Here is a 144,179-nt window from a genome sequence, read left to right as displayed (position 1 = left end):
GAAGAAGTGTGTAAAGAGGTGTCCGACGATGAGGAGACACGGTTGTCAGACAGTGGTGAAGTTGTTGTCAGGGCAGGAAGTCCGAGGGGGGAGCAGACTGAGGGATCGGAGGATGATGAGGTGACAGACCCAAGCTGGGTTGAGAGGCCGGGTGAACACAGTGCTTCTGAGACGGAGGAGAGTCCTCGACCAGAACAGGTTGGAAGAGGCAGTGGTGGGGCCAGACGGAGAGGCAGGGCCAGAGCAGGTGCATCAGCGCCAAATGTGTCACGTAGTGAAGCTCCCGTGGCGAGGGCTAGATTTTCAGAAGTCTGGAGGTTCTTTAAGGAAACACCAGATGACCGACGGACTGTGGTGTGCAACCTTTGCCAAACCAGGATCAGCAGGGGTTCCACCACTACTAGCTTAACTACCACCAGTATGCGCAGGCATATGAATGCTAAACACCCCACTCAATGGCACCAAGCCCGTTCACCTCCGGCCGTGCACACGACTGCTCCTTCCCCTGTGTCAGCTGATCGTCAGCCCCCTGCCCAGGACCCTGGCACAAAAACCCCTTCGTCGCCTCCACGATCCTCCACAGCATCCACCAGCGTTCAGCTCTCTATACCCCAGACGCTGGAGCGGAAACGTAAATATAGTGCAACCCACCCGCACGCCCAAGCCCTTAATGTCCACATCTCCAGATTGCTTAGCCTGGAGATGCTGCCCTATAGGCTAGTAGAGACCGAGGCCTTTCGCAACCTCATGGCGGCGGCCGCCCCTCGGTATTCGGTCCCCAGCCGCCACTACTTTTCCCGATGTGCCGTCCCAGCCCTGCACCAGCACGTGTCAGACAACATCATCCGTGCCCTGACCAACGCCGTTTCTGACAAGGTCCACCTGACCATGGACACGTGGACGAGTGCTGCCGGGCAGGGCCACTATATATCGCTGACGGCACATTGGGTTAACTTGGTGGAGGCTGGGACCGAGTCTGACCCTGCGGCTGGTCATATACTGCCGACGCCGAGGATTGCGGGGCCTACCTCGGTCCAGGTCTTTCAGGCCTACTATGCCTCCTCCTCCTCCCACCCCTCCTCCACCTCCTCCTCCGAACTACCATCCGTGGGCATGCCGCCATCAGTCGGTAGCTCTAGGCACAGCAGCAGTGCCGTCGCTAAGCGACAGCAGGCGGTGCTCAAACTGCTGAGCCTAGGCGATAAAAGGCACACCGCCCAAGAGCTATTACAGGGCATCACGGCGCAGACTGATCTGTGACTGGCACCGCTGAACCTGAAGCCAGGCATGGTTGTGTGTGACAACGGCCGTAACCTGGTGGCGGCTCTGCAACTCGGCAGACTGACACATGTGCCATGCCTGGCCCATGTGTTAAATCTGATAGTTCAGCGTTTCCTCAAGACATACCCCAATCTGTCTGATTTGCTCACGAAGGTGCGCCGCATCTGTGCGCATTTCAGGAAGTCCAGCACAGATGCTGCCACTCTCAGGGCAGCGCAGCGCCGCCTCCAACTGCCCGCTCACCGACTCTTGTGTGACGTGCCCACGAGGTGGAATTCAACATTAACCATGTTATCCAGAGTTTACCAGCAGCGCAGAGCGATTGTAGACTGCCAGATGTCAACTTCCACCAGAACTGGTAGTCAGGTCAGTCAGCTTCCTCAAGTCTACAATGAGGAGTGGACGTGGATGTCTGATATCTGTCAGGTGCTGAGTAACTTTGAGGAGTCAACACAGATGGTCAGTGGCGATGCCGCCATCATCAGCCTCACCATCCCGCTGCTTGGCCTGTTGAAAAACTCTCTGATCAGCATGAAGTCGGAAGCTTTGCGCTCGTCACAAGAGACGGGAGAAGAAGATTCCCTTGTTGATAGCCAAAGCACCCTTAGGTCTGTTTCTCAGCGCATATCGGAGGAGATGGAGGTGGAGGAGGATGAGGAGGAAGAGGAGGAGAATGTTGGAGAGACACAAGAGGGGACCATTGTTGAGTCCTTTACTGTTCAGCGTGTATGGGCAGAAGAAGAGGAGTTGGAGGAGTTGGAGGAGGAGGAAATGGACAGTCAGGCCAGTGAGGGGAGTGAATTCTTACGTGTTGGTACTCTGGCGCATATGGCAGATTTCATGCTAGGCTGCCTATCCCGTGACCCTCGCGTTCAAAGAATTTATTCCAGCACCGATTACTGGGTATTCACTTTCCTGGACCCACGGTACAAGCAAAATCTTTCCACTCTCATCCCTGGAGAGGAAAGGAGTGTGAGAATGCATGAATACCAGCAGGCCCTGGTGCACAAGCTGAAACACTATTTCCCTTCTGACAGCGCTAGCGGCAGAGTGCGTAGTTCTGCGGGACAAGTAGCGAGGGAGAGTAGGCGAGCAGGCAGCTTGTCTAGCACTGGCAAGGGTATGCTTTACAAGGCTTTTGCCAGCTTTATGTCACCCCAGCAAGACACTGTCACCTGTCCCCAGTCTCGGCAGAGTAGGGCTGATCTTTACAGAAAGATGGTGAGGGAGTACGTAGCTGACCATACCATCGTCCTAAATGATCACACAGCTCTCTACAACTACTGTGTTTCAAAGCTGGACATGTGGCACGAACTGGCGCTGTACGCCTTGGAGGTTCTTGCCTGCCCTGCCGCTAGCGTGTTGTCCGAGCGGGTTTTCAGTGCAGCTGGTGGCATCATCACCGATAAGCGTACACGCCTGTCGACTGACAGCGCTGACAGGCTGACGCTTATTAAGATGAATAAAGCCTGGATTTCTCATAATTTCCAATCTCCACCAGGTGAAGGAAGCTCAACCTGAATAATTTATGCACTCCTCCTCCTCCTCATTTTCCTCCTTCTCCTCTTCTTTGTACACTAAAGCAGAGGAAACTGGCTATTTTTTGACAGGGCCCACTGGCTCTAGCTATAGTACTTTATGCATTTAATTTTTCTGGAGGGCCACCTACCCGGTCCTCTGTTTTAAACAATTTTTGGGAGTGCCACATACAGGCACTCAATCTATTCAATTTTTCTGGAGGGCCACCTACCTGCTCCTCTGGTTTGAAAACTTTTTTGGACTGCCACATACAGGCACTCAATCTATTTCATTTTTCTGGAGGGCCACCTACCTGCTCCTCTGGTTTGAAAACTTTTTTGGACTGCCACATACAGGCACTCAATCTATGTAATTTTTCTGGAGGGCCACCTACCTGCTCCTCTGGTTTGAAAAGTTTTTTGGACTGCCACATACAGGCACTCAATCTATTCCATTTTACTGGAGGGCCACCTACCTGCTCCTCTGGTTTGAAAAGTTTTTTGGACTGCCACATACAGGCACTGTCCAAATTAAATTGTCTCCATAGCAGCCTCCACACGTTGTCTCCATTGCTACCTCCAAAAGTCGTCCATATAGCTGCCTCCATACATCGTCCCCTTATCAAACAAGGTGTGTCAGGCAGAAATTTGGTTTGTTTTCATGGATTCCACATCAAAGTTGTTAACTTTGTCGCCACCTTGCTGTGTTATCCACAAAATATACTGGCAAACTTTTATCATTTACCAATATTATTTCAGCGCTTCTTGCGCATCTGTTTACATTCCCCTCACCCGCCATATCCTAAACTTATAAGAACGCTACTACACTTGATCTTATACAAAAGGTTCTTAGAAGTGCTGTTTGGGGAGTAGCCTAGAGACAGGGGCTTGGATTGGCGAAAGCTCGCCTGGCAGCGGAGCGCCAGCTCCATGCGCATCATGCGCTTTTTGCGCATCTGTTTACATTCCCCTCACCCGCCATATCCCAAACTTATAAGAACGCTACTACACTTAACTTGGTGCAGGCTGGGACCGAGTCTGACCCTGGGGCTGGTCATATACTGCCGACGCAGAGAATTGCGGGGCCTACCTCGGTCCAGGTCTCAAAGGCCTAGTATACCTCCTCCTCCTCCCACCCCTCCTCCACCTCCTCCTCCTCCGAATTACCATCCGTGGCCATGGCGCCATCAGTCGGTAGCTCTAGGCACAGCAGCAGTGCCGTCGCTAAGCGACAGCAGGCGGTGCTCAAACTGCTGAGCCTAGGCGATAAAAGGCACACCGCCCAAGAGCTATTACAGGGCATTCCACATCAAACTTGTTAACTTTGTCGCCACCCTGCTGTGTAATCCACAAAATATACTGGCAAACTTTTATCATTTACCGATATTATTTCAGCGCTTCTTGCGCATCTGTTTACATTCCCCTCTCTCGCCATATCCCAAACTTATAAGAACGCTACTACACTTGATCTTATACAAAAGGTTCTTAGAAGTGCTGTTTGGGGAGTAGCCTAGAGACAGGGGCTTGGATTGGCGAAAGCTCGCCTGGCAGCGGAGCGCCAGCTCCATGCCAAGATCCAACTAACATAGGTTTAACTGCAGCACCTTTAATCTACTACTAGTTCACTGCCTCCATACATGGTCCCCTTATCAAACGAGCTGTGTCAGGCAGAATTTTGGGTTGTTTTCATGGCTTCCATGTTAACTTTGTCGCCACCCTGCTGTGTAATCCACAAAATATACTGGCAAACTTTTATCATGTACCGATATTATTTGAGCGCTTCTTGCTCACCTCCTTTGGTTCCTCTCTGCCACCCATTGGTTTGAAGCCTGAGTCCATTTAGGGTATGTCGCCATGCCACTCTCTAGCCTGCCGCTGCTGCCGCAGCCTCTGCATGCCGTCCCCTATAGTGTCAGGGTCAATTATTGGATGTTTTACATGCTATCTAGCCTCATTCGGTCACTCTGTCATGGCCATGCTGTTGCCCATAATTTTGGCATAATGGTGCGATTAAGCAGCCTCAGAGGCATCTATGCATGCTGCCCCTGCTGTTTCCTGTCCATTTCCGTGGTGTTTCCATCCTTTTCTGAGGTTCCCAGGTGTTTGGCCAATCTTCCCTGTGCAGAGCCTTGGTCCCCTTGAAAAATGCTCGAGTCTCCCATTGACTTCAATGGGGCTCGTTATTCGAGACGAGCACTCGAGCATCGGGAATAGTTCGTCTCGAATAACGAGTACCCGAGCATTTTAGTGCTCGCTCATCTCTACTCCTTACTGATCTTCTCCAGATCTTTCAGGTTTCGTGGCTTTCACCTGGAAACATCGAGGTCCAGCTCCTCCAATGATTTCCATTTGGATTCAGGTCTGGATTCTGTCTGGACCATTCCAGGACTTTGAAATGCTTCTTACCGAGCTGCTCCTTAGTTGCCCTGGATGTGTTTCAGGTCCTTGAAGGAAAGAGTTTCTTGGCCAAAATCTTGCAATACTTGTCCCATCCATCCTCCCTTCAGAACGGTGCAGTCGGCCTTTCACCTTTGCAGAATAGCCCCCAATGAAGGATGACTCTACCCTCATGCTTCACATTTGGGCTGCTGTTCTCAGGGTTGTATTCACCCTAATACTTCCTCCAAATCCTGCAACTGGAGCTTTATATGAAAAAGTTCTATTTAACCCTCATCAGACCACATGACTTTCTCCCAGGCCCCGTCTGGATCATCCAGGTTCTCATTGGGCCTGGAGATGTTCTGGTGTGTTCCCTGCAGGATTTTATTCCATGAAAACAGTGTGTTGGTGTATTACTTATGATAATATTTGAGATCTTTGTGTTCCCCATTGACTTCAGGTCAGTGACCAGGTCCTCCTGTGTAGTTGTTGGCTTCAGGTCAGTGACAAGGTCCTCCTGTGTAGTTGTGGGCTTCAGGTCAGTGACCAGGTTCTCCTGTGTAGTTGTTGGCTTCAGGTCAGTGACCAGGTCCTCCTGTGTAGTTGTTGTCTTCAGGTCAGTGACCAGGTCCTCCTGTGTAGTTGTTGTCTTCAGGTCAGTGACCAGGTCCTCCTGTGTAGTTCTGGGCTTCAGGTCAGTGACCAGGTCCTCCTGTGTAGTTGTTGGCTTTAGGTCAGTGACCAGGTCCTCCTATGTAGTTGTGGGCTTCAGGTCAGTGCCCAGGTCCTCCTGTGTAGTTCTGGGCTTCAGGTCAGTGACCAGGTCCTCCTGTGTAGTTGTTGGCTTTAGGTCAGTGACCAGGTCCTCCTATGTAGTTGTGGGCTTCAGGTCAGTGACCAGGTCCTCCTATGTAGTTGTGGGTTTCTGGTCAGTGACCAGGTCCTCCTGTGTAGTTGTGGGCTTCAGGTCAGTGACCAGGTCCTCCTGTGTAGTTGTTGGCTTCAGGTCAGTGCCCAGGTCCTCCTGTGTAGTTGTTGGCTTCAGGTCAGTGACCAGGTCCTCCTGTGTAGTTGTGGGCTTTAGGTCAGTGACCAGGTCCACCTGTGTAGTTGTTGGCTTCAGGTCAGTGAACAGGTCCTCCTGTGTAGCTCCGGAGGATTGCTGACTTCTCTAAGAATCATACTTACCCCACAACCATCTTGTTTCTTTTATTCTCACTTGTTGCCTTCTCACCAAGCGGCTGCCGATTGTCCTGGAGCCCATCCCATCCTTGTGTCCATGGTGTCCTTAGACCAGGTTTCGGTCTTGGCCATGGTGGAAAGGTTGGAGTGATGATGAATGTGTGTGAAAAGTGACAAATTCAAACTGGTGCTATTAATACAGGTAACAGGTGCAGAGTAGGAGGAGCTACAGGCAATTAGTGCAAAGTAGGAGGAGCTTCTTAAAGAAAATCTAAGAGGTGTGAGTCAGTCTGTCCCCACTGTATATTTGTATAGTCACAGATTTAATTTGACACTGATCACAGCCTTTAAAGCTCGTTCATTGCTTTTCTTATCTGTCCAATTAACCGGAAGGAATTAATTGTCCAATTAACCGGAAGGAAGTGAGAAGTGAAACTAATAAACCACTACAAGAAGAATAATGGCCTCCAGGTGAGATGTGCCAGCACCATCCAAAATGTCTACTTTAGTCATAGAGGAAGAGAGCTCAACCCTGAAGTTAAACTTCCCGATCCATAAAATGATTCCTCCACCTCTAGGAGAAGGTGGTATCACAAGAATTTGTATCTCTGATATCACATGATGGAGAACTTCAGATACTTCCCACAAATACTTCTTGATGGGTCAACAAACTCGACCTTGGCTTTTGGCGCTGAGGATCTACTGAGATGCAACCCAACTTTGGTGCATGTGAGGGGCTCCAAACACCAGAGGGCAGGGGCTTTTCTTTTAGCTGTATAAGGCCCTGGAGCTCATTGAGCTCGGAGATGCTCTCAGTTCTGGAGAATCTTTGTGGTTTTTTTAAGCCTCATTGCCGGGACTCCTTCAGCTCATAAGGGATCTGTGCACTAGATGGTATGGCCCAGCTACTTACCTACTTCCAAACTCTCTATTTAGACTACAAATTCTAGTAAATCTACCTCATAAGACTTTCACTTCCTCATAACATTATTTAGGCTCGATATTTCCTGATTTCTTCATCAATTGATCTTCCTCACAGCAGGGATGTATCTAGGAGAGGCCGGGCCCCGTACACACACGTTCTAAATAAAATTCTACATTCATACAAACATACAACTAAAATGCTCGAGTGCTCGTTACTCGAGTCAAACTTTTCCCGATGGTCGAGTGCTCGTCTCGAATAACGAGCCCCATTAAAGTCAATGGGAGACTCGAGCATTTTTCAAGGGGACCAAGGCTCTGGACAGAAAATGATGGAAACACCACGGAAATGGACAGGAAACAGCAGGGGCAGCATGCATGGATGCCTCTGAGGCTGCCTAATCGCACCATTATGCCAAAATTATGGGCAACAGCATGGCCATGACAGAGTGACCGAATGAGGCTAGATAGCATCTAAAACATGCAATAATTGACCCTGACACTATAGGGGACGGCATGCAGAGGCAGCAGCGGCAGCAGTGGCAGGCTAGAGAGTGTCATGGCGACATACCCCAAATGGACTCAGGCTTCAATTTAAAAAATTCCTTTTGGCGAGGATAACGTGTAGCACTGTACGTATCAGTATTTGGCCTGGTTATGGCGGCAGAGAGGAACCAAAGGAGGTGAGCAAGAAGCGCTGAAATGATTTCCTCTGTGAACAAAAGGTTGACAGTATATTTAGTCGATAACACAGCATGGTGGCGACATAGTGACCAAGTTCCATAACGTATCTGGTGAAACACCCGAAAAATTAGCCTGACACAGCTCGTTTGCTAAGGAGACGACACGTGGAAGCAGCTATGGAGACGACTTCTGGAGGCAGCTATGGAGACGACATGTGGAGGCTACTATGGAGGCAACGTGTGGAGGCAGCTATGGAGATGATGTGTGGAGGCAATGGGGACGGTTATTGCACCCGAGGTGAACGTAAAGAGGTGAGAAAAGAGGAATGAAAGGAGTTTTGGGGGTTGGAGAATAGGCTCAAGTGATAGGTGGATTTGATTTTGGGGGGAGGAGCTAATGGGGCTTATAAGGGGTGACAGGAAGGGCCAGCCATCTTTGGTGGCCGAGCAAAAATTGTCTACGGACGGGTAGTTAGCCTAGCTTAGTACAAGGCAAGTTAGAGTGCTTACTGGGTAGGATGGAGGACTTCCTTGCGCAGGTCCGAGCGAAGGTGGAGGCCCGGGGCCCGGGGTGGAGGCCTTTACAGCCAGAACTGCCACGGCAGGTCCGAGTCCGCGGGCGGTGCAGGCATCAAGGTCGCGGCCGCCGGAGAGACTGAGCCAGGCAGCTTCCATGGTCAGAGAAGGGAGGAGCGGAGGTCGCATGCCTGTAGCGCGAGGGGTGGGGGGCAGCGAGATCGCCAGCAGCACGGGCGGGCGGCAAGAGGAATGGAGCGTTGGAGCTGGACAAGTGGGGCCAAAAAGAGGAGTCGGGGCGTGTCTGCGCCTGAAGAGCGGGAGAACTGGACAAGCAGCAGGTGGAGAAGGAGGTCGGCAGCGAGCCCTGGTGCGGGATCCGCAGGATCCAAGATGGCGGCAGCACGTGGCCGTAGCTGAATGGCGGCTGAAGGGGATCGGAGGCAGAGCAGCGGTCGGCAGGAGGCGGAGGAGATGGATTGGTCGCAGCAGCTGGATCGGTGCGGCAGCCGGAGAGGACAGTCGGCAAGGAGCGTGGAGGCTGGCGACACCAGGCGGGCGGTGAGTCGCAGGGGCACTGGGAATGGGATCAGTGGGGGAATCACGGATATTGGAGCGGACTCTGGGGAGGGATCTGCCCCCAGCAATGCAGGTAGCCAAGAGAGCGGAGGAGAGGAGCCCCCGGCCAGGTCACTCAGGGCAGCCGGGAGCAGAGCAGATGGCAGAGCTGTAGGAGGGTTGGAGTCCGGCCCCCTCTGCCAGGGATACAGAACCACCTGCGGCTAGGCCCGAGGCCTGGTCAGGGCCGCAAGCAGCATGGATGGTGGACCAAGGGCAGCCGCAAACCCCGGGGTCCAGGGCTTCACAGGTGGAAGTTTGGGGGGCAGGGATTAGCGGGGAGGGGTTCAGGGCCGCTGGAGGTGTGCAGCTGCATTCAGTAGCCACTGACAGCGGCATGGGGATGGGTGGTGCACCAGGGTTGCCGCTAGGGGGAGACACGAATTGTATACGCGGAGGTAGCACACACTTCCACGGAAGGTCCCATTGACACAACAGCTAGCGGGGTGGGGTTAGGAGGGACCCCACTTAACCAGTTCATGCAGGGTTTACAGCGGTTAATGGCTGATTTTGAAAGGTCTGGGGGGTCGCTGCTGGGTGGCCAAGGGGAGACCGCGGCGGTTGTGGTAGCAGCAAATGTTGGGTCAGTGCAGTCTGGGGCGACCGGGGGCGAAACAGTAGGGTTAGGAACTGAGGTCGCTGGGCAGGAAGAAAAGACTGATGCTATGAGAAAGTCGGCAGCCGTGCAGACAGAAAAGAACAATGCTGCAAAGAAGTCGCTGCCGGTGTCTGACGCAGCGAAGGGCAATTTATACATCTGTTTTAATGGGCCGCTAGGGGGACATTTGAAAACTGAGGTCAAAGAAAAGATTTGGAAGGGAGAACTTTGGATTTGGAGGGAGAACTTAGATGTCTTCATGTTGTTGCCTTTGGAGCATTTTAGCATAGAACGATAGGAGAAGGGGAAAGAACATAAAAAAGAAGTGGATGAGGAGTGGCGCCGGTATAGGCTGATACCGCGAAATTTTGGAAATTGGCTTCATGCGTTTTCCATTTTGGGGAGTGTGATTGGGGAGTGTTGTTCGGGTTTGTTCTGTTATCAGGAAACCATTTGGGAGGCGTACAAGACATATGGGGGTACGGCCTGGTTGAAATATGATGAACAATTCCGCCAGAGAATGGCGATTCAACCGTAGCTGGAATGGGACCATAGGGATATGTTGCTGTGGTTGAGGATAATGACGACTCCTAAGCCAGCGGTGAAGGGGTCTTATTTCAAGGGTGTAGCAGTGGCGGGCACGCCTTTTTAGCAGTGCTCAGAAAGGGAATAACTCCAGTGAAGCTCCACGCCATGATGCCGTGACTCTAGAGGTACCCAAGTAAGGAAAAGGCAGCGTTATTAATAGAGGGGTTTAGGGATGGGTTTTAGAGATGAGGCCCCGGCTATGTTTGCAAAGAATTTGAAGTCGGAGGAGGATTGCCCTGCGGTGGTTAGGGAGAAGTTGAGGAAAGAAGTGCATGCTGGGGTGCATGCTGGGTCCTTTTGATATATCCACCGGTAGAGGGTTTACTGGTGTCCCCTTTAGGGTAGTGCCAAAGAAGGAGAAGGGAAAATACCGGTTGATTCATCATTTGTCGTACCCAAAAGGGGGATCGGTAAATGATGACATTGATTCGTCTTTGACTTCCGTTTCTTATACTTCTTTTGACAAGGCAGTGCGCTTGGTAAGGGCAGCGGGGCACGGGGCCCTCATGGCCAAGGCGGACATCGAGGCAGCATTCTGCTTATTACCAGTGCATCCAAGTTCCATGCATTTGTTGGGGTGTTGTTTTGAAGGGGAGTTTTTTGTGGACAGATGTCTTCCAATGGGTTGTTCTATCTCATGTGCTTACTTCGAGGCGTTTAGTTGTTTTTAGGAATGGGCAGTCAGGGAATGGGCTGGAGATAAGGGAGTCATACATTATTTGGACGACTTTCTTTGTGCCCCGCAGGGCGTTTTAAATGCCAGATATTGTTGTCCACGTTGTCGGAGTTGTTTGCCAATTGGGGAGCGGTAGATAAGACAGAGGAGCCGGCTACAACACTTTGTTTTTTGGGAATTGAGATTGATTCAGTCGCAATGGAGTGCCGTTTACCGTTGGACAAGTTGGAGGAATTGAGATTGGGGGTTCAGGAGGCATTGGTGAAGTCAAAAGTATCATTGAGGCAGTTGCAGTCAGTTCTAGGGAGGCTAAATTTTGCTTGTCAGATTATGCCAATGGGGCAGATGTTCTGCAGACACCTGGCACAGGCTACAGCCGGCATCAGGAGGCCGGAGCATTTTATTCGTTTGAGGAGGGAACACAAAGATTATTTGAGGGTGTGGGATGATTTTCTTGTGACGTACAATGGGAGGACTTTATGGATGGCGGCTCAGGTCTCCAATGTGGAGCTTCACTTGTTCACTGACGCGGCTGGGTCAGTGGGTTACGGGGCCTATTTCCAGGGCAAATGGAGTGTAGGGGAGTGGCCAGTTTCGTGGCGGGAGCTTGGACTGATGGTTAACCTTTGTCTTTTAGAATTGTTCCCCATCATGGTTGCCATAGAGTTATGGGGGGACAGATTGGCGGATCGTTTCATGGTTTTTCATTGTGACAACATGTCTGTGGTGGAGGTGATTAACAGACAGACGTCTTCCTCTCCACCTGTGATTGTGTTCCTGCGGCATTTGGTCTTGTTGTGTCTTCGTTTGAATGTCATGTTTCGTGCTGTACATGTCCCTGGGGTGGGAGTGATGTGGCGGATGCCCTGCCTCGATTACAGCTGGACAAATTCCGGGACCTGATGCCGGGAGCGGAGGTGGAACCAAAGCGGTGTCCAGATTGGTTGTGGGAGATGGTGCGGTGAGATTTTTAACATGGATTTAGAAGTCTGAGGCCCCAGGAACTTGGGGGGCATATCGGAAGGTATGACATGAATGGTTTTTGCTGGAGGATTAATGGCATTTGGCTGGTTTGCAGACTTGCCAGATGTCTGTACTTTTCTGTTTTTTGAGTAGGTTGTTTGACTTGCGGGTTTCTGGTGCGAGGGTGCAGCATTTGTTAGCAGCGCTCTCATTCCTGTTTAAGTTGTTGGGGGGTAGCGATGCCACACAGAATTTTGTGGTCCGGCAAGCGGTGAGGGGTTTTGTGAGGGGCCAGGCACAAGAGGGTGACGGCCGGTGTCTTTTAGATTGTTGCAAGAAATTTTGGAGCAGTTACGGGGGGTTTGTGTTTCGGATTAAGAATGCCGTTTGTTTTCACTGGTGTATTCAGTGGGCGTTTTTTGGGGCGTTTCGGATCAGTGAGTTGGTCAGTAGGAGTCGGCATCAGGTGGGAGGTATTCTAGTAAATCGGGTGCAATGTGTGGAGGGAGTAATTACGATAGTCTTGATGGGGTCCAAGATGGACAGATTAGGTTGAGGGTTTGTGGTGCGTTTGGGTCCGGGAAGAGGTTGTATTTGTTGCCCGGTGTCATGTTTTGAGGATTTTATGTTGATACGGGTAGAGGGAGCCTCTTTGTTTTTGCATGCGGATGGCACAGAATTGTCCATCTTTCAATTTATTGCAGTTTTTAGAAAGTGCTTGAGGAGATTGGGCTTGGATGAAAAGGAATACTGCTCTCATTCATTCTGCATTGGCGCTGCGACGGAAGCGGCTAGGTGAGGCTTGCCAGAGGAGGATATCAAGCGGATTGGATGCTGGGAGTCCTGGCGCTTTAGTTTGTATGTGCGCATGCATCGGTTGGAGCGGTAAAGCATTAGTTTAGCGCGGGGTAGGTCAGGATGTTATTGTGATAGTCTTGTTTGAATAGGTGTTAAGAAAGGTGTCATCTGGATTTTTTGGGCAGTCTTTTATTTGTTGGGCTGAAAAGAGAGCACAACTGTGCCTGGGTGGTAGGTCGTTAGGGTTTTCAGACGAATTGGTAAGTGTTCGTTGGTAGGGTTACAGGGGATTATGGTGGGGAGCAGTGCCTTCTCGCTTGCAAGGTGGTTTTGAGAGATGGGGTCAGCCGAATGTGTTGATTATACATGCTGGCGGGAATGATTTGGGCTCTTTTCCCATGAGAGAGTTGGTGAAGGACATGAAGAGAGATGTGTTGTGGTTGCTGGTGGAATATCCGAATGTTTTGATTGTGTAGTCTGAAATAGTGAGAAGAGAGCGTTGGAGGAATGCAGTATCGGTAGCGGCGTTAAATCGGGCCCGCATTAAGATTAACAAATGCAGTAAGTTTGTAAGATTGAATGGAGGCCTAGTGGTGAGGCATGGGCTGATGGAGGCTGATCGCAGCTATAGGGGTAAGGATGGTGTGCATCTGACTGATTTGGGTTTGGATGTTTTTAATTACGGTTTGTCTGAGGTGGCCAGTTTCGGCTATCGGGTGTGGCGGGGCATGGCGTCTTGAGGTGGCGGGTACTTGGCAACAGTTATCCGGTAAGAAGGTAAATTGGTGGTGATGATTTTGGTCATGTCCGGCTTTACTAATAAAAGTTCTTCATAGACAGCTTGAGGGGTGTACCTCAGCAGTTGGTTTGGTTATTTGGTTGGTTGGTAGCCACATTCTGCTCTCGCCACTCTCCAGGAGGTAAGCGGCTTGTGGATATGGTAGTTGTGGTTTTTGCACGCTGAGCGTGATTTTGAGCGGTATTCACAACTATGGTTGGTTGGTAATGATGCCGGACTTAGGTGTTGCTTGTTAATATTAAAGTGATCCAGTATTCTTGTCAAGTACTCGACCACTTAATTCAATAAAATTGATATATTTGATGAATAAATTGTCATATATGCTATTATGTTTTAATAAAGTTTATGTTTTACAGATTTGTTACAAGATTTGAATAAAGCTGTGACCAGCACTTTTCCAACAGAACATTGTCCGTGTTTTATTTAGTTATTGTATGGGAGGAAGGCCTTTTTTGCTTAGCAGCTATCCCCCTCCCTCCCCTCAGCTCAGCCCTGCCCTGGTCATGATGTGGAAGCCGCTAAAACAACCCAAAATTCTGCCTGACACAGCTCGTTTGCTAAGGGGACGACGTGTGGAGGCAGCGGCCGCAGCCTCAGGCTGGCGATTGTCCAGGCGACATAACCAGAAAAAGGCCCCGGTGGGGGATGTTGCATAAGTGGCAGAGGTAAAGGAATGTATTGTATGTGCTGTCCTCCTCCAGCGTTTGGTGCACCAGTAGGGAGCCACCTCTGTGACTCTGCTGTGGACACAGGAGCTGAGCCTTCCCCCAGCGCTATCCCGCTCCATGCACCAGACGTGAGGCTACTCCTAGGAAGGGTTTCTGCCAGGTCCCCTCTCACTATCCTTTATCCCATAAGCAGCTTGTGTCTGACGAAGACTTTTTGAATGAAACGTCACAAAAACTTATGGATTTCATTAACCCAATGACCTAACTCTAATATTCACCATAAAGGATTCAGAGAATTCACCAGATCAGTGACAAGAATTTTACATTATGGGAACAGTAAAGGAAGACCCCAAAATGTATGGGATGGAGAATGGAAAAAAGTCACCACCGATCAGAGGGAGAAAATGGGAAACACACAAGGAAGAATATTGTATGTGCATAAATGTAAGGTTCTGCATCTGGGGCTAATAATCCACAGGGAACATATGTCCTTGGGGGAGGAAATCTGGGAGAGTCTCTCGCTGAAAAGGACCTGGGTGACTAGTAGATCATAAATTATATAACAGCACAATGTCAGTCAGCTGCCTCTAAAGCCAGTAGGATCTTGTCATGTATGAGCAGTGGTCTGGACTCTGGGGATAGGGATGTAATATTACACTGTACAAGACATTGGTTCTGCCTCACCTGGAGAGGGGACAACGAAGAGCCACAGAAATGATAAGGGGTATGGAGGGTCTCAGTTATGAGGAAAGATTAAATCAACTGGATTCTAGAGACAACTAAGAGGAGACATGATAAATTTATATAAATATATGAATGGTCCATACAAAATATATGGTAAAAAGACAAGGGGGCGGAGTCTGCATCTGGAGAAAACCAGATTTAATCACCAGAGGGGACAGGACTTCTTTACTATGAGAGCGGTCAATCTGTGGAATAGCTGAGCTCAGGCGCTGGTCACAGCAGGGGCAGTGGAGAGCTTCAAGAAGGGCCTAGATGCCTTTTTACATGTAAATAATAACATTGACACTTATGTTATATAGAATTGTTTCCCCCCAATCCCTTCCTCATCCAATCCCTTCCTCATCCAATCCCTTCCTCATCCCTTCCCTTCCTTGGTTGAACTTGATGGACATTTGTCTTTTTTATACCGTAGAAACTCTGTAACTACCTGGACCACACACATGGAGGAGCTCCCAGCCAATGGAAATGACAGATTATTTTACCCCAATTCTGTAAATACGTCCCCTGATCATTAATAATTATCTCTTTATTCTGTTTTTATGACATATTTTATTACACTCCAAACCTACTTTATAAATCTACAGATTCTTGAATACACCTGTGCATGGAAAATACATCCATCCATCTATAGATTATGGAATATTGTATGGATTCATAGACAGGATTTGTACGGACCTACTAGAGTGTAGATGGCGCGATAGTGAATAATCCCCAGAAACCCCCAATATGGCTGCACTTCCTGTTGTCACCTCCAAACATTGTCCACCATTTACATAACTACAGTGTGTACATACCTGGATAGTGGTGGGTGCATGGAATGTTACAGGATTCCAGCCAATTGTGATGTCATAATGCAGGGGCGGGGCTACAGCAGTGGGCGGGGCTACAGCAGTGTGATGTCACAATGGCCCTTGGCTATAAAAGCCCCACCCGCCATCCACCTGGTGCCATTTGGTCCCCGCTAGTAGTGGAAACAGGAGCTGAAAGTATTAGTGGTCCTTATTGCATTTCTATTTCAAGTCTTTTCTTTGAGATCTTGATCTAGCGATTTTTCAATATCGCTGGGTAGGGGCTTTGCCTCCTGCCCTTTGTGGGCCTTAGGGCTCCCCCCAACCTTTTTAGGTTTTTTCCATATTTTACACATCTTTTCCTTTGACCACGACCCTGATAATGGACCAGCGATCCCGGATGGCAGAGTCAGGTAAGCAGGGGCGTCGCTAGGACAATAGATCCGGGGCCCATGTGTGAGGACATAACTTACTGGGGGGCTGTGTGGGGGGCATTATTGGGGGCTGTGTGAGGCACATTACTTGCTGGGGGGCTTTATGGGCACATTACTTACTGGGGGTGTGTGAGGACATGACTTACTGGGGGGCTGTGTGGGGCACATTACTTACTGGGGGTGTGTGAGGACATTACTTACTGGGGGGCTGTGTGGGGGGCATTATTGGGGGCTGTGTGAGGCACATTACTTACTGGGGGGCTGTGTGAGGACATTACTTAGTGGGGGGCTTTGTGGGCACATTACTTACTGGGGGCTGTGTGTGCACATTACTTACTGGGGGTGTGTGAGGACATTACGAACTGGGGGGCTGTGTGAGGACATTACTTACTGGGGGGCAGTGTGGGGGGCATTATTGGGGGCTGTGTGAGGCACATTACTTACTGGGGGCTGTGTGAGGATATTACTTACTGGGGGCTGTGTGGGGACATTACTGACAGGGGGGCTGTGTGAGGACATTACTTACTGGGCGGCTGTGTGAGGACATTACTGGGGGCTGTGTGAGGACATCACTGGGGGGCCTTGTGTGAGGACATTACTTACTGGGGGGGCTGTGTGAGGACATTACTTACTGAAGGGGCTGTGTGGGGACATTGCTTACTGGGGGGCTGTGTGAAGACATTACTTACTGGGGGGCTGTGTGAGGACATTACTTACTGGGGGGCTGTGTGAGGACATTACTTACTGGGGGGCTGTGTGGAAACATTACTTATGGAGGGGGGGCTGTGTGAGGACATTACTGGAGGGCTGTGTGAGGACATTACTTACTGGCGGGCTGTGTGAGGACATTACTTACTGGGGGGCTGTGTGGGGCGCATTACTTACTGGGGGGCTGTGTGAGGACATTACTTACTGGGGGGCTGTGTGAGGACATTACTTACTGGGGGCTGTGTGAGGACATTACTTACTTGGGGGGCTGTGTGGGGACATTACTTACTGGGGGGCTTTGCGGGGGGCATTATTGGGGGCTGTGGGGGACATTCTTGGAGTGTGTTCACACTTGGCACTAGGACGGGCCTCGGTTTCATCTCATTTGCGTTTCCAGTAATACACATGTGATGGGTAACAAGCATCTGGTGTTGTTTAAATGCAAGACAAAGTGTGAGTGCAGCCTTACAGTATTTGGGGGGAGTGTGGTTTCTGTAGCTGTATATACTAGAAGTAAAGTTGTTATTGGCACAACCACATGTGAGGGGGTTATGTACAGGAGGGGGCATTACTGAAAGAGCGCTACATATGCATTGGCTCTAATAGACTCTTAATTTTTCTATATTACATTTCTAGACTTAAGCCCGAGACGACGTCTCCGTTCGTCTAGGCTGCGTCAGCAAGTGCCAGACGATGAGAATAGCGTACCGCGGACGGACCGCCGGCCACGCCGCCGCAGCCGCCAACAGCAACCAGGGCGCAGCCGTTCCCCACTTCGTCGAGAAGCAGCACCACGGAGTAGTGGGGAAATCTCCTCAGCAGTGCCCGCTCCTAACAGCATAAGACAGCGGACGACCCATCCACGGCGCCGCAGAGGGCAACCACGCAGCCGCTCTCCAAGCAGCCAAGAGTCTGAGGAAACATGGAGTAGGCGCCAACCACGCAGACGTTCTCCATGGCTTACACACCCCGAGTTGGGTAGCCACAGACGCCAGTTGGACAGAGTGCGCAGCCGCTCTCCACACCATCCAGGTCAGGAGGCAGCGCGTCATAGACGCCAAGTGGATAGAGTACCTATCCGCTCTCCACGCCGCCAAGAGCCTGAGGCACAAGTAGCACCAGAGCCTGAGCCACCAGTGGCGTCAGTGCCACCAGAGCCTGAGGCAGCGCCAAGGCCATCAGAACCTGAGGCTCCAGCACCACCAGATCTTGAGCCACCAACACCACGAGAGCCTGTGGCATCGACTGTGCCAAGTGTAGTCACATCAACTTCAGCGCCAGGCCCTGTAGTGTCATCTGTGCCTACTGCGCCAGCCAGGCAGGAAGACGAAGGCCCAACAACCAGTGGAATTACCACAACGCAGCGCCCTCAGAATACACGACCCCGCAGAGGGCTCGCAGGAAGATTGGAACGTCTGCAGATGATGAGCTACGCCTCAACTGATGATGCCAACTCATCCTGCATCATATGTATGGAAGATTTCATAGCAGAAGAGTCTGTAGCCAAGCTGCCCTGCAGTCATCACTTCCACCGTGGCTGCATCGTAAGGTGGATTGGAGAAAATATCAACTGCCCAATCTGCAGAGCACTCGTCTAAAAAGACAAGACGACCAGAATCCCTGGTGGTCTACCATCGCGCCACTTAAAGCTGCACATCACAGGGGCCTAAGCAAGAGCTCACGTGGTTCACAATGTACCAGTGATCCCGGATCACAGAATCAGGTAAGTGGACACTTCTTCTGTAAGATGTTTATCATCTGTTGTACACATATTATGCATAGCTCTAATACACTCTCAAATTTCTATATTACATTTCTAGACTTTAGCCCGAGACGACGTCTCCATTCGTCTAGGCAGCGCCTGCCAGCACCAGACGATGAGAATAGCGTACCGTGGATGGACCGCCGGCCCTGCCGCCGCAGCCGCCAACAACAGACAGGGCGCAGCCGTTCCCCACTTCGTCGAGAAGCAGCACCACGGAGTAGTGGGGAAATCTCCTCAGCAGTGCCCGCTCCTAACAGCATATGACAGCGGACAACCCAACCATGGCACCGCAGAGAGCAACCACGCAGCCGCTCTCCATGGCATTTACACTCTGAGTTGGGGAGCCACAGACATCAGGTAGACAGAGTGCGCAGCCGCTCTCCACACCATCCGGTTCATGAGGCAGCGCGCCATAGACATCAAGTCGATAGAGTACCCATTAGCTCTCCACGCCGTCTAGAGCCTGAGGCACCAGCACCAGAGCCTGAGGCAGCGCCAAGGCTATCTGAACCTGAGGCTCCAGCACCACCAGAGCTTGAGCCACATACACAACGAGAGCCTGAGGCATCGACTGTGCCAAGTGTACCCATATCAACTGCAGCGCCAGGCCCTGTTGTGTCATCTCTGCCTACTGCGCCAGCTAGGCAGGAGGACGAAGGCCCAACCACCAGTGGTATTACCACAACGCAGCGCCCCCAAAACCCACAGCGTCGGAGAGGGCTCACTGGAAAATTGGAAGTCTGCAGGTGATGAACTAGATCCCAACTGATGATGCCAACTAATCCTGCATCATATGTATGGAAGATTTCATAGCAGAAGAGTCTGTAGCCAAGCTGCCCTGCAGTCATCTCTTCCACCATGGCTGCATCGTAAGGTGGATTGGAGAAAATGTCAGCTGCGCAATCTGCAGAGCACTCGTCTAACAAAACCAGACGACCAGCATCCGTGGTGTCTACCATCACGCCGCTTAAAGCTGCACATCGCAGGGGCCTAAGAAAAGAGCTTGCGTGGTTCATAATGGACCAGTGATCCCGGATCACAGAATCAGGTAAGTGGACACTTCTTCTGTAAGATGTATCATCTGTCATACACATATTATACATAGATCTAATACACTCTCAAATTTCAATATTACATTTGTAGACTTTAACCCGAGACGACGTCTCTGTTCGCCTAGGCAGCGTCTGCCAGTGCCAGACGATGAGAATAGCGTACCGCGGATGGACCGCCGGCCCTGCCGCTGCAGCCGCCAACAACAAACAGGGCGCAGCCGTTCCCCACTTCGTTGAGAAGAAGCACTACGGAGTAGTGGGGAAATCTCCTCAGCAGTGCCGCTCCTAACAGCCTGCGACAGCGGACGACCCAACCACGGCGCGACAGAGGGCAACCAAGCAGCCACTCTCCAAGCCGCTAAGAGTCTGAGGTAACACGGAGCAGGCGCCAACCACACAGCCGCTCTCCATGGCATACACACCCTGAGTCGGGGAGCCACAGACGCCAGGTGGACAGAGTGCTCAGCCGCTCTCCACACCATCCGGTTCATGAGGCAGCGTGCCATAGACGCCAAGTCCATAGAGTACCCATACACTCTCCACGCCGTCTAAAGCCTGAGGAACCAGCGCCAGAGCCTGAGGCAATGCCGACGCCATCAGAACCTGAGACTCCAGCACCACCAGAGCTTGAGCCACCAACACCACAAGAGCCTGAGGCATCGACTGTGCCAAGTGTACTTATATCAACTGCAGCACCATGCTCTGTAGTGTCATCTGTGCCTACTACGCCAGCTAGGCAGGAAGACGAAGGCCCAACCACCAGTGGTATTACCACAATGCAGTGCCCCCAGAACCCACGAAGTGGGAGAAGGCGCGCTAGAAAATTGGAACGTCTGCAGATGATGAGCTACGCCCCAAGGGATTACGCCAACTCATCCTGCATCATATGTATGGAAGACTTCATAGCAGAAGAGTCTGTAACCAAGCTGCCCTGCAGTCATCACTTCCACAATGGCTGCATCGTAAGGTGGATTGGAGAAAATGTCAGCTGCCCAATCTGCAGAGCACTCGTCTAACAAGACCAGATGACCGGAATCCCCGGCGGTCTACCATTGCGCCGCATAAAGCTGCACATCGCAGGGGCCTAAGCAAGAGCTCGCGTGGTTCATAATGGACCAGTGATCCCAGAACACGGAATAAGGTAGGTGGACACTTCTTCTGTAAGATGTATCATCTGTCGTACACATATTATACTATCTAATACACTCTCAAATTTCTAGGTTACATTTGTAGACTTTAACCCGAGATGACGTCTCCGGTCGTCTAGCCAGCGTTTTCCAGCGCCAGACGATGAAAATAGCGTACCACGGAAGGACCGCCGGCCATGGCACTGAAGCCACCAACAACAAACAGGGCGCAGCCGTTCCCCACTCTGTCGAGAAGCAGCACCATGGAGTAGTGGAGAAATCTCCTCAGCAGTGCCCGCACCTAACAGCATACGACATTGGAAGAACCAACCACGGCGCCGAAAAGGGCAACCACACAGCCATTCTCCAAGCCAAGAAGAGTCTGAGGAAACAAGGAACAGGCGCCAACCATGCAGCCGCTCTCCATGGCATACACACCCTGAGTTATGGAGCCACAGACACCAGGTGGACAGAGTGCGCAGCCGCTCTTCATACCATCCGGTTCATGAGGCAGCGCGCCATAGACGCCAAGTGGATAGAATACCCATCCGCTCTATAGCCTGAGGCACCAGCGCAAGAGCCTGAGGCAGCGCCAAGGCCATCAGAACCTAAGGCACCAGCACCACCAGAGCTTGAGCCACCTACACTATGAGAGCCTGAGGCATTGTCTGTGCCAAGTGTAGTCATATCAACCGCAGCGCCAGGCCCTGTAGTGTCATCTATGCCAACTGCGCCAGCTAGTCAGGAGGATGATGAGAATAGCATACCGCGGACGGACCGCTGGCCACGCCGCCGCAGTCGCCAACAACAAACATGGTGAAGCCGTTCCCCACTCCGTTGAGAAGCAACACCACGGAGTGGTGGGGAAATCTCATCAGCAGTGCCCGCTCCTAACAGCATACGACAGTGGACGACCCAACCACGGTGCCGCAGAGGGAAACCATGCAACCGCTCTCCATGGCATACACACCCTGAGTCGGGGAGCCACAGACGCCAGGTGGACAGAGTGCGCAGCCGCTCTCCACACCATCCGGTTCATGTGGCAGCGCGCCATAGACGCAAAGTGGATAGAGTACCCATCCGCTCTCCACGCCGTCTAGAGCCTGAGGCACCAGTGTCAGAGCCTGAGGCAGCGCCAAAGACATCAGAACCTGAGGCTCCAACACCACAAGAGCCTGAGGCATCGACTGTGCCAAGTGTAGTCATATCAACTGCAGCGCCAGGCCCTGTAGTGTCACCTGTGCCTACTGCGCCAGCTAGGCAGGAGGAAGAAGGCCCAACCACTAGTGGTATTACCACAACGCAGCGCCGCAGAATACATGACGCTGGAGAGGGCGCGCTGGAAGATTGGAACGTCAGCACATGATGAGCTATGCCTCAACTGATGATGTCAACTCATCCTGCATTATATGTATGGAAGATTTCATAGCAGAAGAGTCTGTAGCCAAGCTGCCCTGCAGTCATCACTTCCACCATCGCTGCATTGTTAGGTGGATTGGAGAAAATGTCAGCTGCACAAACTGGACCGGAGGACCAGAATCCCCGGCGGTCTACCATCGCGCTGCTTAAAGCTGCACATCGCAGGGGCCTAAGAAAAGAGCTTGCGTGGTTCATAATGGACCAGTGATCCCAGATCACAGAAACAGGTAAGTGGACGCTTCTTTTGCAGGATGTATCATCTGTCGCACACAACAAATTATACATCACAAATTATACATCACATCTCCGTTCGTCTAGGCAGCGTCTGCCAGCTCCAGCCGATGCGGAAACCAATACCACGCATGGACCTGCCGGCCACTTCAATCACGGGGAGCAGCCATTCTCCACTCTGTTGAGAAGCTGAAGCAGCTGAACAGACTTGTACAGCAATCTCATCAGCAGTGCCAGCACCATCCGCTCTTAGCAGCATATGACAGAGCACGTCCCAAAGATCGGAAGGCCCCCCACCATAGTGCCGCAGAGGGCAACCACACAGCAGCTCTCTAAGCCACCCTGAGTCTGAGTTAGCAAAGCGCAGAGGCCAACCACGCAGCCGCTCTCCACGGCAGTCAGTGCGCCACAGTCGCTAAGCGGAAATAGTGCACAGCCGCTCTCCACGCCATCCAGAGCATCAGACAGCGCGCCATAGACACCAAGTGGATAGAGTACCCATCCGCTCTTCACACCTTCCAGAGCATGAGAAAGTGTGCCATAGTCCAGAGCTTGAGACATTGGGGCACATTTACTTACCCGGTCCTGTCGCGATCCAGCGGCGCGTTCTCCGTCGAGGATTCGGGTCTTCCGGTGATTCACTAAGGTTGTACGCCCGATGTCCACCAGGTGTCGCTGCTGCGCTGAGGTCTGCCGGAGTTCGCCGGAGTTCACTATTCTATCCTGGGTGCAGGTAAGCGCGTGTCAAGCGACACATTTTTTTTTTTTTTTAATACCGCATTTTTTCCGTATCTGTCCGATTTTCTGACAGCACGCCCCCCGATTTCCATTGCATGCATGCCGGCATTGATGCGCCAAATCAGATCACGTGCGCCAAAAACCCGGGGCAATTCAGGGAAAAACGGTGCAAATCGATAATATTCGGGAAACCCGACGAAAAATAGAGATTCAGGCGCTTAGTAAATGACCCCCAGTGCGTCATAGATGCCAAGTGGATAGTGTACCCTCAGCTCTCCACCCCATCTAGAGCCTGAGGCACCAGCACCACCATGGCCTGAGGTATCAACACCACCAGACATATCTAGTCGTCTGATATTCAGACTAAGGGAAATAAAAACAGAGGAGCAACTAACAAGGCCCACTCCTAATCGGCCCCAAAATGCAAACAAAACCAAAAAGAAGTTAGTGCTCTACTCCAATATGCAAATCCATCTGTATTTGATCCACAAAACAGTCTCAACATCTTTACGAAATGGTTAAAAATAGAGGAGTTCCACGGTAATTCCTCCTGGCTTTCTGTGAATTTCCTGCAGTGGTCTCGGCAGTGGACCTCGTTCCACGAAAATCCTGTCCTGAAAATTTGGTACAGAGAGTGCGGATTACCGGGGTAAACAAGTAAAAATGTTTTATTATATTCTTATACGTTTATAAAAGCGCGCATCACATAAAAGTCCATACGGATGCCAAACAGCTTGCCCGACTTAGGTTTCGCCCACTCTGGCTTCTTCCGGGGCTTGATGCCTGATGCAATGTCCGGGGTCCAGATCCCAAGGCTGCTCATATTGGTTGCAAATTACATTGAATAAAAATATACATTCTACATATAAAAGATTCCATAAAAACATATACATTATACATATTAGCGATACAAACAAATACGTAGTTTATTCACTCAACAATATTTCACTTAAACAGATAACAACTCTATCTCCCTAAGGTGACTATAATGAGTCTGCCACATACGTTGCCCAATGGCCAGTGGTATACGGAGTATGTAAATCCTTACGTTGGTTGTTAGCTATTTTAGAATAAAAAGCTTTTTGTGAAGTACTCTCACTAATCAAGCGTAACTATCCCTCATCACACCCTTTATAATCGGCCAATCACAGAGATGAACTAGAAAGCCAATCAGTAGGCGAGTTCCCCGCACACCCACAATCCATCCTTTTGAATCAAGCCAATCCCGCTTGCACGTTTAACATATATATGCGATTTTATTCAACGTAATTTGCAACCAATACCAGCAACCTTGGGATTCAACCCCCGGACATGTGGTGTACTCCCGACGTATTTACGGATGGTGCACCTGGACTGGTGGAGGCGGCTGGTCGCAGGGGGATTAATGGACAGTTTTGCACTTTAAGGGGAGGAGGTTACTGCAGTGCACTTACCTCCTCCTCCCCCCTTTCGTTTGTATTTAAGGCGGAGCGAGCTCCTCCTTCTTCCTTTCTGGATTGCGGCACACACAAGAAGCAGTAGGCTGTGTGCGCGCTGAGAGGACGTCAAGGCTTTGCCTGGTAATATGGAGGATTATGGCGCCCCCGTGTTCGCGCCCCCGTGTTCGCGTTGCTGTTCCTCCGGCCGTTCCTATGATGGCTGAATCTGATTCTGGCGAGGTTGCAGTTTTTGCACACCCAGTTGTTATGCCCCAGGCCCTTCCTGCCCCCTCCCAGTGCGCTAGGCACTCGCCATCTTCTTCCTCCTCCCGGGATGATTTCAGGCGCAGTCGACGCGGCTCTGCGGTATCAGTATCTTGGCACAGTGGCCGCTCCAGGTCGACTGGAAGACACAGGATATCCAGGTCATCAAGATGGCGCTCCCCGTCCTCCTCTGGTGGTTCATCGAGCCCCTCGGTGGGGCCTGGTCCATATCACCGGGCACAGCATCAGTGGGACCGCAGTGGGTCATCCAGGGCTGCCAGCCTGGTAGACCGTGAGAGGGTGGTGGCTACTACCCGCCCTCAGGATAGGAAGCAGAAAGTGGCAAATACCATCAACAATCAGTTGCAGGCTTTCTCTGTGTTGGGTTATGTTATGGGCCAAAAGCATCCGGAGTGCTGTTCAGAGTTATTTCTGTATCAGGATGTTGCATGTCTCAAAATTTGAAGTCAGCCACAGAGCTCCCAGAGATTTTGAGGGAAAAAGATCCAGAAGGAGGTGGCTTTGGGTAGGGTTGAGGGCCCTTTTCACTCCCCGCCTTTTGATAACTTGCGAGTTTCCCCTTTGGGCGTCGTGCCTAAGAAAAAAGCTGGTAAGTTTCACCTCATTCACCACCTGTCCTTTCCTAAGGGCAGGTCTGCAAATGATGGTATTTCCGCTGAGGAGGCCTCTGTCTCCTATGTGTCTTTTGACAGAGCAGTTTATTGACTGGGAGGTAATAATGAACTGAACACCTAACTCACCTATAAGGCACTTTAAAACCGAGACCTCCCAAACCCGTGTAATAACAGACAAAGTTATAAACTCTAACAAAAACTACCACTGAGAATAAAAGACAATGAGGCTTCCTGTTGGGTGGAAAAAGGTCACAGCTATTTATTAACTTTGTTTAACAATCTTCCAAAATTAAACGGCACTGCTAGCTCAGACGGACTCCCGGCCAACACTGCGACTTGCAGTTCCATGTACCCATACACGGAGCTCTGACCTCCACCCAACAGGAAAAGCGCCTGCTCAATGCCACTTTGCAAACCTGACAAGAATATGTCAAGCCCAATGTTAAGAAAGAGACACTTCCCATTTTCATTCCTTAAGAATCTACCTAATAAGAAATCCCTTGGTGATATCCGGCAAACCCCGAAGCTGAAAATGAAATGCTAAGCCAGCAAGGTGCTTCTGCGCAACCGCCCCCGAGACCTTGCAGAAGCGTAGGGAGGACAAATAAGATAATGTTACCTCGACCCTATCCGTAGAGCTAGTGTACACGGGCCTATCACCCGCCAAGGACAACCACGACTCCCACACCTTACCATATTGCCGCCAAGTAGAGGGTGCAAGAGAGGACTGGACCAGCGACATCGAAGGGGCTGGCTGGGCTGGCCGAAGGGAGGTACTCCCAAAACTCCTGCCAACGAAAACGGGAAAGAGCATCAGCAACAAAGTTAACACAGCTAGGAACATGTTTGGCCCTAAAGACAATGTTAGCCTCCAGACACCGAAGGACCAAATGCCGTAAAAGTGACAGCACAGGGAGAGAGGAAGATGTCAATTTATTAATGCAAAAAACAACAGACAAGTTGTCAGTATAAAAACAGATCCTACGGTTGGCCAAGGAAGACCCCCAGAGCTCTACAGCAACCACAATTGGAAACAACTCCAAAAGTGTCAGGTTTGAGCACAGGCCTGCTTTGCGCCATGCGGCAGGCCATTCGGCAGCATACAATTAGACCCAAAAATGGCCCCAAAACCCGAGGATCCTGCTGAATCCATAAAGAGAGACAATTCAGGGCTAGGTACTTCTGGAAGAGGCCAGCATGTCTGCCCGTTGTAGGGAGACCTACAAAAACCTGCCACACCTGGAGGTCAGCCTGAAGCTGAGGTTACCCAAACGTGGTGTTCCGGCTTAGTGGCACCAAGCGTGGCCAGGGAGAGGCGTCTGGAAAAAACCCTCCGGAAAAATCCCGTCATACACAGATGAACCTTTCCGAAAGGAAAGGTGGTGAATTAAATGGTACTTTCCCTGCTCCTTCTTAGAGACGACACCAAGAGCGGACACCTGAAGGTTACAAAAAGGGGGGGAACTGAAGGGGCCCTCTAACCTGCCCAATTTGACCTCCTTTGCGATTTTTTCCCGTATGGCCTCGGGGTGTTTCCTTGCTGACCGCGGGTTATCCATGAAAAAACCCTCCCAGCAAAAATGAAAAACCTGTAACGAAAACCAAGAGACAGGGACGTGGCAGCCTCCCTATTGGGGTAAACCTTGAGCCACAGCTGCATCGCGGCCTCGTTCACCGGGGTCTTTTTGTTCAGGGGCTCTTGGCAGCTGCCTGCCCGCCGCTTTGTTACAACGAGAGAAGGGGTGCTGCCCAAAGCAAGACGAGCATTTGTGCTTGTATTTGCACAGGCCAAAACACCATCAGTGCCCTTCATTAAAGAGTGAACAGGCTCCCGGGACTGCACCAGGGGAGGCGGCCGCAGCTGGAAAGGGGGAAGGCTTTTGTGACACCATTAACTGCAACTAAATGTGTGCTGCTTTCACTCCCCAGCCCATTTCAAGATGCACCGCAAAGCGCTTCCGAAAATCTTCATCATACCTCCACCAGGCGGAACCTACATGCGACTTATACGACAAATAGATACCATCCATATACATGAACAACTCACAAAACTGTTCCGGGTGCTTCTGCCCCATGACGCCTCCTAAGATGAAAAAGTCCTAAATCCAGTTGTTTATGGTCTTGGCCACCTGGGGCTTCCTATCCTGGGGCCACTCAGACCACACCCGATGCTCCCTTGATGTAGGGACTCCCGATGTGCTCAGTACCCCATGACCCAAACCCCCATGGCCCATTCACCCCTGTCTCCCCCTTCTTCCATAAAGACCTTTAACATTTGGAATGTGGCGGCCACAGCAGCCTCTTTATTAAAAACATACAAAAGGAATTTGAAATAACATTAACATAAATAACATGTTACAAATTAGCATTTATACATCTATAAATGTAAGAACCCGCAGAAAAAGGTCTATGAGGGCCGTCGAGAAGAGAGTGTCCGCAAATATTCCCAACGCTGCACCGTTCCGGCTCGTGGGCAGACAAAAGTGTCGTGGACACTCAATTTCCTACTCCCACGTCCACCCACCGGATGTGACCAAACACTTGTTCTTACCAAAACCACTTACACCTGTATAATGCTTCACCACCCACGGGCCATAGACCCCGCCATATGCGAACAGTAGTAAACCCCTTTACTGCTGTGCGCTCTGCCACACCTGAAAACCCTGCTCTATTCCATCCCAATCTCCAAAGCCCACAAATCAATGCCCATGTCATTCAAATGAACCCCGTCGGGATGTGTAAATTGTGAGTCCGTGTTCTCTAAATCCCCCCTTGTCGGGTGATGAACTTAGACACTTGTTAACTTTAGCCCGTGCACGATTCAGCCTATAGACCGACCTGGCGTTGTGCCACTTGAGTCAGGGAAGGATATCAGACAAATGAGCATGATTCCAGGAAATAGGAATAGCAGGTGCATGGTATATCCTATTTAATATCTCTAATTAACGTCTGGGAGTTGCGAGAACCTAAATCATTGCCCCCAAAATGCAAACATAGGACATTAGGGTCCCTATCTAGCCGGTCATAGTAATTCAGCTAAGAGAGGAGGGCACTCCATAACATTCCCTGAGTTCCTAGCCAAAGGACCTCTGCTTCTGCTCTGGGTAAGCCCAACCTGCGACCCTGCGGACGGGCTCTGCGTGCACCCCAGACAACAAATGAGTGGCCTACCATCCATACCAGGTATTTTGAAAATGCTAAAAACCAAAAGGGGGGGAAATCAAAATACTATCGGTGTGATTTAGTAGAGGTGGTGGGAGGGGGTTAGGGAGAGAAGTAAGTTACAACACTAGATTGGGGCGAACATAAATCTTAAAGCACTTTGACGCCCAACGGCCTATTTGCTTAATAATTTCCTCCGGAAGACCCCATCGGGCTGCTTCCGTGGCAGCTCCAGTACGAAACGAGTGTGAAGCGAATTCCCGTGGATCTTAACCTAAGCCTGACAACAACTTCCTAAACATAGGCAAAACTGATACTTATTCAGTGGTACGCCGTCCTCTTAATTAGTAATGGAATAAACCCCTCTTGCCGCATTTCTAAAAATTGCGACACCAAACTGTGCAACACTATTGTGGATCCTCTTCCTGACTGATCAGTCTTTCATCGGGCCAAGAAACATAAAATTTTACCTTCCCCCAAGCGTATTGCGCTGCGCGAAAGACCATCAGGTTTGGTTTTGCTGGAATTCAGCAATTCACCAACTCTGAAAGCCCCAAAGAATGCCAGGGCAAACGTTGCCCTGAAAAGCGCTATTTCATATGCATCTCTGCAAGTTATTGAGAGGGACGGCGTTAATTTCTGTGGTAAAGTAGATGAAACCCGGCGACGAGTGCAGGGGGTCTGCTGAAAACTGGGGGTGTAACACTTAATCGCTTGTTTAATTAGGAGTTGCTTTGTAAAGTCTTGTTCAGCAAACAGCTTGAAATAAAATGCAAGGGCTGCTATCTCTCTGCACGAAATTGTTGGGGACACCGACATTTCCAGTTGATGACCTATAAAACCAACCAATGCTACTATGGAGTTATCCTGGTAAGGTCTAACCCATAACCCCTCACACCACTGTTCCCAAGGTTGCCTAGTCATCTTACAAGCTCTCCATGTACTGGGAGCCAGGGACTGCTTTATAAAGGACAATGCGACCTGAACGGGATATCCCAAACGTGGGGTGGCACGTAGGTCGGGACGGGATCCACTTGCGGGGCCAGGAACCGGAACTTCTCCCACTGTAAACAAGATAAAGCATATGCTGTAGCATTAAGCTCACCCAGGACATGTCTAGGGCTCAACCATATGTTATTTGACAAACATAGCAGCACAAGATGGCGAAGGATATTAACTACAGGAGGGGTCGAGGCTGTTAGTGATGTTAAACAATGTGCCACCGCTTCGTTGGCACGGTAAATTTTTAAACGCCTATTAGCCAGTCTGGAACCCTATATAATCAGTGCGACTACTATCGAGAACAATCCTCAGTGTAGTGTTGCTGTTGAAGCCCACTTCTTTCCACTCTGCGGGCCAAGCCTCTGCTGCCCACAAGCCATTCAAGTAAACCCCAAAACCAAGACCGCCAGACGTGTCAGTGTAAAATTCCACCTCTGTGTTGGTTGTCCAATCCTGAAGCCAAACCGACTTTCCGTTAAAATCAGCCAAAAATGATGACCATATTGCTAAATCCGCTCTATGCGCCGCTGACAGCCTAATGAAGTGAAGAGGGGCATGCACCCCCAACGTGGCCAAAGCTAGCCTGCGACAAAAAATCCTACCCATGGCTATGATTCTGGTGGCAATGGCCAACTACCCCAGAAGTGATTGTAGTTGGCGCAAGCGCAGTTTACTCACTGACCGGGCCGTCTCAATCGACTCGCGCAAGTCGTGTAGCTTATCTTGTGGCAAGTGACATTCAGTTGCGATGGCATCGATCTTAATGCCCAGAAAGTGCATGGTTGTTAACGAACCCTCTGTTTTTTCGGGTGCTAGGGGGACCCCGAAAAGCGTTGCAATTAGCTGCATGGTAATATAGAACACACACGTGAAATTGACCCTGGCCTATGCAAAGGAAATTGTCTAAGTAGTGAAGAATGGAATCAATGCCCGATTCCATTCAAGCGGAGGATGCACGCAGGGGATGAAATCAGTGGGATATGAACCACCGCTGACACCACGTGGTGCTGGGGCCTAATGGGCACGCTTACATCAAGCGCAGCGGGAGATGAGAGGGAGGGTGGACGGGAGGTTCTCTCCCTCCCCCGCTCAGCGGTAGCTGGCATACGCGGCGACGATGATCTCTGCCGGGAGGCAGCGGCTCTTCTGGGGAGGCAGCGAGGCCTGCTGGGCCTTTGTCAGTGATCTGCGCTGGGACATGGTATTCCCCCTGGCACTGGCAGACAGAGGGTGAACCTTCTTACCCACCGGTGGCAGAGGCGCATGGGTCCCGAGCGGGCCAGTTTTCTGGCAGGTACGTTAATGAGAGAGGCATCGAGCCAGAAGCGCCCCAGAGGGCCGGGCCTGGCGCGCAGGCCGTGCTGACAGAGGAGATGCTGGGGCTGACGGGGTTAAGGTGGCCTGCAGCTGAGCGTGTAACCAATCCTGGCCATGCTCAGCTGCTGCCGCCCGCATTATATCCTGGATATGGGACATGCTACCTTCTTTCTCTGCCGACGAGCTCCGTTCCTTTCCCTGACGTCCTGGAAAGAGGAAGAAGGGGCCGGCCCTGCCTCTTTTTAAGGAGCAGGAGCATTCAGCTCCCGCAAGATCTCCTGCCCCAAGACGCAGGAAGCAAAGCTTCTTGATTCAGGTTTTCGTTACGGCTTTTACATCCCCCATCAGACCTCCACCGCCTTATTCAAATGTAACAATCTAATATCCGTTAGGGAGAATCCTCCATAAGCCCTGGAAAAAGTCTCCAAAGAAGTCCAACTAGGCAGGATGGCGGGCCCCTTTTTTGGAACCCCCCTTCACCAACCTCTGGGTTTCCCCCTTGGGCTTGGTTCCCAAAAAGGAATCCAATAAATTCAGGCTGATCCATCACCTTTCGTTCCCTCAAGGGTTCATCAGTTAACGATGCCATATCAAAGGAAGACGCCGCTGTGTCTTATTTCTCTTTTGATCGGGCCATTAACTTGGTGAGGCAAGCGGGCCCAGGAGCCCTGCTTGCTAAGTCTGACATTGAATCTGCGTTTGGACTACTCCCGATCCATCCTGCCGGCTTCCATCTCCTAGGGTGTTCCCTGGAGGGATAATACTACTACGACATGTGCCTCCACATGGCCTGCTCCATTTCATGCTACTACTTTGAAGTTTTCAGCTTTTCAGTTTTTGGAGTGGCTTATAGGGTATGAGACAGGAATTTTTTCAATGACCCCATTACCTGGATGATGTTTTGTTCGTCAGGCCGGGGGATTCTGCTACTTTCTCCTTTCTACTATGTACTTTTACATCACTTTTGGAGTACATTGGAGTCCCTTTGTCCACTGACAAGACTGTCGGTCCGGTTTCTAAACTAACATTTTTGGGTATTCAGCTTGACTAGAGATGAGCGAGCACTAAAATGCTCAGGTACACGTTACTCGAGACAAACTTTTCCCGATGCTCTAGTGCTCGTCTCGTATAACGAGCCCCATTGAAGTCAATGGGAGACTCGAGCATTTTTCAAGGGGACCAAGGCTCTGCACAGGGAAGCTTGGCCAAACACCTGGGAACCTCAGAAAAGGATGGAAACACCATGGCAATGGACAGGAAACAACAGGGGCAGCATGCATGAATGCCTCTGAGGCTGCTTAATCGCACCATTATGCCAAAATTATGGGCAACAGCATGGCCATGACAGAGTGACCGAATGAGGCTAGATAGCATCTAAAACATCCAATAATTGACCCTGACACTATAGGGGACGGCATGGAGAGGCAGCGGCAGCAGTGGCAGGCTAGAGAATGTCATGGCGACAAACCCTAAATGGACTCAGGCTTCATCAAAGGAGGTGAGCAAGAAGCACTGAAATGATTTCCTTTGTGAACAAAAGGTTGACGGTATATTTAGTTGATACACAGCATGGTGGCGACATAGTGACCAAGTTCCATAACGTATCTGGTGAAACACCCGAAAAATGAGCCTGACACAGCTCTTTTGAGCTGTGGGGGACGACATGTGGAGGCAGCCATGGAGACGACTTCCATGATTAAGAGCGACAGTATGGGGTATTCATATTGGCTGCTATGATTGCAACTTCAGATCTCCAGCATGGCAGCGACAGATGCGCCGAGTTTCACTATGTATCTGGTAAAACACCTGAAAATTCTGCCTGACACAGCTCGTTTGATAAGGGGATGATGTGCTGCATATCCTCTCGTGCTCCAGCGTCTGGGGTATAGAGAGTTGAAAGTTGCACATGGAAACATTGGTGGACGCTGTGGAGGATCGTAGAGGCAAAATGGACAGGAAACAGCAGGGGCAGCATGCATGGATGCCTCTGAGGCTGCCTAATCTTGGGATGGAGCTGGCGGTCCACTGCCAGGCGAGCTTTCGCCTGTCCAAGCCCCTGTCTCTCGTTCCATGATTAGGAGCGACAGTATGGGGCATCCATATTGCGCTGCTATGATTGCAACTTCAGGTCTCCAGCATGGCGGCGACAGATGGGCTGAGTTCCACTATGTATCTGGTGAAACACCTGAAAATTCTGCCTGACACAGCTCGTTTGATAAGGGGACGATGTATAGAGACAGTGAAGTAGTAGTAGATTAAAGGTGCTGCAGTTAAAACTATGTTAGTTGGATCTTGGGATGGAGCTGGCGCTCCGCTGCCATGCGAGCTTTCGCCTATCCAAGCCCCTGTCTCTCGGCTACTCCCCAAACAGCACTTCTAAGAACCTTTTGTATAAGATCAAGTGTAGTAGTGTTCTTATAAGTTTGGGTTATGGCGGGTGAGGGGAATGTAAACAGATGCGCAAGAAGCACTGAAATAATATCGGTAAATGATAAAAGTTTGCCAGTATATTTTGTGGATAACACAGCAGGGTGGCGACAAAGTTAACAAGTTTGATGGCTGACACAGCTCGTTTGATAAGGGGACAATGTATGGAGGCAGCTATATGGACGACTTTTGGAGGCAGCTATGGCGAGGACGTGTGGAGGTAGCAATGGAGACAACGTGTGGAGGTAGCTAAAAGGACGAGGTGAGGAGGCTGCTATGAAGACAATTTAATTTGGATAGTGCCTGTATGTGGCAGTCCAAAAAAGTTTTCAAACCAGAGGAGCAGGTAGGTGGTCCTCCATAAAAATTAAATAGATTGAGTGCCTGTATGTGGCACTCCCAAAAATTTTTAAAACAGAGGACCGGGTAGGTGGCCCTCCAGAAAAATTAAATGCATAAAGTACTATAGCTAGAGCCAGTGGGCCCTGTCAAAAAATAGCCAGTTTCCTCTGCTTTAGTGTACAAAGAGGAGGAGAAGGAGGAAAATGAGGAGGAGGAGGAGTGCATAAATTATTCAGGTTGAGCTTCCTTCACCTGGTGGAGATTGGAAATTATGAGAAATCCAGGCTTTATTCATCTTGATAAGCGTCAGCCTGTCAGCGCTGTCAGTCGACAGGCGTGTACGCTTATCGGTGATGATGCCACCAGCTGCACTGAAAACCCGCTCGGACAACACGCTAGCGGCAGGGCAGGCAAGAACCTCCAAGGCGTACAGCGCCAGTTCGTGCCACATGTCCAGCTTTGAAACCCAGTAGTTGTAGGGAGCTGTGTGATCATTTAGGACAATGGTATGGTCAGCTATGTACTCCCTCACCATCTTTCTGTAAAGATCAGCCCTACTCTGCCGAGGACAGGTGACAGTGTCTTGCTGGGGTGACATAAAACTGGGAAAGGCCGTGTAAAGCAGGGCAGTGCTGGACAAGCTGCCTGCTCGCCTACTCTTCCTCGCTACTTGTCCCGCAGAAGTATGCCCTCTGCCGCTAGCGCTGTCAGAAGGGAAATACTGTTTCAGCTTGTGCACCAGGGCCTGCTGGTATTCATGCATTCTCACACTCCTTTCCTCTCCAGGGATGAGAGTGGAAAGATTTTGCTTGTACCGTGGGTCCAGGAGAGTGAATACCCAGTAATCGGTGCTGGAATAAATTCTTTGAGCGCAAGGGTCACGGGATAGGCAGCCTGGCATGATATCTGCCATATGTGCCAGAGTACCAACGTGCAAGAATTCACTCCCCTCACTGGCCTGACTGTCCATTTCCTCCTCCTCCAACTCCTCCAACTCCTCTTCTTCTGCCCATACACTCTGAACAGTGATGGACTGAACAATGGTCCCCTCTTCTGTCTCGCCAACATTCTCCTCCTCTTCCTCATAATCCTCCTCCACCTCCTCCGATATGAGCTGAGAAACAGACCTAAGGGTGCTTTGGCTATCAACAAGGGAATCTTCTTCCCCCGTCTCTTGTGACGAGCGCAAAGCTTCCGACTTCATGCTGACCAGAGAGTTTTTCAACAGGCCAAGCAGCGGGATGGTGAGGCTGATGATGGCGGCATCACCACTGACCATCTGTGTTGACTCCTCAAAGTTAAATGTACTGAATTGGGATCTGTACTGGTGAAAAACACCCAATAAATGGGCTACACACATGCAAAAAATGGGCTGCATTGAATGAGATGAACAACATGTGTGAAATAGCAAATGAAAATTACTTTATTAGAGTTTGGATACAAGACAAACAAAAACAGGACAAAAATATCATAAAATCATTTAAAAAGGAATGCACCCCAGTGCACCCATGTATACAAAATCTTCTGGAGCCCGACACCTGATAATGTCGGGTTGAACCAGACCTGGGCCACACAAGAGAACCAACCCACTAAGAAATCATGAATATGTGCATCAAGCCTGCGTCTGTGGGGAAAGGGGTGGACGAAATAGCTGTCAGGCAGTCCAGCCCGAGGATGTGAGGGGATGTGAGCACGTAAGTGCAGGTAGATCCTCTGCGCTGGAGTGACTGAGAGTGGATAGAAAGCCCACTAGACGCCCATCTAGCCTGCAATATTTACCAAATGTGTGAGGTGGAAATGTGGACCCAGGATGAATCGCCCCACGCGTTCCGCCGCGTATCGCGGCTTCCTCAAAGTTACTCAGCACCTGACAGATATCAGACATCCACGTCCACTCCTCATTGTAGACTTGAGGAAGCTGACTGACCTGACTACCAGTTCTGGTGGAAGTTGACATCTGGCAGTCTACAATCGCTCTGCGCTGCTGGTAAACTCTGGATAACATGGTTAATGTTGAATTCCACCTCGAGGGCACGTCGCACAACAGTCGGTGAGCAGGCAGTTGGAGGTGGCGCTGCGCTGCCCTGAGAGTGGCAGCATCTGTGCTGGACTTCCTGAAATGCGCACAGATGCGGCGCACTGTTGTGAGCAAATCAGAGAGATTGGGGTATGTCTTGAGGAAACGCTGAACTATGAGATTTAACACATGGGCAAGGCATGGCACATGTGTCAGTCTGCCGCGTTGCAAAGCTGCCACTAGGTTACGGCCGTTGTCACACACAACCATGCCTGGCTTCAGGTTCAGCGGTGCCAGCCACAGATCAGTTTGGGCCGTGATGCCCTGTAATAGCTCTTGGGCGGTGTGCCTTTTATCGCCTAGGTTCAGCAGTTTGAGCACCGCCTGCTGTTGCTTAGCGATGGCACTGCTGCTGTGCCTAGAGCTACCGACTGATGGCGCCATGCCCACGGATGGTAATTCGGAGGAGGAGGTGGAGGAGGGGTGGGAGGAGGAGGAGGCATAGTAAGCCTTTGAGACCTGGACCGAGGTAGGCCCCGCAATCCTCGGCGTCGGCAGTATATGACCAGCCCCAGGATCAGACTCGGTCCCAGCCTCTACCAAGTTAACCCAATGTGCCGTCAGCGATATATAGTGGCCCTGCCCGGCAGCACTCGTCCACGTGTCCGTGGTCAGAAATGGCGTTGGTCAGGGCACGGATGATGTTGTCTGACACGTGCTTGTGCAGGGCTGGGACGGCACATCGGTAAAAGTAGTGGTGGCTGGGGACCGAAAACCGAGGGGCAGCCGCTTTCATGAGGTTTCGAAAGGCCTCGGTCTCTACCAGCCTATAGGGCAGCATCTCCAGGCTAAGCAGTTTGGAGATGTGGATGTTAAGGGCTTGGGCGTGTGGGTGGGTGGGTTGCACTATACTTCCTTTTGCACTCCAGCGTGGAGAGCTGAACGCTGGTGGATGCTGTAGAGGATCGTGGAGGCGAAGATGGGGTTTTCGCACGGGAGGTGTTTGGGCCGGGGTCCTGGGCAGGGGGCTGACTAGCAGATGACACAAAGGAAGGAGCAGTGGTGTGCCCGGCCGGAGGTGAACGGGCTTGGTGCCATTGGGTGGGGTGTTTAGCATTCATAAGCCTGCGCATACTGGTGGTAGTTAAGCTGGTAGTGGTGGAACCCCTGCTGATCCTGGTTTGGCAAAGGTTGCACACCACAGTCCGTCGGTCATCCGGTGTTTCTTTAAAGAACCTCCAGACTTCTGAAAATCTAGCCCTCGCCACGGGAGCTTGACTACGTGAAACATTTGGCGCTGATGCACCAGCTCTGGCCCTGCCTCTCCGTCTGGCCCCACCACTGCCTCTTCCAACCTGTTCTGCTATAGGACTCGCCTCCGTCTCAGAAGCACTGTGTTCACACGGCCTATCAACCCAGCTTCGGTCTGTCACCTCATCATCCTCCGATCCCTCAGTCTGCTCCCCCCTCGAACTTCCTGCCCTGACAACAACTTCACCACTCGTCTGACACCTCTTTATACACTTCTTCCACTACGTCAATAATGTCATCATCACCCACAGACTGCGACCGGTGGAAAACCTGGGCATCGGAAAATAGCTCAGCAGCAACCGGACAAGTGGTTTGTGACTGTGGGAAGGGTCCAGAAAACAGTTCCTCAGAGTATGCCGGTTCAAATGCCAAATTTTGCTGGGAGGGGGCAGACTGGGGGGAAGGAGGTTGAGGTGGAGGAGCCGGAGGAGTGCTGATTTCAGTGACATGGGTGGACTGCGTGGAAGACTGACTGGTGGACAAATGGCTAGAAGCATTGTCCGCAATCCACGACATCACCTCTTCGCACTGTTCTGGCCTCAACAGTGCTCTACCACGAGTCCCAGTAACTTGAGACATGATGAACCTAGGGAGTGTAGCTCTGCGGCGTTCCCCTGCTCCCTCATCAGCAGGTGGTGTCTCACCCTTCCCAGGACCACGGCCTCTGACCCCTGCAGTAATTGGACGCCCACATCCACGCCCTCGTCCTCTACCCCTAGCCCTCGGGTTATACATTTTCCAAATTAAAGTGTAAACTTTATTTTTTTTTTTTAAACAAAACAATGCTATTCTATTGCTATGGCTAGTTTCTAACCTACACTGACAGCACACAACTGGATTTTGTGCTGTGCCTGATGACTTTGAGTTATAAAAAGAAATAAACGTAAAAAAAAATAAATCAGCAGACTGTGCCTAATTCAAATCAAACCCCTAATAAATTGTCCCACTTCGGTGTTTGAGGTGGATATGTGTGTCACTAAGAGCTAAACACAACGGTCGCAAGTCTCCCAGCAAATTCCTCACAATATGGTACTAGCTGCACTACTAATAGCAGCAAGCCCAGCCACAAGCAAACAAAAAAAAGTAAAATAAACTGTTATTGTAGCCCTAAGAAGGACTGTTGGGTTCTTGTAGAATCACTCCTGTCTAACACTATTCTAATAGAACACCCTAACGCTTTCCCTGACCAGCAGCAGCTCTCTCCCTAGCGGCATCCAGACAGAGAATGACGCGAGCAGCGCGGGCAGGGTCTAGTCTATTCCAGGGTCACCTGATCTGGCCAGCCAACCACTGCTATCGACGTGTAAGGGTACCACGTCATGCTGGGTGGAGTACAGAGTCTCCTGGCTTGTGATTGGCTCTGTTTCAGGCCACCAAAAATCACAACGGCGGGAGATGCCATTTTCTCGAGCGGGCGAAGTATTCGTCCGAGCAACGAGCAGTTTCGTGTACGCTAATGCTCGAATGAGCATCAAGCTCGGATGAGTATGTTCGCTCATCTCTAAGCTTGACACGTTTACCATGACTTTTAGTTTACTAGAGGAAAAAGTTTCCCACCTACGCCAAGAGATTGATTGCATGCTCAGTCAAAAGAAAGCCACCCTCCACCATTTCCAGGTCCTTCCTGGTCCTACTCGCATGCAGGGTCATTCCCATGGGCCACGCTTTCTCACGCCGCCTCTCGTTAGCCACCAAAGGCACGCTTCATCCTAGTCTTTTTATTAGAGTCACCAGTACCCTGAGACATGACTTGAAAATTTGGCAGATATTTCTACAGGATTCCGGTATCATACAGTATGTAGAAACGGACAGTTGTTCCTTGAAATTGTTTATTGCAGCCTCCACTAACGAAGGCTTTTCTACCATCTGGCGCAATAGCTGCCACAGAGATGTTTGGCCATCATCATGGCAAAAAATGGGACTACTTTCAAATTATGCAATATGCGAGTATCTAAGCACGTCACTTCCCTGGGTCGTGTAGTTTTTTGCCACTCGGAATTAGAAGGTGATAATAGGCACCTGCTTATCGGTGACGGAGTCCATTTGAACCCGATTGGTCTTCACATTTTCCTGGTTGGCTTACAGGAGTTAGCGGAGAGGACTTTCGCATTAGGCAATGTGGTGGGTCGCAGCCGACGCTGGGCACTTATTGGCTGCTCCGTGGCAGAGTTAGACTTGCCTAGGCGAAGTGAAGTTGCCCACGTGTCAGCTGTTGTTCTGCAGACGCCATTAGGGCGAAGGTTGCTTTTCCAATAGCTAAAGGACACGGGCAAGCATGCCTGCTTTTCTTTACAATTTATGTTGCACTTTAATTAATATGTTAAATAACAGGACCCCCTGTCCTGGACACTACAACATGACAGACCCCCGTCCTGGACACTGCAACATGACAGACCCCCGTCCTGGACACTGCAACATGACAGACCCCCTGTCCTGGACACTACAACATGACAGACCCCCGTCCTGGACACTGCAACATTACAGACCCCCGTCCTGGACACTGCAACATGACAGACCCTCGTCCTGGACACTGCAACATGACAGACCCCCGTCCTGGACACTGCAACATGACAGACCCCCGTCCTGGACACTACAACATGACAGACCCCCCGTCCTGGACACTACAACATGACAGACCCCCGTCCTGGACACTACAACATGACAGACCCCCGTCCTGGACACTACAACATGACGGACCCCCGTCCTGGACACTACAACATGACGGACCCCCGACATGGACACTACAACATGACAGACCCCCGTCCTGGACACTACAACATGACAGACCCCTGTCCTGGACACTACAACATGACAGACCCCCGTCCTGGACACTACAACATGACAGACCCCCGCCCTGGACACTATAACATGACAGACCCTCGTCCTGGACACTACAACATGACAGACCCCCTCATCCTGGACACTGCAACATGACAGACCCCCGTCCTGGACACTACAATATGACAGACCCCCGACATGGACAACAACTGGACACTAAAATATGAAGGATTTTTTATAACACATGAAATCTCCTCAGTCATTGACCTAAATCTAAATTATTTGTGTTATTTCTTACTTGTTTCTACGGAATTTCTTTACCAGGAATTTTTTTTATTTCTTTTTTTGTTTGCTTTTTAAAAAATAAAATTCTAGAATAAAATAAACCACTGTGTCCGCTGTGTATAGTAATGCCACGCAGCGCCCCGTGTGAAGGAATGGTGGGCAGCGCCCCGTGTAGAGTGATGGCGGGCAGCGCCTTATGTAGAGTGATGGCGCGCAGGGCCCCCATGTAGATTGATGGCGCGAAACGCCCCATGTAGATTGATGGTGGGCAGCGCCCCGTGTAGAGTGATGGCGGGCAGCGCCCAGTGTATTGTGATGGCACGCATCGCCCCGTGTAGAGTGATGGCGGGCAGAGCCCCGTTTAGAATTGGCGGGCAGCGCCTCGTGCATAGTAATGGCGTACAGCGCCCCGTGTATAGTGATGGCGCTCCGTGTAGAGATTCCGGTCCCGTGTTTTGACTGAAACCATCATCTCCCGCGGTGGTCCAGGGAGTCCACAGACTTTAGCCCCAAGAGACTCTCCCACATCCCTGTGTGACATCCGCTCTGGGTTCTCTATTATAAGTTTCCGCTCTGGGGTCTCCATTATTAGTTTTCGCTATGGGGTCGCTATTATTAGTTTTCGCTATGGGGTCTCTGTTATTAGTTTCCGCTCTGGGGTCTCCATTATTAGTTTATGCTCTCGGGTCTCTATTATTAGTTTTCGCTCTGTGGTCTCTATTATTCGTTTTTGCTCTGGGGTATCTGTTATTAATTTCTGCTCTGGGGCCTCTTTTATTAGTTTCTTTGGTCTCTATTCTTAGCTTCCGCTCAGGTATCTCTATTATTAGTTTTTGCTCTGAGGGTCTCTATTCGTAGTTTCTGCTCTGGGGTCTCTATTATTAGTTTCCGCTCTGGGGTCTCTGTTATTAGTTTCTGCTCTGGGGTCTTTATTCGTAGTTTCTGCTCTGGGGTCTCTATTTTTAGTTTCTCTGGTCTTTAGTCTTTGTTTCCGCTCTGGGATCTCTATTATTAGCTTCTGCTCTGGGGTCTCTGTTATTAGTTTCTCTGGTCTTTAGTCTTAGTTTCTGCTATGGGATCTCTATTATTAGCTTCCGCTCTGGGGTCTCTGTTATTAGTTTCTGCTCTGGGGTGGGGGTGGGGTAATTTTTATTATCTGATTTGGATGATGTCCATTAATATTTTTTGTCTGATTTGTTCTCTGCTCTAGAATCTCTATTAGTCAAAGGCCCAAATTTATTAAAGTGTTAGCGTCAGTTTTGTGCCTGACTTTTCACTAAAAAGAAGGTGGGAGCTGCTTGTACGTGTGTTTATAAAGTGCTCGCACTTCCGTAAAGACCGGGCGCCAGTTTTGATAAATGGGCCTCACTCTGCACAGTTTACAAGCGAATGCACATAGTGGCCCATAGTGTTACACAGGAAATCGCCCCATTTTCTACAGAATGGAAATAAAAATTAAAAACAAAAGTGTCAGGTCCCTGCTTCCCAGGTGTATAAAAATATGTATCTGGGGCTCAACACCCTCCCCCCCAAATTGCAAGGTGACTTTCATATTAACCCTTTCATGGCTCCCCTGTACCAGGACGAGAGCACAAACTAAAACTCACCAGTCTCTTAGAAAATGCAGAAACTCTCCAGTTTATTAGCGCGCAGCCACATATATAAAAACAGAAAATCATCAGCATTGGGGGCGTGACAAGGAGATAGGATACTGCAATGCTATTGGCCATAATGAATATCTCCCAATAAATTCTCTTCCCCAAAACAAGTAGATGAACTTTACATTATATACACACATACATATACATTATATTATTTCTCACACAGAACACCGTACCCAGGGAGACAGAATGTTTACACTAATTGTCCTTGTGTTAACTCTCTGTAAGTCACAACACAGTCACAGATGCGATTGATATTTCTAGTGGGTGATTCTGAAGGCCATGGGTTCCCCTATTGCCTACATGGTATTCCAATATTTTGCCACTCCATAAAGGGCTCGACCATCTTCCGCCCGAGGCGAGAAGATCAACTTGCCTCATATCAGATTCAGCACTGCCTGAGCAACAGCAATCTACACCGGCTTTCCAGCTTGCTGAATCTGCTGCTGATTTTATGATGTAAAGAACTGTAAGTTGATTTGCACAACGTTTCCTCCATCTGATTCCTGGATACGGCTGTTACGACCACGGGCTCCCCCTCCATCACCCAGGGACAAATACTACAGACACTCAGGGGTTGCCCCAGGGAGATCCAGTACATCAGCCTCTCCCTCCATATTTCTTGCACACACCACCTGCTGGAGACCTGCCACGCTGTAGGACAGCCTCTGGTCCCCATACCAACCCCCGTGACCACAGCGTGCCCTAGACCGCAACCGCCAGCCACTTTGGTATTCTGGGCCCCGGCTGCCTCCAGGCCCCAAGAAAAGGCCCCGGTGGGGGATGTTGCATAAGCGGCAGAGGTAAAGGAATGTATTGTATGTGCTGTCCTCCTCCAGCGTTTGGTGCACCAGTAGGGAGCCACCTCTGTGACTCTGCTGTGGACACAGGAGCTGAGCCTTCCCTAGCGCTATCCCGCTCCATGCACCAGACGTGAGGCTACTCCTAGGAAGGGTTTCTGCCAGGTCCCCCCTCACTCTCACTATCCTTTATCTCATAAGCAGCTCGTGTCTGACAAAGACTTTTTGAATGAAACGTCACAAAAACTGTTATGGATTTCATTAACCCAATGACCTGACTCTAATATTCACCATAAAGGATTCTGAGAATTCACCAGATCAGTGACAAGAATTTTATATAATGGGAAGAGTAAAGGAAGACCCCAAAATGTATGGGATGGAGAATGGAAAAAAGTCACCACCGATCAGAGGGAGAAAATGGGAAACATACAAGGAAGAATATTGTATGTGGATAAATGTAAGGTTCTGCATCTGGGGCTAATAATCCACAGGGAACATATGTCCTTGGGGGAGGAAATCTGGGAGAGTCTCTCGCTGAGAAGGACCTGGGTGACTAGTAGATCATACATTATATAACAGCACAATGTCAATCAGCTGCCTCTAAAGCCAGTAGGATCTTGTCATGTATGAGCAGTGATCTGGACTCTTGGGATAGGGATGTAATATTACACTGTACAAGACATTGGTTCTGCCTCACCTGGAATATACCGTCCAGTTCTGGGCACCGGTCCATAAACAGGAGGCCCTGGAGCTGGAGAGGGGACAACGAAGAGCCACAGAAATGATAAGGTGTATTGAGGGTCTCAGTTATGAGGAAAGATTAAATCAACTGGATTCTAGAGACGACTAAGAGGGGACATGATAAATTTATATAAATATGTGAAAGGTCCACACAAAATATATGGTAAAAAGACAAGGGGGCGGAGTCTGCATCTGGAGAAAACCAGGTTTAATCACCAGAGGGGACAGGACTTCTTTACTATGAGAGCAGTCAATCTGTGGAATAGCTGAGCTCAGGCGCTAATCACAGCAGCGACAGCAGAGAGCATGTAAATAACATTGAGGGTTGTTATATAGAATTGTTTCCCCCCAATCCCTTCCTCATCCAATCCCTTCCTCATCCAATCCCTTCCTCATCCAATCCCTTCCTCATCCAATCCCTTCCTCATCCAATCCCTTCCTCATCCAATCCCTTCCCTTCCTCATCCAATCCCTTCCTCATCCAATCCCTTCCTCATCCAATCCCTTCCTCATCCAATCCCTTCCCTTCCTCATCCAATCCCTTCCTCATCCAATCCCTTCCTCATCCAATCCCTTCCCTTCCTCATCCAATCCCTTCCTCATCCAATCCCTTCCTCATCCAATCCCTTCCTCATCCAATCCCTTCCTCATCCAATCCCTTCCTCATCCAATCCCTTCCTCATCCAATCCCTTCCCTTCCTTGGTTGAACTTGATGGACATTTGTCTTTTTTATACCGTAGAAACTCTGTAACTACCTGGACCACACACATGGAGGAGCTCCCAGCCAATGGAAATGACAGATTATTTTACCCCAATTCTGTAAATACGTCCCCTGATCATTAATAATTATCTCTTTATTCTGTTTTTATGACATATTTTATTACACTCCAAACCTACTTTATAAATCTGCAGATTCTTGAATGCACCTGTGCATGGAAAATACATCCGTCCATCTATAGTTTATGGAATATTGTATGGATTCATAGACAGGATTTGTACGGACCTACTAGAGTGTAGATGGCGCGATAGTGAATAATCCCCAGAAACCCCCAATATGGCTGCACTTCCTGTTGTCACCTCCAAACATTGTCCACCATTTACATAACTACAGTGTGTACATACCTGGATAGTGGTGGGTGCATGGAATGTCACAGGATTCCAGCCAATTGTGATGTCATAATGCAGGGGGCGGGGCTACAGCAGTGGGCGGGGCTACAGCAGTGTGATGTCACAATGGCCCTAGGCTATAAAAGCCCCACCCGCCATCCACCTGGTGCCATTTGGTCCCCGCTAGTAGTGGAAGCAGGAGCTGAAACTATTAGTGGTCCTTATTGCATTTCTATTTCAAGTCTTTTCTTTGAGATCTTGATCTAGCGATTTTTCAACATCGCTGGGTAGGGGCTTTGCCTCCTGCCCTTTGTGGGCCTTAGGGCTCCCCCCAACCTTTTTAGGTTTTTTCCATATTTTACACATCTTTTCCTTTGACCACGAGCCTGAAGATCTTGTGTGTCTCATAATGGACCAGCGATCCCGGATGGCAGAGTCAGGTAAGCAGGAGCGTCGCTAGGACAAAAGATCCGGGGCCCATGTGTGAGGACATAACTTACTGGGGGGCTGTGTGGGGGGCATTATTGGGGGCTGTGTGAGGCACATTACTTGCTGGGGGGCTTTGTGGGCACATTACTTACTGGGGGTGTGTGAGGACATTACTTACTGGGGGGCTGTGTGGGGCACATTACTTTCTGGGGGTGTGTGAGGACATTACTTACTGGGAGCCTGTGTGGGGGGCATTATTGGGGGCTGTGTGAGGCACATTACTTACTGGGGGGTTGTGTGAGGACATTACTTAGTGGGGGGCTTTGTGGGCACATTACTTTCTGGGGGGCTGTGTGTGCACATTACTTACTGGGGGGGTGTGAGGACATTACGAACTGGGAGGCTGTGTGAGGACATTACTTACTGGGGGGCTGTGTGGGAGGCATTATTGGGGGCTGTGTGAGGCACATTACTTACTGGGGGCTGTGTGAGGATATTACTTACTGGGGGGCTTTGTGGGCACATTACTTACTGGGGGCTGTGTGAGGACATTACTTACTGGGCGGCTGTGTGAGGACATTACTGGGGGCTGTGTGGGGACATTACTGGGGGGCTGTGTGAGGACATCACTGAGGGGCCTTGTATGGGGACATTACTTACTGGGGGGGCTGTGTGGGGACATTACTTATGGAGGGGGGGCTGTGTGAGGACATTACTGGGGGGCTTTGTGAGGACATTACTTACTGGGGGGCTGTGTGGGGCCCATTACTTACTGGGGGGCTGTGTGAGGACATTACTTACTGGGGGGCTGTGTGAGGACATTACTTACTGGGGGCTGTGTGAGGACATTACTTACTGGGGGGGCTGTGTGGGGACATTACTTACTGGGGGGCTGTGCGGGGGGCTTTATTGGGGGCTGTGGGGGACATTCTTGGAGTGTGTTCACACTTGGCACTAGGACGGGCCTCGGTTTCATCTCATTTGCGTTTCCAGTAATACACATGTGATGGGTAACAAGCATCTGGTGTTGTTTAAATGCAAGACAAAGTGTGAGTGCAGCCTTACAGTATTTGGGGGGAGTGTGGTTTCTGTAGCTGTATATACTAGAAGTAAAGTTGTTATTGGCACAACCACATGTGAGGGGGTTATGTACAGGAGGGGGCATTACTGAAAGAGCGCTACATATGCATTGGCTCTAATACACTCTCAACTTTTCTATATTACATTTCTAGACTTTAGCCCGAGACGACGTCTCCGTTCGTCTAGGCAGCGTCTGCCAGCGCCAGACAATGAGAATAGCGTACCACGGACGGACCACCGGCCACACCGCCGCAGCCGCCAACAGCAACCGGGGCGCAGCCGTTCCCCACTTCGTCGAGAAGCAGCACCACGGAGTAGTGGCGAAATCTCCTCAGCAGTGCCCGCTCCAAACAGCATACGACAGCCGACGACCCATCCACTGCGCCGCAGAGGGCAACCACGCAACCGCTCTCCAAGCAGCCAAGAGTCTGAGGAAACACGGAATAGGCGCCAACCACGCAGACGTTCCCCATGGCTTACACACCCCGAGTTGGGTAGCCACAGACGCCAGTTGGACAGAGTGCGCAGCCGCTCTCCACACCATCCCGGTCATGAGGCAGCGCGTCATAGACGCCAAGTGGATAGAGTACCTATCCGCTCTCCACGCCGCCTAGAGCCTGAGGCACAAGTAGCACCAGAGCCTGAGCCACCAGTGCCTTCAGTGCCACCAGAGCCTGAGGCAGCGCCAAGGCCATCAGAACCTGAGGCTCCAGCACCACCAGAGCTTGAGCCACCAACACCACGAGAGCCTGAGGCATCGACTGTGCCAAGTGTAGTCATATCAACTGCAGCGCCAGGCCCTGTAGTGTCATCTGTGCCTACTGCACCAGCTAGGCAGGAAGATGAAGGCCCAACAACCAGTGGAATTACCACAACGCAGCGCCCCCAGAATACACGACCCCGCAGAGGGCTCGCTGGAAGATTGGAACGTCTGCAGATGATGAGCTACGCCTCAACTGATGATGCCAACTCATCCTGCATCATATGTATGGAAGATTTCATAGCAGAAGAGTCTGTAGCCAAGCTGCCCTGCAGTCATCACTTCCACCGTGGCTGCATCGTAAGGTGGATTGGAGAAAATATCAACTGCCCAATCTGCAGAGCACTCGTCTAAAAAGACAAGACGACCAGAATCCCTGGTGGTCTATCATCGCGCCACTTAAAGCTGCACATCACAGGGGCCTAAGCAAGAGCTTGCGTGGTTCACAATGTACCAGTGATCCCGGATCACAGAATCAGGTAAGTGGACACTTCTTCTGTAAGATGTATATCATCTGTCGTACACATATTATACATAGCTCTAATACACTCTCAAATTTCTATATTACATTTCTAGACTTTAGCCCGAGACGAAGTCTCCATTCGTCTAGGCAGCGTCTCCCAGCGCCAGACGATGAGAATAGCGTACCGTGCCCGGATCACAGAATCAGGTAAGTGGACATGTCTTCTGTAAGATGTATATCATCTGTCATACACATAATATACATAGATCTAATACACTCTCAAATTTCTATATTACATTTCTAGACTTTAGCCCGAGACGACATCTCCAATCGTCTAGGCAGCGTCTGCCAGCGCCAGACGATGAGAATAGCGTACCGTGGATGGACCACCGGCCCTGCCGCCGCAGCCGCCAACAACAGACGGGGCGCAGCCGTTCCCCACTCCGTCAAGAAGCAGCACCATGGAGTAGTGGGGAAATCTCATCAGCAGTGCCCGCTCCTAACAGCATACGACAGCGGACGACCCAACCACATCGCTGCAGAGGGCAACCACGCAGCCACTCTCTAAGCTGCCAAGAGTCTGAGGAAACTTGGAGCAGGCGTCAACCACGCAGCCGCTCTCCATGGCATACACACCCTGAGTCGGGGAGCCACAGACTCCAGGTGGACAGAGAGTGCTCAGCCTCTCTCCACACCATGCGGTTCATGAGGCAGCGCACCATAGATGCCAAGTGGATAGATTACCCATTCGCTCTCCACGCCGTCTAGAGCCTGAGGCTCCAGCACCACCAGAGCTTGAGCCACCAACACCACGAGAGCCTGAGGCATCAACTGTGCCAAGTGTACTCATATCAACTGCAGCGCCAGGCCCTGTAGTGTCATCTGTGCCTAGTGCTCCAGCTAGGCAGGAGGACGAAGGCCCAACCATAAGTGGTATTACCACAATGCAGCGCCCCCAGAACCCACGATGCCGGAGAGGGTGCGCTGGAAAATTGGAACATCTGCAGATGATGAGCTGCCAACTCATCCTGCTTCATATGTATGGATGACATCATAGCAGAAGATTCTGTAGCCAAGCTGCCCTGCAGTCATCACTTCCACCAGCTGCCCAATCTGCAGAGCACTCGTCTAACAAGACCAGAGGACCAGAATCCCCGGCGGTCTACCATCGCGCCTCTTAAAGCTGCACATCGCAGGGGCCTAAGCAAGAGCTTGCGTGGTTCATAATGGACCAGTGATCCCGGATCACAGAATTAGGTAAGTGGACACTTCTTCTGTAAGATGTATATCATCTGTTGTACACATATTATACATAGCTCTAATACACTCGCAAATTTCTATATTGCATTTCTAGACTTTAGCCCGAGGCGACATCTCCGTTCGTCTAGGCAGCGTCTTCTAGCTCCAGATGATGAGAATAGCATACCGCGGATGGACCGACGACCACGCCGCCGCAGCCGCCAACAACAAACAGGGCGCATCCGTTCCGCACTCCTTCGAGAAGCAGCACAACGGAGTAGTGGGGAAATCTCCTCAGCAGTGCTCCTAACAGCATACGACAGCGGATGACCCAACCACGCCGCTGCTCTCCATGGCATACACACCCTGAGTCGGGGAGCCACAGACGCCAAGTGGACCTAGTGCACAGCCTCTCTCCACACCATTCGGCTCATGAGGCAGGGCACCATAGACTCCAAGTGGATAGAGTACCCACCGCTCTCCAAGGCATCTAGAGCCTGAGGCACCAGCACCACCAGTGCTTGAGCCACCAACACCATGAGGGCATCGACTGTGCCAAGTGTAGTTATATTAACTGCAGCGCCTGGCCCTGTAGTGTCATCTGTGCCTACTGTGCCAGCTAGGAAGGAGGATGAAGGCCCAACCAGTGGTATTACCACAATGCAGCGCCCCCAGAACCCACAACGCCGGAGAGGGCGCGCTGGAAGATTGCAACTTCTGCAGATGATGAGCTACGCCCCAACTGATGATGCCAACTCATCCATCATCATATGTATGAAACTTTTCAGAGCAGAAGAGTCTGTAGCCAAGCCAAGTCATCACTTCCACCATGGCTGCATCGTAAAGGTGGATTGGAGAAAATGTCAGAATCAGGTAAGTGGACCCTTCTTCTGCAGGATGTATCATCTGTCATACACAACAAATTATACATAGGTCTAAATCACTCTCAATTTTTCTTTATTGAATTTCTAGACTTTAGCCCGAGATCACATCTCCGTTCGTCTGCGCAGCGTCTGCCAGTTCCAGCCGATGCCGAAACCAAACTGCGCATGGACCGCCGGCCACTCCGCCAAAGACCAAACACAGGACGCAGCCATTCTTCACTCCGTCGAGAAGCTGAAGCAGTGCCAGAGACTAATGCGGCAATTTCATCAGCAGAGCCAGCACATCCGCTCCTGGCAGCATACAACAGCGTACGTCCCAAAGATTGGAAGGCCCCCCATCACAGCGCCGCAGAGGCCAAACCGGCAGCCGCTCTCCATGGCATACACACCCCGAGTCATTGCGCCACTGAAGCCAAGCGGACAGAGTGCGCAGCCGCTCTCCACACCTTCTCGACTCGAGCATGAGACAGTGCCCCATAGACACCAAGTGGATAGTTTACCCTCTGCTCTCCACACCACCGCTCCACATCAGCGCCACCAGAGCCTGAGGCACCAGCACTGCCAGAGCCTGAGGCATCGGCTGGGCCAAGTGTAGCCATGTCATCTGCAGCACCAGGCCCTGTAGTGTCATCTGTGCCTACTGAGCCAGCTAGGCAGGAGAACGAAGGCCCAACCACCAGTGGTATTACCACAATGCAGCGTGGGAAGACTGGAATGTCTGCAGATGATGAGCTACGCCCCAACTGATGATGCTAACTCATCCTGCATCATATGCATGGAAGACTCCGTAGCAGAAGAGAAAGTAGCCAAGCTGCCCTACAGTCATCTCTTCCACCATGGCTGGATCATAAGGTGGACTGGAGAAAATGTCAGCTGCCCAATCTGCAAGCACTCGTCTGACAAGACCAAACAACCAGAATCCCCAGCCGGAGCATCTAAAAGCCGTCTACCATCATGCCGCATACAGCTGCACATCGTAGGGGCCTAAACCTTAGACAGAACCCATTCAGAAACATTACTGCCTCTGCGCCAGCCCCTCTGCAACTGCTAAGCCAGAGGCCAAACCAGGCATTTACACCATCCTCTGCGCCGGTCCTTTATCTACTGCGCCAGAGGCCACGCCAGAAAAACCACTGGAGATGGGCGAATCGATTTGAACCAAGTGGAACTCGATATGAATTTCACTGAAAAGTTTTTTTTTCCCCTTTTTTCAGCTAAATGGGCGCAAGCACAACGTGTTGCATGGGGCATATAACTCTGGGAAGGAGAAAGGAATAGTATTCTCAATTACATCTGCAGACCTGTAAGCCAATCAGCGATGGGCAGGCTTATGTGATGTCACACAGCCCTGTAAAAACCAGCCATTTTCAATCTCGGCACTTCACACTAGATTTAGCGTCTAGCTGTTGCTGCTGTACTATGCTGTAGCGATTTCTACTCGAATCCCAGATAGTGAAGTTCTTTTTAGTTACTGAATACAATAGGAAGAAATCTGTTCTAACCCTATGCAGCAGTATTCCAATACTTTTTGTTGCTAAAGTTGAGAGCAACTAAAAAGTGTCAAATTCACATAGTTTATAAACCACTATGTCAGACAGAGAGGTGGCAGGTGGAGCAGGCAGAGGTCGCAGCACAGTAAGGGGACGTCGCAGTAGGGGTGACTCTGTTAGGCCAGAACTGCCGTTGTCATCTAGCGGCAGTGTGTTGATCAAGAACCCAAAGTTTGCTGATTGGTTGACTGGGTCATCCAATTCCTCACATATAACATCTGACAACCCCAGCCAAGAGTCCGTGGGTTCCTCAGATACAATTAGTTGGCATGGCCCAGGAGCAGGTCAGAGGCTCTGACCTGTCCTCAACCAGCCTCTGTCTTGTTCCTTTCCCGCAGCTGCTTGGCAGTGAAGAGATGGGGAAGACATCCTCTGCTTCGTGCAGTAGGCAGGCTGTGCATACTGACACCGCTGAGGAGAGTAGCAGTTACAGTGAAACGCAAATTGACGATGATGTAGCCGATCGCACTTGGGTGTAGCCAGGGATTCATCATCATTGTGCGAAGAGAGTGTCAGCTTGCGCATCAGGCAGCGGAGCAGGCAGCAAGTCGCTACTGTGGCCGTGAGTCAGCAGGGTGGCAGCAGTGCAAGGACGGGAGCCAAACGGCCGCAGGGTACTTTCCCATTTCGCAGGTCCAAGTAAGCAGTGGCACAGGGGATCAGCGAGGTAGCAGCGGTAGTAGTCGATCAGTGCAGAGCAGCGGTAAAATCACCACCTTGGCGGTGTAGCAGTTTTTTGTGAAGACACCAGAGGAGCCGAGCTTATATATATGTCGAATCTGCAGGTAGAAAGCGTGTCCAGGGAGCTAACGTTGGCACCACGGCCCTGGGCCAACACATGCAGCGACACCATCCAATGGCCTGGGAGAAATGTGGAACAGATGTGGAGGTACATCCTGCCACCATAGCAGCATCAGTTAGCAGCACCCATGCTGTTTGTCTTTGACATCCCCTGGTCCTGATGCTCCTGCTCCTCGCTATGCATGGTGCGGGCAGTTGCTGAGCAAAGCAATTACAAAGAGACAACTGTATGCGTCCAACCATCCTAAGGTGCAGAAGCTGACTGTGCTCTTGTCCAAGTAGTTGGTACTGAAGTCCCTCCCTTTCCAAGTTGTGGACTCTGCACCCTTCAGAGAACTAATGGCTTGTACCGAACCAAGGTGGAGAGTTCCAAGCCGAAATTTATTTTCCAAAAAGACAGTGCCAGCCCTTCACCATTATGTACAACAGAAGGTGGGCCAGTCCTTGAGCTTAACTGTTTCTTCCAAGGTGTACGGCAGCGCGGACGTGTGGAGCTGTAACTACGGTCAGGGCCAGTAGATGTCCTTTACAGCCCACTCGGTGAATGTGCTTCCCGCCCAGCCACACCAACAACTTGAACAGGAGACGGGGCTTTTTCCTCCACGTTGTCAAACTGCTGCTCATGCGCCAGTGTCTGTCTCCTCTTCCTCCTTCTCCACCACCACCTCAGCCTCCACAAGTGCTTCTCCATCATACCACATGTGCAAGGCACAGCGGTGTCACGCAGTTCTACACCTGGTTTTCCTGAGCCAACGAATTCACACAGTGGAGGAACTGCTCCGTGTCATGCAACAAGAAATCAATGTGTGGCTTTCTCTGCGACAACTAAAAATCGGAACCATGGTGACAGACAATGGGAGGAACAACATGGTGTCCGCCCTGCACCGAGGAGGGATGGGCCATGCGCCCTGCATGGCGCACATGTTCAATCTGGTTGTCAACAGGTTGCTGAAGTCTTCCAGCAATCTGCAAGACGTTCTAAAATGGTCAGGACACTGTGCATGCACTTCAGCCATTCTTACAAAGCCAAGCACACCCTCCTCGAGTTACAGCAAAAGAACAGCCTCCATATGTTAGACCATCAGTATGAACAGAGAAAAGCAATTTATGATTTTTTGAACGGATGGAGGGTACCCCTGACTAATTAAGGAAGGTGTCTGGTGACTGGAGGCTGTGGTTATTTTGGGGAATAAGAGTTTTATTGGCCGTTCTTACCTTAATGCTAAGGGTGGGGGGAGGTGGGCTTATCCCTCCCCTCTGCTACCTCACCACGTTTCCCCGCCTAGTTACGTGGGGTATTATAAGTCCCTGTTTCCTGAACACCTACCTCTTGGCAGAGTTGGCACCGAAGCGCTGTGCGCTTGAGCTTTTGCAGTGTACAGGGTCTATTGCTGGGCGTCTGGAATCTGATGGAGGACCCCCTTGCTTTGGCACTCTGTGCCTGTATGCAGGTGGAGGGTGCAGGTTGGTTTGAGCAATTTGTGGCGTCCGTTCAGCCAGCGGCTTTCTGGTTCGGGGCACTGCGCACGGGGGCTATGGCGGTGGTGCGCGCCGCCAAGGCAATGAGGGACCGCGCTCCAGCCCGGCTTCTACTGCCGCTCCCCTTTCCCTCCCGGGTCCTCCCACTACTGAGGGGCCCTCAGCTACTCCTCATACAATACAGCTAGGGGTTGCCACCCCCTTTGTCCCTCCCCCTGCTCCTGCAGGGCCTGTATCGCAGGCTGGGGCTGCTGCCTCAGGATTTCCCCCCCATCCCCTTCAGGTTGCCCCTATTATAGCCCCTCCAGTGGATGTGTCATCTACGGGGTGCTATCGGAGGTCGCGCAGCCGGTCCTCCCAATTCCCTCCCGGGAATCCCGCAGGCGCTCCCGCCGCGGCTTTGCGGTGAATCTGTACAGAGAGAGTATGGGTTCAAGGACCAGATCGTCCAGGTAGCGGTCCCCATCCTCCTCTGGTGGGACCTCCGATGCCACGGCAGTGTCTGTTCGCAGGAGCCGGAGACGGCGAACTCGGGAGCAGCGCGAGTCGTGCAGGACGTCTGTTGCCGTCCAGCAGCCTCCTCCTGCTCCAGTGTCGGCAGCTCCAGTCGGGCCCACGGCAGCTGCAGCACAGCCATCAGCTAGTGAGTTTCAGTATGCGGGTGCTTGGGGTGCTGGGGGTAATCCATCTTTGGGTTCAGATATTGTTTCTTCATTGAGGGCGTTGCTTGATAAATACCCCACACTCCCTCTTCGACTCCGGCGGCCGGCCCAGCAGCTCCTGTTTGTGGGTGTTAGCCCCCTCGGGGCCCATATTCCTGATGAGGTGCGTGAAAAAATAACGGATACGTTGACATATGGTCCCTCATTTCCGTTGATCAACAAACAATAGATCGTGAGAGGGTGGTTGTTTCGGCAAGGCCGCAATACCGCAAGCCGAAGGTTGCGAAAACGATTAATTATTGGCTCCAGGCCTTTTCGGTTTTGGGTTGCGTGATAGGTGAGAAGCACCCTGAGAGCTGTTCGGAACTGTTCATTTACCAGGATGTGATTTATTCTTCTTATAAATCACACGGGGGTGCCGCTTGATGGCGGTACTATGAGGACTACCGTCGATGGTTGGCTTTGCATCCGGAAATGGGTTTCGGTACTAGGGCAGCGGACGTTTGGCTCCGTTTGATGGTGGCCCAGAGGCCTCCCTTTCAGCCAGCGCCCGCCAGAGCGGCAGGCAGCGCTGCCCATGTCTCGGTGGCCGCCAAGCGCCCTGAAGTTTGCTCGCTTTTTAACGAGGGTCACTGCAGGTTCTTTGGGTTGTGTAAATACAAACACGAGTGCTCCGCGTGCGGAGGGAACCATGCAGCCGTCAGGTGCTCCCGTCTGGCCCCCAGGCGCGATGGCACCTTGGCTCGACCAGTATCCTGATAATGAAACACCAGGCCAGCTGTGTTTCAGTTTTTCGTTCAGGTTTTTCATCCCGTTTCATTTTTTCCCTGTGGGTTCTTTTTCCGGTAACTTGAAGTCGGCCGCGGAGCATCCGGAAGCCCTGCGGGTTAAGTTTCCTAAGGAGGTTGAGTTGGGTCGGATCAAGGGCCCCTTTTCGTCCCCTCCTTTTTCGAATCTGCGTGTGTCTCCATTGGGTGTTGTGCCTAAAAAGGAGCCGGGTAAGTTTCGTTTAATTCATCATTTGTTCTTCCCCAAGGGTTCCTCGGTAAATGGCGGTATTTCCCCCGAGCAGGCGTCCGTGTCTTACGTCTCCTTTGACCGGGTGGTTTTCTTGTTGCAACAGGCGGGCAAGCACGCCCTTATGGCAAATTCGGAGATTGAATCGGCTTTCCGCCTGTTGCCGGTTCACCCTGACTGTTACCACCTTTTAGGATGTTCTTTGGATGGCATGTTCTACTACGATATGTGCCTCCCGATTGGGGTTGCTCCATCTCATGTAAGTATTTTGTGTTTTTTAGTTCCTTTCTCAAGTGGGTGGTCCGGTATGAAACTGGTTTTCGTTCCGTCACCCACTATTTGGACGATTTTTTGTTTGTTGGCCCTGCAGAGTCACCAGTATGTTCGTACCTCCTTTCCACTTTCTAATTTTTTATGTCACGTTTTAGGGTCCCCCTCTCGGATGCAAAAAACGAGGGTCCTTGTACAGTTAGATCGTTTCTCGGAATCGAGCTTGATTCCGAGGAAATGGTGTTCCGGTTACCCAGGGATAAACTGGAGAAACTGGTGGGCTTGGCGAGGGACGTCCAGGCGTCCAAGAGGGTCACGCTACAGCAGCTTCAGTCACTGTTGGGCTTGTTGGTTTTTGCGTGCAGAGTTATGCCCATGGGCAGGGTTTTCTCTTGTAGGCTGTCTTTGGCTACAAAAGGGGTCCTGAGCCCTCATCACCACACCCAGGTCTGGCTACACTTCTTGCAGGCCTATAACGGTATGACGTGTTGGCAGGCTCCTGAGGAGTGCCAAATCGGAGCTTGAGCTTTTTACAGACGTGGCAGGGTCCCTTGGTGCGCGGAGCCTTGGCCGCCTTCGTGGTCGGCTTCTGGGCTAGTGAAGATTATGACCCTTCTGGAGCTCTTTCCTGTGGTGTTGGCAGTGGAATTAAGGGGCTCCTCCTTTGCGAACAGGTGCATATGTTTTTGGTCGGACAATTTGGGAGTGGTATATTCGGTGAATAAGCTTACTTCCTCTTCCCTCCCAGTTCTTGCCCTACTCCGGCACTTGGTCCTGAGGTGCTTGGAGTGGAACATTATGTTTAGAGCCCGTCATGTACCAGGTGTTGATAACATTTTGGCTGACCCTCTATCTCGGCCTTTTCGGCAGCAATTCCCAGCGGCAGCGGTGGAGGGCTGTCCATGCCCTCTGCATTTGTGGAACCTGATCCACGTCTGATGGCGATGGTGCGTTCTTCTGTAGCTCCAGCAACGTGGCAGCAGTATGGTAAGGCGTGGGAGTCTTGGTTAGCTGTTGCTGGGGCTTGGGACATTTGGAGGGACCAGGCAGAAAGGATACGAGTTACTCATGATTATGTGGTGGGTTTGCGGGAGGCGGGAGTTTCGGCGTCAGTGGCGCTTAATTAGGCAAGCTTTGAAGGGTTGGAGAAGGGAACACATCCCCGTGGAGTCTCGGAGGCCGGTTTCATTTTCACTGTTATGCGATTTGATTAGAGGATGTTCCGTAGTTTGCTCCTCTCCTCACAAGACTTTGCTCTTCTCTGTTACCTTTAGCTTGGCCTTCTCCGGGGCTCTTCGGGTGGGTGAATTGGTCCCTCCTACTTCTTCCCGTCCAGGTGGCCTTATGAGGGGGGATGTGATTTTGGGCCCGGGCTTAGTTCGCCTTAGGGTCCGGCATTCCAAGACCGATATCTTTGGTCGATGCTCCTGGGTCCGTTTAGTTTCAGTTGAGGGCCCAACTTGCCCCTTTACTTTGGTACAGGAATTTATGGCAATTCCTTTCCAGGGATCCCGGTTCTTGTTGCACAAAGATGGTTCCCTACTTTCTCGCTACCAGTTTCTGGCAGTGTTCCCCAAGTGCTTGGGTATTTTGGGTGTGAATCCTATGGTACTCATTCGTTTAGAATTGAGGCAGCTAGGGCTGGGCTCCCTGATTCTGAGGTTATGAGGATAGGCCGGTGGAGATCTGCGTGTTTTGCACGCTATATTCGGCCAGTTTTGTTGTGATGTGTTGTTTACCTTCTCTTTTGTTTTTTAGGAGTGTCTTCAATGGTGCGGCCTCGTCTGGTGGTGTGGTTGTTTGGGCACTCATACATCTTTTGGGTGGGCCAGAGGGCCGCGTTCCGCCCCAGCGGTCACAATTTGGGTTTCCATCAAGCTGATCTGTGCTGGAGGGGTATCCGGTCCGGGGTTTGCGTTGGGTGCAGGTCCTCCCAGAAATGGTGGCCATTAGCAGAACTTCCCTGGGTCCAGTAGTCCTGGTGTTACACGCTGGTGGCAATGACCTTTGCTCGGTAGCGGAGTTGCTTATCTTGATATGGAGCGAATTCTTTCCTTCTTTTCAGAAATTGTATTGGTCTGGTCTGAGGTTGTCCCCCGGGTGGTGTGGCAGGGTGCCCGGGATCGCACAGCTGTGGAAAGGGCCACACGCAATGTGAATGCCAGAATGTCCCGCATTGTCCAGTCCCGATGTGGGGTGGTGGTCCGTCACAGGGAACTGGAGGGTAGCAATGCCAACTTGATGAGGGAAGATGGGGCTCACCTGAACGATATAGGCCTGGACATATTCCTGTCTGGTTGAGCAGGTGCTTTTCTTGCTGGGTGGGGGTCGCATCACCATGTAAGTGTACACGGTACTGCTGGTGGCGGAAAGTAAGAAATGTGTTGGAAAAGGCTCGGCTGGCCAATTTGCCAGCTGGGAGTCCAGCTGGCATACAGCGGCCGAGCTCAAGGAGAACTATTAAAACTTCAAGTGCCTTAAGCCTTTGGCTTTGTTGTATGGAGATAATAAAGCTACGACCTTTTTACACCCAGCAAGAGTTGTGATCTGTTTTATTCATAAGTTGGTTGGTAAGGGGTTTACTTCGGCATTAAGGTGCCAATGTGTTTACTTAAAGATACGGGTAGTTCATGCCTTCAGTCTGGAGGGTGCCCTGGAACTGGAGGCTGTGGTTATTTTGGGGAAGAGTTTTATTGACCGTTCTTACCTTAATGCTAATGGTGGGGGGAGGCGGGCTTATTTCGGGATCCCATCCCTCCCCTCTGCTACCTTACCACGTTTCCCCACCTAGTTATGTGGGGTATTATAAGCCCCTGTTTCCTGAACACCTACCTCTTGGCAGAGTCGGCACCGAAGCGGCCCATCCTCCCTCCCTGTGTTATATTTATTGTTGTTTATATGAATTTACAATATTTTTCTTGTTTATCTTTTAAGTCGCAGCTGGCGGAAAGTGAGAAATGTGTTGGAAAAGGCTCGGCTGGCCAACTTGCCAGCTGGGAGTCGAGCTGGCATACAGCGGCCGAGCTCGAGGAAACTATTAAAACTTCAAGTGCCTTAAGCCTTTGGCTTTCTTGTATGGAGATAATAAAGCTGCAACCTTTTTACACCCAGGAATAGTTGTGATCTGTTTAATTCATAAGTTGGTTGGTAAGGGGTTTACTTCGGCATTAAGGTGCCAATGTGTTTACTTAAAGATATGGGCAGTTCAGTCGTACTCCCCTGTGTAACTTTGATGTCAGCCACTGGCAGCTCAGCTCAAAATTCGGTGACTTTCTCCAGCTGCTGAGAGGGAGAAACAACTGGCATTCTATAGAGAAATACTGTGCACACAGTTGGCCGCTCTGCGCCATTGTCCATCATCTGTCAGGTCTGACCGGGGGATTCCTGGCAGTCATTGCTCACGTACTACTGCCACGCCCGCTGTGGGAAGCTGGGGGGGGGGGTAGGAGAAGTAGCAGCTCCATCAGCAGCAGCTTAAGTCTGGAGTCCTTAATGAGCAGCTTCCTTCACCTGCCTAGTGAGGAGGGTACCCGCCACCAGCAGCAGCAGCAGGACATGAAGCAGACCCTGCACCAGCAGGTGGTGGCCTCCTTGGACAGCACTTTACCACCCCAGGTAGAGGATCCCATGGACTACTGGGCAGCCAAACTTGATGCGTGGCCTCACCTTGTGGAGTTTGCATTAGAGAAGCTGTCCTGCCCGGCCAGTAGTGTGGCATCAGAATGGGTGTTCAGTGCAGCGGAGGACATCGTTACCCCAAGGAGAACCCGCTTGTCCACCCGTAATGTGGAGAAACTGACCTTTGTCTGAATGATCAGATGAATCAGGCGTGTACTGGCTGGATTTCAACACACCAATGTTTTATGCATCAGATTAGATCGGCCATGGCGCCTCCCCCAAATGTTGAGAAAGGAGTCTTGATTCTTACAGCCACTATTCTGATGCTGCCACCCGCCTGATGCCACACATCTGCTGCCAGTTGCTCCATCTTCCTCCCACCATCTTTACCAAGGACTGGAATTGTCACCCACCTCCACTCTCTGTGATTGTGCCACTTTCTGACCTCCTGCTGCAGCCACCACTGGCACCTCCACACTCTACATTGTGCCACTCTGTGGCCTACCATGTTGCTACCAGCTCCAGAATTTCTCATTGTGCCACTCTGCGGCCTACTCATGCTTCCAACTGACCGCTGTCTCCCTGGAACTCCCTGTGATTTCCATAATGCTGTTGCAACATCCCCCACCGGGGCCTAGCCTTTTCTTGGGGCTTGGAGACAGCCGGGCCCGGAATACCGGAGTGGCTGGCGGTTGTGGCCTAGGCACGCTAGTGTCACGGTGCTTGGTATGGGAGGGCTGTCCTACAGCCTGGCAGATCTCCAGCAGGTGGTGTTGGCAAGAAATGATATGGAGGGAGAGGCTTGGAGTCTGCAGTATGTGTCCCTGGTAGATGGATGGGGCGCCCTTGATGGTGATACAGCCATAGCAGAGACCAGACGGAGGCAATGTTGTGCATAAAAGTAACTTACAGTTCTTTATTCAACCAATGGTAACAACACGTCAAACGATTCTGTACAAGTGCAGTACTGGAGTGATCTTGGAGATGAACCTCAGGAGTTGGGTCACCAGCCTGGATGCAGGGGCAGGCTTGGATGTAGCTGTGTCCAATCCTGGAAGCTGCAGCTTTGTCCCGTTTGTCCTGTGTCACTCTGTATGTACTAGCTGAGGGCTAGGAGGCCTCTGTGTAGCGCATGTGCTCAGAGCTCCTCCTGTGTTGAGAGCTTGATCTCAAGAGCTACTCTCTCTGAAGTTTCTGGAACTCCTCCCCTGAGATACTCCCTATTCAGGTGGTCTCCTCCTCCAATCACACTCCAGTTACAAAAGTGGAACATCATTGGATAATAACATTAACATTGCTTTAACCCTTCCCTATCCAGGCAGAATCTACCGCTGCTCAATTACCTCTATATGTATTGCATAGGAAAAGGGCTTATTCGCAACTACTCATCTGCCATGCGCATTGGCAGGGACGTTGCATATTCCCAGGGCAATTGAAAGAGCCGCTCACGACTCGACTATTGGACCAAATGGGAGTAAAGAGAACCAACGCTGTCCAGCAGCAGATGTCCTCCGGAGGGTCCAGGTGTGTAACACCTGGTAGGGGTAAGGATGAACTAGGTTGCACTCTCGAGGAAGTGCTGGCTATGTGCAATGTAGGGGACAAACCGCCCATGGTCCTGGAGACAGGCACCTGGGTTGGTGTTGGACTAAGTACAAAAATACAAATATATGTGACAGTTGGTAGCTAACGCCCTTAAACCAACTGTCTAGTAAGGAAAGGTGTGATGTCTTGTCCTGTAATCCACTCCTTGCACCAAGGCCTGACTATTTGTTTGAAAACTCTTCTTCCTTGGCGACAAATAGTAATAGTATACATACAGTACAATTTACCTGCCGTCTGACAGTCTTACCCTGTGTGTATGACATCTAGGTTTACAGAGGCCACACAATGACTGAGCTCAGATTCTAGGCATAAGCTTGCGGTCAGGATTTACATATAAAAGACAGTCCAACACAGTCATTCTATCACCTGCAAAGCCTATGAAAATGTTAAATGCAAACTTATTGACAATAACTGGCAGTTGTGCAAACATTGTATAACACACATTGGCTTTAGCAGCTCAATGTATACATTGCTTGAATGTTACAAATGTTACATGGGAATGGCTACTCAGGGTAGCAATAGCAAAGTGCCACAATGTCTATTTTCCAGTGGAGAAAAGGCATAAATGCAAACAGAATGTCTCATCCCTGCAAATAAAGAGCATACAGTGCAACACAAGAGTCACTAGCAATTTTTCCTTTGATAATCATTGGCAAAAGTCTCTCAAAAGGCTTTTGAAGAAAAGTCCATCTTCTGGGCACAGCCCTTGATGTGGGGAAAAATGCACATGAAGGATCTCCTCCAGAGGTGGAGGGACAGAGTCATTCACAGAGGTCTCTGCATCAGCAGAGGTGGATGCTAATGTAGCATATAATACTGGTGAGCAGTTCAAGGAGAGTCTCTTGACTGAGATCAATAAATAGGGGAAAGAGTCCCAGGAAAGTCTCTGGCTCTAGTAAGGTATAGGGGCACTCAGCCCAACTGGGAATAGCAGACAAAGTCATATATACAATATATTTACAGTACAGTTACCTGTTAGGGCTACAGCCCGTCAGGGGTTACTCAGTATCCTCTTCATCAGCAACAGCAGGATCCAGAATCAGAGCGGGATCCTGTGGAGAAGAATCAGCAGGAACTGGCTGAGGACACCCGGTGGCAGTTTCAGGAACTGCAGGCTCCACAGCACCCTCCTGGCATTCGGAGGAGGAAGCACTGTCCTCCGGGGTGTTGGCTGTTCCAACCGGTGGCTCAACAGAGCCGGGGACCATGGAAGGGTCCAAGAACAGACAAATGGGAACCTGCGGCAGCGCCATGGCTCCCTCCAGCTCCAACTCTTCCGGGGCAGGGTTATCACCCCACTGGTAGGTGGCAGATGGAGGTGATGCTATCGTTGTAGATTCCGGATAATGCTCATCGGCTGGGCCATCCCCCGTCATGGAGGACCCGTGGGATCCAGTAGTGCTTCCTACCGGAGAGGCGGTGGGGGTGTTCCCTTGGATCATGCCTGGCCAGTGGATGGCAATGGGACCCGTGCTCACAATGACTGTGGATGGGGCATTAACATGAGTCACAGCCTGGGGACTCACTGCAGGTGAAGATGAAGAAGTTGGAGACTCCGGCCACTCATCGTCCTCATAGAGGTCCTCACAGGACTGGTAGCGGTCCTCGTCTGGGTCCGGGATCCGGATGACACCAGCCGCCCATGGTCCACGGGGTCCATCCTGTAGGGAGAATTCAATGTACTCCCCTGGTTTCAGGTTGTGGAGCCGCTCCGGGATGTCAGGCCTTTTGACAGACCAGCGGGGACAAAGACCTCCCATCCGGTGTAGTCCTGGGTGGCGAAGGCGTAACCCCGTTGGCGGTCGAAGTGACAGACCATTCCGGTTGTCCAATTCTTCTTGACCCAAGCGCCTTCCTTGGATCGGCCTGCCATGTACCGTTGGGCCTCCTTCTCCTGACGCCTCTGTTCCAGGACAGCATCTCAGAGATGATGGCAGAGGGCCTCACCTCGTCCCTGAGGTTATGGGGGTGCCAGTGCTGCAGGCGGTCTCTCCGGGGCAGGCCCTAACCTGGCAGATGGTTGGGCAGGTGCCGGAACTGGAGCAGGAGCAGCCGGAGGATTGGGAACCACAGCAGGAACCGTATGCTGATCAGCAGCAGTGGCAGGCCCAGGCGCTGGCTCAGCAGTCGGAGTAGGCCCAGGCGTTGGCTTGACAGGAGTCGGGGCCTCCCCACGTGGTGCCTCCACATGGGCCCGCGGTACCAGCATGGTAGCCGGGAGAGGCAGCAGGAACCGCCCGGGTGGTGCTTGGCGCTCCGACAACGACTGCAGGTAGGTCCGCATGACGAAGGCTTGGGCCAATCCGCGACGCAGCCGGTGCCCAGCGAAGGGCCACGATGACGGTCTCCGAGGCTTACAGGAAATCCGGTATCTCAACTGAGGGCAGAGGCCTAGGATCGAACATGGTGCTGACCTCTCTGCTAAAAGTCCAAAGAAGTTCTGGCACTTCGATGAGGCGGGGCAGGAAGTCCGTTTCGCACCAGAGGGTGGAGTCCAAGCCTTTCCTGCCAAGAGCTGTGGTGGGCTCTATTTTCTCCTGCACCACAGGAGGCGGGGTTCGCGCCATCCGTGCATGGGTGAAGCTTGATGAGTCATCTGGTTTTCCCGCCAGTGAAGGTTTTGGCGGGCTAGAAATACTTGCTGCGCCACAATCTCCTGAGGTAAATGCTTCAGGCACTGCAAATCCGGATGTAGCAGAGCTGATAGAATTCTTTGCAGGGATTAACCTCCTGGGTGCTGAAGCGGAGCTCCACAGCATGTGGCAGCAGTATAACACAGTCAATGTGGAAAATAGCACAAAATCACTTGGGCCTAAACCTGGATGGCAGCAGGGTTAGGCAGCACAGTAGATTTGTAATAAAGGACAGTCTATAGTGCCAGAATAAGGCACAGAAGTAGAAATCCTCTTTGTGACGCCATTTGCAACATCCCTCACCGGGGCATAGCCTTTTCTTGGGGCCTGGAGACAGCCGGGCCCGGACTACCAGAGTGGCTGGCGGTTGCAGCCTAGGTACGCTAGTGCCACGGTGCTTGGTATGGGGACTGGAGGGCTGTCCTACAGCCTGGCAGGTCTCCAGCAGGTGGTGTTGGCAAGAAATGATATGGAGGGAGAGGCTGTAGACCTGGTTCTCCCTGGGTCAGACATTAAAGTCTTTAGTATGTGTCCCTGGTAGATGGATGGGGCACCCTTAATGGTGATACAGTCGTAGCAGGGACCAGACGGAGGCAATATTGTGCATAAAGGTAACTTACAGTTCTTTATTCAACCAATGGTAACAACAGGCCAAACGATTCTGTACACACGCAGTACTGGAGTGATCTTGGAGAGGAACTTCAGGAGTTGGCTCACCAGCCTGGATGCAGGGGCAAGCTGGGATGTAGCTGTGTCCAATCCTGGAAGCTGCAGCTTTGTCCTGTTTGTCCTGTGTCACTCTGTATGTACTAGCTAAGGCCTATGAGGCCTGTGTGTAGCGCATGTGCTCAGAGCTCCTCCTGTGTTGAGAGCTTGAACTCAAGAGCTACTCTCTCTGAAGTTTCTGGAACTCTCTTCTAACTTCTCCCCTGAGTTACTCCCTAGTCAGGTGGTCTCCTCCTCCAATCACACTCCAGTTACAAAAGTGGAACATCATTGGATAGTAACATTAACATTGCTTTAACCCTTCCCTATCCAGGCAGAATCTACCGCTGCTCAATTACCTCAATATGTATTGCATGAATGGAAGTTCCCATACATTGGCTATATATGAGACACGTCCACCTTGTGGAGACCCAACAGGTGTTGGACAGGTTACCCGAGCAGCAGGAGGCCACATCCCATTGGTTGATGGACAGGGTTACTCCTCCTGTAACTGTGACGTCCTCCATTGGCAGCTGAAGCCTGACACCCGTCGGGTGCTGTGGTCCTTTTAGGAGGACACTTTGTCAGTGACCAGGACAATAGATGGATTTTGTCATTCCACTCCTACCCGTCCTGGGGGGGAACCTGGCTGGGGGGACACAGGAAAAGCCACCATTGAAGGCAGAACTGGATGAAGACCACGAGGAGGACGAGATGGAAAAGAAAGGTTTTATAGTCCCCCAAGTGACTGAGGAGGAGCAGGAGGAGATGGAGAAGACCAGGCAGATGATATTATATGTGACCCCCCATCACTGTCCTCTCTATCAGAGAAGTCTCCTGTATATGTGACTTCATGTAATTGATGTTTGTCACCAATTATCGGTTGTCAATAACTTCTCCGGCCCCTGGATCTTGTTTTCTGTCCTATATGTAGCACAGACACGTCCCTGGTGGCCGGGGGTGTTATTACGCTGCCAGCTGTAACCCCGGAGGATAAGATGACACAAGGAGGAAAGTTCTCTCATACTTATCACTTGAGTATCCAGAGAACCAGCGACCGAGGAGACATCAGACCCGGGTCCAGGGGTAAGTGGGCACCTACCTTCACTCTCTGTAGACCCTCCGTCCTGTATAGTCTCCAGCCCTGACCTGTCTCTCCTCTCTGTCTCTACCTTCTCCCCATAATCCTGGTGCCTGGTTGTGTCTTGTAGGGTCCGGCTCCCCTATGGCGCATCCCCCGCTGTCTATCCTCGGCCTCGGGCTGCTTCTCCTCATCACCGCACAGGTACAATAGTAGTAACTGCTCATCATCATCATTGTATAAGTTATGTGCTGTTCATATGGTCATATCTATATATATCTAGCAGTAATATCAATTGTATCTGCTCAGCTCCTCCTGCTCTATAGCATGCTGCCTGCAGATAGGACACTATGTACAATCTGCTCAGCTCCTCCTGCTCTATAACATGCTGCCTACAGATAGGTCACTATGTACAATGTGCTCAGCTCCTCCTGCTCTATAACATGCTGCCTGCAGATAGGACACTATGCACAATGTTCTCAGCTCCTCCTGCTCCATAGCATGCTGCCTGCAGATAGGACACTATGTATAACATGCTCAGCTCCTCCTGCTCTATAGCATGCTGCCTGCAGATAGGACACTATCCACAATGTGCTCAGCTTCGCCTGCTCTATAACATGCTGCCTGCAGATAGGACACTATGCACAATGTGCTCAGCTCCTCCTGCTCTATAACATGCTTCCTGCAGATAGGACACTACAATCTGCTCCGCTTCTCCTGCTCTTTAACATGCTGCCTGCAGATAGGACACTATGTACAATGTGCTCAGCTCCTCCTGCTCTATAACATGCTGCCTACAGATAGGACACAATGTACAATGTGCTCAGCTCCTCCTGCTCTATAACATGCTGCCTACAGATAGGACACAATGTACAATGTGCTCACCTCCTCGAGCTCTATAACATGCTGACTGCAGATAGGACACTATGTACAATGTGCTCAGCTCCTCCTGCTCTATAACATGCTGCCTGCAGATAGGACATTATGTACAATGTGCTCAGCTCCTCCTGCTCTATAACATGCTGCCTGCAGATAGGACACTATGTACAATCTGCTCAGCTCCTCCTGCTCTATAACATGCTGCCTGCAGATAGGACACTATGTACAATGTGCTCAGCTCCTCCTGCTCTATAACATGCTGCCTGCAGATAGGACACTATGTACAATCTTATAATGCATGTGAGTGCGTGTTTTGCGACACATTTCTAAATTTTAAATCCCACGCGTTGTCTGAATCCTTCGGGTTGTCTGACGCCCCCCAATTTCTGTCGCGTGCAAGCCAGCGCCGATGCACCAATATCTGATCCGCGCCAGGGCAATTCGGCGCAAAATGGAAATCGTCGGGAAACCCGTAGAAAATTCGCTCTTCTGAGCCTTAGTAAATGAGCCCCATTCTCCTGACTTTGTATCCATTATGTCATGTAGAAACGTCTCCTCTTCTATGTCCCTCACCGGTGACACCTTCTCTCCGAGCTGATATTTAGGTTTAGCTGCTGCGGTTGAACTACAATCGATCACAACCTTTAGTTTTCTAAATTTAGATTTATAGATTCTCAAGTTGTGATCCATTCTTTCTTTCTTGCACTAGTGTGAATATTGCCCTATTATTGCGCTTATTTGGATCTCATCCCACCTGTCTGTCTCCTGCTGACTTTGTTGTGGTCTGCAGACGGTTAAGCTAGTTGTGATGAACAGATGCCCTTTCCAATTGCATTCTTCCCCTACTAGTCTGGCTTCAGTTTGTTTGGATTCCAGCTTTATGACATGGCGCATTATCCTGCTGAAAGTAGCCATCAGATGTTGGGTACATTGTGGTCATAAAGGGATGGACATGGTCAGCAACAATACTCAGGTAGGCTGTGGCATTGTACCAAGGGGCCCAAAGAGTGCCAAGAAAATATTCCCCACACCATGACACCACCACCACCAGCCTGACCCGCTGATACAAGGCAGGATGGATCCATGCTTTCATGTTGTTGACGCCAAATTCTGACCCTACCATCCGAATGTCGCAGCAGAAATCGAGACGCATCAGACCAGGCAACATTTTTCCAATCTTCTACTGTCCAATTTCGATGAGCTTGTGCAAATTGTAGCCTCAGTTTCCTGTTCTTAGCTGAAAGGAGTGGCACCCGGTGTGGTCTTCTGCTGCTGTAGCCCATCTGCCTCAAAGTTGGACGTACTGTGCGTTCAGAGATGCTCTTCTGCCTACCTTGGTTGTAACGGGTGGCGATTTGAGTCACTGTTGCCTTTCTATCAGCTCGAACCAGTCTGCCCATTCTCCTCTGACCTCTGGCATCTACAAGGCATTTCAGCCCACAGAACTGCCGCTCACTGGATGTTTTTTCTTTTTCGGACCATTCTCTGTAAACCCTAGAGATGGTTGTGCGTGAAAATCCCAGTAGATCAGCAGTTTCTGAAATATTCAGACCAGCCCTTCTGGCACCAACAACCATGCCACGTTCAAAGGCCTCAAATCACCTTTCTTCCCCATACTGATGCTCGGTTTGAACTGCAGGAGATTGTCTTGACCATGTCTACATGCCTAAGTGCACTGAGTTGCCGCCGTGTGATTAGCTGATTAGAAATTAAGTGTTAATGAGCAGTTGGACAGGTGTACCTAATAAAGTGGCCGGTGAGTGTATATTCCTATAATAATTTTTAAAATGTTGCCGTCTATTCCCATATCCGGGAGATGGAGGAGGCCGTGCAGTGATGAAGGTCTACATGCCCCGTCTGGGATAATCACTCCCATGTCAGTAGAGTGAGGGGCAGGTGCGGATGTTCATGGAATGCCCCTCTAACCACAGATATGGGAGTGGCTATCATGGAGACAAGGAGGGGGTTCAGACAGTAATCACTGCACGGCCTCCTCCATCTGCCAACAAGGAGCATCACCGGAAGTGACCCGAGAAACATTAAAATGTATATGATGAGTGACCCTATAAGGGCCTATAAGTAAAGTTTAGAGGCCAGAAGTCAGGGCAGACAAATAAGGATCATAGTCAGGTCAAGCCAGGACTTGGGCAGAGTATAATGCTGACGCACACACCAAAACAACTTCAAGGAATCGGGGTCCAAAACATTTGTTCAAGCAGATGAGCTTTAGCCTATTTATTTCTAAAGATAATTTTGGCACACAAGAAGAAGCCGAAAGAAAATAAAACCAAAGACTCGAGAGACACGTGTGGGTGTAGCCCTACATAACTCCGCAGTTAGTTCTGGTCGGTGAAGCATAGTATCGGATTCTCTGTAACTAAATCTGTTGTATTTTCCAGGTTTTGTGCCTGACAGCTACGTTCCGCATGCAGGAGGGGTTTTTTGATGACCAATACATCGGATGCACCGAGGAAATGGAGACATTAGCCCCCGAAATACTGGAGAAGGAGAAAATGGCTTCAGCTGAATTTAAAAAGCAGTGGAATGAAGCAGCTGAAGTTTGGGAAAGCGCAAAACCTTACCTGAAAAATATTCCGGAAGGTTTTAAGGATGAATACGGGATCGCATTGTTGACCTTCTGGTTTTTAGATTTAAATATAAGCGTAAGTATCATAAATGCTTTGAGACGATTCCAAGATCCCAAGTCCTTCAGGTACCATTCATTTCATTTCTACCTTACCCGAGCCTTGTCTCTACTACGACCCGGCTGTGGTGGGAAACTCGTCACTGTATATCAGGAACTCCATCTTCAAGTTCAGAAGCCTCTTGCCCCGGAGGTACGATTTTCAGGAATTGGATTATTTATTACTAATAATGAACCGAAAAAGAAAAACGGTGACTTATCGCTCATCATTAACACGTGTTTTGGGATGAAAATGCTACAATTCTCAGTTTTTCCATTGGTTAAGGGTTTATTGATTCCAATGAATGAAGTGTTCCGGATCAGAAGCTACGATGAGGTAGAGAACCAGATCATCGTGGAGAGCACCTACAGGAAGTGCAGCTACTACAACTGCGCCTACCTGGGAGGTAAGTCACCAGTAGTGAAGAGCAGGTCTGTCGAAATTCAGGTATGACGCGTTTAGCCAAACATTTGGAAAAAAATTGGTTTGGGACCTGGACTTGAAGTTAATGGGAATGCAAATTTTAACACCTAAAATGCTGGTAGTAAAGGGGGGGATAGAAGATGGGTTGGGTAGTGATGAGTGGAGCGGACCAGCGCTGTACGGGGGAGCGGAGGAGGCAGATGGAAGGTTATGTGAAGTACTGATGCGTATTCCCAGGATGGAGAGGCCAGAGAACATGGCGACCAGCACACGCCAAATTATAGAGCAGGGCCCCAACCAAATTTAGGGTGCGGCTAGTAATTTTCTATGGATATTGACAGGAGAAGCCAGAGCGGCCATACATAATACCGACCTCTGTATACAAACACCTCCTACTCACCAAAATATCCCTCACCCAAAAATCAGAGACACAGACCCTGCGTGACGGCTGGGATGAAAGGGCCACAGTTTTATTAAAGAACATATGAATAATAAAATATTTTATTCATTATTAAAGGGGTTTTCCCACGAAAAAAGTTAGGCACTATCCATGGGATAGGGCCTAACTTGCTGATCAGTGGGGGTCTCAGTACTGAAACCCCCGCAGATCGCGAAAACGAGGGGATCAACTGACCCCATGGTACTCCTCAGATTAATGGAGTGGCCGTCTGCTCTGTTAATCTTAGGAGCTGCGAGGGGTCGGTCAGACCCCGCATTTTTACAATCTGTAAGGGTCTCAGCACTGAGACCCCCACTGATCAGCTAGTTTGGCCCCATGCCCTGGATAGGGCCTAACATTGCTTAGTGGGAAAACCCCTTTAAATATAAAGTGATTTACAGACCAAACTGACAAGACCCGAGAGGGGTGATCCCCAGGTACTCGCTACCTGCCTACCCCCACTGTGCCGGCTCGGGGGCCTACAAATATGTCACAGGTAGCCCTGTCCTACCTGTACCCACTGCCCGGTGGGCCAGCTACACGACACCATCAGCGTCTATGTCCCTCTAGGTTATGCGTTCAGCGCACCCCTTTTCCGTATATTCCCCCTCAGAGGCCTAATCCTGCGGCTGCGTGACAAATCTTTACCCTAACCCAAGGGCGAGCGGCATCTTCACTCATGCAAGAGGAAGCCAGAAATGGCACCATGGCCCATTAGAATGGGTAAGGCCCCACCGTACCCTCGTCCACCCTCCACTTCCCCTTGTGTAGTCCATTAACCCTTTGCCTGCTTTGTCTGACCTCCTGTCCATTCCTGTGTCAGACGGGGCAGAAGAAACAGCATTGTGGCAGCATGGGATGAGCGGACCTGTTAACAGCCTAGGGAGACTTTCTACAAGATTTCACCATTTACATTTCTTCTCTATTTTTTTAGGGACTAAAAGCCCAAACTGCAGCCACATCATTCGATCATCAGGTGAGAAGCAGCGTTACTACTGACTAGGGATGAGGGAACCCAACAGCAATGTCTGGGTCCATTCCAAACTTTGCTGGTTCTGCCATAAGTCTCTGCCCCTGATGGTAACTTCCTGGCAGTTTGAGCCGGCACCCATTGTGGGTGTTACTGGTGAGGGTGAGCATTCGGGTTTGTGAACCAAAGTTTGAGGTTGGATTCGGCTGAACTTGCTGGACCTGAACAGGTCCACACATTCCTATTACTGACTTCTCCTTCTCGGTTGTGGTCACATGTCTGAGTTTTTTGCATAGTAAAGATGTGATGGTTGATGGGGCCTCCACCACCATCAGTAGTAGACTATGATATGGGCGGTTTAGGCAGTGCCCGGGGCCCAAGCCTTCTAGGATGCCCATGGCCACCCAAACAAGGTCCTCCAAAGTCCTGAAACCGCAGATTGAGAGCAGCAGAAGGGACACATCCTCCATTCCCCATGAAGCTGATTCTAGTCCCAGATGTAGGAAGTAATTCCAGACTTGTAGGGGCTACACTAATCCTACAGCCCCGGGCATCCTTATTCCTCCTCTGCCAGAGATGGTCCTCATCTTCCAGGATTTAGAAACAATTACCTCGTCCTGTATGAATTACGTAGGTTACTCATCATTCCTGTCCATAAAACAGTTTTGATTGGTCAGTAATTTTTCGATAAGTTTGGTTCAACTGCTCAGAAGATTCTAGAAAACCTAATATGGGAAAACCAAAATAATGATATTTTAGCAGAGGAACCTGTCTAGTCCTACACCCCTCCTGCTATGTGTCATGTAATAGTGTGAGTAACACGAGGTGTGGACCTCCTGTATCAGCATTGTCTATGTGTCACCTACAGCTATAACCATCCGTACCCGGGGTCTACATCCTCCCCCACCTTTATTTAACCAACTATTGAATTTCCTATGTATCTGTGGAGTCTTGGTGGAAATGCTCACATTCAGACCTTTCTTCATCTTAACATTCCAATATTTCATTGAACCGTTTCTTTCCAGCTCCTCCCATTATGAAGTTCAGTGACGCGGTGATGCTGCCTCTAGTGGTCGCTGCCAGTGTTGCAATCAGTTGGGCTACAAGCTGAATCCTCGGGCTGGAGGAAGACTGAAGATCACAGGGTCACCAGATGAGAAGGTCCTATGCTGACGTCAGTGTGAGATACTGATCTTCATGTCTCCTCCATAACTGAGCGGTAACTATTGGCAATAGAATAAAAAAATCTGCATTAAAATTTATGGATTTTTTTGTTGTTTTTTTGAAGTTCCTTACATAATTATCCTCAAATACCAGACAATACTACATATTATATACCACAACTACCTGAGGCAGGTCTCCCCTAGGTGCAGGACACAATATATTATCACATACGTGTAACACCCCTTCAGGCCAACCTCTGCAGGAAGGGTGTATGGTGACTTCAAACTCAATATGGCGCCCGAATCTTGCTTGAAGCTCTGTAGGTAAGCAGGAGGGTCATGCTCTCCGGCCAGGGGGTGACTCGGGGAACCCCTGCCTTAGCTCAGTGCACACTCACAATAGGTAAGGGTAAGATAACTTGGCAGGTTTATTGTAAGGGATGGAATTAGGGATAAGCCAAGTGCAATTAATGCAACAGGGAAAAACATAAACCAGGATACAGAGGCAGATTTTCTACTAAAATGTACCACGAGTGGCAATAAAGGGTAACTGCACTCCCCAGGCCTGGTTGGGATAATGGTGCAGAGGGGTCCCTGTAAATAATGAGCTCTGTGAGCAACAATGGAGTAAATCAGAACATAACACAAATGACACCTGTCACACACTCTGAAGGTGACAACACGTACTCTCTACCTGCACAGGATTATACTCTTATACTCTTGCATATTACACAGTCCAAGCGTTGGGGCCCTGTTGCCGCGGACGATGGCATGCTTTCTGTAAACTTGGTGCACTTAATACTCTCAGTACTCTTGGAAATTATTTTCTTGCAAACTCCTTACTAACAATAAAGTCTACTGACAACTCTGAGTAACTGCACCCTGGCTTCTGCTTGTGGCTGGGACCAGGCACATGGATGGTAATGGAGGGGCAGGCAGGAAGCTCCTGTGTGGTGGATGTGGACAGGGTCGGACTGGGGTGCCTGGGGCCCACCAGAGCAATTGATTCTGGGGGCCCACCATACCGCTGCCTAGAAATATTCGTTATTTCACAGGAGTTCACGGCGGCTGCAGTTTGCTTAGCACTAACTTCCCAATAAAAATAACTAACTATAAGGCTACATTCACACTAACGTATGGAGGACGTATATAAGGCCGATATACGTCCTCCATAGACGGCAATGGGCGCACGGCGCCCTACAGGAGCAGCATGGTGCAGTACACGTGCGGCACCGTACCGCTCCGTACCCGGGAAAAAATATGACCTGTCCTATCTTTTCCCGTAATACGGGGCCGTGCGCCATTACTTCCTATGGAGAGGGCCGGGGGTGAGCTGCGCTCACCTCCTCCTCCTCTCCCCGTGCACTGCCGTTGCCCGCTACGGTACGGTACGGGCGGGCAACGGCAGTGTGAATATAGCCTAACCCTTCAACTCCTTCGTATGTTTTCTGCAGCACATAAGAAGACTAGGCACTGACATTATAGGAATAGTCTAGTTATTCAGTAATTACAGTTATCAGACTCAAAAGTGGGATTCATTACCTCAAGATGCAGGACGACTTCTGCCTTTTTTTTCGTATCACTTTAGAATTTTCACCAGATATCTTCATCTCTGTGAGGCACATCTCCACACTGTGCAACTAAAAATATCACCGTCACTACAGCATAATGTCACCTGGATAACAATGTCCCACTCTGTGCTCCTAAATAATATTTACCACTCACAACACAACTGTGCCCCCCCCCAATACCAAATATACCCCCATAACAAAAAACATACTGTGCCCTCTCCATAAATGAAATATTACATTGAGCTCCTTGGTGTATTGCAATACACACCCCTGAGTAAATCATATGATAAACCTAATAAATTAAATTGGACATCACTCCTATCCTGTATATATGGGTACAGCACTGTACTACTACTCCTATCCTGTATATATGGGCACAGCACAGTACTACTACTCCTATCCTGTATATATGGGCACAGCACAGTACTACTACTCCTATCCTGTATATATGGGTACAGCACTGTACTACTACTCCTATCCTGTATATATGGGCACAGCACAGTACTACTACTCCTATCCTGTATATATGGGCACAGCACAGTACTACTACTCCTATCCTGTATATATGGGTACAGCACACTACTACTACTCCTATCCTGTATATATGGGCACAGCACACTACTACTACTCCTATCCTGTATATATGGGCACAGCACACTACTACTACTCCTATCCTGTATATATGAGCACAGCGCAGTACTACTACTCCTATCCTGTATATATGGGTACAGCACTGTACTACTACTCCTATCCTGTATATATGGGCACAGCACAGTACTACTACTCCTATCCTGTATATATGGGCACAGCACAGTACTACTACTCCTATCCTGTATATATGGGTACAGCACACTACTACTACTCCTATCCTGTATATATGGGCACAGCACACTACTACTACTCCTATCCTGTATATATGGGCACAGCACAGTACTACTACTCCTATCCTGTATATATGGGCACAGCACAGTACTACTACTCCTATCCTGTATATATGGGCACAGCACAATACTACTACTCCTATCCTGTATATATGGGCACAGCACAGTACTACTACTCCTATCCTGTATATATGGGCACAGCACAGTACTACTACTCCTATCCTGTATATATGGGCACAGCACACTACTACTACTCCTATCCTGTATATATGGGCACAGCACACTACTACTACTCCTATCCTGTATATATGGGTACAGCACACTACTACTACTCCTATCCTGTATATATGGGCACAGCACAGTACTACTACTCCTATCCTGTATATATGGGCACAGCACACTACTACTACTCCTATCCTGTATATATGGGCACAGCACACTACTACTACTCCTATCCTGTATATATGGGTACAGCACACTACTACTACTCCTATCCTGTATATATGGGCACAGCACACTACTACTACTCCTATCCTGTATATATGGGCACAGCACACTACTACTACTCCTATCCTGTATATATGGGTACAGCACACTACTACTACTCCTATCCTGTATATATGGGTACAGCACACTACTACTACTCCTATCCTGTATATATGGGCACAGCACACTACTACTACTCCTATCCTGTATATATGGGCACAGCACAGTACTACTACTCCTATCCTGTATATATGGGCACAGCACACTACTACTACTCCTATCCTGTATATATGGGTACAGCACACTACTACTACTCCTATCCTGTATATATGGGCACAGCACACTACTACTACTCCTATCCTGTATATATGGGCACAGCACACTACTACTACTCCTATCCTGTATATATGGGTACAGCACACTACTACTACTCCTATCCTGTATATATGGGTACAGCACACTACTACTACTCCTATCCTGTATATATGAGCACAGCACAGTACTACTACTCCTATCCTGTATATATATATATATATATATATATATGGGCACAGTACAGTACTACTACTCCTATCCTGTATATATGGGCACAGCACACTACTACTACTCCTATCCTGTATATATGGGCACAGCACAGTACTACTACTCCTATCCTGTATATATGGGTACAGCACACTACTACTACTCCTATCCTGTATATATGGGCACAGCACACTACTACTACTCCTATCCTGTATATATGGGCACAGCACAGTACTACTACTCCTATTCTGTATATATGGGCACAGCACAGTACTACTACTCCTATCCTGTATATATGGGCACATCACAGTACTACTACTCCTATCCTGTATATATTAGCACAGTACTACTACTCCTATCCTGTATATATGGGTACAGCACACTACTACTACTCCTATCCTGTATATATGGGTACAGCACACTACTACTACTCCTATCCTGTATATATGGGCACAGCACACTACTACTACTCCTATCCTGTATATATGGGAACAGCACAGTACTACTACTCCTATTCTGTATATATGGGCACAGTACTACTACTCCTATCCTGTATATATGGGCACATCACAGTACTACTACTCCTATCCTGTATATATTAGCACAGTACTGCCACTCCTATCCTGTATATATGGAAACAGCAACTACTACTCCTATCCTGTATATATGGGTACAGCACAGTACTACTACTCCTATCCTGTATATATTAGCACATTACTACTACTCCTATCCTGTATATGGAAACAGCACACTACTACTACTCTTATCCTGTATATATTAGCACAGTACTACTACTCCTATCCTGTATATATTAGCACAGTACTACCACTCTTATCCTGTATATATTAGCACAGTACTACTACTCTTATCCTGTATATATTAGCACAGTACTACTACTCCTATCCTGTATATATTAGCACAGTACTACCACTCTTATCCTGTATATATTAGCACAGTACTACTACTCCTATCCTGTATATATTAGCACAGTACTACTACTCCTATCCTGTATATATTAGCACAGTACTACTACTCCTATCATGTATATATTAGCACAGTACTACTACTACTATCCTGTATATATTAGCACAGTACTACTACTACTATCCTGTATATATTAGCACAGTACTACTACTCCTATCTTGTATGTATGGACACAGCACAGTACTACAACTCCTATTCTGTTTATATGTGCACTGCACCCCCCCCCCCCTTTATTACATATGGTGCCCCCTTAATATATTGTATTTATCTTCTAGTGGCCATTAATTATATTTATTACTTTATTGGGGTCCCCTAAAACTGTGCCCCTCCTATAATACATATAGTCTGCTAGTTAAAAATAATAAAATTCACTCACCTTTAGCAGCGCTCCCGTGTCCTCCGCGTCTCTACTCCCGGATCCTGCGACAGTGGATCTGACAAGAAGAAGCCGCGCGGCAGCGTGAGTACATCATCACGCTGCCGCGCATCAGGGTTTAACACAGTGCGGCGCGTGCCGGGAAAAAAAACGGCCGCGTCGCACGGCAGCACAATTATTAGATATAGTACTCGATGTGGCCGCTTACGGCCGCATCGAGTACCTGTGCTGTCACTCACTGGCAGGGGCCTCAGATCGGGATGGAGGCCCCTGCCGTAGCGGAGGTACTGGGGCTGGGGGCCCACTGTGGGCTAGTGCGACCCGGCTGGCAGGGCCCTCCATCTCCTTAGAAGAGGTATCGGGGGCCCACCGGAGGATTCACCGGTGCTCCGGTGGGCCAGTCCGAGCCTGGATGTGGAGACCTCGTGGGGATCAGGCTGTGGTGTAGAGGTGAAGCTCCTGCAGCGTGTCCTCTCTTCTGGGGCTGTGGTGTAGAGGTGGAGCTTCTCCAGCAGGTCCTCTCCTCTGGGGCTGTGGTGCAGAGGTGAAGCTTCTCCAGCAGGTCTTCTCCTCTGGGGCTGTGGTGCAGAGGTGGAGCTTCTCCAGCAGGCCCTCTCCTCTAGGGCTGTGGTGCAGAGGTGAAGCTTCTCCAGCAGGTCCTCTCCTCTGGGGCTGTGGTGCAGAGGTGGAGCTTCTCCAGCAGGCCCTCTCCTCTAGGGCTGTGGTGCAGAGGTGAAGCTTCTCCAGCAGGTCCTCTCCTCTGGGGCTGTGGTGCAGAGGTGGAGCTTCTCCAGCAGGTCCTCTCCTCTAGGGCTGTGGTGCAGAGGTGAAGCTTCTCCAGCAGGTCCTCTCCTCTGGAGTTATGGTGCAGAGGTGAAGCTTCTCCAGCAGGTCCTCTCCTCTGGGGCTGTGGTGCAGAGGTGGAGCTTCTCCAGCAGGCCCTCTCCTCTAGGGCTGTGGTGCAGAGGTGAAGCTTCTCCAGCAGGTCCTCTCCTCTGGGGCTGTGGTGCAGAGGGGAAGCTTCTCCAGCAGGTCCTCTCTTCTGGGGCTGCGGTGTAGTTGTTGGCTTCAGGTCAGTGACCAGGTCCACCTGTGTAGTTGTGGGCTTCAGGTCAGTGACCAGGTCCTCCTGTGTAGTTGTGGGCTTCAGGTCAGTGACCAGGTCCTCCTGTGTAGTTGTGGGCTTCAGGTCAGTGACCAGGTCCTCCTGTGTAGTTGTTGGCTTCAGGTCAGTGACCAGGTCCTCCTGTGTAGTTGTTGGCTTCAGGTCAGTGACCAGGTCCTCCTGTGTAGTTGTGGGCTTCAGGTCAGTGACCAGGTCCTCCTGTGTAGTTGTTGGCTTCAGGTCAGTGACCAGGTCCTCCTGTGTAGTTGTGGGCTTCAGGTCAGTGACCAGGTCCTCCTGTGTAGTTTTGTTGGCTTTAGATAAGTGACCAGGTCCTCCTGTGTAGTTGTTGACTTCAGGTCAGTGACCAGGTCCTCCTGTGTACTTGTTGGCTTCAGGTCAGTGACCAGGTCCTCCTGTGTAGTTGTTGGCTTCAGGTCAGTGACCAGGTCCTCTTGTGTACTTGTTGGCTTCAGGTCAGTGACCAGGTCCTCCTGTGTAGTTGTTGGCTTCAGGTCAGTGACCAGGTCCTCCTGTGTACTTGTTGGCTTAAGGTCAGTGACCAGGTCCTCCTGTGTAGTTGTTGTCTTCAGGTCAGTGACCGGGTCCTCCTGTGTAGTTATGGGCTTCAGGTCTGTGACCAGGTCCACCTGTGTAGTTGTGGGCTTCAGGTCAGTGACCAGGTCCTCCTGTGTAGTTATGGGCTTCAGGTCTGTGACCAGGTCCACCTGTGTAGTTGTGGGCTTCAGGTCAGTGACCAGGTCCTCCTGTGTAGTTGTGGGCTTCAGGTCAGTGACCAGGTCCTCCTGTGTAGTTGTGGGCTTCAGGTCAGTGACCAGGTCCTCCTGTGTAGTTGTGGGCTTCAGGTCAGTGACCAGGTTCTCCTGTGTAGTTGTGGGCTTCAGGTCAGTGACCAGGTCCTCCTGTGTAGTTGTTGTCTTCAGGTCAGTGACCAGGTCCTCCTGTGTAGTTGTGGGCTTCAGGTCAGTGACCAGGTCCTCCTGTGTAGTTGTGGGCTTCAGGTCAGTGACCAGGTCCTCCTGTGTAGTTGTGGGCTTCAGGTCAGTGACCAGGTCCTCCTGTGTAGTTGTGGGCTTCAGGTCAGTGACCAGGTTCTCCTGTGTAGTTGTTGGCTTCAGGTCAGTGAGCAGGTCCTCCTGTTAGTTGTAGGCTTCAGGTCAGTGAACAGGTCCTCCTGTGTAGTTGTGGGCTTCAGGTCAGTGACCAGGTCCTCCTGTGTAGTTCTAGGTTTCAGGTCAGTGACCAGGTCCTCCTGTGTAGTTGTAGGCTTCAGGTCAGTGGCCAGGTCCTCCTGTGTAGTTGTGGGCTTCAGGTCAGTGACCAGGTCCTCCTGTGTAGTTCTAGGTTTCAGGTCAGTGACCAGGTCCTCCTGTGTAGTTGTTGTCTTCAGGTCAGTGACCAGGTCCTCTTGTGTAGTTGTGGGCTTTAGGTCAGTGACCAGGTCCTCCTGTGTAGTTGTGGGCTTCAGGTCAGTGACCAGGTCCTCCTGTGTGGCTCCGGAGGATTCCTGACTTCTCTAAGTATCATACTTACCCCACAATCATCTTGTTTCTTTCATTCTCACTTGTTGCCTTCTCACCAAGCGGCTGCCGATTGTCCTGGAGCCCATCCCATCCTTGTGTCCATGGTGTCCTTAGACCAGGTTTCGGTCTTGGCCATGGTGGACAGGTTGGAGTGATGAGGAATGTGTGTGAAAAGTGACAAATTCAAACTGGTGCTATTAATACAGATAATAGGTGCAGAGTAGGAGGAGCTACAGGTAATAAGTGCAGAGTAGGAGGAGCTTCTTAAAGAAAAACTAACAGGCGTGAGAGAGTCCGTCTGTCCCCACTGTATATTTGTATAGTCACAGATTTAATTTGACACTGATCACAGCCTTTAAAGCTCGTTCATTGCTTTTCTTATCTGTCCAATTAACCGCCTTAAAAAGGAACCTGTCAGCAGAAGTGACACTAATAAACCACTACAACAAGAATAATGGCCTCCAGGTGAGATGTGCCAGCACCATCCAAAATGTCTACTTTAGTCAGAGAGGAAGAGAGCTCAACCCTGAAGTTAAACTTCCCGATCCATAAAATGATTCCTCCACCTCTAGGAGAAGGTGGTATCACAAGAATTTGTATCTCTGTGTCAGGACCTGTCCAGCAAATGCGCAACCACAACCAGGCTTGGCGCCAGCTGTCAGACTAGGTAAGTGGTGGGAACTCACCCTGTGATGTCTCCAGGGGCTAAGGCCCTGCCTAAAGCAGATAAACTGCCCTGATGGAACTGTCCATCAGCCTAGTAACCCTTGCTGGGCTGGACAGAAATGCAAGGAGCAGAGTGTGGCTCAGTTAATACAAATTTTAATGTAAAGAGATGGACCAAATGTCGCGGCAGGGATTTTTTCTTGAAAGAATACAATACTGCTACTGGCAGACAAAGATACCCATATCCGGACAATAGATATATTATTAACACATGATAAAACTTAGCGTTTATTAGTCTCAAAGTTAAGAGAGTGTGTTGTTTAGTAGCATTGCTACCAAGTGCTCAAAAGGAAGGTGTGTTAAAAACACAGTAGGGTAGGCTCATTGAGTCACAAAAGTAGCGTTCATGAGTTGTGGGTCAAACTCTTATGAACGACAAATAGACCACGAACAATGACCAGGATATCAGTATTGTAGTGCTCAAAGGACAACCTTGACACATAGAAAGAGGGATGAGATCCATGAGATGCCTATTACACACAATGACACAGCTCTCCTACATCTCTGCTATTCCACAACTCAATGGGACACATTTACTTACCTGCTCCTGACAGTCTGACGAAGATGAAGTCCGGCACAAATAACCAAGTTGTGCGTACAATTTCCTGCATGTGTCGCTTCCCCGCTGAGGTCCACCGGAGTTCACCTTCTTCTTCCTGATGTATGTGAGTGCATGTCTTGCGACACAATTTGAGATGATAAATCCCACGGTTTGTCCGAATCTGTCGGTTTTTCCGATGGTCCGCCCCTGATTTGTGTCGTGTGAAAGCCGTCACCAATGCGTCAAAATCCGATCATGTGTGCCAAAATCCCCTTCTAAATGCTGCGCAAAACAGAAAAATTCGGGAAACCCGATGGAAATACGTTCCGCTGACTCTTAGTAAATGTGCCCCAATAGATCAGTTGTGCCCTCCTCCCCCCCATAAAGTACTTATCTGTCTGTAGCCTGTAGTTCTCCTCATGCTGCTGTCAGATGGAGCTCAGTGTCTGTCAGTGTGAGCTCCGCCCTGGAGTGCGGGGGAGGGGCTAGAGTGCAGGGGCGGGGCTAGAGTGCAGAGACAGAGAGACAAGATCCATGAAGAGTCAGGCAAGATGGCGGCCGACCCTAAAGTCAAAAGTTATAGGGTCGTGTCCAGGGGCGACTGGAATTGTGTAGATTGATAGACAGGATGGAATTATTTCTGTGAGATTCCGTAAATTACAGTAAATTAGCAAAATCCAGAGGTCCGTCTGTAACTAGGGGTCGTCTGTAAGTTGGGTGTAAGTAGGGGACTGTCTGTATAGTCAGGTGGTGGAGAAGGGGCAGATATACAGTAACCAGAAATAATCCTAAAATTCCCCAGCTGTAGGGTGAGACCTGACATGGGGCGGCTCCATAAATGACTATTGTGAATAGGACGGCTGCCTCTGTAGCGCCACCTAGAGGTGTTCTGGTGTCAGTGTCCTGATCCTGAAGCAGTGACTTGTGGTATTTGGGTAAGGAGAGCACAGAGACGGCCGCTGTCACTTATATACAAATATTTTCCTACTCCTCCCAGCATGCACTGCCTGAGGGTATCAGTGACAGGCTGCAGTATTACTCAGTCCTCCAGGCAGGAGGTGAAGGGGTTAAGAAGAGTTCCTGTGTCTCTCGCCAAAACTCCGCTTCCTCTAAGCTGCAAAACCGGAAGAAAGAAACTTCTCTACAAGAAAAACCAGAGACAGAGAAGAAGGGACAGATACAGGGCACAGGAGGAAGGGTAAGAGGAGAGCGAGACGAGGGGTATACAGCGTATAGCACTACCTATATATAACCCACACATAACACACAGTAACGACACCTCCCCTCACTCACTACAACAGTGATTACTGCACGTTCTATACACAGAGTAATACACCTATATGTATACATAGGGGGCAGTATTATAGTAGTTATATTCCTGTACATAGGGGGCAGTATTATAGTAGTTATATTCTTGTACACAGGGGGCAGTATTATAGTAGTTATATTCCTGTACATAGGGGGCAGTATTATAGTAGGTATATTCCTGTACATAGGGGGCAGTATTATAGTAGTTATATTCCTGTACATAGGGGGCAGTATTATAGTAGTTATATTCTTGTACATAGGGGGCAGTATTATAGTAGTTATATTCTTGTACATAGGGGGCAGTATTATAGTAGTTATATTCCTGTACATAGGGGGCAGTATTATAGTAGTTATATTCCTGTACATAGGGGGCAGTATTATAGTAGTTATATTCTTGTACATAGGGGTTAGTATTATAGTAGTTATATTCTTGTACATAGGGGGCAGTATTATAGTAGTTATATTCTTGTACATATGGGGCAGTATTATAGTAGTTATATTCCTGTACATAGGGGGCAGTATTATAGTAGTTATATTCCTGTACATAGGGGGCAGTATTATAGTAGTTATATTCTTGTACATAGGGGTTAGTATTATAGTAGTTATATTCCTGTACATAGGGGGCAGTATTATAGTAGTTATATTCTTGTACATAGGGAGCAGTATTATAGTAGTTATATTCTTGTACATAGGGGCAGTATTATAGTAGTTATATTCTTGTACATAGGGGGCAGTATTATAGTAGTTATATTCCTGTACATAGGGGGCAGTATTATAGTAGTTATATTCTTGTACATAGGGGGCAGTATTATAGTAGTTATATTCCTGTACATAGGGGGCAGTATTATAGTAGTTATATTCCTGTACATAGGGGGCAGTATTATAGTAGTTATATTCTTGTACATAGGGGGCAGTATTATAGTAGTTATATTCCTGTACATAGGGGGCAGTATTATAGTAGTTATATTCCTGTACATAGGAGGCAGTATTATAGTAGTTATATTCCTGTACATAGGGGGCAGTATTATAGTAGTTATATTCCTGTACATAGGGGGCAGTATTATAGTAGTTATATTCTTGTACATAGGGGGCAGTATTATAGTAGTTATATCCCTGTACATAGGGGGCAGTATTATAGTAATTATATTCCTGTACATAGGGGGCAGTATTATAGTAGTTATATTCCTGTACATAGGGGGCAGTATTATAGTAGTTATATTCTTGTACATAGGGGGCAGTATTATAATAGTTATATTCTTGTACATAGGGGGCAGTGTTATAGTAATTATATTCCTGTACATAGGGGGCAGTATTATAGTAGTTATATTCCTGTACATAGGGAGCAGTATTATAGTAGTTATATTCCAGTACATAGGGGGCAGTATTATAGTAGTTATATTCCTGTACATAGGGGGCAGTATTATAGTAGTTATATTACTGTACATAGGGGGCAGTATTATAGTAGTTATATTCCTGTACATAGGAGGCAGTATTATAGTAGTTATATTCCTGTACATAGGGGGCAGTATTATAGTAGTTATATTCCTGTACATAGGGGGCAGTATTATAGTAGTTATATTCTTGTACATAGGGGGCAGTATTATAGTAGTTATATCCCTGTACATAGGGGGCAGTATTATAGTAATTATATTCCTGTACATAGGGGGCAGTATTATAGTAGTTATATTCCTGTACATAGGGGGCAGTATTATAGTAGTTATATTCTTGTACATAGGGGGCAGTATTATAATAGTTATATTCTTGTACATAGGGGGCAGTGTTATAGTAATTATATTCCTGTACATAGGGGGCAGTATTATAGTAGTTATATTCTTGTACATAGGGAGCAGTATTATAGTAGTTATATTCCAGTACATAGGGGGCAGTATTATAGTAGTTATATTCCTGTACATAGGGGGCAGTATTATAGTAGTTATATTCCTGTACATAGGGGGCAGTATTATAGTAGTTATATTCTTGTACATAGGGGGCAGTATTATAGTAGTTATATTCCTGTACATAGGGGGCAGTATTATAGTAGTTATATTCCTGTACATAGGGGGCAGTATTATAGTAGTTATATTCTTGTACATAGGGGGCAGTATTATAGTAGTTATATTCCTGTACATAGGGGGCAGTATTATAGTAGTTATATTCCTGTACATAGGAGGCAGTATTATAGTAGTTATATTCCTGTACATAGGGGGCAGTATTATAGTAGTTATATTCCTGTACATAGGGGGCAGTATTATAGTAGTTATATTCTTGTACATAGGGGGCAGTATTATAGTAGTTATATCCCTGTACATAGGGGGCAGTATTATAGTAATTATATTCCTGTACATAGGGGGCAGTATTATAGTAGTTATATTCCTGTACAGGGGGCAGTATTATAGTAGTTATATTCTTGTACATAGGGGGAAGTATTATAATAGTTATATTCTTGTACATAGGGGGCAGTGTTATAGTAATTATATTCCTGTACATAGGGGGCAGTATTATAGTAGTTATATTCCTGTACATAGGGAGCAGTATTATAGTAGTTATATTCCAGTACATAGGGGGCAGTATTATAGTAGTTATATTCCTGTACATAGGGGGCAGTATTATAGTAGTTATATTACTGTACATAGGGGGCAGTATTATAGTAGTTATATTCCTGTACATAGGAGGCAGTATTATAGTAGTTATATTCCTGTACATAGGGGGCAGTATTATAGTAGTTATATTCCTGTACATAGGGGGCAGTATTATAGTAGTTATATTCTTGTACATAGGGGGCAGTATTATAGTAGTTATATCCCTGTACATAGGGGGCAGTATTATAGTAATTATATTCCTGTACATAGGGGGCAGTATTATAGTAGTTATATTCCTGTACATAGGGGGCAGTATTATAGTAGTTATATTCTTGTACATAGGGGGCAGTATTATAATAGTTATATTCTTGTACATAGGGGGCAGTGTTATAGTAATTATATTCCTGTACATAGGGGGCAGTATTATAGTAGTTATATTCCTGTACATAGGGAGCAGTATTATAGTAGTTATATTCCAGTACATAGGGGGCAGTATTATAGTAGTTATATTCCTGTACATAGGGGGCAGTATTATAGTAGTTATATTACTGTACATAGGGGGCAGTATTATAGTAGTTATATTCCTGTACATAGGGGGCAGTATTATAGTAGTTATATTCTTGTACATAGGGAGCAGTATTATAGTAGTTATATTCTTGTACATAGGGAGCAGTATTATAGTAGGTATATACCTGTACATAGGGGGCAGTATTATAGTAGTTATATTCTTGTACATAGGGGGCAGTATTATAGTAGTTATATTCCTGTACATAGGGGGCAGTATTATAGTAGTTATATTCCTGTACATAGGGGGCAGTATTATAGTAGTTATATTCCTGTACATAGGGGGCAGTATTATAGTAGTTATATTCTTGTACATAGGGGGCAGTATTATAGTAGTTATATCCCTGTACATAGGGGGCAGTGTTATAGTAATTATATTCCAGTACATAGGGGGCAGTATTATAGTAGTTATATTCCTGTACATAGGGGGCAGTATTATAGTAGTTATATTCTTGTACATAGGGGGCAGTATTATAGTAGTTATATTCCAGTACATAGGGGGCAGTATTATAGTAGTTATATTCCTGTACATAGGGGGCAGTATTATAGTAGTTATATTCTTGTACATATGGGGCAGTATTATAGTAGTTATATTCCTGTACATAGGGAGCATTATTATTGTAGTTATATCCCTGTACATAGGGGTCAGTATTATAGTAGTTATATTCTTGTACATAGGGGGCAGTATTATAGTAGTTATATTCTTGTACATAGGGGGCAGTATTATAGTAGTTATATTCTTGTACATAGGGGGCAGTATTATAGTAGTTATATTCTTGTACATAGGGGGCAGTATTATAGTAGTTATATTCTTGTACATAGGGGGCAGTATTATAGTAGTTATATTCCTGTACATAGGGGGCAGTATTATAGTAGTTATATTCTTGTACATAGGGGGCAGTATTATAGTAGTTATATTCTTGTACATAGGGGGCAGTATTATAGTAGTTATATTCTTGTACATAGGGGGCAGTATTATAGTAGTTATATTCTTGTACATAGGGGGCAGTATTATAGTAGTTATATTCTTGTACATAGGGGGCAGTATTATAGTAGTTATATTCTTGTACATAGGGGCAGTATTATAGTAGTTATATTCCTGGACATAGGTGGCAGTATTATAGAAGTTATATTCCTGTACATAGGGGGCAGTATTATAGTAGTTATATTCTTGTACATAGGGGGCAGTATTATAGTAGTTATATTCTTGTACATAGGGGGCAGTATTATAGTAGTTATATTCTTGTACATAGGGGCAGTATTATAGTAGTTATATTCTTGTACATAGGGGGCAGTATTATAGTAGTTATATTCCTGTACATAGGGGGCAGTATTATAGTAGTTATATTCCTGTACATAGGGGGCAGTATTATAGTAATTATATTCCTGTACATAGGGGGAATATTATAGTAGTTATATTCTTGTACATAGGGGGCAGTATTATAGTAGTTATATTCTTGTACATAGGGGGCAGTATTATAGTAGTTATATTCCTGTACATAGGGGGCAGTATTATAGTAATTATATTCCTGTACATAGGGGGCAGTATTATAGTAATTATATTCCTGTACATAGGGGGAATATTATAGTAGTTATATTCTTGTACATAGGGGGCAGTATTATAGTAGTTATATTCTTGTACATAGGGGGCAGTATTATAGTAGTTATATTCCTGTACATAGGGGGCAGTATTATAGTAGTTATATCCCTGTACATAGGGGACAGTATTATAGTAGTTATATTCCTGTACATAGGGGGCAGTATTATAGTAGCTATATTCCTGTACATAGGGGTCAGTATTATAGTAGTTATATTCTTGTACATAGAGGGCAGTATTATAGTAGTTATATTCTTGTACATAGAGGGCAGTATTATAGCAGTTCTATTCCTGTACATAGGGGGCAGTATTATAGTAGTTCTATTCCTGTACATAGGGGGCAGTATTATAGTAGTTCTATTCCTGTACATAGGGGGCAGTATTATAGTAGTTCTATTCCTGTACATAGGGGGCAGTATTATAGTAGTTCTATTCCTGTACATAGGGGGCAGTATTATAGTAGTTATATTCTTGTACATAGGGGGCAATATTATAGTAGCTATATCCCTGTACATAGGGGACAGTATTATAGTAGTTATATTCCTGTACATAGGGGTCAGTATTATAGTAGTTATATTCCTGTACATAGGGGTCAGTATTATAGTAGTTATATTCTTGTACATAGGGGGGCAGTATTATAGTAGTTATATTCTTGTACATAGGGGGGCAGTATTATAGTAGTTATATTCCTGTACATAGGGGGCAGTATTATAGTAGTTATATTCTTGTACATAGGAGGCAGTATTATAGTAGTTATATTCCTGTACACAGGGGGCAGTATTATAGTAGTTATATTCCTGTACATAGGGGGCAGTATTATAGTAATTATATTCTTGTACATAGGGGGCAGTATTATAGTAGTTATATTCCTGTACATAGGGGACAGTATTATAGTAGTTATATTCCTGTACACAGGGGGCAGTATTATAGTAGTTATATTCCTGTACATAGGGGGCAGTATTATAGTAATTATATTCTTGTACATAGGGGGCAGTATTATAGTAGTTATATTCCTGTACATAGGGGGCAGTATTATAGTAGTTATATTCCTGTACACAGGGGGCAGTATTATAGTAGTTATATTCCTGTACATAGGGGGCAGTATTATAGTAGTTATATTCCTGTACATAGGGGGCAGTATTATAGTAGTTATATTCCTGTACATAGGGGACAGTATTATAGTAGTTATATTCTTGTACATAGGAGGCAGTATTATAGTAGTTATATTCTTGTACATAGGGGGCAGTATTATAGTAGTTATATTCTTGTACATAGGAGGCAGTATTATAGTAGTTATATTCTTGTACATAGGGGGCAGTATTATAGTAATTATATTCTTGTACATAGGGGGCAGTATTATAGTAGTTATATTCCTGTACACAGGGGGCAGTATTATAGTAGTTATATTCCTGTACATAGGGGGCAGTATTATAGTAGTTATATTCTTGTACATAGGGGGCAGTATTATAGTAGTTATATTCCTGTACATAGGGGGCAGTATTATAGTAGTTATATTCTTGTACATAGGGGGCAGTATTATAGTAGTTATATTCCTGTACATAGGGGGCAGTATTATAGTAGTTATATTCTTGTACATAGGGGGCAGTATTATAGTAGTTATATTCTTGTACATAGGGGGCAGTATTATAGTAGTTATATTCTTGTACATAGGAGGCAGTATTATAGTAGTTATATTCTTGTACATAGGGGGCAGTATTATAGTAGTTATATTCCTGTACATAGGGGGCAGTATTATAGTAGTTATATTCTTGTACATAGGGGGCAGTATTATGAAGTTATATTCTTGTACATTGGGGGCAATTTTTATTAGTAGAAACATACAAAATACATAGTACATTCCAATCAGAATTTAACAGAAATCATACATTGAAATTAATAAATAAATGTATAATAAGTAACTTAAATGTCCATCATTGGTTAAAGGTAAAAGGCTTAAACATAATTACATGATCCATTAGTCCAAACATATATTCCTCCATAACTTCCTATTTCCATCTCTTTTCCCTATCTCTATGGATCGGATCCACCTGAGCTCAGACATGATCAGTGTGACTGCGGTCATGTGCTGGAAGGTCTCACTGTGGATGGAGACTGGGGTCCTGTTGTGCCAGTGATAATACTTTATGGTGGTGATAATGAGGTACATGGTCTCCCTGTTGATGCCATCTACATGTGATGTTACCCCATAGATGATATCTGGGTATCTGAGAGACATTAGACGTGGTATTTTCAGCCTGCGGGACAACCTCCTGCCATATCCGCCTCCCTCCCTGGCACTCGGTGGTAAAGTGCTCCATAGTCTCCTCCTGCTGACAGCCTAGGGGACACATACGGTCAGAGACGCTCAAGAATTTTAAATTGCCCCTAACAAAGAGCCTCCCATGCAGGGACAACCAGGCGATGTCAAATAACTTTGCAGGAAGCCTAGGACTATTCAGAAATTTCAGACTCTCCTGCAGGGCGGTCGTCGTGCAGTCCCTCAGAGCTGGCTGTACTGTATAGTAGGTCTTACAGATATTAGTGTACAGCTCCTTCCTGGTCCTACTCTCCAGATAGGTCTTCCCTATTCTCCACTTTTTCATGCACCTGAGACCATACTCCAGATACTGGGGGAGGAAGCCAGGAGTCCATCGGCCCCTCTTGAGACTGCCGCCTCGCACCCAAGACTCTGCAAAAGGCAATATCCAGTCCCTGACACTACTTACCCACAGGAGACCATTATTTGAGTCCAGGCAACCAAAATTGACTTTCAGAAACATGGAGTCAAAGAAAACCCTTGGATTTAACATATCCAGCCCACCCTCTCTCCTCTGCAGGTAGGTGATCCCTCTTTTTACTGGGTTCAACCTGTTCCCCCATAAAAGCTGGAAGAACAGGCTAAAGAGCCTAGCGGAGAAAGATTCTGGCAAAGGAAAGACGACAGAGACGTAGAGGAAGACAGGGACCAGGTAAGTCTTCAGCAGAGTAACCCTTTCTCTATAGGTCAGCCTCCAGTTCTTCCATCGCTGAACCTTTACATTTCCGGTTTCCAACTTCTCTTCCCAATTTAGTTTGGCATTGTCTTCCCTCCCAAATTTCACACCAAGGATTTTAATATGGGTGGAGGCCTTGGCGAACTGTGGTAGATCAAAGCCAGGAGCAGTATCCAATGTCCAGAAAGCTTGACTCTTCTCTAGGTTGACCAGAGACCTGGAGGCCTCTGAGTAACTTCTGATGGCTGCAGACAACATCTCCACCTCACGAGGCTCAGATATCACCACAGTCACATCATCTGCGTAGGCGACTACCTTCAAAGGCAAGCAATGGGGGACCGGCACCCCCTGAAAATCACACCGCTGCAGTGATCGCAGAAACAACTCTATGGCAAACACATACAGCAGCGGACTCAGGGGGCAGCCCTGTCGCACCCCCGCCTCTACTTCAAAAGTGTCCCCCTGCCAACCATTGATCAGAGGAAAGCTCTTCGCCTCTCTGTACAAAGTTCTCAGCCAATCTATAAATTGCCCCGGAATACCGTACTTTGACAAAGTGGCCCATAGATAATCATGGTCAACCCTGTCAAAGGCTTTAGCCTGGTCCAGACCTACAACATATCTCCCACACCTCAGAGCTTTACATCTCTCAAACATCTCCCTTATCGAGATGACTGCTCCAGTGATGTTCCGCCCTCTTACTGTGCCGTACTGAGAGCCTGCCAACAGTGCCGGGGACAAACAGACTAACCTAGAGAATAGAATTTTTGCCAGAATTTTCCTGTCGACATTCAAGAGGGCGATCGGCCTCCAGTTCTTGATGTCACTAGGCTCCTTACCTTTGGACAGCAGAATAAGGGAGGACACTCTCATGGATGGAGGCATCAGGTGATTCTCTAGACAATTTGTAAACACATCCACAAGGATCGGGGCTAAGAGGTCTTTAAACGTTTTATAGAATTCAGCTGTTATCCCATCAGGACCTGGTGCCTTCTTCAGATGTAACTTATCAATGGCCTCTTTATCCTCCTCCTCTGTTATTCCTGCTGTCAAAGGAGAAAAGTCCAAATCTCTAGTGTCAGGGCCTGGAGTTGCCTCCAAGAATTGAGCCATTTTCTCTTTATCCAAAACCTTTTTCTGAAATAACTCAGCATAGTAGGATCTCACCACCCCCAGGATACCCTCCCGAGATTCCTGCAAAACTCCCTGGGAGTCAGTGAGACCTGTGATCGATTTCTTGGCCACACGTTCCCGGCAATTTTCATACAGATCAGGGACGCCTAGAGTCCCGTAATCTCTCTCGATTACCAGGGACGTGTAGCGGCTGTACTGATACTGCTTTATCTCAGATTTCAGTCGGTCAATATTTTGTTTGCCATCCCCACCCGCCGAATACAGTGACTCCAAATCTTTCCGCAGCTTCAGATACTGGCTGTACTTACTCTTACCCTTTTTCACTGACAGTCTCCTTAAGAGGGACCGGATCTCCTCCTTGACGTTCTCCCACCAGTCAGATATGTTGTCATAGAAGTCCTGTCTCTGGAGCTGGTCCTGAAAAAGGGAGTGGACACAGTTCTGGACATATACATCATCCAGGATGCTGGAATTAAGCCTCCATAACCCCCGTCCAATATCAGAACGGTTAGTGGCGCCTAGGTGAAACAATAAGACAAGATGGTCAGAATATGGGACGACCCTCTCAATCATCCCACTAACAGTCTCTGAAGGACTTACAAACGCCATGTCAATTCTACTGTTCCTGTCAGCACATGTGTAGGTATATTTAGGTTTCCTCCCGTCCAGGGTGAATACATCACATAGATGGGCCTGTGATACGATGTTCTGTAGTACTTTTAAGTCTCTGACCACTGCTCTGCCCGAGGACCTGTCACCCGATGTCATGGTAACATTAAAGTCGCCCGCCAATACTAAAGGGATCGAGGTAAAAAGATATTGCTTCACCTCATTGAACAGCTGGATTCTCTCTGTCACTGTCTGTGGGCCATAGATGTTGATCAGCCGGAGCCGCCTACCATGGATGGTCACCTCCAGCACCAGGCACCTCCCCATAGCGACCTCCGTCAGCCTGTGCACCGTCACGTCTGTGGTGTTAAACAGTATGGCGACCCCGGCGTACGGCTCCACAGCCAGTGACCAGTAAGAAGGACCAGACCGCCACTCACGCTCAGCCTCACGGAGATGCCCCAAGGTAGTCAGACGGGTCTCCTGCAGGAAGATGACATCAGCCCCCAAATATCTTAGGTGGTCATATACTGCGTGTCTAGTCCTTCTTACTTTAATGCTGTTGACGTTGCTAGAAGCAACTTTTAGAGAGAACCCAGCCATTACAATGATAAAGAGCAGAGCAGTGATCCCCATCATCATATGTCAGAGTCAGAGTCTCCCTGTACACCACCAGTCTCCATGTCCGACTCCTCAGCAGCCTCTACAGGAGGGGGCTTCTTCTTAGTTGGGGGGTCTCCTGTGTCCACCTCACACTCATTATCAATGCGCTGTAACTCGCGCTCATAATCACCTTCTGACTCAGACAGAACATCATATCTGTTAGATAGGACCATGACCCCGGTATCACCACTGGACTTTTTCCTGGTTTTTGGACCTAAGTTGCTTTCTTCCTCTGGTTTACGGGAGGACTTATCTTTTTTCTTTCTCTTGTTTTTTTTTAACCTCCTCATAATCACCAGGAGCTATAGAGGTGGCTGCCTGAGGCTGCTCCTGAATTACCACCCCCAAACTCCCCTGAGCACCATCCGACATCTGAGGTGCTGGTACAGCATCACCTGACCCCTGTACCTCCCGCCTGGTCAAAATTTTCCCTGACACCAAGGCCTCCTCCTCTAAGGCGTCTGCCTCCTGTACTATCTCATCATCAGAGAAGTCCCTGGCGATGTTATGCCAGGCCTCCGGGCAATCCTTGTGCGGGTGGCCCATCTCTCCACAGAGGTTACATTTCACCCTCTCACAGGTGGCGCTGAGATGACCGACCTCCCCACACAGGTTACACTTCACCACTGTACATATATTGGCCACGTGCCCGATCTTACCGCACTTGAAGCACTTTCTTGGTTGCCCGGGATAAAAGCAGACACCTTTCTCTCTCCCTATGAAGAAGCTGTTGGGGAGGTGCAGGGTGATATTATTGTACTGCCTCAGTTTTACCAGAACCTTCCACCCACCAGTCCAGATGCCGTCGGCGTCTCTGTTCTTAGTGAGGTCAGACACCAGATCACAATGGCGCCTGAGCCACACTATAATATCCTGAGGGGGAACTGACTCGTTCCAGAATATCACATTGACCACCACGGTACCTGGCCTGGATATGGGGACAAACACGAACTTACTCTAGCTGTCCTTATCCCTGAACCGGGGGAGTTTATCCCAGAACCTATCCAGACTAGACATGAGCGTAAAGCTGACATCATAGCTGACATCAAGGAGATCTTCCTTTGCGCCCCTGTTTTTAAAGCGCACCACGTTCCTCCTCTTAAACGCCTGCCCTGTGTAGTGTGCGCTAGAGGTGAAGGAGGGAGCGCCGCGGCTGCAGGCATTTCTGGGGGGTTCCTGATGGGGCTCACTCCGAGTATTGGGGGGAGGGTCTGGGCTAGAGCGACCTGACTCAACTGGGGGGCTCGATGTTATAGGGGGGAAGTCACTTACATTATCCTGTACCCCCTTTCCCCCATCCACCTCTATGTTATCTTCAGGTGACTGCACATCCCATACAGATTGAGGGTCCCCTCCATCCCCCGACCCCTCAGGAACATCATGATGTCCGCTAGTGTCCCCAGTGTCTGCTCCAGCAGTAGAACGGTCCTGGATCACCGAATCACCCTGACACATAGGTGCATGTCCACTGTCCTGCTGTGGTGTAGTGCCTCCTGGGACTTGTGGTGCCTGTGCCTGCTGCGGTGTAGTGCCTCCTGGGACTTGTGGTGCCTGTGCCTGCTGCGGTGTAGTGCCTCCTGGGACATGTGGTGCCTGTGCATGCTCCTGCTGATGGACGGCTGCAGACCTTGGCAGCTGCTGTTTTCCCTTCTCGCCCTCATGAAACACAAAGCTTGGTGCCTGCAGTATGGGACGTGTTCCTCTCTCATCAGGGGACATGCTGGACACTGACGCAGCGTCAGAGGGTCTGGACATGGATGCAATGTTCTGTCTGGCAAAGCGTTCCTTGTTCTTATAGGACTCAGACAGCGGTCCCATCTTCTCCAGGACACAGTCCATCTCTCCCACCACCACCGCCAGCTCTTTGCTCAGTGAGTGCAGCTTGGAGTCATACAGGGCGCTACTCTCAGGGTGCGCAGTTTTTAGTGAGTACATGCAGTCTATTTGCATTTGCAGCATTTGTTTGTGGTGACTTAGCTCCCCCATCCTCCTTACCAGTGCTGGGATCTCCTCTGCTAGCCTTAGCTCAGGCGCTCAGGTGGTCTCCTTCACCTGCCGTGCTGGTCGCTGTAGTCCTCCAGGCTGAGTGCATCCACCTGTCTCCTTCACCTGCCGTGCTGGTCGCTGTAGTCCTCCAGGCTGAGTGCATCCACCTGTCTCCTTCACCTGCCGTGCTGGTCGCTGTAGTGCTCCAGGCTGTGTGCATCCACCTGTCTCCTTCACCTGCCGTGCTGGTCGCTGTAGTCCTCCAGGCTGAGTGCATCCACCTGTCTCCTTCACCTGCCGTGCTGGTCGCTGTAGTCCTCCAGGCTGAGTGCATCCACCTGTCTCCTTCACCTGCCGTGCTGGTCGCTGTAGTCCTCCAGGCTGAGTGCATCCACCTGTCTCCTTCACCTGCCGTGCTGGTCGCTGTAGTCCTCCAGGCTGTGTGCTCCACCTGTCTCCTTGTGTGTCACATCTCCAGGCTTGCTGCTTGCACCGGCCTTTGCAGGGACATGTTGTGGCTTCACAGCAGATCTGGTGCGGCCATGCTGGTCACCACATCCCTCTGCTGCAGGTTTTCTTGCAGGGTTTGTTTCTCTATGGACGTTCTCCGCTGTCTGGGTGCAGGAGTGGAGGGCTGTGCACCTGCTGCTGGTCTGACAATCTGCTGCTTCACCTGTGCTCCTCCACGCTGGGCTGGTGAGGAACTTTCTTCTCTACTTGCTGCACTCACTTTCTTTACTTCAACATTCTCCACATTACTGCAATTCAGTTGATTCTCTTGCTTACTGAGAACTTTTGGATTTGCATCCATCTTTAGAGTTATCTGGGAGTTCACTCCCGGTGTAGGCCTGGAAGCCTGGGCCTCGCTTGGGGAATCTCCCCACCCAGGGTGGCCCCGGCCTGGGCTAGCTCCAGACATGAGGAGGGTCAAGAGCTCTCACCACACACAACCTCACCTCTAGGAGGCAGGATTATAGTAGTTATATTCCTGTACATAGGGGGCAGTATTATAGTAGTTATATTCCTGTACATAGGGGGCAGTATTATAGTAGTTATATTCTTGTACATAGGGGGCAATTTTTATTGTAAAAACCAACAAAATACAATTAAACAAAATCATAAATACATTCTTCTGTATACACAATTAGGAATCAAACAAATATAAAAACTCAGAGTAAATGTAACTTAGAGTCCATAGCTGCTGCTGGAAAGGAAAAAGAAGAAAACTAAATCAATAAATATAGAAATTAAACACCAGATACATTCCTCCATAATTTCCTATTTCTCTGGTCTTTCCTGATTTCCAGTGATTTTATCCACCGGAGCTCAGACAATATTTGGGATACCACAGCCGTGTAGTTATAGTCCTCACTGTGTAGGGACACCCGGGTTCTGGCATGCCATTGGTAATACTTTATCACTGTTATTATGAGATACATGGTTCCCGGATCTATAATACCATCTGGAGATGGGACGCCATAGATGATGTCCGGGTACTGGAGGAATTGCAGCCTCAGGATGTTCAGCAGGTCAGACACTTCCTTCCAGATCTTCCTCCCTCCCCAGCACTCAGAGATGAAATGCTCCATCGTCTCCTCCTGCTGACACCCCAGGGGACACTTCCTATCTGCCACACTCACAAACTTTAGGTTCCCTCTCACAAATAACTTCCCATGTAGTGACAACCAAGAGATATCAAACAACTTGGGGGGAAGTCGCTTCCCATTGAGGAACCTGAGACTCTTCTGTAAGGTGGTGGTCACACAGTCTCTGAGAGCGAGTGGTGAGTGGTAGAAAGCCCGACATATCCTAGTATAGAGGTCTCTCCTGGTGTTACTGACAATGTAGGACTTCTCCAGCTTCCACATCCTGACACACTTCAGACCATATACCAGATACTGGGGGAGGAAGCCAGGAGTCCATCGGCCCCTCTTGAGACTGCCGCCTCGCACCCAAGACTCTGCAAAAGGCAATATCCAGTCCCTGACACTACTTACCCACAGGAGACCATTGTTTGAGTCCAGGCAACCAAAATTGACTTTCAGAAACATGGAGTCAAAGAAAACCCTTGGATTTAACATATCCAGTCCACCCTCTCTCCTCCGTAGGTAGGTGATCCCTCTTTTTACTGGGTTCAACCTGTTCCCCCATAAAAGCTGGAAGAACAGGCTAAAGAGCCTAGCGGAGAAAGATTCTGGCAAAGGAAAGACGACAGAGACGTAGAGGAAGACAGGGACCAGGTAAGTCTTCATCAGAGTAACCCTTTCTCTATAGGTCAGCTTCCAGTTCTTCCATCGCTGAACCTTTACATTTCCGGTTTCCAACTTCTCTTCCCAATTTAGTTTGGCATTATCTTCCCTCCCGAATTTAACCCCAAGGATCTTAATATGGGTGGAGGCCTTGGCGAATTGTGGCAGATCAAAGCCAGGAGCAGCATCCAATGTCCAGAAAGCTTGACTCTTCTCAAGGTTGACCAGAGACCCGGAGGCCCCTGAGTAACTTCTGATGGCTGTGGACAGCATCTCCACCTCACGAGGTTCAGATATCACCACAGTCACATCATCCGCGTAGGCGACTACCTTCAAAGGCAAGCAATGGGGGACAGGCACCCCCTGAAAATCACACCGCTGCAGTGATCTCAGGAACGGGTCGATAGCAAACACATACAGCAGTGGACTCAGAGGACAACCTTGTCGCACCCCAGCCTCTACCCCGAAAGTGTCCCCCTGCCAACCATTGATCAGAGGAAAGCTCTCAGCCTCTCTATACAAAGTTCTCAGCCAATCTATAAATTGTCCCGGAATACCGTACTTTGACAAAGTGGCCCATAGATAATCGTGATCAACCCTGTCAAAGGCTTTAGCCTGGTCCAGACCTACAACATATCTCCCACACCTCAGAGCTTTACATCTCTCAAACATCTCTCTAATCGAGATGACTGCTCCAGAGATGTTCCGCCCTTTTACTGTGCCGTACTGAGAGCCTGCCAACAGTGCCGGGGACAAACAGACTAATCTAGAGAAGAGGATTTTTGCCAGAATTTTCCTATCAACATTCAAGAGGGCGATCGGCCTCCAGTTCTTGATGTCACTAGGCTCCTTACCTTTAGACAGCAGAATAAGGGAGGACACTCTCATGGATGGAAGCATCAGGTGATTTTTTAGACAATTGGTAAACACATCCACAAGGATCTGGGCTAAGAGGTCTCTGAACTTCTTATAGAATTCTGCTGTAATACCATCAGGACCTGGTGCCTTCTTCAGATGTAACTTATCAATGGCCTCTTTAACCTCCTCCTCTGTTATTTCTGCTGTCAAAGGAGAAAAGTCCAAATCTCTAGTGTCAGGGCCTGGAGTTGCCTCCAAGAATTGAGCCATTTTCTCTTTATCCAAAACCTTCTTCTGAAATAATTCAGCATAGTAGGATCTCACCACCCCCAGGATACCCTCCCGAGATTCCTGTAAAACTCCCTGGGAGTCAGTGAGACCTGTGATCGATTTCTTAGCCACACGTTCCCGGCAACTCTCATATGGATCTGGCGTGACTAAGTTTCCATAGTCACGCTCCACAACCAGGGACGTGTAGCGGCTGTACTGATACTGCTTTATTTCAGATTTCAGTCGGTCAATCTTTTGTTTGTCATCCCCACCCGCCGAATAGAGTGACTCCAATTCTTTCCGCAGCTTGAGATACTGGCTGTACTTATTCTTACCCTTCTTCACTGACAGTCTCTTCAAGAGGGACCGGATCTCCTCCTTGACGTCCTCCCACCAGTCGGATATGTGGTTATAGAAATACACTCTCTCCGATTCACCCTGTATAAGAGAGTGGACTTGCTCCTGGACAAACACATCTTCTAATAGGGTAGAATTTAGTCTCCACAAGCCTCTTCCTATATCTGGCCGTTCTGTATTACCTAAGTAGAAGTATAGGGCCAGGTGATCCGAGTATGGGACAGACTTCTCACTTCTATCCCCAATGACCTCCGAGGGAGTCACCAGCGCTAGGTCTATTCTGCTATGCCTCCCAGCACAGGAGTAGGTAAATTTGGGTTTCCTACCACCCTGCACAAAGACATCAGACAAACCTGACTGTGCTATAATATCATTTAAGACCTTAGAGTCCCTAGCAAGAGGCCTACCAGTGGGTCTGTCACTCACTGTCCTAGTGGCGTTGAAATCACCCGCCATGATGACTGGGAGAGATGTAAATAAATAGGGCTTCACGTCATTAAATAGATTGACTCTGTCAGTCACTGTCTGTGGACCATAGATATTGATAAGCCGGAGCCTTCTACCTCGGATAGTAACCTCCAGCACCAAACATCTTCCCATCGACACCTCGGTTAGTCTGTGAATGGTGACATCGTGTGTATTAAACAGTATGGAGACCCCGGCACACGGCTCCACAGACAGTGACCAGATGGACGGCCCGGAGCGCCATTCTCTCTCTGCTTCTTTTAACAAACTAAGACTATTAAGATGAGTCTCCTGTAGGAAAAAGACATCGGCATCGAGATAATGTAGATGTTCATACACCGCATGTCTTGTCCTTCTTGCCCTAATGCTGTTGACATTGCTAGATATTATTTTCAGATTAAAGTTCGCCATTAGAGCCATAACAAGAAGCAGAGAGAGTGTCCCCATCATCATAAATCTGGATCAGATCCCTCCTCTTCACCACCCGTCTCCATGTCTGATTCAGACTCTGGCCCCACCCTATGGGGTCTCCGTTTTGAGGGGGGGTCACCATCGGGATCCTCATCATACTCTGCCACCATCCTCTGCAGTTCCTTCTCTAGCTCCTCCTCTGCGTCTGACTCTGAGAGGACACTGAATCTATTGACTGTCATGGTCATGTCTGTTCCACTGTCCACTCTGATCTTTGATGACTTGTGAACTGTGGTCCACTCACCCTCAGGCTTCCGGGTGGACCTATCTTTTTTCCTCCTCTTATTGGCAGATGTTGTGGCTGGAGAGGGAATGAGCACTGAGGGTGGTGCAACCTGCTGGACAACTTCCATATCTCCCTCTGTGGTTTGGGTCTGAGGCTGCTCTGGTGTTGGTACAGCATCACTTGATTCTAGGACCTGATGAGGTTCTGACATAGCCTGATCTGACCCTAATAACAAAGCCTCCTCCTCCCCCAGGTCATCTGCCCCTGCCAATAGGTCTTCATCAGGGAAGCTCTTACATATGTTGTGCCAGGCATTGGGACAATCCCTGTGGGCATGCCCGATCTCACCGCACAGGTTACACCTGATGTTCTGGCAGTCCGCACTCACATGGCCGATATCCCCACACAGGCTGCACTTGACCACAGAGCAATTACTGGCGATGTGACCGACTCTACCGCATTTGAAGCATCTACGGGGCTGACCTGGATAGAAACATACCCCCTTCTCCCGGCCAATGAAGAAGGAGTTGGGCAGATGCTGGGTTATGTTGTTATATTGTCTTAATTTCACCAGGACCTTCCACCCTCCTGTCCAGATCCCGTCCTCATCCCGGGTCTTGGTGAGCTCTGACATGAGGTCACAGTGCCTCTTGAGCCAGATGACAATATCCTGCTGGGGCACAGACTCATTCCAGAAGATGACTGTGACTGTGACTGTACCAAGTTTAGAGATGGGGATGAAGCTGAAATTATTCCACCCCTCTGCATCTCTAAACCTGGGGAAGATGGCCCAAAACCGGTCCAGGTTGCCCATCAGCTTAAAGCTCACATCATATCCCTGGCGATCGGGGAGGTTAATTACTGCCAAAATGTCACTTGACGAGAAACCCATTTGTTCACACAATAGCGACCTGACCACAAACCGCCTGTCAGGTAGGTCCTCCTTGGCCCCTTTGTGCCTAAATCTCACCACATTCCTCCTCTTAAATGCCTGACCGGTGTAATGAGAGCCGGATGAAAAAGATGGTACACCCCGGCTCCAGGCGTTGCCAGAAGAAGACTGGTGAGGGCCCGTACCCTGCTGTGTCTGGGGGCGCTGCGGGGGCTGCTGGGCTCCTGCACTCTGAGGGTCTGATACCTCAGCAACTAGAGGAGGGAAGTCCTGAGCATCAGACTGTACTACCCCCTCCCCACCATCAGCCTCCATACACTGCTCTGCCTGCTCTATGGCAACATCCCACACAGACTGCCCTTCCCCTGCTGGAACATTATCACACACAATGGTATTATCAGGAGGAGATACAGATGCATCAGCATTATCACCAACATTGGGGGCAGCAGTGTCACAGATATTAGAAACAGCATTAGGCACTGATGTATGAGCAGTATCAGGCACTGAAGTCCCATCAATGTCAGTACAATCAGTCCCAGCAGAGTCCTGATGATCCTGCTCAGATGCCACAGTGTTACCTTCAGGATCAGGTGCACAGTCCTGCTGCAGTGAGCCGTCAACTGGGACTTGTGGTGCTTGTTCTCCACCGCTACCATCAGGCAGATGTCCACGTTGCACGCTGAATGCTGGGACATGTGGTGTTTTCACTGCTCTGGTAACATCAGAGGGACGGCTGTGATCCTTCTGCTGATTGCAGGCTGCTGGGACTTGTGGTGCCTCTGCTGTGGGTGGTTGCTGTTTCATGGCTTTATCTTTCTTGTAGAGATCCCCTTGCTGGTATGGAAAAGTCGCAGGCTGGAGTATAGGTTTCCCCTTGGTCTCAGTTGCCGGATTAGATGCCCCTCCATGATGTCTCTGGGCCTGGAAGCGCTCCTGGTTCCTGTAGGTCTCTGCCAGGGGACCCATCTGCTCCAGGACAGCCTCAGTCTGGGCGACATTGTCAGCGAGCTGCTTGGCCAGGGTGGTCAGCTTCTTGTCTAGCAGCTCATGTCTCTCCGGGTTTGCTGCCTTGAGCTTGTAGGCACAGTCAATGTTTTTTTGTAGCAGCAGTTTTTGTTCCTTCAGGTTTCCCAGTCTCTTTACCAGTGTTGGGATCTGATCAGCCAGGAGGAGCTCAGGTGCACGCTCAGCCGCTGCATAGGGAGTTGCTGCAGGTGCACGCTCAGCCGCTGCACATGGAGTTGCTGCAGGTTTCTTACAGGTGGTAGGTGATGGCACTCTGTTGGGTCCGGGTCTCTGCGCCACTGTTGGGTTCTGACGCGCTGCGGCTCTTACTGCGGGGGGATGACATTGTCCAGTAGCAGCACTTGTGGCAGCCTGAGGCCTCCCTGCTAGTTTGGTCTCGGCCTTGCTGCCTCCACTCCCATACCGTGTGCGCTCAGAGCGGATCAGTACAGGCTGCTGCAGGTTCTCCAGCAAGGTCTGCTTCTCCAGAGATGTCCTCCTCTGCCTGGATGATGGAGGTGTACACGGCACAGGTGAGGCCGGGGCTGGAGACGTCCTCTGCTCCTGCACAACCTGCTCGCTCCTCTGTCCTGGATGACCCGACATTGTGTTCCCACTCACTGGCTTCTGCTGCACATTCACACTGGTAGGTGACTTCACCAAACTGGAACTTACTGCTGCTTCTTTCTTCACAACATCTTCATTCTTTACTTCACTGCTTCTGGCTGAACTGGAGCCGCTGACATGACTTACTGTACCGGAGATTTTAGGATTCTCATCCATTAGTTTTGGTGTCTGGGAGTTATTTCCCAGAGAAGGCCTTGGAGCCTGGGCCTTGCATGGGGAAGTTCCCCACCCAGGGTGGCCCCGCCCTGGGCTAGCTCCAGACATGAGGAGAGCTCACACTGCACACAACCTCTCAGCAAGGGGGCAGTATTATAGTAGTTATATTCCTGTACATAGGGGGCAGTATTATAGTAGTTATATTCTTGTACATAGGGGGCAGTATTATAGTAGTTATATTCCTGTACATAGGGGGCAGTATTATAGTAGTTATATTCTTGTACATAGGGGCCAGTATTATAGTAGTTATATTCTTGTACATAGGGGGCAGTATTATAGTAGTTATATTCTTGTACATAGGGGGCAGTATTATAGTAGTTATATTCCTGTACATAGGGGGCAGTATTATAGTAGTTATATTCTTGTACATAGGAGGCAGTATTATAGTAGTTATATTCCTGTACATAGGGGGCAGTATTATAGTAGTTATATTCCTGTACATAGGGGCAGTATTATAGTAGTTATATTCCTGTACATAGGGGGCAGTATTATAGTAGTTATATTCCTGTACATAGGGGGCAGTATTATAGTAGTTATATTCTTGTACATAGGGGGCAGTATTATAGTAGTTATATTCTTGTACATAGGAGGCAGGATTATAGTAGTTATATTCCTGTACATAGGAGGCAGTATTATAGTAGTAATATTCCTGTACATAGGAGGCAGTATTATAGTAGTTATATTCCTGTACATAGGGGGCAGTATTATAGTAGTTATATTCCTGTACATAGGGGGCAGTATTATAGTAGTTATATTCTTGTACATAGGGGAGCAGTATTATAGTAGTTATATTCTTGTACATAGGGGTCAGTATTATAGTAGTTATATTCCTGTACATAGGGGGCAGTATTATAGTAGTTATATTCTTGTACATAGGGGGCAGTATTATAGTAGTTATATTCTTGTACATAGGGGAGCAGTATTATAGTAGTTATATTCTTGTACATAGGGGGCAGTATTATAGTAGTTATATTCTTGTACATAGGGGAGCAGTATTATAGTAGTTATATTCTTGTACATAGAGGGCAGTATTATAGTAGTTATATTCTTGTACATAGGGGGCAGTATTATAGTAGTTATATTCTTGTACATAGGAGGCAGTATTATAGTAGTTATATTCCTGTACATAGGGGGCAGTATTATAGTAGTAATATTCCTGTACATAGGAGGCAGTATTATAGTAGTTATATTCCTGTACATAGGGGGCAGTATTATAGTAGTTATATTCCTGTACATAGGGGGCAGTATTACAGTAGTTATATTCTTGTACATAGGGGGCAGTATTATAGTAGTTATATTCTTGTACATAGGGGGCAGTATTATAGTAGTTATATTCCTGTACATAGGGGGCAGTATTATAGTAGTTATATTCTTGTACATAGGGGGCAGTATTATAGTAGTTATATTCCTGTACATAGGGGGCAGTATTATAGTAGTTATATTCCTGTACATAGGGGGCAGTATTATAGTAGTTATATTCTTGTACATAGGGGGCAGTATTATAGTAGTTACATTCTTGTACATAGGGGGCAGTATTATAGTAGTTATATTCCTGTACATAGGGGGCAGTTTTATAGTAGTTATATTCCTGTACATAGGGGACAGTATTATAGTAGTTATATTCTTGTACATAGGGGGCAGTATTATAGTAGTTATATTCCCCTACATAGGGGGCAGTATTATAGTAGTTATATTCTTGTACATAGGGGGCAGTATTATAGTAGTTATATTCCTGTACATAGGGGGCAGTATTATAGTAGTTATATTCTTGTACATAGGGGGCAGTATTATAGTAGTTATATTCCTGTACATAGGGGGAAGTATTATAGTAGTTATATTCCTGTACATAGGGGGCAGTATTATAGTAGTTATATTCCTGTACATAGGGGGCAGTATTATAGTAGGTATATCCCTGTACATAGGGGGCAGTATTATAGTAGTTATATTCTTGTACATAGAGGGCAGTATTGTAGTAGTTATATTCTTGTACATAGGGGGCAGTATTATGTAGTTATATTCTTGTACATAGGGGGCAGTATTATAGTAGTTACATTCTTGTACATAGGGGGCAGTATTATAGTAGTTATATTCCTGTACATAGGGGGCAGTATTATAGTAGTTATATTCCTGTACATAGGGGACAGTATTATAGTAGTTACATTCTTGTACATAGGGGGCAGTATTATAGTAGTTACATTCTTGTACATAGGGGGCAGTATTATAGTAGTTATATTCCTGTACATAGGGGGCAGTTTTATAGTAGTTATATTCCTGTACATAGGGGACAGTATTATAGTAGTTATATTCTTGTACATAGGGGGCAGTATTATAGTAGTTATATTCTTGAACATAGGGGGCAGTATTATAGTAGTTATATTCCTGTACATAGGGGGCAGTATTATAGTAGTTATATTCCTGTACATAGGGGGCAGTATTATAGTAGTTATATTCCTGTACATAGGGGGCAGTATTATAGTAGTTATATTCCTGTACATAGGGGGCAGTATTATAGTAGTTATATTCCTGTACATAGGGGGCAGTATTATAGTAGTTATATTCCTGTACATAGGGGGCAGTATTATAGTAGTTATATTCCTGTACATAAGGGGGCAGTATTATAGTAGTTATATTCCTGTACATAGGGGGCAGTATTATAGTAGTTATATTCTTGTACATAGGGGGCAGTATTATAGTAGTTATATTCCTGTACATAGGGGGCAGTATTATAGTAGTTATATTCTTGTACATAGGGGGCAGTATTATAGTAGTTATATTCCTGTACATAGGGGGCAGTATTATAGTAGTTATATTCTTGTACATAGGGGGTAGTATTATAGTAGTTATATTCCTGTACATAGGGGGAAGTATTATAGTAGTTATATTCCTGTACATAGGGGGCAGTATTATAGTAGTTATATTCCTGTACATAGGGGGCAGTATTATAGTAGGTATATCCCTGTACATAGGGGGCAGTATTATAGTAGTTATATTCTTGTACATAGAGGGCAGTATTGTAGTAGTTATATTCTTGTACATAGGGGGCAGTATTATGTAGTTATATTCTTGTACATAGGGGGCAGTATTATAGTAGTTACTTTCTTGTACATAGGGGGCAGTATTATAGTAGTTATATTCCTGTACATAGGGGGCAGTATTATAGTAGTTATATTCCTGTACATAGGGGACAGTATTATAGTAGTTATATTCTTGTACATAGGGGGCAGTATTATAGTAGTTACATTCTTGTACATAGGGGGCAGTATTATAGTAGTTATATTCCTGTACATAGGGGGCAGTTTTATAGTAGTTATATTCCTGTACATAGGGGACAGTATTATAGTAGTTATATTCTTGTACATAGGGGGCAGTATTATAGTAGTTATATTCTTGAACATAGGGGGCAGTATTATAGTAGTTATATTCTTGTACATAGGAGGCAGTATTATATTAGTTATATTCCTGTACATAGGGGGCAGTATTATAGTAGTTATATTCCTGTACATAGGGGGCAGTATTATAGTAGTTATATTCCTGTACATGGGGGGCAGTATTATAGTAGTTATATTCCTGTACATAGGGGGCAGTATTATAGTAGTTATATTCTTGTACATAGGGGGCAGTATTATAGTAGTTATATTCCTGTACATAGGGGGCAGTATCATAGTAGTTATATTCTTGTACATAGGGGGCAGTATTATAGTAGTTATATTCCTGTACATAGGGGGCAGTATTATAGTAGTTATATTCCTGTACATAGGGGGCAGTATTATAGTAGTTATATTCCTGTACATAGGGGGCAGTATTATAGTAGTTATATTCCTGTACAGAAGGGGGCAGTATCATAGTAGTTATATTCCTGTACATAGGGGGCAGTATTATAGTAGTTAAATTCCTGTACATAGGAGGCAGTATTATAGTAGTTATATTCTTGTACATAGGGGGCAGTATTATAGTAGTTATATTCCTGTACATAGGGGGCAGTATTATAGTAGTTATATTCCTGTACATAGGGGGCAGTATTATAGTAGTTACATTCTTGTACATAGGGGGCAGTATTATAGTAGTTACATTCTTGTACATAGGGGGCAGTATTATAGTAGTTATATTCCTGTACATAGGGGGCAGTATTATAGTAGTTATATTTCTGTACATAGGGGGCAGTATTATAGTAGTTATATTCCTGTACATATGGGGCAGTATTATAGTAGTTATATTCCTGTACATAGGGGGCAGTATTATAGTAGTTATATTCCTGTACATAGGGGGCAGTATTATAGTAGTTATATTCCTGTACATAGGGGGCAGTATTATAGTAGTTATATTCCTGTACATAGGGGGCAGTATTATAGTAGTTATATTCCTGTACATAGGGGGCAGTATTATAGTAGTTATATTCCTGTACATAGGGGGCAGTATTATAGTAGTTATATTCCTGTACATAGGGGGCAGTATTATAGTAGTTATATTCTTGTACATAGGGGGCAGTATTATAGTAGTTATATTCCCCTACATAGGGGGCAGTATTATAGTAGTTATATTCTTGTACATAGGGGGCAGTATTATAGTAGTTATATTCCTGTACATAGGGGGCAGTATTATAGAAGTTATATTCTTGTACATAGGGGGCAGTATTATAGTAGTTATATTCCTGTACATAGGGGGAAGTATTATAGTAGTTATATTCCTGTACATAGGGGGCAGTATTATAGTAGTTATATTCCTGTACATAGGGGGCAGTATTATAGTAGGTACATGCCTGTACATAGGGGGCAGTATTATAGTAGTTATATTCTTGTACATAGAGGGCAGTATTGTAGTAGTTATATTCTTGTACATAGGGGGCAGTATTATGTAGTTATATTCTTGTACATAGGGGGCAGTATTATAGTAGTTACATTCTTGTACATAGGGGGCAGTATTATAGTAGTTACATTCTTGTACATAGGGGGCAGTATTATAGTAGTTATATTCTTGTACATAGGGGGCAGTATTATAGTAGTTACATTCTTGTATATAGGGGGCAGTATTATAGTAGTTATATTCCTGTACATAGGGGGCATATTGCAGCAAAAACTTACTTGTATACCGGCAATTGCGTTTTTTCACCATTTTTACAGCACTTGAATTTTTTTCCTGCTTCCCAGTACATGGCATAGAATATCAAATAACTTCACTTTGAAGTGCAATTTGTTACACAAAAAACAAGTCCCCACACAGCTCTTTACATGGGAAAATATAAAAGTTATAGATTTTTGAAGGTGAAAAATGGAAATGAAAAAACAAAAAAGGGCTGCGGCGGGAAGGGGTTAATATCTAGAGGCTGATGTAGGATTTTCTTTGTAATTACAGATAATCTGATACGATGTGTAATACTCAGACATTTCTGCTTCTTACTTTGGTGTCTCTGTGTCTGGACTTGGCCGGGATCGTTACAGGTCCAGTATATATATATATATGTAATATCGCGGGATCGGGCACTGGGTGGATTATGAGCGGTCCCTTACATGTCACAATGTTCTGGTCTTTTCTCTTAGATAAATCTGTGGAAGATGGTGTCCGGTTTTATCATCCAAAATTTTGGAAGAAAACCAAGAAAAATGTGGAGAGACAAACAACGTTGGAAAAGTTTAACTTCCTTCCCTTGGTAAAGATAATATAATGTAACAGGCAACGACCAATCAGAATCCAGAATCTGACTTCTTCATCTGAACACACCCATCTTTTTTAATCCACAAATAGTCCCCCCTTCCCATTCCATTCTATGGCCAACCCTCTCCATGTTATGGTCCCCATTAATCATATTTTGGGTTCACCATTCCTTGGATTGCCTCAATCTTAGGGCCTACACTCTCCATGTTGTGTCCTCCCTTCCTTCATGCTATGGCCTCCTCATTCCATGGTATTGCCTCAATCCTAGGGCCAACACTCTCCATATTGTGACCTCCAGTTTTCATACTATGGCCTCTTCATTCCATGCTATTTCCAATACTCTACATGTTGTGGCCTCCATCCTTCATTCTATGGCCTCCTCATTCCATGCTATGGCCAATACTCTACATGTTGTGGCCTCCTTCCTTCATAATATGGCCTAATTATTCCACGCTATTGCCTCAATCCTTTGGCCAACCCTCCCCATGTTATGGCCTCCATTCTTCATACTATGGTCACCCCATAACATGCTATTGCCTCAATCCTAGAGCCAACACTCCCCATGTTATGGCATCAATCTTTCATACTATAGCCTCCTCTTCCCATGCTATGGCCAACACTCTCCATGTTGTAGCCTCCATCCTTCATACTATGGCCTCCTCTTCCCATGCTATGGCCAACACTCTCCATGTTGTGGCCTCCATCCTTCATACTATGGCCTCCCCATTCCCTGATATTACCTCAATCCTAAAGCTAACACACTCCATGTTGTTGCATCCATCCTTCATACTAATGCTACCCCATTGCATGGTGTTGCCTTAATCCTAGGGACAACGCTCTCCATGTTGTGGCTTCAATCCTTCATACTATGGCCTCCTCTTCCCATGCTGTGGCCAACACTCTCCAGGTTGTGGCCTCCATCCTTCATACTATGGCCTCCTCTTCCCATGCTGTGGCCAACACTCTCCAGGTTGTGGCCTCCATTATTCATACTATGGTTACCCCATTCCATGGTATTTTCTCAATCCTAGAGCCAACAAACTCCATTGTGCGGTCTCCATCCTTCATACTATGGCCACCGCATTTCATGATATTGCCGCAATCCTAGAGACAACACTCTCCATGTTGTGGCCTCCTTCCTTCATACTATAGCCTCCCCATTTCATGCTATGGCCTCAATCCTATGGCCAACAATCTCCACATTATGGTCCCCATCCTTCATACTATGGCCCCCAATGCTTTTCATTTGCCCTTCCCCTCAATGATATTACGACCTTCATTCTTAATGCTATGGCTTCCTCTCTAAATCATATAGCTTCCATGTACCATGCAATGACATCCATCCTCCATACTATGGCCTCCACTCTTTAAAGTTCTCATCCCTCTACATTTTTTTACAGATCAAGTGTAAGCCTCAGATCCTGGACTTTAACACAAACTCTTTTGACGACCAGTACATCGGATGCTCTAATCAATATGAGATGGACCTCATGCCAAAAATTCTAACATGGGAGAAGTCTTTCAATGTGGCCTTCGGTTTGGCCTGGGATCGGGCTGCACAGAAGTGGAACAGATTGAAGAGGAAAGTGCGTCTTCCCAGTGACTTTAGGGATGAGTTTGGGATAGCGACTATTGTCTACACCACAGACTGGCCAGAAGGAAGCCCAATCTATAAAGAACTCAATGGGAACGTATCCATGGCTGGACGGTCAAGAAGACACTACGTGATGGACTTCCACTATAAGGCTCTACACTTCTACCTGACCCGAGCCTTGCAGGTTCTAAGGAGACACTCTAAGAGACAAACCAAGACCTACAAAGTCTTCAGAGGCATTGACAAGTCTCTGCAGGTGTCAGAAGTGGAGGACCTTAGGTTCGGGAGATTCACTTCTTCCTCACGTAACTTTGAAGTGGCCAAGGGATATTCTGATGGATTGTTCTTTGAGATGACCACCTGCTTCGGAGTTGATATCCATAGGATCTCCTTCTTTCCCGAAGAGCAGGAAGTGTTGATTCCGGTGGCTGAAAAGTTCCGATTTGTGGAGAAAAGTGGGGCTACTTATGTTTTGGACAGTACCTGTGAACTGTGCAGCCACTTCAACTGTACTTATTTAGGAGGTAAGTGTCCATCTAGAGAAGATTTATGTTCCTAGTTAAAGATAAGGCAGGTGTCTAGCTAGAGAAGATTCACATACACATATAGAGGAGGAAAGTGTCCATCTTGGCAGAATTTACATAGCCATTCATTGAGGAGGTAAGTGTTCATCTTGGGAAGAGTTATGTGTCTTTTTATGGTGGAGATCAGTCTTAGAAGGTCCGGAGGCCATCCGTAGAGAAACCCATTGACCTTCTCTAGAGTAGGTTATGGTCTCTACTAAAAGAAAGTAAGTTCTTCAAAGAGTTCAAATTGAACAATATCCTGGAGCTTAACCAGAAGAATTCAGCTTGTGACTAATCCCATGGAGTCACCTGAATGTCCCAACACCTCCTTCACTTCCTTCAGCACCACTGCCACCTTTCCCACCTATGTGTCCACTAGGAGATGCTACTACTGCTCAGCAGTGTTGGCACAGTTGGTGTCTTGCATGGTGCCCAATAGGTGGCATGTACTGGTGAATGCACTGATTATCCAGTCATTGCAAAGGCAAAAAACAAATCACAAAAAATTCCAAAGGTTTAATGGTGAACTTTATCTTTCAGATGAGAAACGAGATTTCCCTGTGTGCAGTTCTGGTAAGTATCATATGCATTACTGTATATGACACACTTACCTGGGAGAGCAACCTACTGATGGAGTGTAACAAGCATGGACCTTCATACTGAGGGGTCACTGATGTGTATGACAGCCAGTGCTCCTTGAATATAGAATTTATATAACTTTTTATTTCCCTCCCAGTTCCCTGATGTTTTGGTTGAGGAAGAATCTTCTGGCGTATTTGTTTTCATCATGATCGGGAAAGAAATTCTGGTGACCACCATCCACCATGATCTGGAGAGAAGCGCTGGAAACCCTGATCCACCATGATCTTGAGTGAAGTGCTGGAAACCCTGATCCACCATGATCTGGAGAGAAGAACTGGTGACCTTGTCTACTATGATATGAAGAGAAGCGCTGGTGACCACCATCCACCATCGTCGGGAAAGAATTGCTGGTGACTCCGATACACTATGACCTGGAGAGAAGAGCTGGTGACTCCAATACACTATGACCTGGAGAGATCTGGAGAGAAGAGCTGGTGACCCCCATCCACCATGACCTGGAGAGAAAAGCTGGTGACCCCCATCCACCATGACCAGGAGAGAAGTGCTGGTGACCCCCATCCTCCATGACTTGGAGAGAAGCGCTGGTGACCACCATCCACCATGATCTTGAGCGAAGCGCTGGAAACCCCCATCCACCATGACCTGGAGAGAAGTGCTGGTGACCCCCATCCTCCATGACCCGGAGAGAAGCGCAGGTGACCACCATCCACCATGATCTTGAGCGAAGCGCTGGAAACCCCGATCCACCATGATCTGGAGAGAAGTGCTGGTGACCCCCCATCCTCCATGACCTGGAGAGAAGCGCTGGTGACCCCCATCTACCATGACCTGGAGAGTAATGCTGGTGACCCCCATCCACCATGATCTGGATATAAGCTCTGGTGACCTCCATCCACCATGACCTGGAGAGAAGCGCTGGTGACCCCCATCCACCATGACCTGGACAGAAGTGCTGGTAACCCCCATCTACCATGACCTGGAGAGAAGCGCTGGTGACCCCCATCCACCATGACCTGGAGAGAAGCGCTGGTGACCCCCATCCACCATGATCTGGAGAGAAGCGCTGGTGACCCCCATCCTCCATGACCTGGAGAGAAGCGCTGGTGACCCCCATCCACCATGACCTGGAGAGAAGCGCTGGTGACCCCCATCCTCCATGACCTGGAGAGAAGCGCTGGTGACCCCCATCCACCATGACCTGGAGAGAAGCGCTGGTGACCCCCATCCACCATGACCTGGAGAGAAGCACTGGTGACCACCATCTACCATGATCTGGATATAAGCTCTGGTGACCCCCATCCTCCATGACCTGGAGAGAAGTGCTGGTGACCCCCATCCACCATGACCTGGAGAGAAGCGCTGGTGACCCCCATCCACCATGACCTGGAGAGAAGCGCTGGTGACCCCCATCCACCATGACCTGGAGAGAAGCGCTGGTGACCCCCATCCACCATGACCTGGAGAGAAGCGCTGGTGACCCCCATCCACCATGACCTGGAGAGACACACCAGTGATCCGACAAGCAAGAACTATTGTACAACAATAAAGATGGCTGATAACAGAGAGTAATACATATCCCCCGGTCAGTCTCAGTCTCTCACCAACCTGAAATGGCTGATAACAGAGAGCAATAGGTTGCGTTGGGCTACATAAAAGTTGAGAGATGAGACCGTAGTATGTACAATACTGATACCTCATGAACAAGGAGAATAACCACATCCTACACATAAAGATCCAAAATATCAATTTTCATGGTATTTCAGGTGACAGTTATATAGAATGTGATGGCAGTGCAGAGGGAGCAGGTGGAGGGGCATTTACATGTGATGTGATGGGGGTAAGAGGGGCAGTGCAGAGGGAGCAGGTGGAGGGGCATTTACATGTGATGTGATGGGGGTAAGAGGGGCAGTGCAGAGGGAGCAGGTGGAGGGGCAGTTACCTGTGATGTGATGGGGGTAAGGGGGGCAGTGCAGAGGGAGCAGCTGGAGGGGCAGTTACATGTGATGTGATGGGGGTAAGAGGGGCATCACAGAGGGAGCAGGTGGAGGGGCAGTTACCTGTGATGTGATGGGGGTAAGGGGGGCAGTGCAGAGGGAGCAGGTGGAGGGGCAGTTACATGTGATGTGATGTGATGGGGGTAAGAGGGGCAGTGCAGAGGGAGCAGGTGGAGGGGCAGTTACATGTGATGTGATGGGGGTAAGAGGGGCAGTGCAGAGGGAGCAGCTGGAGGGGCAGTTACATGTGATGTGATGGGGGTAAGAGGGGCATCACAGAGGGAGCAGGTGGAGGGGCAGTTACCTGTGATGTGATGGGGGTAAGGGGGGCAGTGCAGAGGGAGCAGGTGGAGGGGCAGTTACATGTGATGTGATGTGATGGGGGTAAGAGGGGCAGTGCAGAGGGAGCAGGTGGAGGGGCAGTTACATGTGATGTGATGGGGGTAAGAGGGGCATCACAGAGGGAGCAGGTGGAGGGGCAGTTACCTGTGATGTGATGGGGGTAAGGGGGGCAGTGCAGAGGGAGCAGGTGGAGGGGCAGTTACATGTGATGTGATGTGATGGGGGTAAGAGGGGCAGTGCAGAGGGAGCAGGTGGAGGGGCAGTTACATGTGATGTGATGGGGGTAAGAGGGGCAGTGCAGAGGGAGCAGGTGGAGGGGCAGTTACATGTGATGTGATGGGGGTAAGAGGGGCAGTGCAGAGGGAGCAGGTGGAGGGGCAGTTACATGTGATGTGATGGGGGTATGAGGGGCAGTGCAGAGGGAGCAGGTGGAGGGGCAGTTACATGTGATGTGATGGGGGTAAGAGGGGCAGTGCAGAGGGAGCAGGTGGAGGGGCAGTTACATGTGATGTGATGGGGGTAAGAGGGGCAGTGCAGAGGGAGCAGATGGAGGGGCAGTTACATGTGATGTGATGGGGGTAAGAGGGGCAGTGCAGAAGGAGCAGGTGGAGGGGCAGTTACATGTGATGTGATGGGGGTAAGAGGGGGAAATGCAGAGGGAGCAGGTGGAGGGGCAGTTACATGTGATGTGATGGGGGTAAGAGGGGCAGTGCAGAGGGAGCAGATGGAGGGGCAGTTACATGTGATGTGATGGGGGTAAGAGGGGCAGTGCAGAGGGAGCAGCTGGAGGGGCAGTTACATGTGATGTGATGGGGGTAAGAGGGGGAAGTGCAGAGGGAGCAGCTGGAGGGGCAGTTACATGTGATGTGATGGGGGTAAGAGGGGGAAGTGCAGAGGGAGCAGGTGGAGGGGCAGTTACAGGTGATGTGATGGGGGGAAGAGGGGGAAGTGCAGAGGGAGAAGGTGGAGGGGCAGTTACATGTGATCTGATGGGGGGAAGAGGGGGAAGTGCAGAGGGAGAAGGTGGAGGGGCAGTTACATGAAATATGATGGGGGTATGAGGGTTGTATAAAGATGAGGGGGTATGGGAGGTGGTATGGAGATGAGGGGCAGTGTGTGGAGTCATAGCCAGGAGAAGTCCTAATGAAGTTCTCCCCCTGTGAGTTATCTGTCCTGATGTCACTGACTATAACCTTATAACATGTGAAGCGTCAGTTTTTGCCTTCTGAATGTGCACTGGCAGTAAGGTGCGGAGATGTCATTGTCACAGGTGACCCCGTGATCCATGTCTAGGATCGCCGGGGGACCCATGTCCCGCTGTGCTGCTGCGGTCCCCACTCCCCCAGGTCCATACTCACCTCACCTGGCTCCGGACTCCACGTCAATCCCATCCGGGTCGCACACCGGCTTCCTCTGAGGCCGCGCACTCCCGGAACTCTTGGACACACTTGCAGCCACTCTTCGGATGATTGCCTCCCAGCAGCAGGCTCCTGCGACTCCTCCTGTTGCTTCTGTTTCCCATGCCATGTTTTCCGTCATGGACCCGAAAATCTTTTGCCTGACAAATTTGATGGCTATCCCAAATTTTGCAGGAGATTTGTTTCCCAGTGTTTTCAGCATCTTGAACTGATGTCCACCCCTGAAGTTGGCATTTGTTTTTTCTTTGCTCACTGGAGAGGCGCTGGACTCGGCTACTCCTCTATGGGATAGTGGTGACCCAGACATGGTTTCCCACACCAAGTTCCTGAGAAAAATCCAGTCCAAGTTTGAACCAACTCAAGTTCGGCTACTTCGCCCCTCCTGCCTGGTCCCAGTGTCTCCGGGTCCCCAGTGACTCCGCAGCTTACCAGAGCTGCTCCCGTTACTCTGCAGCTTCCCAGAGCTGCTCCAGCGGCGTCCAAGCCTCCGCGGCTTCCCGCAGCTGCTCCAGTGGCTCCGCTGCTTCCCGCGGCTGCTCCGGCCTCCCCTGAGTCTCCACTGGCCTTCCTTGAGGCCGCTCCGGTGTGCCTAGAGCCGACCCAGCCTGCGGCTTCCCAAGTCTTCTCGGTGCCTGCTCTCCTCCTAAGGTGTCTCATCACCAAGAAGAATTGGAGGAGGCTAAGAAGGAAGAACAGCGGGCTGAAGAAGAAGAGAAGAAGGGCCTTGGGGGGGGGAGGTACTGTCACGGGTTACTCTCCAATCCATGTCTCGGATCGCGGGGGCACCCTTGTCGCGCTGTGCTGCCGCGGTCCCCACTCCCCCAGGTCCATACTCACCTGGCTCCGGACTCCACGTCGATCCCGTCCGAGTCCCACACCGGCTTCCTCCGAGGCCGTACTTCTGCTGTGGGGACTTTTTAAAAACTTGCCTGTATATTAAATTAAAAATGAATATAGGCCGTATCTATGTCTGTAAAACTCAAGACCGACTGGGGCCCACAATCTTTATACTACCACTGGTAATACAGCGTATATTATCACAGTGGAGTATATATATATTAGCGCAGTGGTGGGACAGGGTGTGTAACTGAGGTTGTTATCATGTAGGAATCATGTGTCACAGTGATGGTTACACCAGCTCTGACCCTTATGGAATTCACATTATGCGACCCCTTATCTAGGGACCTACACGTCATGTGACACGTCATGTGACACGGAGATCTCGGCATTTGTTTCCCGCTAGGGGCGGGACCGGCGCTCTCCCTAATATAATGGGGCACATTTACTTACCCGGTCCAGTCGCGATTCTGCAGGCGCGTTCTCCGATGCTGATTCGGGTTCTGCCGGGATTCACTAAGGTCGTGCGCCCGATGTCCACCAGGTGTCGCTGCTGTGCTGAAGTCCGCTGGAGTTCACCTCCTCCGTCTCGGTGTATGTGAGTGCTAATTTTTTTTTGAAATTCCGCAGTTTTTCCGAATCTGTCAGGTTTTCCGACGGACAGGCCCCCCCATTTCTGTTGCGTCAAAGCCGACGCCGATGCGCCACAATCTGATCGTGTGCGCCAAAATCCCGGGGCAATTCGGTACAAATCGGAAAAATTCAGGAATCCCGGCACAAAAACGCGATTCGAACCCTTAGTAAATGTGCCCCACTGTGTGCTATTCCCTGAGAGGTGTGTGTGACACTTACCTGCAAATAAATCCTTGTCTCTTGGATGATATCGCAGCACAACTCTGCCCCCTATGCAGCTCCTGAATGACAGACTTACAGAACATCCACCACCAGGATGAAGGATTGTAAACCAGGTACACTGACACACTGTGGTGCGCCCCCTCTTCGTATGCCCTCATTTTTACAAATAAAAAAGGCTTTTACAATTATGCAAATGAGCTTGAGGGGCTCTGTGTTTTATTGGTGCTAATGGAGCATGGTGCCCCTCAGGCTCATTTGCATAATTTTAAAAGCCTTTTTTTTCTCAAAAACAAGGGGGTAGGAAGTTAATAAAGAGCAGATCTTGTCATAGGGGGCACGCACCAGTATGTCAGTGTGCTGGGTGTACAATCCTTCATCCTGCTGGTATGTCCTGTATCTTACTAGGGAACACTTGCTCCTCCCTTCATGCTCCTCCCTTCATACTCCATCAGTACTGAACTATTTTGCCGCTGGAGATATTGGGCTCAGATGCTTGTTTTGCACGGCTCATTTTGAAAATATTTCTGGTGTTTTTAATCGAGAAATGCAAATGTGAAAGGAGCCTCAGGACATAAAGTGTAAAGGATACAAAATATGTAACATAACAGAATAAACATCATAACTCCTCCCCCGCGTCGGGATCCACCAATGAACTGAGACTCGGCTGTGACACAGTAAGAATCATTTTTACATTAAAAAAAAAAAATCTGAAAATTTGCAGAAATATTTGCAGCGGGTGTCCCACGTGGTCATCACTGGAGGCCACTATGAGGAGGTCACTACCAGGAAACACAGCAGGAAGGTCAGCGCCGGGAACCACTGGATCCTCAGCCCTGGAAGAGAAGATGACCTCAGGCTGGAAACAAATCCCTCCATAGACACAGATTTCCCAGAATCCTCTGCCCCTCCCATGTGACACAGACTCACCTGTCCCATATCCCCCTCCCCCACCCACTAATCACCAGAGACCCCCAGTAAGGAAGGAATGACCCCTAATACACTCACCTCCACTTGCAACGCAGGTGTTAGAGCGGCCACCTACAACACAAGACATGCAGGTGAGGCACAAATATGAGGTACAAGGTAGAGGCATACAGGAGATATCCAGGTGAGGTGCACAGAGTAGGTATGTTAGAGAGATATACAGGTGAAGTACACAAGTGAGGTACACAGGTAGCATGCTACCCTGACACCTTGGCCTGTCAGGAGACCAGGCCCAAAGCAGAGGTCCACCATCAGGACTCTGATCAGGACACTTGTATCCGGGCCTGAAGCTGTTTATCCATCTTCCTGAGGACCTAAGATCCGACCAACCAGCTCTACCCAGGTGATATTTTGCTGCTGTTGTGGCCGTTGCCATTTTTCCAATAAAGGAATGTAAGTTATGGTTAACAAAGTGCCTCTTAGTGATCCCTGGCCAGGCTGTATACCACCAAGGGCGCCCCGTCCTCCATCACCAGGGATCCCTATTCCCAGGCTTCCTCCAGACACTGATAAAGGCCAGGCCCCGGTGGGGGATGTTGCATATGTACATATATATGGGGCCATACTATGGGGCACTATATTCGGGTTGAGGTGTCCCCCCGGTGTTACCCTCCTCACCTCTCTGTAAGTATTCACAGTTGTAGTAGTGACATCTCTTCTTGGCCGCCCTGAGGGTAAATCTCTGGCCGTCTGGTCCGGTGGTAAAGTTGGTGACTTGGAATATCTCATCCACTGGTACCAGAACCTCTTCTTGCTCCGGGTAGTAGGAGAAATCTTTGATACTGACCCCATAACAGCTGGAGATGGTGAACAAGACGTCCTCCCCAAACTCCTCCGCCTTGGTCCGATTGGTGGACGAGGAGGAGAAGTGGCCCAGGCGGACGTGTTCCCCCATGGTGGGGGCAGTGAATGTCACCCCTGTCAGCCCCCTGTAGACGGTGCGGCAGCGGGCCCCCAGGAGCCCCAGGCCTCGGGTCAGGTAGAAGTGCAGGGAGTGGTAGGGGAAGGTCGGGCTGTAGTCTCTCACCGCCTTGTTGAAGGACTTGTAGACATCTCGGTCATAGTTACTGTAGACCATGATGGCGACGCCGTACTCCTCCCTGAAGCCCTCGGGGACAATCACCCTCATCCTCCGCCATCTCCTGGTGGCGCTGTCCCACGTTGTAGCGAATTCCCGATCCCTGAGTTTCTCTTGCTGCAGCAGCCGGGAGGTGACCTCCTCCTCCATGTCCTGGGCGCAGCCTTCATACTGGTCATCAAAGGAGTTCTCAGACATGTCCAGTGTGGACGTCCAGGACTGTAATCAGAGGAAAGGTCTATAATCCACCAGTTACATCGAGTGATACCAGAACACGGACACGGCAGAGTATATATATATACTGCCCTGTATATGAGGAGAATCCTCCAGACCTGCACTACTCTTACATATCTACCAAGTCATGAATGTATATCTATAGGGGAAATATAAGCAACAAAACTAATCCACTAAGGAGACACCAAGGTAGACAGTCACCTGTATGCACCAGGTAATCTCCAATTGGTACCGCCGTTTGTAAACCTGAATTGGTATTTTAGCGGATACCAAAAGATTGAAAAGTACTGACCACAATAATTCAAATATTGAAAAGCAGAAAGTGGCTATATTAAAATATAACTTTTACTAGGTCAACCAATAAAAAAATAGGACGTACAGATCACACAAATAACATTGAATGACGCCGCTCAGCCATAGGCTACCATTACTAGATAGAATGTTATCGTGTGCAGCCAAAACAAGAGTCACAAGGATTAATACTCTTATACACCGGACATCACTGGAGCAGCCATTAGACACTACTCTTAGACTTATGGTCGTATATGACGAAAGCAATTATGTATAGTCAAAACAGGAGTAGCATAAATTATAAATCATATAGGGCACAGTTGGATAGATAATTTCATGAAACAGTTTGTTACACGATGCTCTTATACTACAGAGGGTGGATCACAAGAGCCTTACATATATAACCACAAATGACATAGAAATGAGAAGATGGAGCGGTCTCACCCAGTCATGCAGCTTGATGGATAATGGCTCGATTGTGGTGTAGGGATGACACGGGACAGGTAGCTCCGATGGGGAGGTATCCCTAGTCTTGACTTCTCCTGTCACCCCTTTGCTCCCGCCCTGACAAGAGCGGTCCCACACTTGCCCTGGTGTCTATGCTGTCCCTAGATGTTCATAGGGTGTTGAAGGACCTTTCAGGCAGTTGTCTTTAGATTCCTTTCAGGCAGTTGTCTTTAGATCCCAACGCGTTTCCCCCCGTTTCTTACGGGGTTCATCAGGGGATATCAAGCACGTGATGACTCGGCACCGGATCAGGTTACCAGAGTCAATGCCTGACAAATGCTTCCCCGAGTGCCGAGGTAAGCAATAGTGAGGATTGGCAGTGGCCGTTCCTCCAGAAGACCCGGCCGGCACTGGCGTGCACGTCTCTATGCTGGCGTGCATGCCAGCATAGAGACGTGCACGCCAGCATAGAGACGTGCACGCCAGCATAGAGACGTGCAGAAAACGGGGGGAAACGCGCAAGAAACGGGGGGAAACGCGTTGGGATTTAAAGACAACTGCCTGAAAGGAATCTAAAGACAACTGCCTGAAAGGTCCTTCAACACCCTATGAACATCTAGGGACAGCATAGACACCAGGGCAAGTGTGGGACCGCCCTTGTCAGGGCGGGAGCAAAGGGGTGACAGGAGAAGTCAAGACTAGGGATACCTCCCCATCGAGCCATTATCCATCAAGCTGCATGACTGGGTGAGACCGCTCCATCTTCTCATTTCTATGTCATTTGTGGTGATATATGTAAGGCTCTTGTGATCCACCCTCTGTAGTATAAGAGCATCGTGTAACAAACTGTTTCATGAAATCATCTATCCAACTGTGCCCTATATGATTTATAATTTATGCTACTCCTGTTTTGACTATACATAATTGCTTTCGTCATATACGACCATAAGTCTAAGAGTAGTGTCTAATGGCTGGTCCAGTGATGTCCGGTGTATAAGAGTATTAATCCTTGTGACTCTTGTTTTGGCTATACACGATAACATTCTATCTAGTAATGGTAGTCTATGGCTGAGCGGCGTCATTCAATGTTATTTGTGTGATCTGTACGTCCTATTTTTTTATTGGTTGACCTAGTAAAAGTTATATTTTAATATAGCCACTATCTGCTTTTCAATATATCTATAGGGGATTCTACTATCCTGTATATATGGGCACAGCACAGTACTACTACTCCTATCCTGTATATATGGGTGTAGCACAGTACTACTACTCCTATCCTGTATATATGGGTGTAGCACAGTACTACTACTCCTATCCTGTATATATGGGCACAGCACAGTACTACTACTCCTATCCTGTATATATGGGCACAGCACAGTACTACTACTCCTATCCTGTATATATGGGCACAGCACAGTACTACTACTCCTATCCTGCATATATGGGTACAGTACTACTACTCCTATCCTGTATATATGGGTACAGCACAGTACTACTACTCCTATCCTGTATATATGGGCACAGCACAGTACTACTACTCCTATCCTGTATATATGGGTACAGCACAGTACTACTACTCCTATCCTGTATGTATGGGCACAGCACAGTACTACTACTCCTATCCTGTATATATGGGTACAGCACAGTACTACTACTCCTATCCTGTATATATGGGCACAGCACAGTACTACTGCTCCTATCCTGTATATATGGACACAGCACAGTACTACTACTCCTATCCTGTATATATGGGCACAGCACAGTACTACTGCTCCTATCCTGTATATATGGACACAGCACAGTACTACTACTCCTATCCTGTATATATGGGCACAGCACAGTACTACTACTCCTATCCTGTATATATGGGCACTGCACAGTACTAGTACCCCTATCCTGTATATATGGGCACAGCACAGTACTACTACTCCTATCCTGTATATATGGACACACCACAGTACTACTACTCCTATCCTGTATATATGGACACACCACAGTACTACTACTCCTATCCTGTATATATGGACACACCACAGTACTACTACTCCTATCCTGTATATATGGGCACAGTACAGTACTACTACTCCTATCCTATATATATGGGCACAGCACAGTACTACTACCCCTATCCTGTATATATGGGTACAGCACAGTACTACTACTCCTATCCTGTATGTATGGGCACAGCACAGTACTACTACTCCTATCCTGTATATATGGGTACAGCACAGTACTACTACTCCTATCCTGTATATATGGACACAGCACAGTACTACTACTCCTATCCTGTATATATGGACACAGCACAGTACTACTACTCCTATCCTGTATATATGGGCACAGCACAGTAATACTACTCCTATCCTGTATATATGGACACAGCACAGTACTACTAATCCTATCCTGTATATATGGGTACAGCACAGTACTACTACTCCTATCCTGTATATATGGACACAGCACAGTACTACTACTCCTATCCTGTATATATGGACACAGCACAGTACTACTACTCCTATCCTGTATATATGGGCACAGCACAGTAATACTACTCCTATCCTGTATATATGGACACAGCACAGTACTACTAATCCTATCCTGTATATATGGGTACAGCACAGTACTACTACTCCTATCCTGTATATATAGGCACAGCACAGTACTACTACTGCTATCCTGTATATAGGGGCACAGCACAGTACTACTACTCCTATCCTGTATATATGGACACAGCACAGTACTACTACTCCTATCCTGTATATATGAGCACAGCACAGTACTACTACTCCTATCCTGTATATATGAGCACAGCACAGTACTACTACGCCTATCCTGTATAAATGGACACAGCACAGTACTATTACTCCTATCTTGTATATATGGACACAGCACAGTACTACTACTCCTATCCTGTATATATGGGCACATCACAGTACTACTACTCCTATCCTGTATATATGGGCACTGCACAGTACTAGTACCCCTATCCTGTATATATGGGCACAGCACAGTACTACTACTCCTATCCTGTATATATGGACACACCACAGTACTACTACTCCTATCCTGTATATATGGACACACCACAGTACTACTACTCCTATCCTGTATATATGGACACACCACAGTACTACTACTCCTATCCTGTATATATGGGCACAGTACAGTACTACTACTCCTATCCTATATATATGGGCACTGCACAGTACTACTACTCCTATCCTGTATATATGGACACACCACAGTACTACTACTCCTATCCTGTATATATGGACACACCACAGTACTACTACTCCTATCCTGTATATATGGACACACCACAGTACTACTACTCCTATCCTGTATATATGGGCACAGTACAGTACTACTACTCCTATCCTATATATATGGGCACAGCACAGTACTACTACTCCTATCCTGTATATATTGGTACAGCACGGTACTACTACTCCTATCCTGTATATATGGGTACAGCACGGTACTACTACTCCTATCCTGTATATATGGACACAGCACAGTAATACTTCTCCTATCCTGTATATATGGACACAGCACAGTACTACTACTCCTATCCTGTATATATGGGCACAGCCCAGTACTACTACTCCTATCCTGTATGTATGAGCACAGCACAGTACTACTACTCCTATCCTGTATATATGGGCACAGCACAGTACTACTACTCCTATACTGTATATATGGTTACAGCACAGTACTACTACTCCTATCCTGTATATATGGGCACAGCACAGTACTACTACTCCTATCCTGTATATATGGACACAGCACAGTACTACTACTCCTATCCTGTATATATGTACACAGCACAGTACTACTACTCCTATCCTGTATATATGGGCACAGCACAGTACTACTACTCCTATCCTGTATATATGGACACAGCACAGTACTACTACTCCTATCCTGTATATATGTACACAGCACAGTACTACTACTTCTATCCTGTATATATGGGTACAGCACAGTACTACTACTCCTATCCTGTATATATGGGCACAGTACAGTACTACTACTCCTATCCTGTATATATGGGCACGGCACAGTACTACTATGCCTATCCTGTATATATGAGCACAGCACAGTACTACTACTTATATCCTGTATGTATATGCACAGCACAGTACTACTACTCCTATCCTGTATATATGGGCAGAGCACAGTACTACTACTCCTATCCTGTATATATGGGCACTGCACAGTACTAGTACCCCTATCCTGTATATATGGGCACAGCACAGTACTACTACTCCTATCCTGTATATATGGGCACAGCACAGTACTGCTGCTCCTATCCTGTATATATGGGCACAGCACAGTACTACTACTCCTATCCTGTATATATGGACACACCACAGTACTACTACTCCTATCCTGTATATATGGACACACCACAGTACTACTACTCCTATCCTGTATATATGGACACACCACAGTACTACTACTCCTATCCTGTATATATGGGCACAGTACAGTACTACTACTCCTATCCTATATATATGGGCACAGCACAGTACTACTACCCCTATCCTGTATATATGGGTACAGCACAGTACTACTACTCCTATCCTGTATGTATGGGCACAGCACAGTACTACTACTCCTATCCTGTATATATGGGTACAGCACAGTACTACTACTCCTATCCTGTATATATGGACACAGCACAGTACTACTACTCCTATCCTGTATATATGGACAAAGCACAGTACTACTACTCCTATCCTGTATATATGAGCACAGCACAGTACTACTACTCCTATCCTGTATATATGGGCACAGCACAGTACTACTACTCCTATCCTGTATATATGGACACAGCACAGTACTACTACTCCTATCCTGTATATATGGACACAGCACAGTACTACTAATCCTATCCTGTATATATGGACACAGTACAGTACTACTACTCCTATCCTGTATGGGCACAGCACAGAACTACTACTCCTATCCTGTATATATGAGCACAGCACAGTACTACTACGCCTATCCTGTATAAATGGACACAGCACAGTACTACTACTCCTATCTTGTATATATGGACACAGCACAGTACTACTACTCCTATCCTGTATATATGGGCACATCACAGTACTACTACTCCTATCCTGTATATATGAGCACAGCACAGTACTACTATGCCTATCCTGTATAAATGGACACAGCACAGTACTACTACTCCTATCCTGTATGTATATGCACAGCACAGTACTACTACTCCTATCCTGTATATATGGGCACAGCACAGTTCTACTACTCCTATCCTGTATATATGGGCACAGCACAGTTCTACTACTCCTATCCTGTATATATGGGCACAGTACTACTACTCCTATCCTGTATATATGGGCACAGCACAGTACTACTACTCCTATCCTGTATATATGGGCACAGCACAGTACTACTACTCCTATCCTGTATATATGGGCACAGCACAGTACTACTACTCCTATCCTGTATATATGGACACACCACAGTACTACTACTCCTATCCTGTATATATGTACACACCACAGTACTACTACTCCTATCCTGTATATATGGGCACAGTACAGTACTACTACTCCTATCCTATATATATGGGCACTGCACAGTACTACTACTCCTATCCTGTATATATGGACACACCACAGTACTACTACTCCTATCCTGTATATATGGACACACCACAGTACTACTACTCCTATCCTGTATATATGGACACACCACAGTACTACTACTCCTATCCTGTATATATGGGCACAGCACAGTACTACTACTCCTATCCTGTATATATGGGCACAGTACAGTACTACTACTCCTATCCTATATATATGGGCACAGCACAGTACTACTACTCCTATCCTGTATATATTGGTACAGCACGGTACTACTACTCCTATCCTGTATATATGGGTACAGCACAGTACTACTGCTCCTATCCTGTATATATGGGCACAGCACAGTACTACTACTCCTATCCTGTATATAGGGGCACAGCACAGTACCACTACTCCTATCCTGTATATATAGGCACAGCACAGTACTACTACTCCTATCCTGTATATATGGACACAGCACAGTAATACTTCTCCTATCCTGTATATATGGACACAGCACAGTACTACTACTCCTATCCTGTATATATGGGCACAGCCCAGTACTACTACTCCTATCCTGTATGTATGAGCACAGCACAGTACTACTACTCCTATCCTGTATATATGGGCACAGCACAGTACTACTACTCCTATACTGTATATATGGTTACAGCACAGTACTACTACTCCTATCCTGTATATATGGGCACAGCACAGTACTACTACTCCTATCCTGTATATATGGACACAGCACAGTACTACTACTCCTATCCTGTATATATGGGCACAGCACAGTACTACTACTCCTATACTGTATATATGGGCACAGCACAGTACTACTACTCCTATCCTGTATATATGGACACAGCACAGTAATACTTCTCCTATCCTGTATATATGGACACAGCACAGTACTACTACTCCTATCCTGTATATATGGGCACAGCCCAGTACTACTACTCCTATCCTGTATGTATGAGCACAGCACAGTACTACTACTCCTATCCTGTATATATGGGCACAGCACAGTACTACTACTCCTATACTGTATATATGGTTACAGCACAGTACTACTACTCCTATCCTGTATATATGGGCACAGCACAGTACTACTACTCCTATCCTGTATATATGGACACAGCACAGTACTACTACTCCTATCCTGTATATATGTACACAGCACAGTACTACTAGTCCTATCCTGTATATATGGGCACAGCACAGTACTACTACTCCTATCCTGTATATATGGACACAGCACAGTACTACTACTCCTATCCTGTATATATGTACACAGCACAGTACTACTACTTCTATCCTGTATATATGGGTACAGCACAGTACTACTACTCCTATCCTGTATATATGGGCACAGTACAGTACTACTACTCCTATCCTGTATATATGGGCACGGCACAGTACTACTATGCCTATCCTGTATATATGAGCACAGCACAGTACTACTACTCCTATCCTGTATATATGGGCACAGCACAGTACTACTACTCCTATTCTGTATATATGAGCACAGCACAGTACTACTACTCCTATCCTGTATAGATGGACACAGCACAGTACTACTACTCCTATCCTGTATATATGAGCACAGCACAGTACTACTACTCCTATCCTGTATATATGGACACAGCACAGTACTACTACTCCTATCCTGTATATATGGACACAGCACAGTACTACTACTCCTATCCTGTATATATGGGCACAGCACAGTACTACTACTTCTATCTTGTATATATGAGCACAGCACAGTACTACTACTCCTATCCTGTATAGATGGACACAGCACAGTACTACTACTCCTATCCTGTATATATGGACACAGCACAGTACTACTACTCCTATCCTGTATAGATGGACACAGCACAGTACTACTACACCTATCCTGTGTAGATGGGCACAGCACAGTACTACTACTCCTATACTGTATATATGGTTACAGCACAGTACTACTACTCCTATCCTGTATATATGGGCACAGTACAGTACTACTACTCCTATCCTGTATATATGGGCACGGCACAGTACTACTACTCCTATTCTGTATATATGAGCACAGCACAGTACTACTACTCCTATCCTGTATATATGGGCACAGCACAGTACTACTACTCCTATTCTGTATATATGAGCACAGCACAGTACTACTACTCCTATCCTGTATAGATGGACACAGCACAGTACTACTACTCCTATCCTGTATATATGAGCACAGCACAGTACTACTACTCCTATCCTGTATATATGGACACAGCACAGTACTACTACTCCTATCCTGTATATATGGACACAGCACAGTACTACTACTCCTATCCTGTATATATGGGCACAGCACAGTACTACTACTTCTATCTTGTATATATGAGCACAGCACAGTACTACTACTCCTATCCTGTATAGATGGACACAGCACAGTACTACTACTCCTATCCTGTATATATGGACACAGCACAGTACTACTACTCCTATCCTGTATAGATGGACACAGCACAGTACTACTACACCTATCCTGTGTAGATGGGCACAGCACAGTACTACTACTCCTATACTGTATATATGGTTACAGCACAGTACTACTACTCCTATCCTGTATATATGGGCACAGCACAGTACTACTACTCCTATCCTGTATATATGGACACAGCACAGTACTACTACTCCTATCCTGTATATATGGACACACCACAGTACTACTACTCCTATCCTGTATATATGGGTACAGCACAGTACTACTACTCCTATTCTGTATATATGGGCACAGTACAGTACTACTACTCCTATCCTGTATATATGGGCACGGCACAGTACTACTACTCCTATTCTGTATATATGAGCACAGCACAGTACTACTACTCCTATCCTGTATAGATGGACACAGCACAGTACTACTACTCCTATCCTGTATATATGGACACAGCACAGTACTACTACTCCTATCCTGTATATATGGGCACAGCACAGTACTACTACTCCTATCTTGTATATTTGAGCACAGCACAGTACTACTACTCCTATCCTGTATATATGGAAACTGCACAGTACTACTACACCTATCCTGTATAGATGGACACAGCACAGTACTACTACTCCTATCCTTTACTAAGTAAAGTTGATCTTAACTTGATCCCAACACTCAATTCTTTAACTTTTACCCAGTTTTAGTAATTTGCACCCAATTTCATGATAACTTTTGGAAATGTTTTGGGATCTGATGATCTTACCTGAGCTTCTCCAATCAAGAGCGTCAGACAGAGGAGAATGTTCCCGCCCCCGAGGAGCCGCATGATGGTCTCTACGCTGAGAAAGGAGAAACATGTCACATGACCCCTAGTGGTTATTGAAATGCTTTAAGTTTGGGTCTTAAAGGGGTTGTCCACCTCATGTATTTTGTATTGTGAGTGAGCGAGGGGGATGATATAAGGAAATGTACTAATATACATCCTCCACTACATCAAATACCTGCAGATGGAGAGTCCTGTGATGTTTATTTGACCAGGAGCAATCGCCCTGCCAGGAGCAATCGCCCTGCCAGGACTTTGATCTTCTATTTCCTCATTGAGGATGACAGGATCTTCATCTTTATGGGAGATGAGAGAAGAGTCTGGAATTGTTCATTCTCCGTCCCCTGGCCCACGCTCACCTCTCCAGGATCCTGCTCCCGTCCCGGCTAGACCGTGTGCACATCCCCGCTCCCTAGGGCAAGCACGAGCCGGCACTCAAAGATTTATAGGGCCAGCACCCTTAATTGGCGCTGGCACTTTCGGGTATCACTCCCCAACGGATCTTTTAGCCAAAAGCCATAGAGAGAGCTCTGTGTTCCTTGCTCCTTGTTCCCGTTCCTGCTTGCCATGATCTCCTGGTGCCGACCCCGTACCTGACCTCTGACCTCTGCATCTCTGCCGCCTGCCCTGACTGCCTGAATCTGTACTTAGACCTCGGCTGTCACCGCAGGCTAGTCGCACCTGTGGAACGACCTGGTGGTACCCTGCCGCAGCAGCAAGACCATCCCACTGTGCGGTGGCTCTGGTGAAGGCCGGGTGTTGGCTAGTCCAGAGGGTCCACTGAACCCTGACAATATATACCAGAGGTGGCGAACCTATGGCACGGGTGCCGGAGGTGGCACTCGGAGCACTTTCTGTGGGCACTCAGGCCATTGACCCCAGGACAGAGTTCACCAAACAGGACCAAATCCACCAAATCTTCCTGCAGTCCCAGGCAACTTATGAGATGCTGCAATCAACGACATTTCATTGGCTGATGGGAACTGCAGGAAAAGTGAGAAGGTGCCGACAGAACTGCAATGCCTTTGGAGGTCCTGCTGCTGGACCCACCATTCTTCCTGTACAGAGAGACCCTGGAGAGAAGCTACAATGATAGTCTGAAGTTGCCCTCCTTCTTTCAACTGTATTGGTGGCCTCAGGGGGCAGATACGATTGATAGATGTGGAAGAGCAGGGAGCAGTAAGTTACTGTATAAAATGCCACGTTGCCTCTTCCCGGGAAATAAGTGGGATTTTGGTTGTAGTTTGGGCACTCGGTCTATAAAAGGTTCTCTCCATCACTGCTATATACTAATTGTGTCTAGTTATTGGTATTTCTTTTATTTCCTCTGTTATAATGAATCTGTTCTAGTATATGATATCTATAAGGGGGGTAACTAGTATATGATATCTATAAGGTGGGTAACTAGTATATGATATCTATAAGGGGGGTAACTAGTATATGATATCTATAAGGGGTGTAACTAGTATATGATATCTATAAGGGGGGTAACTAGTATATGATATCTATAAGGGGGGTAACTAGTATATGATATCTATAAGGGGGGTCACTAGTATATGATATCTATAAGGGGGGTAACTAGTATTTGATATCTATAAGGGGGGTAACTAGTATATGATATCTATAAGGGGGTAACTAGTATATGATATATCTATAAGGGGGGTAACTAGTATATGATATCTATAAGGGGGTAACTAGCATATGATATCTATAAGGGGGTAACTAGTATATGATATATCTATAACGGCGGTAACTAGTATATGATATATCTATAATGGGGGTAACTAGTATAAGATATATCTATAAGGGGGGTAACTAGTATATGATATCTATAAGGGGGGTAACTAGTATATGATATATCTATAAGGGGGGTAACTAGTATATGATATATCTATAAGGGGGTAACTAGTATATGATATCTATAAGGGGGGGTAACTAGTATATGATATACCTATAAGGAGGGTAACTAGTATATGATATCTATAAGGGGGGTAACTAGTATATGATATCTATAAGGGGGGTAACTAGTATATGATATATCTATAAGGGGGGTAACTAGTATATGATATCTATAAGAGGAGTAACTAGTATATGATATCTATAAGGGGGGTAATTAGTATATGATATATCTATAAGGGGGGTAACTAGTATATGATATATCTATAAGGGGGTAACTAGTATATGATATCTATAAGGGGGGTCACTAGTATATGATATCTATAATGGGGTCACTAGTATTTGATATCTTTAAGGGGGGTAACTAGTATATGATATCTATAAGGGGGGTCACTAGTATATGATATCTATAAGGGGGTAACTAGTATATGATATCTATAAGGGGGGTAACTAGTATATGTTATCTATAAGGGGGTAACTAATATATGATATCTATAAGGGGGGTAACTAGTATATGATATATCTATAACGGCGGTAACTAGTATATGATATATCTATAATGGGGGTAACTAGTATATGATATATCTATAAGGGGGGTAACTAGTAAATTATATCTATAAGGGGGGTAACTAGTATATGATATATCTATAAGGGGGGTAACTAGTATATGATATCTATAAGGGGGGTAACTAGTATATGATATCTATAAGGGGGGTAACTAGTATATGATATATCTATAAGGGGGTAACTAGTATATGATATCTATAAGGGGGGTAACTAGTATATGTTATCTATAAGGGGGTAACTAATATATGATATCTATAAGGGGGGTAACTAGTATATGATATATCTATAACGGCGGTAACTAGTATATGATATATCTATAATGGGGGTAACTAGTATATGATATATCTATAAGGGGGGTAACTAGTAAATTATATCTATAAGGGGGGTAACTAGTATATGATATATCTATAAGGGGGGTAACTAGTATATGATATCTATAAGGGGGGTAACTAGTATATGATATATCTATAAGGGGGTAACTAGTATATGATATCTATAAGAGGAGTAATTAGTATATGATATCTATAAGGGGGGTAATTAGTATATGATATATCTATAAGGGGGGTAACTAGTATATGATATATCTATAAGGGGGTAACTAGTATATTATATCTATAAGGGGGGTAACTAGTATATGATATCTATTGGGGGGGTAAATAGTACATGATATCTATAAGGGGGGTAACCAGTATATATCTATAAGAGGGGTAACTAGTATATGATATACCTATAAGGGGGCAATTAGTATATGATATATCTATAAGGGGGGTAACTAGTATATGATATCTATAAGGGGGGTAACTAGTATATTATATCTATAAGAGGAGTAACTAGTATATGATATATCTATAAGGGGGGTAACTAGTAAATGATATCTATAAGGGGGGTAACTAGTATATTATATCTATAAGAGGAGTAACTAGTATATAATATCTATAAGGGGGTAATTAGTATATGATGTATCTATAAGAGGGGTAACTAGTATATGACATCTATAAGGGGGTAACTAGTAAATGATATATCTATAAGGGGGGTAACTAGTATATGATATATCTATAATGGGGGTAACTAGTATATGATATATCTATAAGGGGGTAACTAGTATATGATATCTATAAGGGGGGTAACTAGTATATGATATATCTATAAGGGGGGTAACTAGTATATGATATATCTATAAGGGGGGTAACTAGTATATGATATCTATAAGGGGGGGTAACTAGTATATGATATACCTATAAGGAGGGTAACTAGTATATGATATCTATAAGGGGGGTAACTAGTATATGATATCTATAAGGGGGATAACGAGTATATGATATATCTATAAGGGGGGTAACTAGTATATGATATCTATAAGAGGAGTAACTAGAATATGATATCTATAAGGGGGGTAATTAGTATATGATATATCTATAAGGGGGGTAACTAGTATATGATATATCTATAAGGGGGTAACTAGTATATGATATCTATAAGGGGGGTCACTAGTATATGATATCTATAATGGGGTCACTAGTATATGATATCTATAAGGGGGGTAACTAGTATATGATATCTATAAGGGGGGTCACTAGTATATGATATCTATAAGGGGGTAACTAGTATATGATATCTATAAGGGGGGTAACTAGTATATGTTATCTATAAGGGGGTAACTAATATATGATATCTATAAGGGGGGTAACTAGTATATGATATATCTATAACGGCGGTAACTAGTATATGATATATCTATAATGGGGGTAACTAGTATATGATATATCTATAAGGGGGGTAACTAGTAAATTATATCTATAAGGGGGGTAACTAGTATATGATATATCTATAAGGGGGGTAACTAGTATATGATATCTATAAGGGGGGTAACTAGTATATGATATCTATAAGGGGGGTAACTAGTATATGATATATCTATAAGGGGGTAACTAGTATATGATATCTATAAGAGGAGTAACTAGTATATGATATCTATAAGGGGGGTAATTAGTATATGATATATCTATAAGGGGGGTAACTAGTATATGATATATCTATAAGGGGGTAACTAGTATATGATATCTATAAGGGGGGTAACTAGTATATGATATCTTTTGGGGGGTAAATAGTACATGATATCTATAAGGGGGGTAACTAGTATATGATATATCTATAAGGGGGGTAACCAGTATATATCTATAAGAGGGGTAACTAGTATATGATATACCTATAAGGGGGCAATTAGTATATGCTATATCTATAAGGGGGGTAACTAGTATATGATATCTATAAGGGGGGTAACTAGTATATTATATCTATAAGAGGAGTAACTAGCATATAATATCTATAAGGGGGTAATTAGTATATGATGTATCTATAAGAGGGGTAACTAGTATATGACATCTATAAGGGGGTAACTAGTAAATGATATATCTATAAGGGGGGTAACTAGTAAATGATATATCTATAAGGGGGTAACTAGTATATGATATCTATAAGGAGGGTAACTAGTATATGATATCTATAAGGGGGTAACTAGTATATGATATATCTATAAGGGGGGTAACTAGTATATGATATCTATAAGGGGGTAACTAGTATATGATATCTATAAGGGGGTAACTAGTATATGATATATCTATAAGGGGGGTAACTAGTATATGATATCTATAAGGGGGGGTAACTAGTATATGATATCTATAAGGGGGGTAACTAGTATATGATATCTATAAGGGGGTAACTAGTATATGATATCTATAAGGGGGGTAACTAGTATATGACTGTCTATAGAGACTACAGAAGGGCTGGGAAAGAAGGAATCAGCAGCTGCTCCCAAAGGTAGATTCCTCAGAAAAGAAGGTCCCGGCAGGCGGCTGGTTCCTGGTGAAGGTCCTGCACACAGGTATCTTGAAGATGATGCTGTAAATGTGTACGTTATGTCACAGAGCTGCAGAAGTAATCACTGGATACATTGTATGCAGCCTGTGTATGTAGCTCCTAGGTTACTGGATCATCACTACTACCACAATCATCTCTACTACTCCCATCATTACTAATATCACAATAACCTCTACTACAACCACAATCATCTCTACTACTGCAACACCCCTGCCAATACAATACCCCTGCAGGCTGCTAGTTGTGAACAGCGCCCTCTCCAGGTCAGGAGCTGTCGGAGGAAGTCATGAATCATCTAGTAAATTCTAGCCCTGGGAGTTTATGTAATTGCAGCTGTAGTCTCTGCCTGGACAGGCAAGGGTTAAATGGGTGTAAGTTATTGACCAATTATGTGGCTGTATTGTACACTGGAGTGTGATTGGAGAGGTGCTACCACCTGACCAGGGGGAGGATAAAACCCCTGTACAGGGGGAGCACATGGTCTTAGTCTTTGTCCGCAGTCCAGACCACATGCACAGAGTGATTAGAGAGTCAGTGTGTAGTGCACCTTCAGTGCTGTCACAGAAACCAATCCCAGGGACTGAGTCTGGAGACTCTCATCCAGAGCTGCAGCTTCCACAGTTTGGACACAGCTCCATCTCAGCTATTTTATTCCTGAGGACCCTCTCCATGGCCACTCCAGTACCAGAATCTGCTGTTGACCATTTTGGCCATTGCCTGCTGTTCAGAACTGTGAGTTGATTTGCATAATGTTGGCTCCGTCTAATCCCTGGATACGGCTGTTACCACCACGGGCTCCACATCCATTATCCAGGGACCTATCTTACAGACACTCAGGGGTTGCCCCAGGGAGATCCAGCACATCAGCCTCTTCCTCCATATTTCCTGCACACACCACCTGCTGGAGAGCTGCCAGGCTGTAGGACAGTCCTCCGGTCCCCATACCAAGCACCGTGACCACAGCGTGCCCTAGGCCACAACCGCCAGGCACTCCGGTATTCTGGGCCCAGCTGCCTACAGGCCCCAAGAAAAGGCTAGGCCCCGGGGGGAAGTGGCACTACTCTCATCACTACTACTACCATCATCCCTACCACTACTACCACAATTATATCCATCACCTCAACTACTACTTCACTATTTTTGCACCCGGACACCGAGTCATTGGTTACACTACAAGGTTTTCTCTCTTTGCTTCTATTTAAGTAAAGTCCTGCCAGAAGTATGTGCCCCCCTCCTCTATTACTAAGCGTCTCTACTATCCTCTCCCCAGATATACAACAGCCACTACTAGGGAGAGGTAAGTATGTGCCCCCTCCTCTATTACTAAGCGTCTCTACTATCCTCTCCCCAGATATACAACAGCCACTACTAGGGAGAGGTAAGTATGTGCCCCCCTCCTCTATTACTAAGCGTCTCTACTATCCTCTCCCCAGATATACAACAGCCACTACTAGGGAGAGGTAAGTATGTGCCCCCTCCTCTATTACTAAGCGTCTCTACTATCCTCTCCCCAGATATACAACAGCCACTACTAGGGAGAGGTAAGTATGTGCCCCCTCCTCTATTACTAAGCATCTCTACTATCCTCTCCCCAGATATACAACAGCCACTACTAGGGAGAGGTAAGTATGTGTCCCCCTCCTCTATTACTAAGCATCTCTACTATCCTCTCCCCAGATATACAACAGCCACTACTAGGGAGAGGTAAGTATGTGCCGCCCTCCTCTATTACTAAGCGTCTCTACTATCCTCTCCCCAGATATACAACAGCCACTACTAGGGAGAGGTAAGTATGTGCCCCCCTCCTCTATTACTAAGCGTCTCTACTATCCTCTCCCCAGATATACAACAGCCACTACTAGGGAGAGGTAAGTATGTGCCCCCTCCTCTATTACTAAGCGTCTCTACTATCCTCTCCCCAGATATACAACAGCCACTACTAGGGAGAGGTAAGTATGTGCCCCCCTCCTCTATTACTAAGCGTCTCTACTATCCTCTCCCCAGATATACAACAGCCACTACTAGGGAGAGGTAAGTATGTGCCGCCCTCCTCTATTACTAAGCGTCTCTACTATCCTCTCCCCAGATATACAACAGCCACTACTAGGGAGAGGTAAGTATGTGCCCCCCTCCTCTATTACTAAGCGTCTCTACTATCCTCTCCCCAGATATACAACAGCCACTACTAGGGAGAGGTTAGTATGTGCCCCCCTCCTCTATTACTAAGCGTCTCTACTATCCTCTCCCCAGATATACAACAGCCACTACTAGGGAGAGGTAAGTATGTGTCCCCCTCCTCTATTACTAAGCATCTCTACTATCCTCTCCCCAGATATACAACAACCACTACTAGGGAGAGGTAAGTATGTGCCGCCCTCCTCTATTACTAAGCGTCTCTACTATCCTCTCCCCAGATATACAACAGCCACTACTAGGGAGAGGTAAGTATGTGCCGCCCTCCTCTATTACTAAGCGTCTCTACTATCCTCTCCCCAGATATACAACAGCCACTACTAGGGAGAGGTAAGTATGTGCCGCCCTCCTCTATTACTAAGCGTCTCTACTATCCTCTCCCCAGATATACAACAGCCACTACTAGGGAGAGGTAAGTATGTGCCGCCCTCCTCTATTACTAAGCGTCTCTACTATCCTCTCCCCAGATATACAACAGCCACTACTAGGGAGAGGTAAGTATGTGCCGCCCTCCTCTATTACTAAGCGTCTCTACTATCCTCTCCCCAGATATACAACAGTTACTACTAGGGAGAGGTAAGTATGTGCCCCCCTCCTCTATTACTAAGCGTCTCTACTATCCTCTCCCCAGATATATAACAGCCACTACTAGGGAGAGGTAAGTATGTGCCCCCCTCCTCTATTACTAAGCGTCTCTACTATCCTCTCCCCAGATATACAACAGCCACTACTAGGGAGAGGTAAGTATGTGCCCCCCTCCTCTATTACTAAGCGTCTCTACTATCCTCTCCCCAGATATATAACAGCCACTACTAGGGAGAGGTAAGTATGTGCCCCCCTCCTCTATTACTAAGCGTCTCTACTATCCTCTCCCCAGATATACAACAGCCACTACTAGGGAGAGGTAAGTATGTGCCGCCCTCCTCTATTACTAAGCGTCTCTACTATCCTCTCCCCAGATATACAACAGCCACTACTAGGGAGAGGTAAGTATGTGCCCCCCTCCTCTATTACTAAGCGTCTCTACTATCCTCTCCCCAGATATACAACAGCCACTACTAGGGAGAGGTAAGTATGTGTCCCCCTCCTCTATTACTAAGCGTCTCTACTATCCTCTCCCCAGATATACAACAGCCACTACTAGGGAGAGGTAAGTATGTGCCCCCCTCCTCTATTACTAAGCGTCTCTACTATCCTCTCCCCAGATATACAACAGCCACTACTAGGGAGAGGTAAGTATGTGCCTCCCTCCTCTATTACTAAGCGTCTCTACTATCCTCTCCCCAGATATACAACAGTTACTACTAGGGAGAGGTAAGTATGTGCCCCCCTCCTCTATTACTAAGCGTCTCTACTATCCTCTCCCCAGATATACAACAGTTACTACTAGGGAGAGGTAAGTATGTGCCCCCCTCCTCTATTACTAAGCATCTCTACTATCCTCTCTCCAGATATACAACAGCCACTACTAGGGAGAGGTAAGTATGTGCCCCCCTCCTCTATTACTAAGCGTCTCTACTATCCTCTCCCCAGATATACAACAGCCACTACTAGGGAGAGGTAAGTATGTGCCCCCCTCCTCTATTACTAAGCGTCTCTACTATCCTCTCCCCAGATATACAACAGCCACTACTAGGGAGAGGTAAGTATGTGCCCCCCTCCTCTATTACTAAGCGTCTCTACTATCCTCTCCCCAGATATACAACAGCCACTACTAGGGAGAGGTAAGTATGTGCCCCCCTCCTCTATTACTAAGCGTCTCTACTATCCTCTCCCCAGATATACAACAGCCACTACTAGGGAGAGGTAAGTATGTGCCCCCTCCTCTATTACTAAGCGTCTCTACTATCCTCTCCCCAGATATACAACAGCCACTACTAGGGAGAGGTAAGTATGTGCCCCCCTCCTCTATTACTAAGCGTCTCTACTATCCTCTCCCCAGATATACAACAGCCACTACTAGGGAGAGGTAAGTATGTGCCCCCTTCCTCTATTACTAAGCGTCTCTACTATCCTCTCCCCAGATATACAACAGCCACTACTAGGGAGAGGTAAGTATGTGCCCCCTCCTCTATTACTAAGCGTCTCTACTATCCTCTCCCCAGATATACAACAGCCACTACTAGGGAGAGGTAAGTATGTGCCCCCTCCTCTATTACTAAGCGTCTCTACTATCCTCTCCCCAGATATACAACAGCCACTACTAGGGAGAGGTAAGTATGTGCCCCCTCCTCTATTACTAAGCGTCTCTACTATCCTCTCCCCAGATATACAACAGCCACTACTAGGGAGAGGTAAGTATGTGCCCCCCTCCTCTATTACTAAGCATCTCTACTATCCTCTCTCCAGATATACAACAGCCACTACTAGGGAGAGGTAAGTATGTGCCCCCCTCCTCTATTACTAAGCGTCTCTACTATCCTCTCCCCAGATATACAACAGCCACTACTAGGGAGAGGTAAGTATGTGCCCCCTCCTCTATTACTAAGTGTCTCTACTATCCTCTCCCCAGATATACAACAGCCACTACTAGGGAGAGGTAAGTATGTGCCCCCCTCCTCTATTACTAAGCGTCTCTACTATCCTCTCCCCAGATATACAACAGCCACTACTAGGGAGAGGTAAGTATGTGCCCCCTCCTCTATTACTAAGTGTCTCTACTATCCTCTCCCCAGATATACAACAGCCACTACTAGGGAGAGGTAAGTATGTGCCCCCCTCCTCTATTACTAAGCGTCTCTACTATCCTCTCCCCAGATATACAACAGCCACTACTAGGGAGAGGTAAGTATGTGCCCCCCTCCTCTATTACTAAGCGTCTCTACTATCCTCTCCCCAGATATACAACAGCCACTACTAGGGAGAGGTAAGTATGTGCCGCCCTCCTCTATTACTAAGCGTCTCTACTATCCTCTCCCCAGATATACAACAGCCACTACTAGGGAGAGGTAAGTATGTGCCCCCCTCCTCTATTACTAAGCGTCTCTACTATCCTCTCCCCAGATATACAACAGTTACTACTAGGGAGAGGTAAGTATGTGCCCCCCTCCTCTATTACTAAGCGTCTCTACTATCCTCTCCCCAGATATACAACAGCCACTACTAGGGAGAGGTAAGTATGTGCCCCCCTCCTCTATTACTAAGCGTCTCTACTATCCTCTCCCCAGATATACAACAGCCACTACTAGAGAGAGGTAAGTATGTGCCCCCCTCCTCTATTACTAAGCGTCTCTACTATCCTCTCCCCAGATATACAACAGCCACTACTAGGGAGAGGTAAGTATGTGCCCCCCTCCTCTATTACTAAGCGTCTCTACTATCCTCTCCCCAGATATACAACAGCCACTACTAGGGAGAGGTAAGTATGTGCCCCCTCCTCTATTACTAAGCGTCTCTACTATCCTCTCCCCAGATATACAACAGCCACTACTAGGGAGAGGTAAGTATGTGCCCCCCTCCTCTATTACTAAGCGTCTCTACTATCCTCTCCCCAGATATACAACAGCCACTACTAGGGAGAGGTAAGTATGTGCCCCCTTCCTCTATTACTAAACGTCTCTACTATCCTCTCCCCAGATATACAACAGCCACTACTAGGGAGAGGTAAGTATGTGCCCCCTCCTCTATTACTAAGCGTCTCTACTATCCTCTCCCCAGATATACAACAGCCACTACTAGGGAGAGGTAAGTATGTGCCCCCTCCTCTATTACTAAGCGTCTCTACTATCCTCTCCCCAGATATACAACAGCCACTACTAGGGAGAGGTAAGTATGTGCCCCCCTCCTGTATTACTAAGCGTCTCTACTATCCTCTCCCCAGATATACAACAGCCACTACTAGGGAGAGGTAAGTATGTGCCCCCTCCTCTATTACTAAGCGTCTCTACTATCCTCTCCCCAGATATACAACAGCCACTACTAGGGAGAGGTAAGTATGTGCCCCCCTCCTGTATTACTAAGCGTCTCTACTATCCTCTCCCCAGATATACAACAGCCACTACTAGGGAGAGGTAAGTATGTGCCCCCCTCCTGTATTACTAAGCGTCTCTACTATCCTCTCCCCAGATATACAACAGCCACTACTAGGGAGAGGTAAGTATGTGCCCCCCTCCTCTATTACTAAGCGTCTCTACTATCCTCTCCCCAGATATACAACAGCCACTACTAGGGAGAGGTAAGTATGTGCCCCCTCCTCTATTTCTAAGCGTCTCTACTATCCTCTCCCCAGTGTAGGATTCTCTGCACCCCCTCCCCAGATATACAACAGCCACTACTAGGGAGAGGTAAGTATGTGCCCCCCTCCTCTATTACTAAGCGTCTCTACTATCCTCTCCCCAGATATACAACAGCCACTACTAGGAAGACGTAAGTATGTGCCCCCTCCTCTATTACTAAGCGTCTCTACTATCCTCTCCCCAGATATACAACAGCCACTACTAGGGAGAGGTAAGTATGTGCCCCCTCCTGTATTACTAAGCGTCTCTACTATCCTCTCCCCAGATATACAACAGCCACTACTAGGGAGAGGTAAGTATGTGCCCCCCTCCTCTATTACTAAGCGTCTCTACTATCCTCTCCCCAGATATACAACAGCCACTACTAGGGAGAGGTAAGTATGTGCCCCCCTCCTCTATTACTAAGCGTCTCTACTATCCTCTCCCCAGATATACAACAGCCACTACTAGGGAGAGGTAAGTATGTGCCCCCCTCTTCTATTACTAAGCGTCTCTACTATCCTCTCCCCAGATATACAACAGCCACTACTAGGGAGAGGTAAGTATGTGCCCCCTCCTCTATTACTAAGCGTCTCTACTATCCTCTCCCCAGATATACAACAGCCACTACTAGGGAGAGGTAAGTATGTGCCCCCCTCCTCTATTACTAAGCGTCTCTACTATCCTCTCCCCAGATATACAACAGCCACTACTATGGAGAGGTAAGTATGTGCCCCCCTCCTCTATTACTAAGCGTCTCTACTATCCTCTCCCCAGATATACAACAGCCACTACTAGGGAGAGGTAAGTATGTGCCCCCCTCCTCTATTACTAAGCGTCTCTACTATCCTCTCCCCAGATATACAACAGCCACTACTAGGGAGAGGTAAGTATGTGCCCCCCTCCTCTATTACTAAGCGTCTCTACTATCCTCTCCCCAGATATACAACAGCCACTACTATGGAGAGGTAAGTATGTGCCCCCCTCCTCTATTACTAAGCGTCTCTACTATCCTCTCCCCAGATATACAACAACCACTACTAGGGAGAGGTAAGTATGTGTCCCCCTCCTCTATTACTAAGCATCTCTACTATCCTCTCCCCAGATATACAACAGCCACTACTAGGGAGAGGTAAGTATGTGCCCCCCTCCTCTATTACTAAGCGTCTCTACTATCCTCTCCCCAGATATACAACAGCCACTACTAGGGAGAGGTAAGTATGTGCCCCCCTCCTCTATTACTAAGCGTCTCTACTATCCTCTCCCCAGATATACAACAGCCACTACTAGGGAGAGGTAAGTATGTGCCCCCTCCTCTATTACTAAGTGTCTCTACTATCCTCTCCCCAGATATACAACAGCCACTACTAGGGAGAGGTAAGTATGTGCCCCCCTCCTCTATTACTAAGCGTCTCTACTATCCTCTCCCCGGTGTAGGATTCTCTGCACCCCCTCCCCAGATATACAACAGCCACTACTATGGAGAGGTAAGTATGTGCCCCCCTCCTCTATTACTAAGCGTCTCTACTATCCTCTCCCCAGATATACAACAGCCACTACTAGGGAGAGGTAAGTATGTGCCCCCCTCCTCTATTACTAAGCATCTCTACTACCCCCTCCCCAGATATACAACAGTCACTACTAGGGAGATGTAAGTATGTGCCCCCCTCCTCTATTACTAAGCGTCTCTACTATCCTCTCCCCAGTGTAGGATTGTCTGCACCCCCTCCCCAGATATACTACAGCCACTACTAGGGAGAGGTAAGTACTATGGGGGGGGCACTTACGTGGCTGTGGTCCTTACGTGGCTGCGGTCGGGTGCAGATTCTCGCAGCTTCTGGATGATCTCTTCTCCTTTCTCCCTGTGAGTCGCTTCGTTCTTATTCACGGTTTTTACATTTTACAAAGTGAAACTCACGAGGGGAGAGGAAGCAGCTCCCGCAACCACGTCCTACCAACAACTACCACCTACCTACCTCCAGCCGGATAACTGGGGCCTCCAGTGTCCGTGGTCATAAATCTCTCCCCAAGTCTTATGTATATGGACACAGACCAATAGTACTACTACTACTACTACCAGCATCATCATCTCCTCCTCCACAACACTACTACTACTACCAGCTTCATCATCTCCTCTACTGCTACCAGCATCATCATCTCCTCCTCCACGACACTACTACTACTACTACCAGCATCATCATCTCCTCCTCCACAACACTACTACTACTACTACTACCAGCTTCATCATCTCCTCTACTACTACCAGCATCATCATCTCCTCCTCCACGACACTACTACTACTACTACCAGCATCATCATCTCCTCCTCCACAACACTACTACTACTACTACTACCAGCTTCATCATCTCCTCTACTACTACCAGCATCATCATCTCCTCCTCCACGACACTACCACTACTACTACCAGCTTCATCATCTCCTTTACTACTACCAGCATCATCATCTCCTCCTCCACCGACACTACTACTACTACTACTACTACTACCAGCATCATCATCTCCTCCACCACCGACACTACGACTACTACTACCATCCGCATCATCTCCTCTACTACTACTACTACTATCAGCGTCATCTCCTCCTCCACCGACACTACTACTACCAGCATCATCATCTCCTCCACCACCTACACTACTACTACTACTACCAGCATCATCATCTCCACCACCGACACTACTACTACTACTACCAGCATCATCAGCTCCACCACCGACACTACTAATACTACTACTACTACCAGCATTGTCATCTCCTCCACCACCGACACTACTACTTCTACTATCAGCATCATCTTCTCCACCACCGACACTACTACTACTACCAGCATCATCATCTCCACCACCGGCACTACTACTACTAACAGCATTGTTATCTCCTCCACCACCGACACCACTACTACCAGAATCATCAGTGTGCAGTGTGTACTATGTGCAGTGTCCTGTGTACTATGTGCAGGGTGTACTATGTGCAGTGTCCTGTGTACTATGTGCAGGGTGTACTATGTGCAGGGTGTGTAGTATGTGCAGTGTCCTGTGTACTATGTGCAGGGTGTACTATGTGCAGGATGTACTATGTGCAGGGTGTGTAGTATGTGCAGTGTCCTGTGTACTATGTGCAGGATGTACTATGTGCAGGGTGTGTAGTATGTGCAGTGTCCTGTGTACTATGTGCAGGGTGTACTATGTGCGGTGTCCTGTGTACTATGTGCAGGATGTACTATGTGCAGGGTGTGTAGTATGTGCAGTGTCCTGTGTACTATGTGCAGTGTGTACTATGTGCAGTGTGTACTATGTGCAGTGTGTACTATGTGCAGGGTGTACTATGTGCAGGGTGTGTACTATGTGCAGTGTCCTGTGTACTATGTGCAGTGTGTACTATGTGCAGTGCCCTGTGTACTATGTGCAGGGTGTACTATATGCAGGGTATACTATGTGCAGTTTCCTTTGTACTATGTGCAGGGTGTACTATGTGCAGGGTCCTGTGTACTATGTGCAGTGTCCTGTGTACTATGTGCAGGGTGTACTATGTGCAGGGTGTACTATGTGCAGTGTCCTGTATACTATGTGCAGGGTGTACTATGTGCAGGGTCCTGTGTACTATGTGCAGTACCCTTTGTACTAAGTGCAGTGTCCTGTGTACTATGTGCAGGGTGTACTATGTGCAGGGCCCTGTGTACTATGTGCAGGGTGTACTATGTGCAGTGTCCTGTGTACTATGTGCAGGGTGTACTATGTGCAGGGTGTACAGTATGTGCAGGGTGTGTAGTATGTGCAGTGTCCTGTGTACTATGTGCAGTGTGTACTATGTGCAGGGTGTGTAGTATGTGCAGTGTCCTGTGTACTATGTGCAGTGTGTACTATGTGCAGTGTGTACTATGTGCAGGGTGTACTATGTGCAGGGTCCTGTGTACTATGTGCAGTGTCCTGTGTACTATGTGCAGGGTGTACTATGTGCAGTGTCCTGTGTACTATGTGCTGGGTGTACTATATGCAGGGTATACTATGTGCAGTTTCCTGTGTACTATGTGCAGGGTGTACTATGTGCAGGGTCCTGTGTACTATGTGCAGTGTCCTGTGTACTATGTGCAGGGTGTACTATGTGCAGGGTGTACTATGTGCAGGGTGTACTATGTGCAGTGTCCTGTATACTATGTGCAGGGTGTACTATGTGCAGGGTGTGTACTATGTGCAGGGTGTGTACTATGTGCAGTGTGTGTACTATGTGCAGTGTGTACTATGTGCAGTACCCTTTGTACTATGTGCAGTGTCCTGTGTACTATGTGCAGGGTGTACTATATGCAGGGCCCTGTGTACTATGTGCAGGGTGTACTATGTTAAGGGTGTACTATGTGCAGGGTGTGTACTATGTGCAGGGGGTGTACTATGTGCAGGGTGTGTACTATGTGCAGTGTGTACTATGTGCAGTGTCCTGTGTACTATGTGCAGTGTCCTGTATACTATGTGCAGGGTGTACTATGTGCAGAGGGTGTACTATGTGCAGGGTGTGTACTATGTGCTTTGTGTACTATGTGATGGCATGTACTATGTGCAGGGGGTGTACTATGTGCAGTGTGTACCGTGTGCAGTGTGTACCATGTGCAGTGCAGTGTCCTGTTTGCTATATGCAGGGTGTACTATGTGCAGTGTGTACCATGTGAAGGGTGTACTATGTGCAGGGGGTGTACTATGTGCAGGGTGTGTACTATGTGCAGTGTCCTGTGTACTATGTGCAGGGTGTACTATGTGCAGTGTCCTGTGTACTATGTGCAGGGTGTACTATATGCAGGGTATACTATGTGCAGTTTCCTGTGTACTATGTGCAGGGTCCTGTGTACTATGTGCAGTGTCCTGTGTACTATGTGCAGGGTGTACTATGTGCAGGGTGTACTATGTGCAGTGTCCTGTATACTATGTGCAGGGTGTACTATGTGCAGGGTGTACTATGTGCAGGGTGTGTACTATGTGCAGTACCCTTTGTACTATGTGCAGTGTCCTGTGTACTATGTGCAGGGTGTACTATGTGCAGGGTCCTGTGTACTATGTGCAGTGTCCTGTGTACTATGTGCAGGGTGTACTATGTGCAGGGTGTACTATGTGCAGGGTGTACTATGTGCAGTGTCCTGTATACTATGTGCTGGGTGTACTATGTGCAGGGTGTGTACTATGTGCAGGGTGTGTACTATGTGCAGTGTGTGTACTATGTGCAGTGTGTACTATGTGCAGTACCCTTTGTACTATGTGCAGTGTCCTGTGTACTATGTGCAGGGTGTACTATATGCAGGGCCCTGTGTACTATGTGCAGGGTGTACTATGTTAAGGGTGTACTATGTGCAGGGTGTGTACTATGTGCAGGGGGTGTACTATGTGCAGGGTGTGTACTATGTGCAGTGTGTACTATGTGCAGTGTCCTGTGTACTATGTGCAGTGTCCTGTATACTATGTGCAGGGTGTACTATGTGCAGAGGGTGTACTATGTGCAGGGTGTGTACTATGTGCTTTGTGTACTATGTGATGGCATGTA

At 47.9% G+C, this 144,179-nt stretch overlaps 5 protein-coding genes across 9 annotated transcripts; 4 read left to right on the top strand and 1 right to left on the bottom strand.

The window, feature by feature from the left end:
• Positions 1–44,646: 44,646 nt before the first annotated feature.
• Positions 44,647–48,205, top strand: LOC140117160 (uncharacterized). Its single transcript, XM_072133640.1, has 4 exons — positions 44,647–44,901; positions 46,123–47,209; positions 47,307–47,400; positions 47,498–48,205. The coding sequence occupies exons 2-4, from the start codon at positions 46,955–46,957 to the stop codon at positions 47,959–47,961; spliced, it is 813 nt and encodes a 270-aa protein (XP_071989741.1). The 5' UTR covers positions 44,647–44,901; positions 46,123–46,954; the 3' UTR covers positions 47,962–48,205.
• Positions 48,206–48,215: 10 nt separating this feature from the next.
• Positions 48,216–50,504, top strand: LOC140117159 (uncharacterized). Its single transcript, XM_072133638.1, has 3 exons — positions 48,216–48,450; positions 48,548–49,305; positions 49,405–50,504. Exons 2-3 carry the CDS (start codon positions 48,970–48,972, stop codon positions 49,909–49,911), a joined length of 843 nt encoding a protein of 280 aa, XP_071989739.1. The 5' UTR covers positions 48,216–48,450; positions 48,548–48,969; the 3' UTR covers positions 49,912–50,504.
• Positions 50,505–67,922: 17,418 nt separating this feature from the next.
• LOC140116848 (ecto-ADP-ribosyltransferase 5-like) lies at positions 67,923–70,161 on the top strand. The gene is made up of 2 exons (XM_072133286.1): positions 67,923–68,706; positions 70,097–70,161. Exons 1-2 carry the CDS (start codon positions 68,043–68,045, stop codon positions 70,159–70,161), a joined length of 729 nt encoding a protein of 242 aa, XP_071989387.1. The 5' UTR covers positions 67,923–68,042.
• A 10,924-nt stretch (positions 70,162–81,085) lies between these two features.
• On the top strand, positions 81,086–111,343 carry LOC140117158 (ecto-ADP-ribosyltransferase 5-like). Of its 5 annotated transcripts, none has more exons than XM_072133633.1 (6): positions 81,086–81,229; positions 106,450–106,535; positions 106,635–106,744; positions 108,150–108,867; positions 109,450–109,482; positions 109,646–111,343. In XM_072133633.1, exons 2-6 carry the CDS (start codon positions 106,463–106,465, stop codon positions 109,651–109,653), a joined length of 942 nt encoding a protein of 313 aa, XP_071989734.1. In that variant the 5' UTR covers positions 81,086–81,229; positions 106,450–106,462; the 3' UTR covers positions 109,654–111,343. The 5 variants fall into 5 exon arrangements, with proteins under 5 accessions (XP_071989734.1, XP_071989737.1, XP_071989736.1 ...); XM_072133636.1 differs by lacking the exon at positions 81,086–81,229 and adding an exon at positions 88,177–88,240; XM_072133635.1 differs by lacking the exon at positions 81,086–81,229 and adding an exon at positions 100,472–100,516.
• A 4,122-nt stretch (positions 111,344–115,465) lies between these two features.
• Positions 115,466–140,513, bottom strand: LOC140116396 (ecto-ADP-ribosyltransferase 5-like). Its single transcript, XM_072132924.1, has 5 exons — positions 140,426–140,513; positions 126,832–126,907; positions 116,561–117,239; positions 115,964–115,996; positions 115,466–115,791 (listed from the first exon to the last, which is right to left on the bottom strand). Exons 2-5 carry the CDS (start codon positions 126,892–126,894, stop codon positions 115,724–115,726), a joined length of 843 nt encoding a protein of 280 aa, XP_071989025.1. The 5' UTR covers positions 126,895–126,907; positions 140,426–140,513; the 3' UTR covers positions 115,466–115,723.
• Between the last annotated feature and the right edge of the window lie 3,666 nt (positions 140,514–144,179).

This window comes from Engystomops pustulosus, chromosome 2, assembly GCF_040894005.1.
Source record: "Engystomops pustulosus chromosome 2, aEngPut4.maternal, whole genome shotgun sequence".
Lineage (NCBI taxonomy): Eukaryota > Metazoa > Chordata > Amphibia > Anura > Leptodactylidae > Engystomops > Engystomops pustulosus.
The sequence above is the reverse complement of the archived record's forward strand: the minus strand, read 5'-3'. Positions and strand labels throughout refer to the sequence as shown.

Coding starts and splice junctions, on each gene's coding strand:
- LOC140117160 (XM_072133640.1), top strand. CDS start 46,955: ATGTATGGAAGATTTCATAGCAGAAGAGTCTGTAGCCAAGCTGCCCTG. Junction 47,210..47,306: donor ATCCCGGATCACAGAATCAG/GTAAGTGGACAC, acceptor TTACATTTCTAG/ACTTTAGCCCGAGACGAAGT. Junction 47,401..47,497: donor TGCCCGGATCACAGAATCAG/GTAAGTGGACAT, acceptor TTACATTTCTAG/ACTTTAGCCCGAGACGACAT.
- LOC140116396 (XM_072132924.1), bottom strand. CDS start 126,894: ATGCGGCTCCTCGGGGGCGGGAACATTCTCCTCTGTCTGACGCTCTTG. Junction 117,240..126,831: donor TCTTGATTGGAGAAGCTCAG/GTAAGATCATCA, acceptor CTCTGATTACAG/TCCTGGACGTCCACACTGGA. Junction 115,792..115,963: donor CACCTGCGTTGCAAGTGGAG/GTGAGTGTATTA, acceptor CTTCTCTTCCAG/GGCTGAGGATCCAGTGGTTC.
- LOC140116848 (XM_072133286.1), top strand. CDS start 68,043: ATGCAGGAGGGGTTTTTTGATGACCAATACATCGGATGCACCGAGGAA. Junction 68,707..70,096: donor CAACTGCGCCTACCTGGGAG/GTAAGTCACCAG, acceptor CTATTTTTTTAG/GGACTAAAAGCCCAAACTGC.
- LOC140117159 (XM_072133638.1), top strand. CDS start 48,970: ATGAGGGCATCGACTGTGCCAAGTGTAGTTATATTAACTGCAGCGCCT. Junction 49,306..49,404: donor GGAGAAAATGTCAGAATCAG/GTAAGTGGACCC, acceptor TTGAATTTCTAG/ACTTTAGCCCGAGATCACAT.
- LOC140117158 (XM_072133633.1), top strand. CDS start 106,463: ATGTGTAATACTCAGACATTTCTGCTTCTTACTTTGGTGTCTCTGTGT. Junction 106,745..108,149: donor AGTTTAACTTCCTTCCCTTG/GTAAAGATAATA, acceptor ATTTTTTTACAG/ATCAAGTGTAAGCCTCAGAT. Junction 108,868..109,449: donor CAACTGTACTTATTTAGGAG/GTAAGTGTCCAT, acceptor TTTATCTTTCAG/ATGAGAAACGAGATTTCCCT.